The 139,669-nt window shown below is 49.8% G+C and overlaps 6 protein-coding genes and 4 long non-coding RNA genes across 25 annotated transcripts; 4 read left to right on the plus strand and 6 right to left on the minus strand.

The window, feature by feature from the left end:
* Positions 1–18,363: 18,363 nt before the first annotated feature.
* Positions 18,364–22,507, minus strand: LOC125684266 (uncharacterized). Its single transcript, XM_048926290.1, has 8 exons — positions 22,399–22,507; positions 22,181–22,242; positions 21,603–21,789; positions 21,149–21,405; positions 20,869–20,954; positions 20,255–20,379; positions 19,626–19,737; positions 18,364–19,312 (listed from the first exon to the last, which is right to left on the minus strand). The coding sequence occupies exons 1-8, from the start codon at positions 22,505–22,507 to the stop codon at positions 18,706–18,708; spliced, it is 1,545 nt and encodes a 514-aa protein (XP_048782247.1). The 3' UTR covers positions 18,364–18,705.
* A 12,514-nt stretch (positions 22,508–35,021) lies between these two features.
* Positions 35,022–35,838, plus strand: LOC125684215 (uncharacterized). The gene is made up of 2 exons (XR_007373254.1): positions 35,022–35,419; positions 35,522–35,838. It is a non-coding gene; the product is annotated as an uncharacterized LOC125684215 (long non-coding RNA).
* Positions 35,839–36,231: 393 nt separating this feature from the next.
* Positions 36,232–39,911, minus strand: LOC125684195 (uncharacterized). 4 transcript variants are annotated; one of them, XR_007373252.1, is made up of 3 exons: positions 37,721–38,994; positions 36,502–36,727; positions 36,232–36,419 (listed from the first exon to the last, which is right to left on the minus strand). It is a non-coding gene; the product is annotated as an uncharacterized LOC125684195 (long non-coding RNA). The 4 variants fall into 4 exon arrangements; XR_007373251.1 differs by adding an exon at positions 39,627–39,911 and having other exon boundaries at positions 36,409–36,727; positions 37,721–38,269; XR_007373253.1 differs by having other exon boundaries at positions 36,409–36,727; positions 37,721–37,834; positions 38,013–38,994.
* A 201-nt stretch (positions 39,912–40,112) lies between these two features.
* Positions 40,113–46,952, plus strand: LOC125684194 (uncharacterized). 3 transcript variants are annotated; one of them, XR_007373249.1, is made up of 7 exons: positions 40,113–40,389; positions 41,595–41,707; positions 42,682–42,933; positions 44,347–44,509; positions 44,899–44,978; positions 46,245–46,455; positions 46,841–46,952. It is a non-coding gene; the product is annotated as an uncharacterized LOC125684194 (long non-coding RNA). The 3 variants fall into 3 exon arrangements; XR_007373248.1 differs by having other exon boundaries at positions 42,682–42,720; positions 42,808–44,509; XR_007373247.1 differs by having other exon boundaries at positions 42,682–44,509.
* A 1,529-nt stretch (positions 46,953–48,481) lies between these two features.
* Positions 48,482–50,079, minus strand: LOC125684192 (uncharacterized). Its single transcript, XM_048926142.1, has 4 exons — positions 49,724–50,079; positions 49,241–49,320; positions 49,007–49,118; positions 48,482–48,641 (listed from the first exon to the last, which is right to left on the minus strand). Exons 1-4 carry the CDS (start codon positions 50,077–50,079, stop codon positions 48,482–48,484), a joined length of 708 nt encoding a protein of 235 aa, XP_048782099.1.
* Positions 50,080–54,764: 4,685 nt separating this feature from the next.
* LOC125684193 (uncharacterized) lies at positions 54,765–76,978 on the plus strand. Of its 11 annotated transcripts, none has more exons than XR_007373243.1 (7): positions 54,765–55,041; positions 56,247–56,359; positions 57,334–57,372; positions 57,460–59,161; positions 59,551–59,630; positions 75,547–75,757; positions 76,143–76,978. It is a non-coding gene; the product is annotated as an uncharacterized LOC125684193 (long non-coding RNA). The 11 variants fall into 11 exon arrangements; XR_007373244.1 differs by lacking the exons at positions 57,460–59,161; positions 59,551–59,630 and adding exons at positions 72,109–73,811; positions 74,201–74,280 and having other exon boundaries at positions 76,143–76,254; XR_007373246.1 differs by lacking the exons at positions 57,334–57,372; positions 57,460–59,161; positions 59,551–59,630 and adding exons at positions 71,983–72,021; positions 72,109–73,811; positions 74,201–74,280 and having other exon boundaries at positions 76,143–76,254.
* Positions 62,113–80,621, minus strand: LOC125684191 (uncharacterized). The gene is made up of 6 exons (XM_048926141.1): positions 80,533–80,621; positions 64,376–65,333; positions 63,893–63,972; positions 63,659–63,770; positions 62,482–63,293; positions 62,113–62,183 (listed from the first exon to the last, which is right to left on the minus strand). The coding sequence occupies exons 2-5, from the start codon at positions 64,729–64,731 to the stop codon at positions 63,134–63,136; spliced, it is 708 nt and encodes a 235-aa protein (XP_048782098.1). The 5' UTR covers positions 64,732–65,333; positions 80,533–80,621; the 3' UTR covers positions 62,113–62,183; positions 62,482–63,133.
* Positions 77,784–79,381, minus strand: LOC125684190 (uncharacterized). Its single transcript, XM_048926140.1, has 4 exons — positions 79,026–79,381; positions 78,543–78,622; positions 78,309–78,420; positions 77,784–77,943 (listed from the first exon to the last, which is right to left on the minus strand). The coding sequence occupies exons 1-4, from the start codon at positions 79,379–79,381 to the stop codon at positions 77,784–77,786; spliced, it is 708 nt and encodes a 235-aa protein (XP_048782097.1).
* A 17,588-nt stretch (positions 80,622–98,209) lies between the features above and the next one.
* LOC125684267 (olfactory receptor 6B1-like) lies at positions 98,210–99,148 on the plus strand. Its single transcript, XM_048926291.1, has one exon. The coding sequence runs from the start codon at positions 98,210–98,212 to the stop codon at positions 99,146–99,148; it is 939 nt and encodes a 312-aa protein (XP_048782248.1).
* An 8,470-nt stretch (positions 99,149–107,618) lies between these two features.
* Positions 107,619–108,665, minus strand: LOC125684268 (olfactory receptor 734-like). Its single transcript, XM_048926292.1, is given in 4 exon segments — positions 107,619–107,735; positions 107,738–108,036; positions 108,039–108,522; positions 108,657–108,665. Coding segments are annotated over 4 exon segments (909 nt in total).
* Positions 108,666–139,669: the final 31,004 nt, after the last annotated feature.

Raw genomic sequence — 139,669 nt, forward strand, 5'->3', positions numbered from 1 at the left:
TGTGAACAAGGCACATTTATTTACATCCCACAGCCTAATCTCAATCTCCAATCCCAACCCCGCATCCCTAATCCTATATCCCACACCCCAATCCCATATCTTAATCTCAATCCCAAAACCACATGCCAATCCCAATCCTGATCCCATATCCCAGTCCTGCATCCCAATCCCATGTCCCTAATCCAGCGCCATTCTTAATCTCAATCCCAATCCCACATCCAAATCCCACATCAATCCCACATCACATCCCACCAGAGTGATGGTAGCACCCAATGGCAGAGACAACGGTGACACCCAATGATGGTGACACCCTGAGGACAGTGACACTCAGTAGTACCCAGTGATGGTGACAACAGAGGACCTAAGGACCGCCCAGACCCTACAAGTCCTCTCTGGGGCATCCTCAGACTCTTCTGAATGCCTCCGAGGGTGTCCTGGACACACATGGGGACCCCCTGGACCTTACAGGATCCTTCTGGGACATCTCCAGACTGTAACCGTAGGTGCTGTAACTGCTCTTCACAGCTCAGGTGTTTGACCTTCCTTTTGGTGAAGTGAATAAACACAGCTGGTCTCTATTTGTGCTTCCAGGCACCTTGAAGTTCTTAGGAAAAGAATAACTGTCTCCAGTTCTTCTCGGTGATACAAGTAACAGCTTGAATGTTGCTGCCCATTAGGCAGACCCAAAGAAGCAGATGACAGTTAAACTCCTGTTGAATCACCCTTGGCTCGTGCAAGGTTATTCTGATGCTGTTCAGTGGCAAAGTAAATACCCAGTAAGTACACGCACTCGAAGAAGCCTAAGTGTTTTCTGGAATCTTTTCTGGACCACTGGCATCCTCTCAGAATGGGAGTGATAACACATTTCTTCAGAGGCTGCTGACAAGTGGTGACTCTCCAGGGTCCATTTTGGTACCTTCAACACCTTTGTCAGTGACAGAGAGAATGGAACTAGAGAGCACCTTCGGAAAGTTTGCAGGCAGCCCCGTGCTGAGAGGTGCGGTGGATAAACCAGGAGGTAGGGATGTCTCATCCTGGTGGTAATCAAGGCCGGGTTGGATGAGGCCCCGGACAGTTTGATCTGGTGAGTTGCATCTTTGCAACTTGGAGCTTGATGGTCTTTAAGGTCCCTTCCAACTCAAGCCACCGTATGATTCTCTGGAACTGTGCTTGTGCTCCTTATCTCTCAATTGTCTGACCTGTGTGAGAGGTTGGGGTAGCGGGGTTGGGGTGGGAATTGGGGGTGCGAGGGAGATTCTTGCTGCAGATACTGAGAAGTTGCTGTGTATTTGCAGCCAATGGCTGCTGCTGGCCTCTGGGTGCCACTGTTTCTCTGAAGAACAGCTGTGCTGATCGTACACCACCGTGCGCTGTGCATGCCGTGCAACTGAATAATTAAGAGGGGATAGAGGTGCAACTTCTGCTCTAGTGAAAATCTCATCTGCTGACAGGCTTTTGTACTTGAGTGCAGAACCTGTTGCCACAGAGGGACCAGTTGCTGAAGCGTGGTGACTCTTTCTGTTTACTCCTTGCAGTATTTAGCCCTGATGCAAACTATTTAAAATAGAAAATCTGAAATGGTGGCTAACTATTGACTTGATTGCTGCATATCAGAAGACTATCGTGGTGATATTGGCTCTGTGAGATGACTTGGAAGCTGTTTCTTCAGTACAGGTCTTGTTCTTGCAGCTGGGGCACCTTGATGAAGACTGTGTAACAGAACTTGCTGTGTTTCACAACCAGAGCAGAGAGAGTATATCAGCATTAATATCAGAGGTAATGAATGTATGTAACTCATTGTATTTAAGCTCACTACTGCAGTAAATAACCTTTCTGTATGAACAGACTCTAATGCTTGCTTCTTCTCAAACATGAAATCTTTCATACCTTTCAGAGCTAAGGTACCCCTGCTGAACTCCATAGTCTATCTGTAGCTAATAACTACATTCGTGCACTGCAAGTGGTTTAGCCATATGTCAGGGCAGGTTACTCATCTGTTAATTACAGAAGTTCTCACGGTTTCACAAGGAGCGTGCCTTTAGATGCATCCAGATAATGAGACAATTGCTGTTCCTAAAACTAGTACGTGGTTCCACTTCTCGTGGAGATCTAGTAGAAAATTTCTTCAGCGTTCATTATGTTTTTTTGTTTTCTTCTGGGCTGCTGTGTTGAGTGAAAGAAAAGGGTAAATGCTTTTACTTAACTGTGCTCTTATTGCATCTTGCTTCTAAATGAAATGTAACCTGTACTTTCACATATCTGCTTGGTGTGGCATTGAAAATACTGAGGCTAGCAATGTTAACACCTGCATTTACGTGATGGACCAGAAACATGTCCATGCAGTATCAGCTCCTCTGGGTTACAAAGATGTTTGTCCTCATCCTTAGTGTTGATACTGCACGTGTTCACTCTGCCCTTTAAAGTATTAAGCACTTCTTACAGTTGAAAATTCTTCTGTTCCAAATGCTAGGGAATATTGTTCAGAAATGCTCCATCTCTGCAGGCTAATATGTTACTAAGAGTTACTGAACATATCACTTTCCTTTGCTAAGTGTTCAACGAAGCGCATTACGAAGGCTGGTTGTTCACACAGGCTTTATTTTTGTCTTAAGACTGCATGTGGTAACTTGTGATGTTGGTCAGTTTAAAAAGGAAAAGTAGGTATTTCTTACATGAGAAGTGCAGAAGTGTGATTTCAGCTCATTTTTGCTAGATATTCCTGAGAGTTAAGCAATTAAAATACTGTTGTTCTATTGGAAGTTCTTACATTCAGGATAGTTAAAGCAGTACTTAGAGATATAACAATAAATGGTGGGAGTATCTCTTGGAAGTGTTGAGAACATGGCTGTCTGGGGCCAACTGCTGCTATGGAAAGCTGAATCTTCGAGCTGTATTGAGTTGTCTCCACAAATTCAAAGCTGCTCCACAGAGCTCTTTTCCAACACGTGGGCAATAGAACTTTTTAGGCCGTTACTCAACATGTAGTATTAACTGTGGTGATGCAATTCACACCTTTCACATGAAGGAAAATGCTTGATGTGGAATGCAACCTTTTGACATAGTAAATTCCTCAGTGTTTGTCCTGAGACCAGTGGCAGACAAGAAACCAGTTCTGGTCCTCATCCCTTCCAAGCCTGCAGTACTGCACTGCGCCGGCCCCTCAAAGACTTGAATTACAGAGCTCTGGGGGGATCAGTCTCAGTTTTCTGTTTAGTCTTGTTGTTCTAGTTAAAACCTATTTTATCACGCTGAAGATGTGGACTAGAGATTGATAGGAGGCTGGCTTTAAAAAAGTAATTGCTAATCATGAGAAATCCTGATGAAGAAAAGTAAATCCTCTACTGCAGAAACGTACCTGCTTTGGTTTGGATACTTTCTTTCAGAGAGCCAGTGCACAACAGTCATCGCAGTTAAGAAGCCCAAAACACCAACAAACACGTATGAACTGACAGCAACTGAGATTCTTCCTGAGATGAGGTAGGTGTACAGTTATCCGTATATGTTTTTGGTTTAGAGCAGTGCTACCTTAATCAGTGAACAGCCTAGGAAGCATTGTTCACAACAGCAAGCTGTATTTCCTTTCTCTTGGTTAAAATTTTCCTAAAACCTCTTGCTGTATTCCCTGGGAAACACTGAAAGCAGAAAAAAAATTTTAAACTAGAAGTCACTCATCTTCAGAATGCATTCCTGTTTTCCATAACATAAATCCCATCTTGTCCCATTTTCCCTGAGTGCTGCAGTTTTAAAAAGCATCTCTGAGCTTCAAGCTCAACTGACATGTCAGCAGAAACTCTCATAATACACGACACTTCCTTTAGTTTTCTTCATTCTGATCTGATCATATTCTAATAGTGCATATGAAATAATTACAGTCTGATTGCTGAGGAAAAGTAACTAATTAATTTGGTTTTGTAACAGGTGTCGTTCTGTGGATTTAGATCTCAACCTAGCTCATGTGGAGAGCAGCCAAAAGAAGAGAAAGGCCAAACTACTTGGAAGTCTTGAAAGAGGCCTGGATAAAGTGATTACAGTGCTTACAGCAGGCACAAAGAAGTGATTCAGCTGACAGGGGCCAAGAAAGCTTAAGGTATGTTTGCTAGAGAAATATTTTATGGGAGTGATAGCTCCTGAAAACATTTCATACTATTAGGAATGGCCTTGTGACAAATTCTGTGATCTGAGTTGCCTGCGCTCTGTAGAAAATTGCACTTGCTCGTCCTGTTTTTCTACTGATATAATGGCCCTGTTATTACCCAGGGATTTAGTGCTGCCTTCAGCTCAGGTGAGTCACCAGCACGTCATGGGAGAGGGCTGACCATTGCTTTTTGCATGCCATCTCTCCAAACTGGAGGAGGATGCAGGATGGGTTTAAAGGAGTCCTAGCTGAAAACACTGAATGATGTTATTTCTGTAGAGGTACTGCCAGCTTTCCCTCTGGTTTGAGGGAGCTTTGATAACATTCCTTGCTGGCTGTTTTCCTTAGTTCAGGAGTGATGCACTTGGAAAGGAGTTCTAGCATCTTTTCTGGAATTCAATAGAATCCAGATTAAAGATCCAAAGATTAATAAATTCAGCTGGTGAAGGAATTTCTGATGTGGTCAGTGTGACTTTTGATTTTCAAAGTTTTGATGTCTCTGCAGCCAAGCCATATTTTTGTTATTACTAATTCTTTAAATAGCCTTAGAAAAGATAATTACTTAGTGCACTGCATAGAACACTTCTACATGGAACTTACACCAGGCAAAGTCGATATATAACATCAGTTTTAGATTTTTGGAATCTACATACATTGGCTTTTCCATGAAGTGAACAGAATCGTATAAATCACTTGAGAGGAATTTAAATTTGAATCGGTAGATGACATGTTCAAAAAAATTGTGATTCCTGTGAAAACAAGGCTGTTATGAAGGCATAAACAGTTCCATAAAAGAAATTGACGCATCTCTCCAGCTAGCTGTCTGCTGGAGCTGTAGCTATCAGGGACATCTCCAGGACAGTCACAGGATCAAGGAGTCTGGAAGGGAGACCTCTGGAGATCATCGAGTCCAGCCTATGCTAAAACAAGTTCTCTACATTAACTAGTGCTGGAAAACATCCAGGGGCATTTTGAATATCTCCAGAGAAGGAGACTTCACAGTCCTTTTTGGGTAGCTTGCTCCAGGGCTCTGACACCCTCAAGGTGCTTGCATGGAACTTCCTGTGTTCCAGTTTGTACTCATTGCCTCTTGTCCTGATGCTGATCACCTTTGAAAATCATCTGACCCCATCCACTGGACACCTATGACTCAGATATTTGCAAACACTGATTCCTTCTCAACCTTCTGTTTCCCAGCTGAACAGCCCCAGGTCTCTCAGCCTTTCCTCATAAGGGAGGCACAGCTAGACTGTGCCACTGATCGCAGCCCTCTGAGCTCTGCTTGTCAGCCAGTTCTCAATCCACCTCACTATCCAGTGTTTATCCCACACTTCTAAGCTTACCTATGAGGATGCTGTGGGAGACAATGTCAATTAGTGTCTTGCTGAATTCAAGGTACACAGCATCTGCTGCTCTTTCCTCATCTACCCAGCTGGTCATGACATCATAAAATCCTTAGAGGTGGAAACGGACCTCTGAATGCCATCTAGTCCAAGTCCCGTGCAAGGAGCAGCGACATGCACAGCTAGAGCAGGTTGGCCAGGGCCTGATCCAACCTTTCCTTGTGAGTCTTCAGGGATGGGACATCCACCACATGATGAGACAGCCTGTTCCAGTGCCTTGCCACCCTCACCGTAGAAGAGTTTTTCCTTATCTAAACCTACCCTCTTTGAGCCCTCATTCTTTCCTTGTAAGGGAGATGTTGCGCTCCTTCCATCATCTTTGTGGCTCTGTCCTGCATTCTCTCAAGCAGTTCCCTGTCCTTCTTGAATGAAGGGGCCCAGAGCTGGACATAATATTCCAGATGCAGTCTCACCAGGGCAGGGTGTTGGGAGAGGAGAACCTCTCCCTCCTACTGACCACAGCCCTTCTATTACACCCCAGGATGCCTTTTGCCTTCTTGCCCACAAGGGCACAGTGCTGGCCCATGGTCATCCTGCTGTCCACCAGGACTCCAGGTCCCTTTCCCCTGCTCTCCTCTCCAACAGGTCTGTCCCAAACTACCCTGGTACCTGGGGTTCTTTTTGTCCACATGCAGGACTCTACACTCGCCCATGTTACGTCGCATTAAATTCCTCCCTGCCCAACTCTGCAGCCTGTCTAGATGTAGCTTCCAGGAGGATCTGTTGCGTGATTTTTCCTGGCACAGAGGTGAGACTGACAGGTCGGTAGTTCTCCAGGTCATCCTTTTTAAATGATGTCACCTTTTTTCCAGTCTCCAGGGGCTTTACCTGATTGCCACAACTTATATCATCAAGAGTGGCTTGAAGATTATATCAGCCAATTCCATTAGGACTGGGATGCATCTCATTAGACTTGTGGCTGTGTAAAATAAACAGGGTGGATAAATAAATGTGGATGTATAAAATAAAATGGTACCAGATCAGTCAAACATGATTTCCCATCGGCGAGCCCATGTTGACCAGTCCTGATAACCCTCTTTTCTTCCACTGCTTGGAGATGACATCTAGAATAAACTGCTCCATCATCTTCCCAGTGACAGAGGTGAGGCTTCCTGGCCCATGGTTTCTTGGCTTCTTCTTGCCCTTTTTGAAGAGTGACCTGACATGACTATCCTCCAGTCCTCAGGCACCTATCCTGTTCTCTCTGGCCTTTTAAAAATGAAAAAGAGTTGTTCAGCAGTCACTTCTTCTAGCTCCCTCACTGCTTGTGGGTGTGTGCCATCAGAGGCCATGGATCTGTGTGCACTGAGTTTGCCTAGCCTATCTCTAATCAGATCCTTCTCGACCATCAGGAAATCTTCCTTTCTCCAGACTCATTCTCTTACCTTCAGAGTCTGGGTTTCTGCAGGGCAGTCTTATCAGTAAAGACTAAAGCAAAAGCAGCATTCAGAAACTCCACCTTCTCTCTGTCCTTTGTTGCCAGGACACCCAGTGCATTCAGCAGTGGGGCCTCACTTTCCCTCACCTTCCTTTTGCTATTTGATTTACTTCCTTTTGCTATTGATTTTTGATCTTTAGATGCCTTTCTTGTTGTCCTTGACCTCCCTCACCAGATATAATTCCAAAAGTGTCCTAGCCTTCCTTGTTGTAACCCCGCATCCTGACAACATTTCTGTATTTCTATGAAGTGGACAGACCCTTTTTCACATTTCATAGACCTTCCTTTTTCCATTTGAGATTTCTCTTGAGCTCATCCTTGTAGGTTTCCTGCCACCTGCGCTTGATTTCTTACCCATAAGGATTCCCTAATTGTGAGCTTGGAAGAAGTGGTGCTTGTATGTCTACCAGCTCTATTGGACTCCCTTACATTCCAGTGCTCTAGCTCATGGGATGTTAGGCCCTTGAAGTGGTCAAAGTTGGATCTCCTGAAGTCTAGGACCGCTGTCCTAATTATTGCTGTGTTTCTTCCATGCAAGATCCTGTTATCAGCTGTCTCATGGTCGATGCATGCAAGCGTGTCTATAATATGAGGATTACTTTGTGTTCTGCAGTTTGGTTAAATGCAGTTTAGCTTCTGTATTCTGATCTGGAAGCTTATCCAATTGGCACTTTGTTAAATACAAGATGGCACTGTTACAAGTTCAAGACACTTGGGACTACAAACCTACCCAGCTAATTTGACAAGCGTCCAGACTGCACCAATAATTCAGGATGTCGAGTAATTGGAAACAAACCTAAGTGAGATTTTTTACCTCTAAAAGCTGCATCAGTTTCCCTTGCCCACAGCGTTATGCAAGATCACTGATGCACTTCTATGGGCACTAGATTACAATAGTGGAATATGAAACCTTATGTAAATTTTGCTGCAGATGTTACAGAAAGGAGTCCTGCATGTTCGAGGTTGAACAGGAAATTGAAGAACTTTCTTTTTCTTTTTTTTCTCTCTCTGCCTTTTACATCCACAACCTACGTTCATTTCTCAAGCTGTTTTTCCTTCCTGCCTTCTCTGATCTGTCTTTATGGCAGTTGCAGTATTTGTGTGTTTGAGACATGATGATTGGTTTGCCCTGTCTCTTTTTACACATGGAAGTTGCAGAAGTTACTTAGTTACTCCTCAGGCAGGGAAAGAATTGGGAATGTTTTCAATGAATTTCAAGGGTTAAAAATGTTACTAAATTTTTTCTGTTTCTGGTCAGGAAACATACGAGGGAACATAACAGCGACACAAACCTGACCAACAAATGCAAGGAAAGGCTGCAGTGTGAGCCCAGCCTGGTCAATGGCTTTCACTGACAGGTGTGTATAGAATGTGTGCCCATGGTCCAGGCCTGGTTCACCTGGTTCTGTGACTGATGGGGTGGAGGCCCACAGACCCATGCCTTGAGATGGGCCTAAAAAAACACAGCAGCAATGAGATTTAAGTCCCTTAAACTTTAATGCAAACAGTGATTGCCACAGAGTGAGATTTTACAGGTGGTACGACCAGCACAAGGGTTGAGCTTGATAATAACTGATTACATTTTAAAAAAGGATAATAAATTGAGTTTGATAATTGTTGACAAAGTGTACATAACATACAGTTCCAACAAACTCAAGTTTCGTGTCAGTGCTTAAACAACTTCTGTGCACGACCCCTCCTGCTGCAATATTAAGCCTCTGGTTTTTAGATGTTGAAATTTAAGCCTCCTAAATATCAGAAATCAGCTGGCGATGCCAGCACTGCAGCTGAGGGCTGTAACTGGCCCATAGCTGGGCTGCTGTGCAAGCTCTGATTTCTGCTTGCTTGCTCTGCTTTCTGGCATGAACACAAACCTCTCCCAAGAGTTCGGATTCTCCCTGAGACTTGATCTGAGTTGCTCTAAGCCTAGAAAATGGGAGAGCTGGCTGCATGTGGCATGTTGAAAACAGCCTCGTTAATGCCTAGCAGGGCAATGCCACATGTATCTTAGAGCACTAATCCCAAGTGGTCGAATAATTGACATTTTTGCTTGTTTCGACATTCCCTGAGTTTTAATTTAAGAATTTAATACAAAAATAACCTTACATTTTTAGTGTATTTGTTTTTTGGCTAATATTTCTTGCTGTGAATGAATGACCACTGGCGGTAGGAGCCAGCAGAATGGGTGAGAAGCAAGATTCACTTGTGGGTTGTTTTGAAGCTCAACTACACCCATGGTGATAGATTATTTTGTTGTTTTTATACTGAGAATTCTGGAATTCTCTTGTGTCAGCTTATCACAGGTAGAACTGGGAGGCAGAAGAAACTGTGGGGATGAAGAAGTGCATTGTGTGCCAAGCTTATGGAAGTACCCACACACAGGGTCAGAATGTGTGTTCTGCTTCACTGAGCTCTAATCTCTCATTTTGCAGGCAGACAGGTTGCACACAGTCATACATGTGAGTAAGACTAAATGGGTTGCTGTGCTGTGCCTAGGAGGCTGTTCTTACTCCTTTCCCTTCGCTAGGATCCTCTGTTACACCCCAAATTTAATTGATGGTCACTGTACAGCAGTGTGTTCTGCTGCTTGGCTTCAATCTTAGCTCTCTACGCTACCATTTCTCTGAGCAGATAACTAAACTTGGATTATATTTTTTCCATTCAAAGCTTGACGTAAAGACATTTCTTAAATGCACTGCTTAAAAATTATAGCATATAAAATATTATTTGTCATAGAGAATGTCATTCTATTTTTCTTCTCCCCACCTCTGTCTTTATAACTTGTTTTGTTAGATGGTTTTGCAGAACAGGCAGGAGAATAGTAAGGAGCCCTGAGTGCAAAGGAAAAGACATCCTTCAAGTCCAGAAGGTAAACTCCACTTACTAATTCCTTAACATGGTTAATAAAGTGTTTGGATTGTTCACCACTTAGTGAATACATTCAACTGTTCTATTGCTTACCCTCAAATCTTGTTCCAAACTATAGCACTTGCATTACATTTTTATTTAGTTAGTTAGTTAGTTTGGCAGCTTTGGAGTACTGTATTTGGATTCATATTCAATTAGTAATCCAAACTTCAAAAATTATCTTTGATCCTTCTACAGTCACATATCCTCAAAGGGCTCTGCTTTACCCTGCCTGGGCTCACCCCTGCTTTTAACTTCACTTCTGTTTAGGGCTGCATTTTTGGCTCTGCCAGGTATCCCTGATACCCACACTCCTAAGCGTATCTTATTCAAGATTCTGTAACTCCTGGGGCTATAACCTTGTTTTCCCCTGTTTGTGTTAAGGGCAGACTTACAATTCTCAATCAGTTAATACTGTTTGATCCTTAGCTTCAGTTTTATTTAATTTCTTGCCAGAGTAACCTGGCATGTACAACAATTTATGCATTCCTACTTGTTTTCTCAGTCTATATTCAATTAATTCCCAAAAGTAAGCCATTCATTCATTCATTCATTCATTCATTCATTTATTGGGCACTGGTTCCTTCTGTTGTTACAAAATCATCCACGGGCAGGAAGAGGCACCTGTATCCACCGAGAGATAAACCTCTTTATCCTGCTCCCCCAGCTGTAATTTAAGCAATGGATCTGCTAGGGTAGACTTCCCAAATTCCCATCCTTCATCTATGCAACCAGAAATTGTCCCCTCTTTCTCAGTAATTTACACATTCCTTTCATTCCAATGGGGCAGAGGCCTCTCTGGGCTTTCCAGCCCCCCCCTCGCCCCCCAGCTCTCTCAGTGGATCCCTGGCTCCTGCAGCCCTACTCCAATGCCGCCACACTAACAGCTGCTGTTATTCCCAGTTTACCTCCTCCTCTCCAGAGGCTCCCAGTACCAACACTGGGATTCTCTCTGCAGAGCCTAGTCTCACTTCCAGTGCCCTGTCCTTTCCACCTCCCCCTTTGCAAGTAATGCTGTTTGCAGCAGCAGTCTCCGTCTGCAGCTCATTCTCTCACACCAAGTTCTGCTCGCAGGGAACGGTATGGGGGGTTGCTCTCACACCAGCACAGATGAACTCACTTCCTCTTTAACCCTTTTTCCTTTGTCGTACCCTCAGTTACACTTCCACATACCCTCCATTCTACTTCTGTATACCAGTAACAATTACCTTTCTTATGCCATCAAAACAGTTTGTCCCATTCCTTTCAAAATCCACAAATCAAACCATACAATTTTTCAGCTTCCATAAACACCCAGCACTTGGTCTCTCGTGATTAGGGTACTCCATTATAAAACTGGTCCCGTTATTCCGTTTATGTTCCTAGTTTCTTATTTGGTATTCCCCCTGGCCCTCCTGCAGCATCCTTCCAATCTGTCAACATACACCTGAGAGGTGTTTGTTTGTTTGTTTGTTTGTTTGTTTTGTTGGTATTTCTTTCCCTTGCGACCCTCCCATAGCACTATTTTGTTGTTTTATTCGTTTATTAACGTTTCCACAAATTACTCCTTTTACCCTGAAGTTTCCCCAAAACAATCCCCAAAACTTGTTCCGCCACTGTTGTCCACACTCCAGACACGAGTAACACCAATCCCCTTAATACATCTCTTTACAAGCTGAACAGAGTATAACATGATCTGGACAAAATTATATGTGAAATACACACCTTTCTTCCGGTCTGTCACTGTAATTTATGACATATGAGTTCCCATATTCATCCCACTCTGAAAAGTTCATTTGCATTTACACTAAAACCATTCAGATTCCCTTTTTCCCAATTTATCAAAAAGAAGAGTTTTACTCCTTTGGTTGAGCGAGAGGGATGGGAATGTAACAAATGACCCTTGACATAAGGCACGTGATTAAGAATTGATTTTTTTAATGACAGATTCAATTTTTGTTTTAAAAACCAAAACAAAACATTTGGCAATCAAAGAAAAGCTATATAAATAAGCTTTAATATCATACCAAAATACTTCTTCACGTCAGTTAATATAGTTAATAAGGTATTAGTGGATTTTGTTTATATACATGCAATATATGGCTTCATTTCACAAAAACAACAAGAAAAACACCAGAGCATTGCTAACAGCAACAATTAGTCACTTTAAACAGATGCTGACAGCGAACATGAGATTATTTGCCTCCTTTTTACCCGTCCATTAAGATCTCATGTTAATCATTTGTTTAGAAGCCATTTTTTGTCCAGCTTATTTGATACTTAGGGATTTTGAATCAGACTCTGTGAATTCTTTTGCCTGTGAAATATCCTGAAGCTAATTCTGCACCCTTTTTATCCCGGCAGCACTGGAAGGTTTCTGTCCAACGCACAGCTCAAGTTGCAGTGATGCTGAATGCACAGGTGAGAAACAGGAGGAGCTTGCTTGATTGTGGTGTTCAGCCTTTTGCTCACTCCTGACTGAACAGGCCCTACGGATGAGGACTTTGACTGAGAAAGAGAAATTTCAGAACAAAAATCTACAGAGAGCTGCAGTCTCCAGAAAGGTTACCAAGTATTTCTGAACTGCAAGATAGATTGCTGCTCACAGGGAGCAGTGTGATCCACTTTGCTGAAGGATGCAAAAAAAAACCTCGCTCCTTCTGCTTTTTGATGCCTTTCATCATTCTTTGTATTGGCAGATGTCTTAGTTTCAGCTGGGACAGAACTGTTGTTTTCAGAGTTTCTGGAATGATGCCGTCCTTTTGATTCAAGGAGAAAAACAATGTTGATAACACAAGGATGTTTATGGTGGCTGATAAGCAGTGTTCTACAGAGCCACACAGAAGCTCTTGTGTCTTTCCCTGAGACTCCCTTCTCAGGGGAACAGAGGACCCCATATGCAGACCAGACCCAAGCCACTGAGAAGTGTGCTGCCTTCCTGGGGCCCAGGTCAGGGACATAAGCAGGAAAATACCAAAGCTGGTGGGGCCCACTGATTACTTTCCATTGCTCATAGTTCGGGTGGGCAGTGAAGAAATTGCTCAGACAAGCCTACGGGCAATGAAAAGAGATTTCAAGGGTTTAGGGCGCTTAGTTCAAGATGCAGGAGTACAAGTAGTCTTTTGTTCTGTACTATCAGGGGCAGTCTGGGATTCAGAGCTTGCACGGAAGGTTCAAGCAATGAATAACTGGCTCAGAGGCTGGTGCCGAGCCAGAAACTTTGGATTCTTTGACCATGGGGTATTTTACTCAGCCCCTGGCTTGCTGTCCAACCATGGAGCCCACCTATCTCAAAGGGGTCAACGAATTTTAGCTCAGGAGCTAGCGGGGCTCATCGATAGAGCTTTAAACTAATTATGACGGGGGAAGGGGACAGTACATGCCTCACAAGAGAAGAGCCTAGGGGAACGATTTTAGAGCTGGGAGTGAGGCAAATGACTCGGCTCAAGTGCATCTGTACCAATGCACGCAGCATGAGCAACAAGCAGGAGGAACTGGAAGCGATTGTGCACCAGGCTAACTATGATCTAGCTGCTGTTACTGAAACATGGTGGGACTGCTCCCATGACTGGAGTGTTGAGATAGATGGCTATAAGCTCTTCAGAAGGGATAGACAAGGAAGGAAGGGCAGTGGTGTGGCCCTTTATATTATAGACTGTTTTGATGTTGAAGAGCTTGAGATTGCAAATGATAAAGTGGAGTGTCTATGGGTGAGGATCAGGGGGAAGGCCTGTAGGGGAGACATCGTAGTTGGAGTCTGTTATAGACCACCAAATCAGGATGAGGAAATGGACGGAGCGTTTTACGAGCAGCTTGCAGAAGTCGTGCGTTCGCCAGCACTCGTTCTTGTGGGGGATTTCAACTTCCCTGATATATGTTGGAAATATAACATGGTGCAAAGGAAGCAGTCCAAGAGGTTTCTGGAGTGTGTGGAAGATAGCTTCCTTACACAGCTGGTACAAGAGCCTACCAGCGGTGGTGCCCTGCTTGACCTGCTCTTTGCTAACAAAGAAGGTCTGGTAGGTGATGTGAAGGTTGGAGACTGTCTAGGGCAGAGTGACCATGAAATTGTGGAGTTCTCTATTCTTGGAGATGTCAGAAGGGTGACTACCAAAACTGCTGTCTTGAACTTCAAGACAGCGGACTTTGACCTGCTCAGGACGCTTGTAGCACAGGTCCCTTGGGAGTCGCTCCTTGAGGGTAAAGGGGTCCAGGAAGCCTGGACGCTCCTCAAGGTGGAAATCTTAAAGGCGCAAAAACAGGCTGTCCCTGAATACTGTAAGGCGAGCCGTAAGGGGGAGAAGACCGGTGTGGATGAACCGGGAATTACTGTCAAGACTCAGGAAGAAAAAGAAAGTCTATGTCCTCTGGAAGAAGGGACAGGCTACTAGAGGAGATTACAAGGAAGTTGCTAAGGTATGCAGGGAGGAAGTCCGGAAGGCGAAAGCCCATCTTGAACTTAGATTGGCCACTGCAGTGAAGGAGAATAAGAAATCCTTTTACAAATATATCAATGGCAAGAGAAAAATCAAGAATAATCTCTATCCTTTAATTGATGCGGCGGGGAATGTGACCACAGATGACAAGGAGAAGGCTGAGGTCCTCAACGCCTTCTTTACATCTGCCTTTAATAGTCAGACCAGCTATCTTCAGGGCACTTTGTGCCCTGATCTGGATATCTGGGCTGACACGCAGAATGTCTCCCCGGAGATTGAGGTGGAGGCCGTTAGGGAGCTCCTTCTCCATCTGGACAGTCACAAGTCCATGGGACCGGATGGGCTTCATCCTAGGGTGCTGAGGGAGTTGGCGGGGGTGATTGCTGAGCCGCTCTCAACTATCTACCAGCGCTCCTGGTTGACTGGAGAGGTTCCAGAGGATTGGAGGCTTGCTGATGTGACTCCAATCTACAAGAAGGCCCGTAAGGAGGATCCGGGGAACAACAGGCCTGTCAGCCTGACATCAGTGCCAGGGAAGGTCATGGAACAAATCCTCCTGGGAGAGATCACACGGCTCGTGCACGACGTCCACGGGATCAGGCCCAGCCAGCATGGGTTCATGAAAGGCAGGTCGTGTTTGACCAACCTCATCTCCTTCTACGACTGGGTGACCAGACTGGTAGATGAGGGAAAGGCTGTTGATGTCGTCTACCTAGACTTCAGCACCACCTTTGACATGGTCTCTCACAGTATCCTTCTGCAGAAACTGGCTGCCTGTGGCTTGGACAGTTTTACCCTCCGTTGGATAAGGAACTGGCTGGAGGGTCATGCTCAACGGGTGGTGGTCAATGGAGTGAAGTCCAGCTGGAGACCTGTTACAAGTGGTGTCCCCCAGGGGTCGGTACTGGGGCCCATCCTGTTTAGTATCTTCACTGACGACTTAGATGAAGGGATTGAGTGTACCCTGAGTAAGTTTGCAGATGACACCAAGTTGGGAGGTTGTGTCGATCTGCCTGAGGGCAGGGAGGCCCTGCAGAGGGATCTGGATAAGCTGGATCGCTGGGCTGAGATGAATGGGATGAGGTTTAACAAGGCCAAGTGTCGGGTTCTGCACTTTGGCCACAACAACCCCAGGCAGCGTTACAGGCTTGGGGATGAGTGGTTGGATGACTGCGAAGAGGAAAGGGACCTGGGGGTGTTGGTTGATGCTTGGCTGAACATGAGCCGACAGTGTGCCCAGGTGGCCAAGAGGGCCAACGGCATCCTGGCCTGCATTAGAAATGGTGTGGCCAGCGGGAACAGAGAGGTGATTGTGCCCCTGTACTCAGCACTGATGAGGCCGCACCTCGAGTCTTGTGTTCAGTTTTGGGCCCCTCACTACAAGAAAGACATTGAGGCCCTGGAACGTGTCCAGAGAAGGGCAACAAAACTGGTGAGGGGTCTGGAGCACAAGTCTTATGAGGAGCGGCTGAGGGAGCTGGGATTGTTCAGTGTGGAGAAGAGGAGCTCAGGGGAGACCTCACTGCACTGTACAACTTCCTGAAGGGAGGTTGTGGTGCAAAAGGGTCTGGCCTCTTCTCCCAGGCAAATAGTAGGATCCAAGGAAACAGCCAGAAGTTGTACCAGAGGAGGTTTAGGTTGGACATTAGGAGAAACTTTTTCTCTCAGAGGGTGGTCAGGCAGTGGAATGGCTGCCCAGGGAGGTGGTGGAGACGCCGTCCCTGGCAGTGTTCAAGAGGCGCCTGGATGAGGAGCTACGAGATATGGTTTAGTAGCTTGTGGTACTGATAGGAATGGGAGGGTGGTTGGACTAGATGATCGTTTCCAACCTTGTGATTCTGTGATTCTGTGATTCTCTCCACAACTCCTCATTTTCCCCTTCCACCCCTTCTGCCATCACCAGACCCACTTTCCACCCCACAGAAGCCCCCCTCACACCTTCCCCCCTAGATTCCACTCAACCCCCTTTCCAGCCCACAGAAGACCTACTGAACCCTTTCTCCCCCCCCCACAACTCCCCTCATCCCCCCTTGGAATCATGCAGAAGGATCTGACTGAGACATCCTACAGACGCTCAGAGGCATCCAGGGGGTTCTGGACTCATGAAGAGCGTGGAGATGTTCCAGAGGGGTCTTGGGGTGTCCAGGGAGCCCCCAAGTTGGTCCCGTGGCACCCTGGAAGGATCTGGAAGTTCCCACTGTGGGCCCAGGAGCTCTGAGGAGGCCCCGGGCTGATGTGGAGATGTCCCAGTAGGGCCTGGTAGGGTCCAGGGAGTCCTCATGTGGGTCTGAGTGGTCCTGGAGTCATCCAGAAGGATCTGCGGATGTCCCAGAGGGGTCTTGGGGTGTTCACGGGGTGCTCATGTGAGTCTGGGGGTCTGGCCACCCCTCTCACCATATGCTGTAACATGATCACAGCACTCTCATCAGTGGTTTGGACTCTCACACTTTGTCAACTGTGTCACTGAGGAATCATAAGAATCCGAATCGTTGGGGTTAGTTAATATGGACTATTGTTTGTACTCTAAAGAACCCATCCTTTGTCCAGTGTATTACTTTTAGTTTAGCTCCTTTTAGGATTGGTTTTGATCCATGCTTCTTTTCCTATGAATACAGAAGGGGGAGATGTGGGGTAAAGAAAGTCGTTATCTTGCTAATGAGTAAAAAGGCTCAGCAGTAACTTGAGCCAGACGTAAAAGGAAGGAGGGCATGGAGGGTACAAAGGGACTCTAGGGGTCAGAAAAGGGGGTCAGGAGGGGGGAAAGTAAGGGAAGACAGGGGACTTGGGGGGCAAACTGAGAGGAGTGGGGGATGGTATCCTCATCTCCAAATTGGAGGGAAGTGGATTTGATGGGTGGACGACCCGATGGATAAGCAATTGGTTGAAAGGCCGCAGACAGAGGGTGGTGGTCAATGGCTCTATGTCCAGGTGGAGGCCGGTAACAAGTGGTGTCCCCCAAGGGTCTGTCTTGGGACCGGTGCTCTTTAACATCTTTATTAATGACATCGATGAGGGAATTGAGTGCACCCTCAGCAAGTTTGCTGACGACACCAAGCTGAGTGGTGCGGTTGATACGGTGGAAGGAAGGGATGCCATTCAGAGGGACCTCGACAGGCTGGAGGGCTGGGCTCAGGTGAACCTGATGAGGTTCAACACGGCAAAGTGCAAGGTTTTGCATTTGGGCCGGAAGAACCCCAGGCACCTGTACAGGCTGGGAGGAGCGGTACTTGAGAGCAGCTCGGCAGAGAAGGACCTGGGGGTCCTGATGGACGAGAGACTGAATATGAGCCAGCAGTGCGCTCTGGCAGCTCGAAAGGCAAATGGGATCCTGGGCTCCATCAGGAGAGGGGTGGCCAGCAGGGACAGGAAGGTGATTGTCCCTCTCTACACGGCTCTTGTGAGGCCCCATCTGGAGTCCTGTGTCCAGGTGTGGAGCCCTCAGTACAAGAAAGACATGGAGATTTTGGAAAGGGTCCAGAGGAGGGCGACTAAGATGATCAAGGGGCTGGAGCACCTCCCCTATGAGGACAGGCTGAGGGAGTTGGGCTTGTTCAGCCTGGAGAAGAGAAGGCTGCGGGGTGACCTCATTGCAGCCTATCAATACCTGAAGGGAACCTACACCCAGGAGGGGAGTAAACTCTTCAAAAGGGCTGACAACAGCAGGACTAGGGGAAATGGTTTTAAGTTGAAGGAGGGAAGATTTAGGTTAGATGTTAGGGGGAAGTTCTTTACTAGGAGAGTGGTTAGGCCCTGGAACGGGCTGCCCAGGGAGGTTGTGGATGCCCCGTCCTTGGACGTGTTTAAGGCCAGGTTGGACGGGGTCCTGGGCAACCTGATCTGAATGTGGATGTTTGGTGGCCCTGCTAGGCAGGGGGGTTGGAACTACATGATCCTTGGGGTCCCTTCCAACCCGGGTGATTCTGTGATTCTATGGTAGGAGACTCTACAGATCAGAATGGGGGAATTGGAGCTTTCTCCCTCCACCGGCATAAAAAGTGCTGGCATAAAAAGACGCAATGACACTGTCACAGGCATTCTGGAGATGTTTAAAGGATGAGGCTTTATTGATGGTTTTGCCCCTCTACACTTCACTCTAGATCTCCTTGTTTGGCCTGAAGAAGGGAAGGCTGCGCGGTGACTTCATTGCAGCCTTCCAGTCCACGAAGGGAGCCTCCAAACAGGAGGGGAGACAACTCTTTGATGGTGTAGCTAAGGTCAGGCCAAGGGGAAGTGGTGTTGAGTTGAAGATGGGATGTCAGGTTGGATTGTTCTTTACAGAGAGTGGTGAGATGGTGGAACCGGGTGCCCAGAGAGGCTGTGGATGCCCCGTCCCTGGAGGTGTTCAAGGCCAGGTTGGATGGGGCCCTGGGCAGCCTGGTTTACTATGAGCGGTGATGCCGATGGGATTCATGCCTCTGTCTTGCAGCCTCCAGTCCGTCTGTTGTGTGCAACCCCAGGCCTGAACCAGTGTGGGTAGGGTGTGTCCTTCCTGCGGCGTGGGGCTTGGGTGCTCGGAGGCTGACACTCAGGAGACCCCGTTTCTTCTTTGATGGGTGGCAGCAATCCAGGTCGCTTGACGGCAGACTCCTCAGGCAGGCTGGACTCACCACGCAGTGGTGATGGTGCCATCTGCTTCAGTGCTTTCTGCACTCGCATGATCTTCCTTGCCCTCTTCCTGAAGTGTTTCACAGAGTCGCATGCCAGAGGGAGCCTGGATGGTCTGCCTTGAGGCTGCGCAGACTCAGCCCTTGAGGAAGCTTGGGAACCTCTTCTGGAAGGCGGTCTTGGCCTCAAGGACATGTGATGGGGTGAGGCCTTGGCTGCCTGCAGTAATCGCGCCGCACCCTCATGCTGGTCTTTTTCAGCCCCCTGTTGCTTATCAAGGAACCTGACATGTTTGGTTCCCGGTGCTCGGCACAGGTCTTGTTGGCTTGATGTCCCTGCCTCCCCCTGCAGCTGGCAGGTCACCGGCTGCTCTTGGGCTTCAGGCACTGTCCGGATCGCTGGCAGCAGACTGAAAGGACAGAGCGGGAGGGGTCCGCGTGAGTGGCTGATGGCTTTGGGGCTGCATGCTGCAAGCCTGAGCCAGGAGCCTTGGCTGCAACGCAGCCCTGCCCACAGACTGCTCACCGGCTGCCCCGTGGCTCCTGAGATGCGCAGAGGGGCAGCCCTGTGAGCTGGGGGGCTCCTGGCGTCCCCATCCCAGCACGGCGGGTGCCGCGTTCAGCACTGTTGGGCGGCCACAAACAGGGACCCTTTGGGGCTAGGGAATGGGCTCTCGTTGGGTCACCCCCGTGCACATGGCAGCCCGGGGCCCTCAGCCTCACCTGAACCTGGAGCTCTCCTTCCGCAGTAAGCTCCTGATCCGTCTGAATTCTCCTCCATCAACGCTGTCTGAGCTCAACCGTTTGATGAAGGTTGGACGGCCAGCAAATCTCACTGCAGTGGGGAAGGCAGAGGAGATTCACCGTCAACCCTTTGGCGCACTCACCAGGGGCGCTCAGGCCTGTTCCCAGAACAGCCGAGAGGGCCGCTCTGCTCCCCCCGCTGCTGCCATCTGTACCGCCCTCGGACCCTCCCTGACAGCATCCCTGGCCCCACTCCTCCTCTCTGCAATTCAGCTCTGTTTTGGGACTGCATTAGTGGCACTGGCTTTGGGAAAGAGGAGCTGGGTGGTGATGATGAGGTGGCAGGGTGACTTTTGGGGACCGTATCCTTGCACTGGGGGAGGGCAGGGCCTAAGATCCGCACATCCTCCTGACAAAGCCAGGGATGAGGGCACGTCACACCCAGCACCTTAGTTAGGGAGAGGCCAACAATTCCTCATGGGAAGAGGCCGTGCTGAGCTGGTGTGAAGCTCTGACACAAGTCAGAGACCGTGGCTGATGGTCAGCAGGGGATTTCCCATCTCAAGTATGTTGCCCGTGCCACGGGAAGGAACTGGCAGCTGCTTTACCTTTCTTGCCCTGGTCCAGAGGTGGCAAAGTGCCTTCTTTCTTTGATGTCTCCTGACCAGAGAGGCTTCCTGAGGACTTGCGGTGTATTGCGGGTGGTGGTTTGGGTACAAACTCCATTTGAAACCTGCACAACAGGAGAAGACAGCGAGCGGTGTGACGCAGTGCTCCAGCAATCCTTGCTGCTCTATCTGACTGTCTGCTCACAGGCACATTTTCATGCTGCATTAAGCACACTACTTTCTAAAGCCTTTTGCAGGGTCAGTCGGGATAGGTGAAGGGGAAACAGTTTAGATTGTATATAAGGAAGAGGTTTTTGACAGAAGGGTGGCGAGGCACCGGAGCATCTTGCCCAGAGAGGTGGTGGGTGCCCGGACGGGCTTTCAAGGTGGGGCTGGACCAGGCTCAGAGCAACCTCCTCTGGGGGTAGGTGTCCCTGTTCCCTGCGGGGGAGTGGGACGAGGTGCCCTTTTGGGGTTCCTTCCAGCTCAAATCATTCTGTGATTCCATGACACACGCTCACGGGCAGGACAGTCACAGGCACAAGGAACAAGCGCTACGGAATGACAGCTGAGCAGCTGCATCAAGCAGCAGCTACAGTCACCAACATACTCACATGGGAAAGACGACAATGCAGCCAGAGAGCGCCAGGGAGGCCACCGGTGCCGCCCGGGACACCACCACGTCCAGCAGCCAGGGGGCCTGCAGGGGAGAAATGGGGAGGATGTGGGACATCGTCACGGCTGAGGCACAGGGGGCACGAGGAGCCCAAGGCAGGGAGAGCTGGCAGCAGCACAGCACTCGCACGGCCCGAGCAGCCAGCAGCTCCTGGTGGGCCACAGCGGGCACAGCAAGGGTCATGGCAGTGCCGGGGCCACGGAGAAACTGTAGCTCACCTTGAAAGCAGCTCTTCCGAATTTCTCTTTCCCTGACAGCTTCTCCAGGAAGTCAAAGAAGTATTTCATTTGGAAGGTCAGTCCGTCAATGAGGAGCACGCCGATGTCCTTTAGGACAATGGCAACGTTCTCCCCATTCTGCAGGCAGCCGGTGACCAGGGACATGGTGCTTTGGATGCCTGTCCTGAGTGCCTCCCAGTTCAGAGAGGCAGCTGCGGCCGCCTTGCTGTATTTCATGGGCTCCACCTTCCTGAGGACTGAAAAATGCAAGGGACAGAATTGATAAGGTTGGTTTTCCACAGGTGCTTCCCTAGAAGTGCTTCTGGTGGACATCAGCCAGAACGGCCCCATGTTTGGACGGGCTCCTCAGAGGGGGAGGTTTGCTTTTGAGAATGGAGGCAGTGGCCGTTTGCCCTGTCCACGAAGCCAGCAAAAGTTGAATCCCCCCTCCTACCTGGCAGGGACTCCTTGTGGGGCTTGAGGTGGTGCGTGGCTGTGAGGTTTGAAGCCAGGTTAAACACGGGCCACTGCAGAGTCACGGTCCCATCCTCAGTCCGGACCTCTTTGGTGACGGTGTCAAAGGTGCCGAAGGTGGGAATCCAGACCCCCTGCAAGTGGAAGAGAAAGGAAGGGCGGAAGGGTTATGGGACAGCCGGAGGAAGAGCCGGAGAGGGTCCGATGTAGGGACAGAGCTCGGGAGCCCTCTCCCGCTGTTCAGAGGCATGAGCCAGGGCATCGGGCATGGCTTTGGGAAGGGGCTGCATGGTCCTCTCCTTCCCCTCACCCTCCCAGATGCAGCCCAGCAGGCTGCAGGGCATAAGCAGCCCCAAGGGATCCAGAGGCTTCCAGAGAGCGGGATCAGCCCTGAGATCCGGCAGGGCCCAGCACAAGTGATCGTGCATTTGCAGGAAGCCCGTGGGATGCCCAGGAGAGAAACGTGGGGGGAGTCTCCTGCTTTCTGCGGAGGGGAAGGCTCAGAGGAAGTCCAGGCTGAGCCGCACAGGGAGAGGAGGAACCCGACGGCCAACACACCTTCTGCACCAGGAGCTGCTCCCGTACGTAGGCGGCCACCGCTTCCCAGACGGCAACTCGCTCTGGAGGGCAAAGGAAAAGCAGGTCACACTCTGCATCTGCCGCTTCCTGGCACCGCCACCGCTGCCAGGCAGGAGCGAGGCGGCAGATGGAAAGGGTCGCCTCCGTGCCAGGGGTGGCTGCAGCACCGCTCCTGTGCCGGCCGTGGCCCCGCGTACCTTTGGTGTCGCTGCATGTCGGACTGCAGGCGCGCCCCGCTACGGGGCCGACCTCGCTCCTCCCGTTCCGCCTGGTGCTGGCGGGTCGCTCCTTGTTGGCGCCAGCCATGCCGGAGCTCATCCTTCAGATGCGTCTGCTCTCTGCCAGATGCTCCTTCAGGATGCGGGACCCACCGCCACGCTCCGCCTTTTATACCCCTCCGGGTGCCCGTGTCACAAACGTCGCCACGGCGACGCAATGACAGCGTGGCCGCTGCTGGCCGCTGCCCATTGTGATGCTGGCACCGGCAGCGGCTGCCCGGCCCGGCTGGGAGTGCTGACCCCTCTCTGCTTTCTCTCTTCTCTCCTTTGCTCTCAGTGTGCTAGGACTCGCTCTCCTTCAGCGGCCGTTGCCTGCATTGATCTTCAAGCAGGCGATACGGAAACGAGCACTGCTCCAAAGTGCTCTGCCCGGAACGTTGATGACCTGTTGTCAGGAAGTTGCTCAGTTTTGCATGTTGTAGAAACAGAATTGCTGAATTATGGGACTAAGTCTTTCCTGCAAACCTGCAAGAGCTGTTAAATGTTCCAAGCAATGTGGGAATAGTGTTAGGGATTGGAATCATAGAATCATAGAATCACAAGGTTGGAAACGACCTGCAAGATCATCTAGTCCAACCACCGTCCCATTCCCAGTACCACAAACATAGCAAACACCTTGTAGGGTTGTTCTGTTAGGATAAGCAACTGCCTGCAAAAGAAAACAGATTGAACAAGCATCAAAGAAGCCAGGGCCTCTACACAAGGCCGGACTGTGTGACTCTGTGAGAAGGTTGGGGTGTGACAGGCAGGCATGGAGATGCTCCCCTCTGTCCTCCTTCCGAGCTTATCTCTATGCAAGGGAGGCCAGGCAGATACCCAGAAACAAGGACCAAGTGTGGAGTGAGGGTCAGAAGTTCATTAATTAATTGGAAGTTTGCGCTTAGCCAGCAGAGATCTCTGTTTGTCCCGTGTTTGACCTCACGGTCTATTGCTGATGGGAAGAGAGCAGACATTTAGGGGGCCTGGAAAATCCTGTGGTGATCACCATCAGAGAAGAGATTTTAAAAAAAGAGTTATCATAACCTAGTATGGATCATTCAGTGCAGAGACTGAGGGACATCATGGCTGATCTGTACAGGGACAGCGTGGGGGGTACCTGGCAGTGTGCCAGCTGCCATCATCCACAACAGCCAGACTTCTGAGGTCACCTGCCCAAACATTCTTTTTGCTCAGCACTTTATTTCTGCAAGAGAGATTTGATCACGGCACGTGCATCAGTCTTCAAACACCCCATCCTAGGAGCAAGGAGCAAGGAGTGGCACTAATACTTACGGTGAGGCACGGGAACAGGTAGCCCAGAGCATCTGCACGCGTCCCATCCCTGGAAATGCTCAAGACAAGCTCAGATGGGGCACTGAGCATCCTGATGTACTGAGTGGGGTTGGAACTGGATGGATTTCAAGTCCCATAGCTGGCATAGTTCATGTTTTTTATGTTTACAATACGTATTTATGTCTACAGACACATTTTTACAATTATTTTTCCATGCAAGGTGCCACGTGGAACATTCCCAGAAATCAAGCACACCTGCTCAAGCAGGTTTCTCTATTTTATATACATGCAGCACTACATACACGCTCAGCCAGTAAATACAGAAGAAACATCTTCTGCCTACAGACTCACAGGGAGCAAGCACAATACTCTGTCCCCTTTTAGTTGCTTTCCCAGCCATTTCTGCTGGTGTGGGTTGCGTGCTAATCTCACATGACCCTCAGTGGTCATTTGGGGTGTGCTCCCCTCTCTCATTTTAGCCTTCTTTGGTCAAGAGTCATGTAAGGACACTGTTGTTCCCATTGTGCACTATTTTTTCCCAGTTCTGAGAGCCAAAGGGGGCATATTCTGGGTTAGTCGCAGTCCTGCTGACATGCCGTGTTCCTCTTCAGGGAACATTAATTATCCAAATACCCAGCAACAGGGGAGAAGGCGATCTTCTGTTTCCAGCAGTGCAGCAAGCAACACAGTCGGAACTGCTCTTTTTCCCTTTTGCTTGATTTATCATTTGTGACTCCTTTGCATATCATATTGTCTTACATTATCACAGAATCACAGAATCGTAGGGGTTGGAAGGGACTTCCAGAGATCATCGAGTCCAACCCCCTGCCAAAGCAGGTTCCCTACAGCAGGTCGCACAGGTCGGCATCCAGGCAGGTCTTGGACATCTCCAGAGAAGGAGACTCCACCACCTCCCTGGGCAGCCTGTTCCAGTGCTCCGTCACCTCACTGTACAGAAGTTCCTTCGCACATTGGTGCAGAACTTCCTATGCTGCAGTTTCCAGCTGTTTCCCCTTGTCCTGTCTCCACTCACCACTGAAAAGAGTCCAGCCCGCCATTCTGCCCCCCACACCGTAGATATTTATAGACCTGGATCAGGTCCCCTCTCAGTCTCCTTTTCTCCAGGCTGAACAGACCCAGTTCACTCAGCCTTTCCTCATAGCAGAGATGCTCCAGGCCCTTCACCATCTTTGTGGCCCTCCGCTGGACTCTTTCCAAGAGATCCCTGTCTGTTTTGTACTGGGGATCCCAGAACTGGACGCAGTACTCCAGATGAGGCCTCAGCAGGGCAGAGCAGAGGGGGAGGATCACCTCCCTTGACCTGCTGGCCACGCTCTTTTTAATGCACCCTAGGATGCCATTGGCCCTCTTGGCCACAAGGGCACACTGCTGGCTCATGGCCAACCTGTCGTCCACCAGGACACCCAGGTCCCTCTCCGCAGAGCTCCTCTCCAGCAGCTCATCGCCCAACCTGTACTGGTGCATGCAATTATTCCTCCCCAGATGCAAGACTCTACACTTGCTTCTGTTAAACCTCATCCGGTTTCTTACTGCCCAGCTCTCAGCCTGTCCAGGTCTCGCTGAATGGCAGCACGGCCTTCAGGCTGTCAGCCAATCCTCCCAACTTTGTATCAGCAAACTTGCTGAGGGTGGCCACCATCCCCTCATCAAGGTCATTGATGAAGATGTTGAACAAGAGCGGACCCAGCACCGACCCCTGGGGGACACCACTGGTTACAGGCCTCCAGCCAGACTCTGCACCGCCAACGACGACCCTCTGCGCTCTGCCAGTCAGCCAGTTCTCAACCCACCTCACTGTCCACTCATCTATCCCACAGTTCCTCAGCTTTGTTATAAGGATGTCATGGGAGACAGTATCAAATGCCTTTCTAAAATCAAGGTAGACTACATCTACCGCTCTCCCCCCATCCACCCAGCATGTGGGCCACCAGGTTGGTCAAGCATGACCTCGCCTTGGTGAACCCGTGCTGACTACTCCTGATAACCTTTTCTCCCAGTTGTCTGGAGATGGCGTCCAGCACAAGCTGTTCCATCACCTTTCCAGGGACAGAGGTCAGCTACTCAGGTCTTCCTTCTTGCCCTTTTTGAAGACCGGAGTGACATTGGCTATCCTCCAGTCTTCAGGGACCTCCCCCATTATCCAAGACCTCTCAAAGATGATGGAGAGAGGTTCAGCAATGACCTCCGCCTGCTCCCTCAGCACACGTGGATGCACCCCATCAGGTCCCATGGACTTGTGGATCTTAGTGCTGCCTAGGCACTCACGCACCACCTCTTCCCTGACTAAAGGGATGTCTCCCATTCCCCAGACCCTCTCACTAACCTCCAGGGTGTGGGAAACCTAAGGGAGAGCCTTTTCACTGAAGACGGAAGTAAAGAAGGCATTCAGTATCTCTGCCTTCTCAGCATCCCCCGTTACCAGAACACCCCCTTCACTTAGTAAGGGGCCCACATTCTCTCTAGTTTTCCTTTTGCTGTTAACATACTTGAAGAAGCCTTTTTTATTATCCTTTATCCCCTTCGCCAGATTTAATTCCAGCCGGGCTTTAGCCTTCCTCATTGCATCCCTGAAGGCCCTGACAACATTCCTGTATTCTTCCCAAGTAGTCAGACCCTTTTTCCACATTTCGTGGACCTTCTTCTTTCCTTTGAGTTTGTGCACGAGCTCCTTGTTCATCCACACAGGTCTCCTGCCACCCTTTCCCGATTTCTTCCTCACAGGGACGCACCGATCCTGAGCTTGGAAGAAGAGCTGTTTAAATGCTGACCAGCTCTCACAGGCCCCCTTACCTTCTAACACCCTAGCCCATGGGATAGCTCCCATAGTCCAAGTAGGTCCTGGAAGAGATCAAAGTTGGCTCTCCTAAAGTCCAGGGTAGCAATCCCACTTTTTGCTTTGCTTCTTCCACTCAGGATCTTCAACTCCACCATCTCATGATCACTACAACCCAAGCTGCCCCCAGCCTTTACTTCCTTAACAAGTCCTTCCTTGTTGGTGAGAATTAGGTCCAGTAACACCCCTCCTTGCATCAGTTTCTCCACCACCTGCATCAGAAAGTTGTCTTCAATGCACTGCAGGAACCGTCTGGACCGTGCGTGCCTGGCCATGTTGGTCATCCAGCAAACATCTGGATAATTGAAGTCCCCCATAAGCACCAGCACCTGGGAACGTGACACTACATCCAGTTTCTTATGGAAGGCCTCATCAACCTCCTCCTCCTGATCAGGGGGTCTGTAGTACACACCCACAACAGTGTCACCCTTACCAGCCTGCCCCTCGATTCTCACCCACAAGCTCTCCACTGCGACATCACTCTCCCCCAAGTGGAGTTCAATACATTCTATTACCAACTGTAGTAAATTAGCTATCCCTCCTTATCTTGGTTGCATCCTTTGTACTTCTTCCCCCCCTGGAAGAGGGAGAAAATGGGGGGAGTGAGCCCTGTTGCTTGTGATAGAACCAACTAAAGCACGACACCTAACAACAACAACGTGTTCTTTCTCATACCTGGAGTGAGTGCCTCAGGGCAGAGATCCAGCCAGCTTCCTGCTGCCTAAACAAAAAAAAGACAGTTCCCAAGGAAATTGCTGCTTGTCCCAGAGCTAGTGCCAGTGGTTCCCAGCAGTGGGGCTGGGCTGTTGACGGAGACCAGCTCAAGACGCCTGGGACAGACGGGCTTAAGGCTCTGGTGGCACAAAAGCAAAGTTTATTGTTGTTACAGGGTTTTTATATCTTTTAGCTACAGGAGTATACAATACTTAAATCAGATAACATTCATGTGGCTGACAGCAGTACATCATTACTTAATTAGCTCTTTGTGGATTATGGTCAGTACAGTGATCAAAAGGCGTTCTCTCCACAGAACATGTTCTGCTCTTGGTCACAGAACAAAGAAGCTGTAGCTTATGCTTGCCAGTCTCACATGACAGTCCTTCCCTTTCAGGAGGGGCCGCATGTTTCCTGTTTGACCCTTTCAGGCCAGCCAGGTCTGTTTTGCTTAACAGCCTTCCTCATTCCACCCTTTTCTATTTTATTAGACCAGGGGTGGTGGTGGTTTGTTTTTTGTGTTTTCCATTTCCAATTTTTTAAGATTTATACGCAAATTTTGGAATTTATTTGTTATCATTTTCATCAAGCATGGACAAGCAAGAATTCCTATTATTATCATTATGGCAATGACTATCAGCCCATAAATTCATTTCTAAATGATTTGAAGGACGGAAATGCAGATTTTAGAGCGCTTATAAATGTAGTAGTTTGAGTTGCTACTGAAAGATCTATATGGTGCGATTGTATCATATCGTGAATGTGCTGTCTCAATTCCCTAAGATCTAATGATGTGTTTGCATTATTCCATATGCCTTGAAGATGATCTTGTATTTTGTTCCAAGAGAATTTGGTATTATTGTATTCAACAGGAGTCACACAGATAGCTCGGTATTCTGCATGACACAAGAGAGATTCACGAGTAGCTATAATTTGTAACTGTCTTCCCAGGATGTCTACTGTATCCTTTAAGGAATTGAGACGCAGTTCAATCTTTTCATCCCATGTAGCTTGATTTTGTAACGCTTTAGATACATTAATTGATAATTCATTAACATAAGCTGCTGTCTGAATACTAGTTGTTAAAGAAATAGAAGCTACTGTAGTTACTGCTATGGCAGCAATGAGCGCAGCTATTCCGGCTATTACTAATCCGACCATTCGCTTAGATCTCTCTATTAATTGCAAAGAAGATTTTGAAGAATTTCCATTCCCTTGTCAGCATACCAATAATGTGTCAAATTTACAGGAAGATAGACGTAATCAGGTTGCTTTACTAACAAGAAGGAACTGCTGCTACTATTAAGACAATTAGAGATTACACAATCGGTACAACTCACTATGCTATTCACAATATTCAGTGGTCCGCTTAAAAAGGCATAAGGTTCTGGAACACAAGCTCGCATATAAAACTCAGTTGTATAACTCTCTGCAGTCATTGCCCATTTATTATTTATTTGAATCCAAGTCAAGTTTAATCGTTTTGCTTTGATTTTTTCCATGGCTGCGACTGCTTTCCATAAATTAGAATAGAACGTATGATTGTTTTTTGTCCAAATTCCTGAGACCAAATTAATTGGTCGCCCTTGATTTCCTATCATATTCCAATCACAGACAGTGGAATCAATGCACACCGTTTCGTTAGCTCGACATGCTCTCCATAAAGGTGCAAATTCTGTTTTTGGAGTGATTGTGCTTTGACATAAAGGAAAATTTAAGGGAGGTGTTCCAGAACCTCTTGTCCCATTAGCTAAATCTATATAGAGAAAATTCAGAGCCCAATGAATTCCTGTTGAAACATTGGTAACCCAATCTTGCTGCACTACCACTTTCTCACACAGGGATTGTGTTTGATTCATCTGAAAACATATAGGCATACCATCAACCTTTCCAGAATAATTAAAACACGCAGAGAACTCTATTATGTGTCCATCTGAATATTGCCCCATAAACATTGTTTGATTGTTGTAAACCGGAATGTCCACGGGTTCATCCCATGTTACTGGATGAATGATAGGAGGATTGGGTACAAATGCCCAATATGTTTCTGCATTACAGCCATGATGTAGGATCCACAAGGTACTAAGGATTAAGGCCACGAGTCGTATTCTCTCTTGCATCTTTCTTTCCCATGTCTGGGTTAGAGTCAGTCTCTGCATCTTCCTCCGCAGTTTTCCCATCTTCGTTTTTGGGCATGATGGACGTATCTCTCCGGTATCCACCATGGTAAGGTTTCGTCTGTAGGGAAAACACAAACATATCCTCTGCCCCAAATTAGTACAGGATCAGGACCATAAATTTTACCGTCCATTGGATTTCTCCAATATGCTATTGGTTTATCTCTTTTTATTACTCCAATGTCTATCCACAGCCAATTTTCTGTCATCATCCAATGTCAAAAAATTTAAAACAAATAATGCATGTGATAACATAGAGGACGGAGTATCTTTAATTCCCCATGTCCCCCTTTTTATTTTCTTTAGTTGAGTTTTCAATAAATGATTAAATTTTTCTACTATACCTTGGCCTTCTGGATTATATGGAATTCCAGTTTTATGGTGAATTTTAAAATGTCGACAAAAGGTTGCAAAACCGCTACTTACATAAGCTGGCCCGTTATCAGTTTTTAATGATTTCGGTGTTCCCATAACGCTAAAACAATGCAAAAGATGGTTGCATACATGAGAGAGTTTTTCACCAGACAAGGCTGAGGCTACTGCAAAGTGAGAGAAAGTGTCAATTGTTACATGGACATAAGAAGATTTTCCAAAAGAAGGTACATGCGTGATATCCATCAGCCATAAATCATTAGGCATTAATCCTCTGGGGTTCACTCCAAAATGAGGAACTGGTAATAAAGCGGCACAAGAAGAACCGTTCCACATATTCAGAAGTCCAAAGCAAATATTCACCTCCACTTAACACAGCCTTCACCAAACTTTTCCAGTCAGAAGGAGGAAGAATATTAGCAGCTTTAAGCTCTTTCAGTTGTTTAAAAGGAATAGGCTCATAATCATTCAGAATGCCACCGTTTGCAAGTTGACGCTGTATGACAGCGAAAACTTGAGACGGGAAAAGTTGCCCAGAAAATTCATCAATTGTTTCCCCAGCTTTCCTTGCTTCTTTGAGCGCTAATTGCATAGGGGATTGTTGCATAAGCAGAGCATCTACTCCAGGCGGGGGAGGCATTCGCCCTGCTCGAAAGGCAGGTGAAACAGCAAGGGGATCTGATCTAACCTGATTGACTATCTGCTGTGTCTGCACAGCGGCATTAGCAACCTGTAACGCTGGGAATACAGCTGCTAAGTCCTTATGGTGATATTCAGCAGCCTCTTTTTCTAACTCTCCCCAATCATCAGGGAGTAAAATATCCTTTGTTATGTTAGTGCCAGGAGGTTTACAAGGCGGCAAGTCGTTTGCTAATTTACAAATCAAAGGTTGCTCATACTGGGGAGGGGAGGGTGGGGGTGCCGATGGCATAGACGAAGGGATATGATCAAGAGATTTTGATCGCGACAAGGCAGGATTTAACTTTTCTGTTGAGCGAGTGGTCCGCTGCCACTTCTCATCTCCCGTGTCTCCTCTGAGACATTCTTTTATTAGAGTCCAAAGCGTAAAGGTATCAGTAGGTACCTTCTCAGGACCATGCCACAGCATAATAGCCCTGGAGTCTTTCACCCACTTTATTCCAAGTTTCAATATTAATAGTTCCAACCCTGGGAAACCAGGGGCATACTTCCTCTATAAAATCTAAAAAACTACTAATCTGACTCCAAGTTACTTTTATTCCTCGGGCAACTAATAATGATTTCAGCATTGCAGAAAAATGCCTCGTTCTGTACTTGCAGCTTGTCCCATTTTATTTAACAATCTGTCCAATTCCCTAGTCCTTACCTCCCTATTTCAACTTACCAACCGCGGCTCGTGGGAGGGAAGCGACGCCTTTGTCATTTGGAGGGACCGAAGATTCCCGGGTTTTCGGCACCAAATGACGGAGACCAGCTCAAGACGCCTGGGACAGACGGGCTTAAGGCTCTGGTGGCGCAAAAAGCAAAGTTTATTGTTGTTACAGGGTTTTATATCTTTTAGCTACAGGAGTATACAATACTTAAATCAGATAACATTCATGTGGCTGACAGCAATACATCATTACTTAATTAGATCTTTGTGGATTATGGGTCTGTACAGTGATCAAAAGGCGTTCTCTCCACAGAACATGTTCTGCTCTTGGTCACGGAACAAAGAAGCTGTAGCTTATGCTTGCCAGTCTTACATGACAGTCCTTCCCTTTCAGGAGGGGCCGCATGTTCCCTGTTTGACCCTTTCAGGCCAGCCAGGTCTGTTTTGCTTAACAGTCTTCCTCAGGCTGTCCCTGCAGAGGCGAATGCACACAGAGCTACCCTGCTGCAGGGAGCTTCCACAGGGTTGGGATCCAAAAATTGCCCCTTAAGCAGTGGTGTGCGCACCTCCTACATGCCTCCCACGTCATAGAATCATAGAATCATAGAATCACCAAGGTTGGAATAGACCTAAAAGCTCATCCAGTCCAACCGTTCACCTATTACCAACAGCTCCCACTAAACCACGTCCCTCAACACAACATCCAGTCTTTCCTTGAACACCCGCAGGATCGGTGACTCCTGCACCTCCCTGGGCAGTCCATGCCAGTGCCTGACCACCCTTTCTGAACAGTAATACTTCTTAATGTCCTAACATCACTGTGCCAGCAACAGAGTAGCCTGCCCCCAGCAGCTGCCCGCAAAAATGACTTTCCCTTTCTCATCTGAGCCTCCCTGCAGGCTCCCACACCTTCTCCAGGGCCACCCCTGTTCCCAGAGAGCCTTGCCCAGGGCAGTGTGTTGGTGCTGGCCTGGCTGGCTGCTCCTGGTTTTCTCCCTGTGCTCCTTGCAGGGCCACGAGTTGCCAGAGCTGCTCAGCAGAGCTGGGGGCTGCACTGCCCTGGACCCCAGGATGACCTTCCCTGGCTGTGCTGCTCCAGGGAGAAGCAGACTCAGCCGGCTGGGGATCTCTGCTGCTGAGTCCCTCTCCATCTGCCCTGATAAATCAGCAGCCAAGGACGGTGCTGGGCAGGACCCAGGGGTGCCTCTAAGGGCTCGATAGGCAACTGAGCAATGCAGTAAGTCATAGAATGACAGAATGATAGAATGGTTTACCTTACAGGTCATCTAGTCCAACCTCCCTGCAGCGAACTGGGACCCCTACACTTGATCAGATGCTCAGAGCCTGCTCCAGCCTCTCCCTGAATGCCTCCAAGGATGGAGCTTCCACCACCTCCCTGGGCAACATGTGCCACTGCCTCACCACCCTTATCATGAAAGACTTTTTCCTTTAATGCAATCTAAATCTCCCCTCTCTTACTCGGACACCATTTCCCCTTTCATTACAACAGTTCCACCAGGGAGGCCAGCTCTGGCACAGCGGGGCACCCTGCCACGGCTTTGGGCAGAGTGGTGGAGATGCAGCCCTGGGCGAGGCTGAGGAGGAAGAAGTGCATGGGGTGTGCAGGCGGTGGTCGCAGGCTGCGGCTGTGCTGATGAGGCCGTTGCCCAGGAGGGTGGCCAGGCAGATGCCCGGCAAGAGCCAGAAGTGCAGGGACCGCGTTCCCAGCTGGCTCCCATCCTAACGGCGACAGCGGAAGACGGCTCGGTGCCGACGGGGGACGGACGGGCCCCCGCGCCGCCTTCCCCTGAGCTCCCGGTGTCCCCGAGGCACGGCGCGGGCGGCGGCGGGGACGCGGGGCAGCGGAGCACCACTTTCCTCTCACGGAGTACCTCGGCTCTCCCGCCGCCTGGCCGGCACCATCGGGGCGGCTCCGCGGCCGGCGGCCGCCATTGGCTGAGAGCCCGCGCTCGGCCCCGCCTCTGCCGCGCCGCCATTGGTCGGCCCGCGGAACGGGGGTGGGCACCATGCGCGGGGTCCTTTGGGTCCGTGTCGCGCCGTCGTTGCGTCATCACCGCGCGTCCCAGATGGCCCCAGTCCGGCTGCCCGCTGCGATGCCTGTCGCCGCGCGCCCACTCCACCTCCATGGCCCCGGGGCGGGCGCGCCCCGGCTGGAGCTACGGGAGGAGGAGGGTGGGGACGTGGGGACGGGGACACTCCGTGCGGGCCTTCCAGGAGAGTGGCGAGCACGGGCCGCATCCGTGCCGCCAGGAATGACTTCGGGTTCAGATGCTGATGATTTGAGCAAAGCAAGAACCAAGGACGCCCAGGTCCCTCTCCGCAGAGCTCCTCTCCAGCAGCTCATCCCCCAGCCTGTACCGGTGCATGCAATTATTCCTCCCTAATAGTCACCCTCAGCTGCCGCTTCTCACAGCCTGGCAGTGCCCCACATTCCCTATCATGCACAGCCTCTGGGAAAACCAAACAGTACAGTGGACTGTGAACAGCTACACCGAGAGCAATGTGTGCTGAGACATTCAAATGTTGGGACCCACGTGTAGGAAAAGCCGCCTGGGCAGTCAATGCTCGGGGATCTGCCCACCGTGCTGGTCCTGCCCAATCAAACCTCCTCACACTGCAGAAGGGAAATGAAAAAATGGCACCTGCCGACATTCACTGACCCTTGTTGAACGTTTCTCAAGACACAGTAGTGGATGTGAGCACAGCAGGGCTGTGAGCGTTGCATTTTCTCTTTGGTGACAGTGACAGCAGGTCACCCCCCGGTGCAGATTGTTACGAGCTGGTGAAAATGCAAAGCTGAAATGCAAAGCTGACTGTGTTGAGAAACAGGTTTGGTAGCTGAGAATTTGCTTTATCAAACATTGTTATTGGGCTCTTTGTATCTGTTGTAGTTTCCACGGGAATAAGTAGGAGGCCTTACTTCCTCCGAAGAGGAACCTTCCTATACAGAAAAAGTCCTGTGAACATCTGTGAGTCTCTTCATCACTTCCTTTTCCAACTTGTTTTCCTATGATTATTGTTCTAGAAAACTTCCTGCCAGTTGACACCCTGAAGGCCATGACCTGTACCAGCAGGAAAGACAGGAGAGGGTCGTGCATCTCACTGGGTGCCTGCTGTGTGCCATGCCCTGGAAAACTTCCCAGTTTGTGCTCTGGACCTATCGATTCTGTTTGTTAGCATCCCAATGCCAGAAGATACAGAACCTTAGAATCAGAATCATGGGATCAAAGAATGGCCAGGGTTGGAAGGCACCTCAAAGAACATGAATCTCCAACACCCTGCCTCATGCAGGGCCACCAACCTCTTTTCATACCAGCCCAGGCTGCCCAGTGCCCCATCCAGCCTGGCTTTGAACACCTCAAGGTATGGACGGGGCATCCACAGCCTCTCTGGGCAGCTGTTCCAGCACCACATCACCCCCTCACTGATAAATTTCTCTCTGATATCTAAACTAAATTCCACTCTTTTTGTTTAAAACTGTTCCCCTTTGCTCTGTTGCTCTCTTCCTATGTTAAAAGCTGACTTCCCTCCTGCTTATAAGTTCCTTAATTACTGGAAGGCCACATCAGGTTTCCCCGGAGTATTCTCTTCTCCAGACTGAGCAAGCCCAGCTCTCACTGCTGGCTCAGGTGAAGTTTTTCATCCGCCAGGATGCTGAAGTCCTTCTCAGCAGGGATGCCCTCAATGAGTTCTTCTCCCAGCCTGCACAGATATCTGGGGTTGCCCTGACCCAGGTGCAACGTCCTACACTTGACCTTGCTGAATCTCATTAGGTTCACGTGCTCCCTCCCAGATGAAGATTTTGAAACAGCTTTGTGAAGAAATAAAAGAACCTTGAGAGCAACAAGAGTTCTTTCAGGCTGGACATTAGGAAAAACACCTCCAAAAGAATGGTTGGGCCCTGGACAGACTGCCCAGGGAGGGACTCCAGTCAGATTCCCTAGAGGCGTTCAGGAAATGTTTAGGTGTGTGTATGGGAACTGCTAAGTCACGGCCTGAACCTCTGATTGATCACCTGAGGCGAGCCATGAGTCAGCCAGAGGAGCACAGTGAAGGCAATTCAGCTGTGCTGCCTGGCTCCACCCCTCCTAGACCTATTTCAGAGCTGGCTGCCAGTGGGGAAGGAGCTCTTCTGGAGATTGGTCCTGGTGGAGTTTTGTGAGTGAGCTCTGGATAGGGGTAAGCCTTCTATTTGTTCTCTTTGTTATCATAGTCTGCTTTGTCAAACTCTCTTGTTTATTTCATAATTATAGTATTTTAATATTCTTCTATATCCACTAGGGATCTAAAGGAGAGTGAGTTGAAAGGAAAAAGTCTCTCTATGGCCTCACACTTAGCTACACCTTTCACATGCTGCAAAACCGTGGGCTTTGCTCTGCCCTGTGTGTCATTGGAAGAGAGCACAGCATTGGAAAATAAGGATCTTAGAGGAATGTGGCCTGACCCTGTCTGTCAGAGCCAAGGAGTCTTGGGAGAATCCTTATCATCCCTCTTCAAGGAGATGGCATCAGAACGCTCGCATAATGAGAGCAAGAGGAGGTTCTAGTCTATGTACACCTGATGGCGAGATTCATACACAAATAGTAGATGTCAGACAGTCCAGTTTATTATGAGTGCTGGACACTGGGGGAAAAGGGGAAGGGAAAATGGGAAGCAGGTGGGGGGGGGGGGGCTGCGGGCGCTGGTGGGGGGGGGGGGCTGCGGGCGCTGGTGGGGGGGGGGGGGCTGCGGGCGCTGGTGGGGGGGGGGGGCTGCGGGCGCTGGTGGGGGGGGGGGGCTGCGGGCGCTGGTGGGGGGGGGGGGCTGCGGGCGCTGGTGGGGGGGGGGGGGGGCTGCGGGCGCTGGTGGGGGGGGGGGGCTGCGGGCGCTGGTGGGGGGGGGGGGGGCTGCGGGCGCTGGTGGGGGGGGGGTGGGCTGCGGGCGCTGGTGGGGGGGGGGGGGGGGGCTGCGGGCGCTGGTGGGGGGGGGGGGGGGGGGCTGCGTGTAGGAAATCTGAGTGTGGGAGGGCGCTGCCAAACACAGCTGGGGCATCTCTGTGCAGTTTTGCCTTCCCAGGATGAGCCTAGAGATTCCCGGTAGTTTTCTGCTCCTGTAATGCAGTGTGAGCATAAGGTTCTGCTGCCTTCTTCTGGAAGATCCTCTGCAGCCACCGACATCTCATACAGGCACCTGTCCTTTTCTGTTTTTTTTTTTTTTTTTTGTTTGTTTTGTTTTTTAATCAGGACACGTTATGTTTGTTGTGTTTTCTGCACGTTACTTACCAAAGTCACCAGCACAAAAGGGTTTTGGTTTTCCTGCAGTCAGATTTGCTCTCATGTAACAAGCTTCTATAACAGAGTCTATCTGACTTCTGAAATTATTTTGTTGAGGTTAAAGACATTCTAGTCTTTATAGTTCCACTGTCTTGTTTTTATGAAGCATTTCTTGATGTGCATCGAATTTGGCAGCCTGGAGAAGAGACTGGGGCCTTTGGTATCTTGAGGGGGCCTGCAAGAAAGAAGGGGAAAGAGTCTTCAGAGTGGACTTAAGGAAGAAGTCTGTTGCAATAAGGGTAGCACTGGAACAGGGACACTGAGGGACCCCGGGGCTCTCTGGAGCCCTAAGTGTCTGGGCCTGTGGATGGATGGGATGGAGGGCACCATCCCTGCTTTGTTCCAGGGGGGGACCATTGCCACCCCCAGACCCTCCCTCATGCTTTGGACAGCTGTGCAGAGGAGGAGGGTCTCGAGGTGTCCTAGGGATGGCCCAGGGCCACTGTGCAGATGGGACGGGCTGTGGCTGCTGCCCCCAGCGACCAACGTCCTGCCCTGGGCTGCTGCTAGCCCTCCTCCTGCCCAAAGTCTTGGGGCACAAACCCTGCAGGGACAAAGCTTTTCCTTGCTCTGTGACAGCTTTTGACATTCTCTGCTGACCAGTAGAGTCCTCTGAAGACCAATGAAGGACCCTGATGATCTCTGACATCTGCCAATGACCAATAAAGCCCTCAGCAAAGCCACGCTCTGTGTGTTTGTGTCCTCATTCCCCATGCTCAGCAGGGACCACTTGTGTCTGTCCCTGCCTGGCAGAGGCCACCCCTAAGTGCTGGGAGGGTCCCCAGCTCCGTGCCCCGCACCCCACATCCTGCACCCATGGGCCTCTCCATCCCCTCTGCTCCAAAATCATAAAGGACGGAGCTCCCCATGCCGCCAAGCAGCCCCAGTACCCTCCCTCTGCTCTCTCCCAATTCCTCCTTCCAGTTCCTCCCAAACCCTTCAGCCTTTGGTCCACCTTCTCCATGGCCACGATGTCCCCACGTCACTCTCCTTTTACCCCCTCCCTTTCTCAGACAGTTGCCCCTCACTGGCATCTGCTTTAGCTCTCTTCCTTCAGTCCCAGTTCCCCTCCATCATTACCCAACATGGAGTCCCCAGATCCCCTCCCTCAGGCACCTCAAATCTCCTCTCTGATGACACCCTCTGTTGATTAGCAAAGCCCTCTGACCTCAGTGAAGATCTCTGATGATCAGTGGAGACCTCTGACAGCCAACGAAGCTTTCAGATGACCGCTGATGCTCCCTGATGGCAAGCTGAGCCCCTGATGATCAGCGGGCTGCTTCTTCACATGCAGGAAAGGGAAGTAAAGGGTGAGAAAGAAGATTTGGACATCATTTGGTAGACAGCGTGGTTTGCTCATCATAGTATAAAAATCTGTTCAGATCAACCAAGCACAGAATTCAGCATGAACTCTCTGCTGCTGAAAAACAGTTTTCTGAAAGCTGGCTTTGCATCCTGACCTGCCAGGGCTATGATTTCCATTCCTGGGGGCTCCTGGGATTGTGCTGCAATTTGCATTTGGCCACAGAGGGTGGATTTCCCAGGCTGACACAGACCTTAGAAAGTTGGTCTCTTTCAAGCAGCTGAGTATGTTTCCATTCTTAAAGCTCAGCCCTGAAGTCTTGCTGGTTAATTTCCTCTAAACTATGCAAAGCAAAATGCAGTGCAGGTGAGCAAACGTTCCATAGGGACTTGGGCCACAATTAAGAACTGCGTCCTGTAAAGGAAAAGCACAGATCAGAGGGAGGATCAGCAAGCAGCAGCACGGCCATCACAGCTCTGAGGGAGGTGCTGTATTTTTCCAAGGCTTGGTCATCCTAGCCACTGGAGGATGATGTCAAAACAACCATTTTGTCAGAGGGATATTTATGGCAAAGGACATACCATAAGTGAGAACAGCTTACTGTATTTAAGCAAGCAAACGCAACTCCTAACTAGTGGGGACAGGTCAGTCAGAAGACTTCAATGCCATACTTGAATCAAGCTTCATCTGCATGCACAGTATCGTAATGGTAGTGACAGTTTTCTTTTTATGAGGTCTGGGTTTGCTCTCAGCATCCAGCAACAGATAAAGGGTACACACAACTGCAGCAGCTGCAACCCAGCGTGCAGGTGGACACAGAGAACTGAATCTGGCTGTGCCTTGCTCTCGGCCTGCTTTCAGCCTGTGCTTGTTTTTGGACACAAACTTTTACACTTCTACCAAAGTAGCTCACAGTGCCAGCTGCTAGGATCTCTGAAGCCTCTCAGTGCAAGGTAGTGCAGGTGAGAGCTGTGGGAGGTGCGAGGGGGGAGAGCTGGGGGCGGGGAGGGGAGAGCGAGCGTCCTCCGAGCGGCGTTCTGTTCGGCAGTTCTTGTCCTCAGCCTGATTTCTCTCTCCTTTCCCTGGCCGAATTTCGGCGCCCCGATACACGTCCTCCGGGGGGGGTTGGAGCTGACAGTCAGCCGGTGGCTGGGGGCTGTGCAGGTTCCAGTGCCCAGCACCCCCGCAACAGGCTTCATCGGGTAACAAACACGGCAGAAAGCTGCCCTCGGCTCCTCGGGGGGGGGGGGGGAGGGGGGGGGGGGTTCGCCGTTGGCATGGAAACGCAGTGAAACAGCACGCAGGTTCCAGCAGCCCGGCTGATGTCACCGGCACTGGGACTTGCTCTGCCCGCCCCGGACCCGCAGTCTGCGAGCTGTCCCGGCCTCGCACGCTAACCAGCCGACGCCTGCCGTGCTGCATGCGGTCCCTCCGGGCAGAGGCCCGCCAGCTCGGAGCCTCGCTCGACCGCCCTGCGGCCACCTCCGCCCGGGCTGTGCCGGCCGTGCCCCTCCGACTCCACTTTGGGCTGCCGCAGCGTACGCGGGCGCCCCGCCTTCAGAAGCGGCCGCTTCAACCGCGGGGAAAGGTGGCACGCAGGCTGCGCCGGCTGCCATCGCCCCGGAGCGACGGCCCGACCCGGCCCGGCCCGGCCCGGCCTCCCTCTCATTGGTCACCACCCGCGCCCACCCGCCCCCCCGGCTCCCCTCTCATTGGTCAGCGCCGGCGCCGCCGGCTCTTTTCGCGGGAAAATGGCAGCCGGGTCCTCCACCTGCGGGGCAGCAGCTCAGCGCAGCGCTGACGACCGTTCGAGCCGAGCGAGAACCGAAGGCGCCCGCCTGACTGTGTGCCGGGCTCGATCGCGTCTCGATCGGCGGGGTCGCTCCCTCACTTTCGGGGCTGCCCGGCTCAGCCAGAAGCCGCTCTCGGACACCGGGCGAATCCCGCCGCTCGCGGTCAGCGGCCGGTTCTCACAGCTCGGTGGCGCCCCGCCACAACGACGACTCCAGAGGACGGCTCGGTTCTTACGGGGGACGGACGGGGCCCCGAGGCACGGGGCGGGCGGCGGCGGCGGGGGACGCGGGGCGGCGGAGCGCCGCTTTCTCCGCACGGAGCCCCGCGGCCGCCATCGGCGGAGAGCCCGACGCTCGGCCCCGCCTTCGCCGCGCTGCCATTGGTCGGTCCGCGGGACGAGGCGGGCGCTCCGCGCGGGGTGCTTTCCGTCGTTGCGTCATCACCGCGCGTCTCGGCTGGCCCCGGCCCGGCTGCCCGCTCCGCTTCCGGGGCCCGCGCCTCCGGCTCGTTTTGCTCCGCGCGGCGTTCCTGCCGCTCTGCCCCCAGCCTGCAGCGATGCCTGGGGTGGTTGTGAGCGAAGTGCGGGACCGGCGAGTGGCGGTGTTGAGCCTCGTGCCGTTGGCGTCGGCCGTCGATCAGCCTGTGCGGGCCGCTCTGCAGGGTCCTCGTATCCTTAGGCAGATAATAGCAGGATGCAGGAGCTGAGGGGCGATGGGAGGGAGGGGAGCGTCCTGCGTGGGGTAAGTTGAGGTTGGACAAACTTCTATACAGAAAGGGTTGTTAAGCACTGGAATGGGCTGCCCAGGGTGGTGGTTGAGTCACCATCCCTGGATGTGTTTAAAAACCGTCTGGATGTGGTGCACGGGGCCACGATTTAGAGGAGGGAACAGCCTGGCAGGAGCAGTCCTTGGGAACAGCCCGGCAAGAGGGACCTGGGGGTCTTGATGGAAGAAAAGCTTAACGTGAGCCAGCAGTGTGCTCTTACAGCTGGGAAAGCAAATGGGATCCTGGGCTCCATCAGCAGAGGGGTGGCAGCAGGGACAGGGAAGTGATTGTCCCCCTCTGCTCTGCTCTGCTCTGCTCTCGTGAGTCCCCATCTGCTGCACTGCCTCCAGGTCTGGAGGCCCCAGCACAAGAAAGAGCTGCTGGAGAGGGTCTGGAGGAGAGCCACAAAGATGATCAGGGGGCTGGAGCAGCTCCCCTATGAAGACAGGCTGAGGGTGCTGGGCTTGTTCAGCCTGGAGAAAAGGCGGCTGCGGTGTGAGCTCATTGCAGCCTTTCAGGACCTAAAGGGAGCCTACAAACAAGAGGGGAGTCAACTCTGAAAGGGTAGATAACAGCAGGACAAGGGGAAATGGCTTTGAGTTGAGGGAGGGCTGATTGAGGTTGGCAGTCAGGGGGAAGTTCTTTACAGAGAGAGTGGAGTGCGAAGACCAGAAGGAGTTGTGTTACTTTAGTTTGATGAGCTGCTGCATTTCACTGGACTATGATCACTGTGAGCAAAGTCTGTGAAGAAGGAACTGCTTTTCAATTTGTGCCACTTTTTGCCCCCCTCGCTCGCTCTCACCCCATATGTCACCACGTGGACATTATGTGCTAATTGTGCTTTCAACGGTGATTTTCTTTCCCTTATGATCCTAACGCTGTGAATTTCCCAGTGGTTGCTGAGACAAAGGTGATCATAAATACAGGTTTTTGCATTATCGCATCTAGGAATAGAAAATGCCCGATAGCTGATTGCGTTCTGATGCAAAAAAGAAAGCATAGTTCCTTTTTAATAAAGCAAAAAACAAAGTGCTTCTTCCCCTTCCACCCCTCCCCCCCCCTCCCCCCCAAAAAAGAAGGGACAAATCCTCAAACATTTATGCTGAGCTAATATAGTGAGCAATGCAAAGTGAGCAAAGAGAACTTTATAATGTCTTTTTAATGTCTGTTTCCTTCCCAGATGGCCCCGCGACCTGCCATGTGCCTATGGAAATGGTGAGAGTGACTTCTGAGGCTGTGAGCGGTGGCTGATGAGAGAAGCTGAAGAGAGGAGCCTCCGAATTGAACTGACTGGTAAATCCAAGCCTTAGGGTTTATATGCTCTTTGTTCTAACAAACACGTCTGACCCTTAATTACTGTAAGGGACCGATGTTTTCATGTGGCACCAGACAAGGCAGGGAAGCTCTAGGACTCGGTATGCTTGCTTTGGTGCTTCTCTCAGCCTGTTTTTGCCTTTCTGCAGTAGCATAACATCCTAGGCAGGGACTTGCCAATAATCTTCTTGAGTCCAATGGCCTTAATGCTTAGACCTGCTCACTGTGGTGAATATAAATGATTTATCATGAGGCTGCACTTCTGAATTTTCACTGTCCTCAGTGAAGCTTCTCAAGCTGTGGTTCCCATCCCACTGAGAAAGTCTGCCCTTTGTGTTGCAGTGTGGGAAGGTACGTCTCTTCTGGAGCATTCCCCTTCCTGCTGCTGGCTGTTTCAGTCAGTGTCACTCTTGCTCTCTGGTACGGCACTGAAGCTTGAGAAATGGACCTTGGAGGGGGTGGGCTGGGAGGTGTGTGTCTGACACGAGTTTTTGCCCTGCTGTGCTTTTACAGTAGAATATAAGTTCTGCATGTGAAGTATTTCAGTAATAGCTTGTTTCTGTTGTTACTGACATTCTGTATGGCCACGGCTTGATGAGAAACCGTGGAAAAAGGCATCATCTCCCAAGCTGAAGAGCCTGTTATATGCTATTGCTCATAGCATATAATGTGTAACAAGGCTAAGGGTTGTAGAGAGCTCTCCCAGCACGACTGTTCTTTTCAGTGAGGCTGCAGGCTGCGGGCCGAAGGCTGAGAGAAATAAGCACCTGCCTTGAATTTTCATACAGACTTTTTCCCTGGAGGGCTGCCAGAACCAATCGGAGCGATTTCCTTTGGCCAACCAAAGCCGTGGAGTTCAGTAATGGCTGTGGAAGATCTGTTTCTGTGTATGCGATTTGACACGTCGGCACATCCTCACTTCTCAACATGGCTTTTTACCTTTTGCTTTACAGATATGGAACGAAAGGGCATTTGATTGCAAATGGATCAAGGTGTGTCTGTTTTCCTTCTGAAAAGTGAAATGTGCTGCTGAAGTTCCCTTGTTATCACACGTGCTTTGCTTGTCTGCTTTCCTCCAGAGCGGAGGCCTTCATCCTGTGCCTGCTTGGCTTCCTGACCTGTTGTGGTAGCTGCAGGCACGAAGCGCTAAGAGGAGCACAGGATCAGATCCTGGGGTGTTTGGGGTTTGTTGTTATCTGAAGCTGGTAAGTAAGTGTATGCTACATAGGAAGCTGCAGTTGAACTGCACAAATTCATCTTCTGACTGGCTGGCAAACAGCTGATTTTATAAGTCAGAGATCTGGAATTCCTTCAGATTCTCCAGTGACGTTCCGACGGATACGATGCCCTTACATTATTGGTACACAGCTCCAGGTTTTTGTTACATGTTCGGATCTGCCTTTTGCACAAAGTAAGAGCTCTGTGTTTTAACATCATCAAGTTAATCTGTCTGTACGTTTGCTAAGGTCTCTCTCAGGTTGTTTGTGTTCAGTTATGAAGAATAGGTGTAAGGATTTTGTTATCTGGGCTATCTGTACGACTTCTTTCTGAGAATCCAGTCTGAAATGTGCTGCAGTCTTTTGATATGTTTACTGTCTTCTGTACATTTTCTTGCCAAACTGTGATCTGGAAGAAAGTTGCTGAGAAGTCATAGAGATGATCTTAAAACAGACTAGGAAACAGAGTTTGTTTCCAGTGAAACAATTACTAATCTAAGAAAAGCCTTATTAAAGAAAGAGAAGGCACCAGTATCTTAAGCACAATCATTTCAAAGCTTATAGCTTTGATGTGACTCCGTTTTGGATAAATAAAGAGAAGTGCGCGGTCTGAAATAACTGAAACAGAGCTCAGCAGAAAGCATCCGCATGCTTGTCAAAGGAAATTTGAGTTGGCTGTCTTGTCTCCTGCACATTTAAAGGTTTAACAGGCTTGCCACGTGACTTCCTGGCTCTCGTATGCTTATTTGGAGGTTGGTGCTACTCCTGTTTTCTTCCTTTTACAAGCCCTTTGTGATAACACCAGCCCCGTTGGTTTAGCATTCCAGCAGCCCGATCTGCGTGCAGAAATTATTGTAGAACAGGTCCAAATCTGTAAATGCAGTATTGCTCTTATCTTGGCTTTTGTATCATAAATCAATTCTTCCTGGTGAAGGGAGGCTTATCTTTCTGCTGGACTCATTTTCTCTGAGCCTGAGTTCTCTGTGTTACCGTTGTCTTTCATTGGACTTGGGCAGAATTTTAATTTGAGGAAGCTACTGAGTTTAACTTTTTTTTTTTTTAAATGAGCGTATTTATAGGAGAATTCAGGATCTCTCCTGTAGTGCACGTATTGTGCATTTATATGATGTGATAAATCTTAAGCCCTGGCTTGAGCCCTTTTGGCTCATCTGTGTACAGATGCACGATTTCAGGCCAGCCACTGTTTTCTGTAAGACTCCGTTATTAAACTGTATTTGCATGCTGCGGCTGTGAAGTTCAAGGTCCTGGCAACAGATTGCATTGAGGACCAAGTCAGAAGACCTGGAAAATGGGGCCTTGTCAACTCCCTTGACTGCTTCTTAAAGCAAGTCCTGGCAGATGGCTGCTCAGAGCTGTATTCTCTGCTTTATTGATGTGCAGATAAAAGACTGGTGATGTTTCTTACTGGTGCTTAAAAACAAACACTCCAAAGCCCACGGAAAGATCACCACCTCCAACCACAAAGCTACCAGAGGAACTGTAGAGCATAACGGCTTCTATAGCTACTGCCATTGGAGCACTTTGATCTGAAGGGCCTGCAAAGGTTAGTGTGCTTTCCATGGGTGTTTGTTGTTTTGCTTTGTTTTATCCTTAAGTAGACATTTGATTCCTTTTGGTTTGAGAAAATAGAGTGAAGTGCCTCTGTGTTCTTATCCCACTTGAGACTCTCGTCTGTGTAAGCCAGCATTTCTTTGTGCATGGCAAAAGGGAAGTACTTTGTCATGCTGGCTTCTGAAAACGCGGCTTGGCAATTACTGTGCCAGCAGTCTTGTGCTGCCTGTGCCGCAGCTCTGCAGAGAGGTGGCACATATGGTGATGGCGAAGGCAAATGCCTTGATTTTCATTCTTTGCTCGTTACTGCATATGTAACAGCGTTCAAAAAAATGGCTGTCATGTCATCTGAACAGTTCTTCTGTTCCTTTCCTTTTCCAGACAATCGCTCAATCTGTCAGGCCTCCCCTGCCTCGTTTCCAGCCTTCCCCTCAGCGAGCAGCTTTCTACCTCAGAGTCTTGTAAGTACACCTTCAATACGTTTGGTTGCATTGAATTACATTTGGTGAAGTGAGTTGCACTGCTTCTTGTGCATGCACGCAAATTACGACCAGATACTGAGAATTCAGAACTGCTCGCCCCCAGTGCTGCAGGTGCTGTGCCTGACAAAGTCTCAAACATCCTGTTTTTCTTCTTACCATACGACACAGTGGTACAATGAATCTGTAGGGTTAGTGCCTCCCAGTCTATGCGTGTATACTGAAGAAAAAATGGCTGGAACAGAGACGCAGTTTGGTTTATCCTTGGGGTTTATTCCAAGGCTGCGTGCTCTGACATGCTGCTATGGTTTGAGTGTCGGAAGTGGTCGTGACCTTTCTGATGGCATCACTTCCTTCCCAGGGAATAACTTCCATCCCCACAAAAGATATTCTGAGAGTCTGTGTTTTTCTGTTCCTGTTATTAGTATTACTGCATTATTAGGATGATGGCTCATTGAGGTACCTAGATTGCTCTGAAAGGAATGCCTCCTATTTATTTCCGTAGACATGACAACGGATACATAGGGCGAGTTCTCAGCTACAAAGCTGTTTCTCAACATGGTCACCACCATTAGCTCTGCTTTTTTTCCAGCGTTGAACGAAAGCCTACATGCTGTGCTTGTTTAAAAAGCAAAAAAAAAAAGCAACTAGGGCTGTTCGAGTGGCTTGTCTTTTGCATTGCTGTTGCCACTGCTGAAATGCACCACCACTGCTTCACTGCGCTCACCTCCACGTGTCGGACTTCATAAATGTTCTGCAGGCATTGATGGATGTCAGTGGTGCGATTTTTTTCAGTGTGGAGGAGTTCAGGGACACCCCGTGCTCCATGAGCACTTCCGAGCCAGGTGCTGTGCTGTCATTCTGGCCCTCTGCTGCCGTCTGTGGCATGGCTGCAAAATGTAACTGAATGCTGGCAGGAAGGTTCAGCCTCTGCTGCCATCCCTCCAGCGTCCACCTGTGATGTTGTGGGCCAGCTTTATAAAATAGGAGGCATTACTTTTGGATCAGCCCACGTGCAATTACGAAAAATTCAGGTTTATAACGGCTGGCCGAGTAAATTAGTGGCTGCTAATGAGATCCACCACTCTAAAATAACAGTAGTTAGACACTGATAGCTTTCAAGGTCAGTTTAAATTATGTGGCTGTGTTGGGTTATTTTTTTTATTTAATGGGTTAATTATTTAATGGGCTAATTTAGTGGGTTTATTTTTTCATTTAACTGGGTTATTTTTTTATTTAACTCTTCAGGTGTGGCTCTCTGAATCTGCAAACTGACCAGCAGACTGAGTGGAAATAAAGCCAATTAATTTTTATTGGAAGTACTGCATACAGAGCTGGAACCCCCGGTCAAAGAAAGGCGCAGAGCTCTTGGACCAAGAGGAGGGCCACTAAGATGATCAGAGGGCTGGAGCACCTCTCGTGTGAAGAAAGGTGGAGAGAACCAGGCTTGTTTAGCTTGGTGAGGAGAAGGCTCCGGGCAGACCTCATTGTGGCCTTCCAATTCTTGAAAGGAGGATATAAACTGGAGGGGAAACAGCCGTTGACGAGGCTGGGTAGTGGTAGGATAAGGGGGAGTGGTTTTAACTGTGAAAGGGGGGATAATCTGGTTCGATGTTAGCAGGAGTTCTTCACAAGGAGGGTGGTGACGTGCTGGAACAGCTGGCCGAGAGGTGGTGGATGCCCCTGGAGGCATTCAAGGCCAGGCTGGATGTGGTTCTGGGCAGCCCAGTCTGCTGGTCGGTGACCCCACACACAGCAGGGGGGTTGAAACCAGACGATCTTCAAGGTCCTTTTCAACCCAGGCCATCCCACCAGTCTTTGATTCTATGATCTTCCATTCACAGGTGGAAATCTGGACGGCTTCCCAGCCCCCTTGCCGACAGCTCCACCGCGGTCACCACGGTTGGCTGCACCTTCCTCTCTGGAGCGGTGCGAGCATCGAGCCCTAGGGAGGCGAGAAGAGCAGAGCGCGGAGCGTTACGGGCTGAGCGCAGGCAAGGCAAGGCAAGGCTGGGCTCCAGCCTGGCTCTCGGGATCTGCTGCCTATGGAGCTCACCTGGGAAGCTGCCGCTTCAGCTCCAGCTTCTGCCGGTTTCTTTCTGCGGTGCTGGCAAAAGCCTCTTGCTGATGGAGGTGTGGCTCCAACTTCTGGAGCACCTGAGCTGCTCGGTGGGAAAGGAGGCTGCAACAGGAGGAGAAAGTCATCCCTCGGGCTCCACCGAGCCGCCCCTGCCTCTGCCCTCACCCGGTCCCGCACCCCGTGCTGCCCCCTGTGTGTCCCCAGCCTTGCACCCTGCCAGCAGTTTTTGGCCCGGGCCGTGCCTGTCCCCGAGCTGCAGAGTCACAGCTGCCCAAGAGCCTCGGGCAGCTGGCAGAGCCCGCACACACTCACTCAGCATGCAGTGCCAGCTTGGTCGCCGTCCCCATTTTACTTCCTGGCACAGGATCCACGTCCTTCCTCCATCTCCTTCCCACTTGCTGTCTCCTGGGCTGGGCTGGAGGATGCGGAACACGCACGCTCTCCCTGGCCAACAGCTGCCAAAGAGGAGACGCTGTCAGCAAAGCGGCTGGGAGCCCGGGGCTGTTCCCCCGAGGCCCTCTGCCAAGGGCCCTGCAGCAGGCCCCGGCAAGCAGGAGACTCAGCCCTCCGGCCCACGGCTCCCGCCGCCCTTCCCTTCTCCCTGCGGGGCCGTGCCAAGCTCTCCTACCGGGGAGGAGCGGGCCAGCCCCTGCCATGCTGCGCGGCGCCCGTCCCGCTCCCACCCCCTGCGCCCTGCTGAGCTCACACCCTGGCTCAGCGGCTGTTGCCAGCAGGGTCGATCCCTGACGGTACCTGGGGCGGACGCTGGTCCTTCCCTGCGCTCCAGCCTTCCCATGCTGCCATTTCTGCCTGTGTTTGCTCTATTTGCTGCTGGTGCACAGGCCATGTGTGGTCTGCTTCTTTCCACAGTGCAGACACTTCCCGGAGCTCCTGCAGAGACACAGCAGCATACAGGATCAGCCTCAGCCCCTGGGGCCTTCCTTCAGCTCCCTGCTCCCGCCCCTCTCCTCTGCCGGCCTGTCAGCACTGCTTTGCCCCTGAAGGACCAGGAGCCCCAAAGCCAGTGATCCGCAACTCGTGGCAAACAGAGGCCGTATTCCTCTCTCACAGCCCCTGTGTGTGCTGTGGCAGGTGGCAGGCCAGGAGGTGAGAAGAGACAGGGAAGGTGTGCAGCACCCCCCATCTACCGAAGAGGAGCTGAAGGAGCGGACAGAAATGTGAAATGATGGCACCCGAAGGGCTGTGCTCCAGATCACTGCACACACAGAGGCTTTTGCTTCCCTCCCTGTGGAAGCACTCAAGGCCAGGCTGGGTTGGGCTTAGAGCAACCTGGTCTAGAGACAGGTGTCCCTGCCTGCAGCAGGGGGTTGGAACCAGGTGATCAGAACGGTCCTTTCCAAGCCAAACTTTTCTATGATTCTACCATTCTGTCATTGGTGCAATCTCAAGCAGCACAGTCCCTGCAGCAAGGCAGAGCCAGTACCTGCAGCACTCTCTTAGATTCCTCGGTGGCAGGGAGTGCAGTGCTGGTCTGTGCAGTAGACGCCTCCTTCTGTTCTCCTGTCTTTGTCCTGCGGAAGCTGCCTGCACACGGTGGGAGCACGCTGCAAACAGACACAAGAGGAGTCTGCAGGAGCCCGGGGCACCTTGGTCTCCCCGTGCTCCCACAACCGTAAAGATGGGCTCTGGCGCAAGACCCCTGGAGAGACCCCTGAAGGGAGAAGAGCTTCTGCCATCAATAGGGATCAGCACTCAGCTCCCCCAGGGACCGGGGACCAGGGTAGAACATGAAGCTGGTGTGTCTGCCTCGGGAAATCGTGCTGCGCGCTTGCCGTCCCTGGAGAGAACAGCCCCCCTGGGACACACGTGTGTCAGGAGCCTTTCTGGGTGCCGAGAGCTGGCAGCTCCGAAGGGGAGGCCGCTCCTACACGAGCGCACGCATCTCCTTCTTTTTGCTGAAGGCCCTCACCTGGTAGGAGGCTCCTTTGCCAACTTTTGCTGCCTTGAGCCTGGCTCGCGCTGCAGCAGCATGGGGGGGGTAAGTGTCTTCCGCTTTGGCAGCAGCCTGCCGACAGAGACTCCTGCAACCAAGAGAGAAAGAAATTCTTCAGAGCAGCCCCACGGGCACGGCACGTGAACCTGGATCCGGTCACCCGGCACAGGACAGGGCCCCCCTCCCCACAGCTGGGACCCGCTCCCTCACCTCTACTCATCTTCCGCTCTATTGCGGATTTCTTGTCTGCAGCAGCCTCTGCTCTGCTCTTTTCCACAGTGAGCTGAAACCTGGAAACAGAGAGTGACAACCCTTGAAGAAGGATGACCTCCTACCCCACGCAACTGGTCAGCGGTATTTATCTCTGTGCTATGCAAAGCGTGGCACCCTTTTCCTTCCTGGCCATGCCAAACCAGCACATGTAGCCTAAATTCCTCTGCATGTGCAGTCCGTTCCCTCTGAGGGGAATCGGGACAGCTTGGGCACCAGTAACACAACCGCGATCCCCCATCGCTCCGGGAGAAGACACACACAGCCGAAAAGCAGCAGTAGTTAACCAGGAGCCAGACTTTCCAGGATTTTTCCCCAGCTAGATGCTGAGCACAGAGACCCAGCAGGGCATGTCCCAGAGGAGGAGGTGGGAAGGAAGCCTGTCTGCTGGCCAGCTAAGAGCTGCAGAGGAAACGCACTCACCTCGGGAACAAGCGGATCCCACGGGCGGTGGTCTCTGGCCCGAAGTCAGCAAGATCTTCCGTCCAGAATCTCTGCAAAGGGACACAGACCTGCTGGAGGCTAGCCAAGGCCATTTCTTCATGGCTCTTGTTGACAGGAAGCAAACCTGGCTCCTGTGCCAAGAGAAAGCTGCTCTCCACCAAAGCCTCGTCTGTGAACATCAGAGCTTTGTTCTGCTCTGAAGGAGCAGGATGGCAAAATAGTGAGGCCGTGCAAGAGCACTGCCAGGCAGGGGCAGAGATCCAGGAAATCCCTTTGCCCGTGGAGAAAGCCATGGGGGCAAGCGTGGGGAAAGGCATTTGACTGGCCTGCCACATCCAGGCTGGCCAGCAGTGATCCGATGGTGCACCTCACAACCTCCTCAACTTACGGTGTGGATCAGTGCGAGGACGGGGGCATTGCTCTCCAGCGTTTCAACGCAGCTGCAGAAGAACCTCATGCAGAGGTGGTTGTCTTGGCAGGTCATAACGCCGAGGTTCTTGAACACGAACGGGACGGGCGTCTTGTTCCTCAGGAGGTGACAGTAGAAGAGGACGCTCTCCCGCACGCAGCGCGGCACCAAGTGCAGCGGGACGCCGGAGGCTCGCGAGAGCTGCCGGTAGTTGAGCGGCTCAATCTTGATGCTGTCTGCAAGGAGAAGGCACATCCTCACTGCCACAGCCAGCCCATGCAGCATTCATAACCAAATCCACAGAAAAGGTCCTTTAAAGAACACAGCCGGCCGGACGTGGGGCAGGAAGGGGAAGGTGGCTGCTGCCTTCTTACCAGGGATGATGTCGCTGGGAGACTGGAGGTCTGGCAGCCACAGCGCCCTGATATCCAGTTCGAAGACGGGTCTTCGGACTGGAAGCGCCTCTTCTTTGCTGTGGAGTTGCTCTCGGACCCCAGCAAAGATCCCGAGTTCCGGAACCAGGACGCCCTGCACAGGGAAAAGACAGGCTGATGAGCGTGTACTTTAGAGGCGGCAAAAGCCATGAACATCAGGAGCGTGGGGTCACTGCTCTCCCCGCTCCCCACCCCTGACGGACAGGGGGGCGAGATGGGTCTCTCTGGAAAGCTTTAGAAAACATCTGTGGTCCCTGCTATACAGTCATCTCCGTACAGTATTTCCCAACATCCCTTGGCTAGAGAAGAGCCCGGGCATGGACAGCACAGGGCTTAAGCCTGGGACTGACTGCCACGGATTATCCTTGGCACAGCCAGAAAACCCCCCACCCATTTCTCCCTTTGCTCTCCCTCTTCTGACCGCAGGGCAGAGCGAAGCCCCTGCGTGTGCCAAACACACACAGTGCTCAGGGCAGCTCTGGCCATGGGTTTCCCTCCCAGTTGGCCAACAAGCCGCTCTGGGTACCCGGCTTGGGCTCAGCATGCTGCTGTGGTGCTCAGGGAGGGATTGCTCTGCAGGGCCAAGGCTCCCGGCAGCACTGAACCCCTCTCCAGGGCGAGGGCCACTGGGACACCAGCCCACCTTGTCCAGCTTCATCTGTTCCAGGATGTACTCAGACACAGCATCCCAGACCGCCACAATCTCTGCAAAGGAAAGAAAAGATATGTCAGGCTCCAGGCCAGCCTCTTCACAACCTCTTGGCAAGCTCCTCACACAGACAGTGATCGATACGTTTCTGCACACGCAGAAAAACACCACCATGGCTATGGAGCTGGGCTTTGCTCCGATTTCAGCCTTATTCAGAGCCCCAAGGGGAAATGGGGACATAGGAAGCCTCTGGGAAACGGGATGCCTTTCCTCCCAGAGCTGGAATCTACAGAAACACCCTCTCCCAGGGAAACCTGGCCTTGGACTGCCCTGTCGCAGAACCTGGGGGCTCTGGGCAGCTCTACTCCCAGGACCTGGCTGCCACGTGGTCCCCAGAGCCCAGTGGGACCTTTTGGCGGGGCTCTTGCAGCGGCTCCCAGCCACGTCCAGCCAAGCACAGAGGGCAGGAGCTGTGGCTTTGGACTAACAGCTAACAGCCCCGTGCGATGCCTAGGGAAGGGGGTCTGGAAAGCCTTACCTTCGGCAGAGAGTTCCAGCAGCGTTGGGAACGCGGAGGCCAGCTCCGAGCTGACGCTCACAGTCCAGCAGCCTTCCATGTGGCTTGCCGACAGCCCTCAGCTCAGAACTAAGGATGGCCTCCACCAACAAGGCTCCTCAACCAACCAACAATTCTCTGCAAAGTGTCCCTGCTCCTCCACGCGTCAGCGAGGGTCACCCAGTGCAGACTGGCTGCACCAGAGCCAACTCCTGGCCGCAGAAGGACAGAGCCCCTGAGCAGTGCTGCAGCAGCACCCAGGCCTTGCAGGGAAGTGCCGGCACTGCCGCTGCCCCGGGGAAGATCTGCTTGTGAGGCAGCTAATGGCATTGTGACATCAGCCCGTGTCACCTGGAGCTCTGTTAGGCATTGTGACATCAGCCCGTGTCACCTGGAGCTCTGTTAGGTCACCGGCACAGAGAGGGGAGCTCCTTTTCCAGGAGGAGTTCCAGTTAACTTACTAAATTATTTTACAAAAGAACGCAAGCCTAACTGTAATGGTTTATTAAGAGAAGTTGTTTCACGTCTGCTAAATAAACAAAACCCTGTGCATTCTCAGGCACACACACCTCACGAGCTTGAAATATCATTATCGACAGTCGCCGTGGTTTACTCGGCAAATGGCACAAGAACCTGCCACGTGTCACACAGGCTGAATTCAGCTCAACAGAGGCTGGGTGGTGAGCGCGAGAGGCAGGCAGCCCTGCACCGTGCCTGCCATGCATCACACGGCACTCTTTCTGCTGGGGCCCACACGAATGTTGCTCAGTGCCGACTCTCCCATAGACTGAGTGTTACATTGCGGTATCTGCAGGCAGACGAGATGCCAGCAGGTGCCGTGGAGGCAACAGACGCTGGCAAGAGAGGCTGCAGAAGGATTCCTGTCATCCGGCATACGCAGGCACACCTGGTGCCTTTGGAGACGCTCTGTTGCCTTTCGAGCAGGGTTTCCAAGTTCCAGAAATGCTTTTCTACCAAGTTCTGCGAGTTGTAGGCACTTCAGAGCAAAGAAACCTCACCCACACACATCAGAAAAATAAACCCGTCCAGGGGAAGTTTTTCACTTAGAAGCTGGTGAGTTGCTGGCACAGGCTGCCCAGAGATGCTGTGCATACCCTGTCCTTAGGGGTGTTCAAGTTCAGGCTGGATGGCACCCTGGGCAACCTGACCGGGAGCCTGATCTCGCTGTTGGCCGCAGCAGGGGGTTGGAACTGGGTGATCTGTGAGGCCCCATGTGCTGAAAGGCAGCCACGTCGTCTCCCCAGAGCCTTCTGTTCTCCAGGCTCAATGAGCCCAAACCTCTCAGTCTCTCTCCAAAGGAGACGTTCCCGATGCTGGCCTTTCAAGTCACGTTGCTGACGTCCAAGTTACGTGCCCATCACGTGCTGATGCTGTTGTGCCAATCGATGGGCTCAACAGGGAGAACAAAGACACCAACATCTTTGAGATAGGCTTATTTTACTGCCTACGACAAAATAGTAGAAACAATAATAGTGGCAGCGTCTGTAGCCAAAGGAGAAGCTAGCAGTAAAGGCAGTAAGCAAGGCAGTGGGCCTGCTCCTTGCCACGTGAGCGCAGCGATGAAGGAAGGTACGTCACCAATTACCCCAGTATTTAACCATCACCCAGAGCCGCAGTCACTGGGGAGCCCGTTTGCAATGAGGATCTGGAGAACCTCTCCCAGCCACGGGGAAGTTGCATCCATCAGCAATGCATCCAACCCACGGGTGAGGCATCCAGAGCCGCTGCAAGCAGCTCCAGCCCTTCTAGCACGGAATAAACCAATCGACGGGGAACAGCCGGTGCCCTCTTTCTCCTCTCAGTTTTCTCCCCGAAGCCTGGCCAGAGCTCAAGGAGAAACAAAAGGAGTCGTGCTGTCAATCCTGCTGTAGAACGGGCCTCTTTGGCAAGGCTGTCTGCCCAGCCCCCCCGCAACAGGCTTCATCGGGTAACAAACACGGCAGCAAAGCTGCCCCCGGCTACTGGGGGGGGGGGGGATCGCCGTTGGCATGGAAACAGTGCGACAGCACGCAGGTTCCAGCAGCCCGGCTGATGTCACCGGCACTGGGACTTGCTCTGCCCGCCCCGGACCCGCAGTCTGCGAGCTGTCCCGGCCTCGCACTCTAACCAGCCGACGCCTGCCGTGCTGCATGCGGTCCCTCCGGGCAGAGGCCCGCCAGCTCAGAGCCTCGCTCGGCCGCGCTGCGGCCTGCCGGCCCGCGGCCACCTCCGACTCCACTTTGGGCTGCCGCAGCGTACGCGGGCGCCCCGCCTTCAGAAGCGGCCGCTTCAACCGCGGGGAAAGGTGGCACGCAGGCTGCGCCGGCTGCCATCGCCCCGGAGCGACGGCCCGACCCGGCCCGGCCCGGCCCGGCCTCCCTCTCATTGGTCACCACCCGCGCCCACCCGCCCCCCGGCTCCCCTCTCATTGGTCAGCGCCGGCGCCGCCGGCTCTTTTCGCGGGAAAATGGCAGCCGGGTCCTCCACCTGCGGGGCAGCAGCTCAGCGCAGCGCTGACGACCGTTCGAGCCGAGCGAGAACCGAAGGCGCCCGCCTGACTGTGTGCCGGGCTCGATCGCGTCTCGATCGGCGGGGTCGCTCCCTCACTTTCGGGGCTGCCCGGCTCAGCCAGAAGCCGCTCTCGGACACCGGGCGAATCCCGCCGCTCGCGGTCAGCGGCCGGTTCTCACAGCTCGGTGGCGCCCCGCCACAACGACGACTCCAGAGGACGGCTCGGTTCTTACGGGGGACGGACGGGGCCCCGAGGCACGGGGCGGGCGGCGGCGGCGGGGACGCGGGGCGGCGGAGCGCCGCTTTCTCCGCACGGAGCCCCGCGGCCGCCATCGGCGGAGAGCCCGACGCTCGGCCCCGCCTTCGCCGCGCTGCCATTGGTCGGTCCGCGGGACGAGGCGGGCGCTCCGCGCGGGGTGCTTTCCGTCGTTGCGTCATCACCGCGCGTCTCGGCTGGCCCCGGCCCGGCTGCCCGCTCCGCTTCCGGGGCCCGCGCCTCCGGCTCGTTTTGCTCCGCGCGGCGTTCCTGCCGCTCTGCCCCCAGCCTGCAGCGATGCCTGGGGTGGTTGTGAGCGAAGTGCGGGACCGGCGAGTGGCGGTGTTGAGCCTCGTGCCGTTGGCGTCGGCCGTCGATCAGCCTGTGCGGGCCGCTCTGCAGGGTCCTCGTATCCTTAGGCAGATAATAGCAGGATGCAGGAGCTGAGGGGCGATGGGAGGGAGGGGAGCGTCCTGCGTGGGGTAAGTTGAGGTTGGACAAACTTCTATACAGAAAGGGTTGTTAAGCACTGGAATGGGCTGCCCAGGGTGGTGGTTGAGTCACCATCCCTGGATGTGTTTAAAAACCGTCTGGATGTGGTGCACGGGGCCACGATTTAGAGGAGGGAACAGCCTGGCAGGAGCAGTCCTTGGGAACAGCCCGGCAAGAGGGACCTGGGGGTCTTGATGGAAGAAAAGCTTAACGTGAGCCAGCAGTGTGCTCTTACAGCTGGGAAAGCAAATGGGATCCTGGGCTCCATCAGCAGAGGGGTGGCAGCAGGGACAGGGAAGTGATTGTCCCCCTCTGCTCTGCTCTGCTCTGCTCTCGTGAGTCCCCATCTGCTGCACTGCCTCCAGGTCTGGAGGCCCCAGCACAAGAAAGAGCTGCTGGAGAGGGTCTGGAGGAGAGCCACAAAGATGATCAGGGGGCTGGAGCAGCTCCCCTATGAAGACAGGCTGAGGGTGCTGGGCTTGTTCAGCCTGGAGAAAAGGCGGCTGCGGTGTGAGCTCATTGCAGCCTTTCAGGACCTAAAGGGAGCCTACAAACAAGAGGGGAGTCAACTCTGAAAGGGTAGATAACAGCAGGACAAGGGGAAATGGCTTTGAGTTGAGGGAGGGCTGATTGAGGTTGGCAGTCAGGGGGAAGTTCTTTACAGAGAGAGTGGAGTGCGAAGACCAGAAGGAGTTGTGTTACTTTAGTTTGATGAGCTGCTGCATTTCACTGGACTATGATCACTGTGAGCAAAGTCTGTGAAGAAGGAACTGCTTTTCAATTTGTGCCACTTTTTGCCCCCCTCGCTCGCTCTCACCCCATATGTCACCACGTGGACATTATGTGCTAATTGTGCTTTCAACGGTGATTTTCTTTCCCTTATGATCCTAACGCTGTGAATTTCCCAGTGGTTGCTGAGACAAAGGTGATCATAAATACAGGTTTTTGCATTATCGCATCTAGGAATAGAAAATGCCCGATAGCTGATTGCGTTCTGATGCAAAAAAGAAAGCATAGTTCCTTTTTAATAAAGCAAAAAACAAAGTGCTTCTTCCCCTTCCACCCCTCCCCCCCCCTCCCCCCCAAAAAAGAAGGGACAAATCCTCAAACATTTATGCTGAGCTAATATAGTGAGCAATGCAAAGTGAGCAAAGAGAACTTTATAATGTCTTTTTAATGTCTGTTTCCTTCCCAGATGGCCCCGCGACCTGCCATGTGCCTATGGAAATGGTGAGAGTGACTTCTGAGGCTGTGAGCGGTGGCTGATGAGAGAAGCTGAAGAGAGGAGCCTCCGAATTGAACTGACTGGTAAATCCAAGCCTTAGGGTTTATATGCTCTTTGTTCTAACAAACACGTCTGACCCTTAATTACTGTAAGGGACCGATGTTTTCATGTGGCACCAGACAAGGCAGGGAAGCTCTAGGACTCGGTATGCTTGCTTTGGTGCTTCTCTCAGCCTGTTTTTGCCTTTCTGCAGTAGCATAACATCCTAGGCAGGGACTTGCCAATAATCTTCTTGAGTCCAATGGCCTTAATGCTTAGACCTGCTCACTGTGGTGAATATAAATGATTTATCATGAGGCTGCACTTCTGAATTTTCACTGTCCTCAGTGAAGCTTCTCAAGCTGTGGTTCCCATCCCACTGAGAAAGTCTGCCCTTTGTGTTGCAGTGTGGGAAGGTACGTCTCTTCTGGAGCATTCCCCTTCCTGCTGCTGGCTGTTTCAGTCAGTGTCACTCTTGCTCTCTGGTACGGCACTGAAGCTTGAGAAATGGACCTTGGAGGGGGTGGGCTGGGAGGTGTGTGTCTGACACGAGTTTTTGCCCTGCTGTGCTTTTACAGTAGAATATAAGTTCTGCATGTGAAGTATTTCAGTAATAGCTTGTTTCTGTTGTTACTGACATTCTGTATGGCCACGGCTTGATGAGAAACCGTGGAAAAAGGCATCATCTCCCAAGCTGAAGAGCCTGTTATATGCTATTGCTCATAGCATATAATGTGTAACAAGGCTAAGGGTTGTAGAGAGCTCTCCCAGCACGACTGTTCTTTTCAGTGAGGCTGCAGGCTGCGGGCCGAAGGCTGAGAGAAATAAGCACCTGCCTTGAATTTTCATACAGACTTTTTCCCTGGAGGGCTGCCAGAACCAATCGGAGCGATTTCCTTTGGCCAACCAAAGCCGTGGAGTTCAGTAATGGCTGTGGAAGATCTGTTTCTGTGTATGCGATTTGACACGTCGGCACATCCTCACTTCTCAACATGGCTTTTTACCTTTTGCTTTACAGATATGGAACGAAAGGGCATTTGATTGCAAATGGATCAAGGTGTGTCTGTTTTCCTTCTGAAAAGTGAAATGTGCTGCTGAAGTTCCCTTGTTATCACACGTGCTTTGCTTGTCTGCTTTCCTCCAGAGCGGAGGCCTTCATCCTGTGCCTGCTTGGCTTCCTGACCTGTTGTGGTAGCTGCAGGCACGAAGCGCTAAGAGGAGCACAGGATCAGATCCTGGGGTGTTTGGGGTTTGTTGTTATCTGAAGCTGGTAAGTAAGTGTATGCTACATAGGAAGCTGCAGTTGAACTGCACAAATTCATCTTCTGACTGGCTGGCAAACAGCTGATTTTATAAGTCAGAGATCTGGAATTCCTTCAGATTCTCCAGTGACGTTCCGACGGATACGATGCCCTTACATTATTGGTACACAGCTCCAGGTTTTTGTTACATGTTCGGATCTGCCTTTTGCACAAAGTAAGAGCTCTGTGTTTTAACATCATCAAGTTAATCTGTCTGTACGTTTGCTAAGGTCTCTCTCAGGTTGTTTGTGTTCAGTTATGAAGAATAGGTGTAAGGATTTTGTTATCTGGGCTATCTGTACGACTTCTTTCTGAGAATCCAGTCTGAAATGTGCTGCAGTCTTTTGATATGTTTACTGTCTTCTGTACATTTTCTTGCCAAACTGTGATCTGGAAGAAAGTTGCTGAGAAGTCATAGAGATGATCTTAAAACAGACTAGGAAACAGAGTTTGTTTCCAGTGAAACAATTACTAATCTAAGAAAAGCCTTATTAAAGAAAGAGAAGGCACCAGTATCTTAAGCACAATCATTTCAAAGCTTATAGCTTTGATGTGACTCCGTTTTGGATAAATAAAGAGAAGTGCGCGGTCTGAAATAACTGAAACAGAGCTCAGCAGAAAGCATCCGCATGCTTGTCAAAGGAAATTTGAGTTGGCTGTCTTGTCTCCTGCACATTTAAAGGTTTAACAGGCTTGCCACGTGACTTCCTGGCTCTCGTATGCTTATTTGGAGGTTGGTGCTACTCCTGTTTTCTTCCTTTTACAAGCCCTTTGTGATAACACCAGCCCCGTTGGTTTAGCATTCCAGCAGCCCGATCTGCGTGCAGAAATTATTGTAGAACAGGTCCAAATCTGTAAATGCAGTATTGCTCTTATCTTGGCTTTTGTATCATAAATCAATTCTTCCTGGTGAAGGGAGGCTTATCTTTCTGCTGGACTCATTTTCTCTGAGCCTGAGTTCTCTGTGTTACCGTTGTCTTTCATTGGACTTGGGCAGAATTTTAATTTGAGGAAGCTACTGAGTTTAACTTTTTTTTTTTTTAAATGAGCGTATTTATAGGAGAATTCAGGATCTCTCCTGTAGTGCACGTATTGTGCATTTATATGATGTGATAAATCTTAAGCCCTGGCTTGAGCCCTTTTGGCTCATCTGTGTACAGATGCACGATTTCAGGCCAGCCACTGTTTTCTGTAAGACTCCGTTATTAAACTGTATTTGCATGCTGCGGCTGTGAAGTTCAAGGTCCTGGCAACAGATTGCATTGAGGACCAAGTCAGAAGACCTGGAAAATGGGGCCTTGTCAACTCCCTTGACTGCTTCTTAAAGCAAGTCCTGGCAGATGGCTGCTCAGAGCTGTATTCTCTGCTTTATTGATGTGCAGATAAAAGACTGGTGATGTTTCTTACTGGTGCTTAAAAACAAACACTCCAAAGCCCACGGAAAGATCACCACCTCCAACCACAAAGCTACCAGAGGAACTGTAGAGCATAACGGCTTCTATAGCTACTGCCATTGGAGCACTTTGATCTGAAGGGCCTGCAAAGGTTAGTGTGCTTTCCATGGGTGTTTGTTGTTTTGCTTTGTTTTATCCTTAAGTAGACATTTGATTCCTTTTGGTTTGAGAAAATAGAGTGAAGTGCCTCTGTGTTCTTATCCCACTTGAGACTCTCGTCTGTGTAAGCCAGCATTTCTTTGTGCATGGCAAAAGGGAAGTACTTTGTCATGCTGGCTTCTGAAAACGCGGCTTGGCAATTACTGTGCCAGCAGTCTTGTGCTGCCTGTGCCGCAGCTCTGCAGAGAGGTGGCACATATGGTGATGGCGAAGGCAAATGCCTTGATTTTCATTCTTTGCTCGTTACTGCATATGTAACAGCGTTCAAAAAAATGGCTGTCATGTCATCTGAACAGTTCTTCTGTTCCTTTCCTTTTCCAGACAATCGCTCAATCTGTCAGGCCTCCCCTGCCTCGTTTCCAGCCTTCCCCTCAGCGAGCAGCTTTCTACCTCAGAGTCTTGTAAGTACACCTTCAATACGTTTGGTTGCATTGAATTACATTTGGTGAAGTGAGTTGCACTGCTTCTTGTGCATGCACGCAAATTACGACCAGATACTGAGAATTCAGAACTGCTCGCCCCCAGTGCTGCAGGTGCTGTGCCTGACAAAGTCTCAAACATCCTGTTTTTCTTCTTACCATACGACACAGTGGTACAATGAATCTGTAGGGTTAGTGCCTCCCAGTCTATGCGTGTATACTGAAGAAAAAATGGCTGGAACAGAGACGCAGTTTGGTTTATCCTTGGGGTTTATTCCAAGGCTGCGTGCTCTGACATGCTGCTATGGTTTGAGTGTCGGAAGTGGTCGTGACCTTTCTGATGGCATCACTTCCTTCCCAGGGAATAACTTCCATCCCCACAAAAGATATTCTGAGAGTCTGTGTTTTTCTGTTCCTGTTATTAGTATTACTGCATTATTAGGATGATGGCTCATTGAGGTACCTAGATTGCTCTGAAAGGAATGCCTCCTATTTATTTCCGTAGACATGACAACGGATACATAGGGCGAGTTCTCAGCTACAAAGCTGTTTCTCAACATGGTCACCACCATTAGCTCTGCTTTTTTTCCAGCGTTGAACGAAAGCCTACATGCTGTGCTTGTTTAAAAAGCAAAAAAAAAAAGCAACTAGGGCTGTTCGAGTGGCTTGTCTTTTGCATTGCTGTTGCCACTGCTGAAATGCACCACCACTGCTTCACTGCGCTCACCTCCACGTGTCGGACTTCATAAATGTTCTGCAGGCATTGATGGATGTCAGTGGTGCGATTTTTTTCAGTGTGGAGGAGTTCAGGGACACCCCGTGCTCCATGAGCACTTCCGAGCCAGGTGCTGTGCTGTCATTCTGGCCCTCTGCTGCCGTCTGTGGCATGGCTGCAAAATGTAACTGAATGCTGGCAGGAAGGTTCAGCCTCTGCTGCCATCCCTCCAGCGTCCACCTGTGATGTTGTGGGCCAGCTTTATAAAATAGGAGGCATTACTTTTGGATCAGCCCACGTGCAATTACGAAAAATTCAGGTTTATAACGGCTGGCCGAGTAAATTAGTGGCTGCTAATGAGATCCACCACTCTAAAATAACAGTAGTTAGACACTGATAGCTTTCAAGGTCAGTTTAAATTATGTGGCTGTGTTGGGTTATTTTTTTTATTTAATGGGTTAATTATTTAATGGGCTAATTTAGTGGGTTTATTTTTTCATTTAACTGGGTTATTTTTTTATTTAACTCTTCAGGTGTGGCTCTCTGAATCTGCAAACTGACCAGCAGACTGAGTGGAAATAAAGCCAATTAATTTTTATTGGAAGTACTGCATACAGAGCTGGAACCCCCGGTCAAAGAAAGGCGCAGAGCTCTTGGACCAAGAGGAGGGCCACTAAGATGATCAGAGGGCTGGAGCACCTCTCGTGTGAAGAAAGGTGGAGAGAACCAGGCTTGTTTAGCTTGGTGAGGAGAAGGCTCCGGGCAGACCTCATTGTGGCCTTCCAATTCTTGAAAGGAGGATATAAACTGGAGGGGAAACAGCCGTTGACGAGGCTGGGTAGTGGTAGGATAAGGGGGAGTGGTTTTAACTGTGAAAGGGGGGATAATCTGGTTCGATGTTAGCAGGAGTTCTTCACAAGGAGGGTGGTGACGTGCTGGAACAGCTGGCCGAGAGGTGGTGGATGCCCCTGGAGGCATTCAAGGCCAGGCTGGATGTGGTTCTGGGCAGCCCAGTCTGCTGGTCGGTGACCCCACACACAGCAGGGGGGTTGAAACCAGACGATCTTCAAGGTCCTTTTCAACCCAGGCCATCCCACCAGTCTTTGATTCTATGATCTTCCATTCACAGGTGGAAATCTGGACGGCTTCCCAGCCCCCTTGCCGACAGCTCCACCGCGGTCACCACGGTTGGCTGCACCTTCCTCTCTGGAGCGGTGCGAGCATCGAGCCCTAGGGAGGCGAGAAGAGCAGAGCGCGGAGCGTTACGGGCTGAGCGCAGGCAAGGCAAGGCAAGGCTGGGCTCCAGCCTGGCTCTCGGGATCTGCTGCCTATGGAGCTCACCTGGGAAGCTGCCGCTTCAGCTCCAGCTTCTGCCGGTTTCTTTCTGCGGTGCTGGCAAAAGCCTCTTGCTGATGGAGGTGTGGCTCCAACTTCTGGAGCACCTGAGCTGCTCGGTGGGAAAGGAGGCTGCAACAGGAGGAGAAAGTCATCCCTCGGGCTCCACCGAGCCGCCCCTGCCTCTGCCCTCACCCGGTCCCGCACCCCGTGCTGCCCCCTGTGTGTCCCCAGCCTTGCACCCTGCCAGCAGTTTTTGGCCCGGGCCGTGCCTGTCCCCGAGCTGCAGAGTCACAGCTGCCCAAGAGCCTCGGGCAGCTGGCAGAGCCCGCACACACTCACTCAGCATGCAGTGCCAGCTTGGTCGCCGTCCCCATTTTACTTCCTGGCACAGGATCCACGTCCTTCCTCCATCTCCTTCCCACTTGCTGTCTCCTGGGCTGGGCTGGAGGATGCGGAACACGCACGCTCTCCCTGGCCAACAGCTGCCAAAGAGGAGACGCTGTCAGCAAAGCGGCTGGGAGCCCGGGGCTGTTCCCCCGAGGCCCTCTGCCAAGGGCCCTGCAGCAGGCCCCGGCAAGCAGGAGACTCAGCCCTCCGGCCCACGGCTCCCGCCGCCCTTCCCTTCTCCCTGCGGGGCCGTGCCAAGCTCTCCTACCGGGGAGGAGCGGGCCAGCCCCTGCCATGCTGCGCGGCGCCCGTCCCGCTCCCACCCCCTGCGCCCTGCTGAGCTCACACCCTGGCTCAGCGGCTGTTGCCAGCAGGGTCGATCCCTGACGGTACCTGGGGCGGACGCTGGTCCTTCCCTGCGCTCCAGCCTTCCCATGCTGCCATTTCTGCCTGTGTTTGCTCTATTTGCTGCTGGTGCACAGGCCATGTGTGGTCTGCTTCTTTCCACAGTGCAGACACTTCCCGGAGCTCCTGCAGAGACACAGCAGCATACAGGATCAGCCTCAGCCCCTGGGGCCTTCCTTCAGCTCCCTGCTCCCGCCCCTCTCCTCTGCCGGCCTGTCAGCACTGCTTTGCCCCTGAAGGACCAGGAGCCCCAAAGCCAGTGATCCGCAACTCGTGGCAAACAGAGGCCGTATTCCTCTCTCACAGCCCCTGTGTGTGCTGTGGCAGGTGGCAGGCCAGGAGGTGAGAAGAGACAGGGAAGGTGTGCAGCACCCCCCATCTACCGAAGAGGAGCTGAAGGAGCGGACAGAAATGTGAAATGATGGCACCCGAAGGGCTGTGCTCCAGATCACTGCACACACAGAGGCTTTTGCTTCCCTCCCTGTGGAAGCACTCAAGGCCAGGCTGGGTTGGGCTTAGAGCAACCTGGTCTAGAGACAGGTGTCCCTGCCTGCAGCAGGGGGTTGGAACCAGGTGATCAGAACGGTCCTTTCCAAGCCAAACTTTTCTATGATTCTACCATTCTGTCATTGGTGCAATCTCAAGCAGCACAGTCCCTGCAGCAAGGCAGAGCCAGTACCTGCAGCACTCTCTTAGATTCCTCGGTGGCAGGGAGTGCAGTGCTGGTCTGTGCAGTAGACGCCTCCTTCTGTTCTCCTGTCTTTGTCCTGCGGAAGCTGCCTGCACACGGTGGGAGCACGCTGCAAACAGACACAAGAGGAGTCTGCAGGAGCCCGGGGCACCTTGGTCTCCCCGTGCTCCCACAACCGTAAAGATGGGCTCTGGCGCAAGACCCCTGGAGAGACCCCTGAAGGGAGAAGAGCTTCTGCCATCAATAGGGATCAGCACTCAGCTCCCCCAGGGACCGGGGACCAGGGTAGAACATGAAGCTGGTGTGTCTGCCTCGGGAAATCGTGCTGCGCGCTTGCCGTCCCTGGAGAGAACAGCCCCCCTGGGACACACGTGTGTCAGGAGCCTTTCTGGGTGCCGAGAGCTGGCAGCTCCGAAGGGGAGGCCGCTCCTACACGAGCGCACGCATCTCCTTCTTTTTGCTGAAGGCCCTCACCTGGTAGGAGGCTCCTTTGCCAACTTTTGCTGCCTTGAGCCTGGCTCGCGCTGCAGCAGCATGGGGGGGGTAAGTGTCTTCCGCTTTGGCAGCAGCCTGCCGACAGAGACTCCTGCAACCAAGAGAGAAAGAAATTCTTCAGAGCAGCCCCACGGGCACGGCACGTGAACCTGGATCCGGTCACCCGGCACAGGACAGGGCCCCCCTCCCCACAGCTGGGACCCGCTCCCTCACCTCTACTCATCTTCCGCTCTATTGCGGATTTCTTGTCTGCAGCAGCCTCTGCTCTGCTCTTTTCCACAGTGAGCTGAAACCTGGAAACAGAGAGTGACAACCCTTGAAGAAGGATGACCTCCTACCCCACGCAACTGGTCAGCGGTATTTATCTCTGTGCTATGCAAAGCGTGGCACCCTTTTCCTTCCTGGCCATGCCAAACCAGCACATGTAGCCTAAATTCCTCTGCATGTGCAGTCCGTTCCCTCTGAGGGGAATCGGGACAGCTTGGGCACCAGTAACACAACCGCGATCCCCCATCGCTCCGGGAGAAGACACACACAGCCGAAAAGCAGCAGTAGTTAACCAGGAGCCAGACTTTCCAGGATTTTTCCCCAGCTAGATGCTGAGCACAGAGACCCAGCAGGGCATGTCCCAGAGGAGGAGGTGGGAAGGAAGCCTGTCTGCTGGCCAGCTAAGAGCTGCAGAGGAAACGCACTCACCTCGGGAACAAGCGGATCCCACGGGCGGTGGTCTCTGGCCCGAAGTCAGCAAGATCTTCCGTCCAGAATCTCTGCAAAGGGACACAGACCTGCTGGAGGCTAGCCAAGGCCATTTCTTCATGGCTCTTGTTGACAGGAAGCAAACCTGGCTCCTGTGCCAAGAGAAAGCTGCTCTCCACCAAAGCCTCGTCTGTGAACATCAGAGCTTTGTTCTGCTCTGAAGGAGCAGGATGGCAAAATAGTGAGGCCGTGCAAGAGCACTGCCAGGCAGGGGCAGAGATCCAGGAAATCCCTTTGCCCGTGGAGAAAGCCATGGGGGCAAGCGTGGGGAAAGGCATTTGACTGGCCTGCCACATCCAGGCTGGCCAGCAGTGATCCGATGGTGCACCTCACAACCTCCTCAACTTACGGTGTGGATCAGTGCGAGGACGGGGGCATTGCTCTCCAGCGTTTCAACGCAGCTGCAGAAGAACCTCATGCAGAGGTGGTTGTCTTGGCAGGTCATAACGCCGAGGTTCTTGAACACGAACGGGACGGGCGTCTTGTTCCTCAGGAGGTGACAGTAGAAGAGGACGCTCTCCCGCACGCAGCGCGGCACCAAGTGCAGCGGGACGCCGGAGGCTCGCGAGAGCTGCCGGTAGTTGAGCGGCTCAATCTTGATGCTGTCTGCAAGGAGAAGGCACATCCTCACTGCCACAGCCAGCCCATGCAGCATTCATAACCAAATCCACAGAAAAGGTCCTTTAAAGAACACAGCCGGCCGGACGTGGGGCAGGAAGGGGAAGGTGGCTGCTGCCTTCTTACCAGGGATGATGTCGCTGGGAGACTGGAGGTCTGGCAGCCACAGCGCCCTGATATCCAGTTCGAAGACGGGTCTTCGGACTGGAAGCGCCTCTTCTTTGCTGTGGAGTTGCTCTCGGACCCCAGCAAAGATCCCGAGTTCCGGAACCAGGACGCCCTGCACAGGGAAAAGACAGGCTGATGAGCGTGTACTTTAGAGGCGGCAAAAGCCATGAACATCAGGAGCGTGGGGTCACTGCTCTCCCCGCTCCCCACCCCTGACGGACAGGGGGGCGAGATGGGTCTCTCTGGAAAGCTTTAGAAAACATCTGTGGTCCCTGCTATACAGTCATCTCCGTACAGTATTTCCCAACATCCCTTGGCTAGAGAAGAGCCCGGGCATGGACAGCACAGGGCTTAAGCCTGGGACTGACTGCCACGGATTATCCTTGGCACAGCCAGAAAACCCCCCACCCATTTCTCCCTTTGCTCTCCCTCTTCTGACCGCAGGGCAGAGCGAAGCCCCTGCGTGTGCCAAACACACACAGTGCTCAGGGCAGCTCTGGCCATGGGTTTCCCTCCCAGTTGGCCAACAAGCCGCTCTGGGTACCCAGCTTGGGCTCAGCATGCTGCTGTGGTGCTCAGGGAGGGATTGCTCTGCAGGGCCAAGGCTCCCGGCAGCACTGAACCCCTCTCCAGGGCGAGGGCCACTGGGACACCAGCCCACCTTGTCCAGCTTCATCTGTTCCAGGATGTACTCAGACACAGCATCCCAGACCGCCACAATCTCTGCAAAGGAAAGAAAAGATATGTCAGGCTCCAGGCCAGCCTCTCCACAACCTCTTGGCAAGCTCCTCACACAGACAGTGATCGATACGTTTCTGCACACGCAGAAAAACACCACCATGGCTATGGAGCTGGGCTTTGCTCCGATTTCAGCCTTATTCAGAGCCCCAAGGGGAAATGGGGACATAGGAAGCCTCTGGGAAACGGGATGCCTTTCCTCCCAGAGCTGGAATCTACAGAAACACCCTCTCCCAGGGAAACCTGGCCTTGGACTGCCCTGTCGCAGAACCTGGGGGCTCTGGGCAGCTCTACTCCCAGGACCTGGCTGCCACGTGGTCCCCAGAGCCCAGTGGGACCTTTTGGCGGGGCTCTTGCAGCGGCTCCCAGCCACGTCCAGCCAAGCACAGAGGGCAGGAGCTGTGGCTTTGGACTAACAGCTAACAGCCCCGTGCGATGCCTAGGGAAGGGGGTCTGGAAAGCCTTACCTTCGGCAGAGAGTTCCAGCAGCGTTGGGAACGCGGAGGCCAGCTCCGAGCTGACGCTCACAGTCCAGCAGCCTTCCATGTGGCTTGCCGACAGCCCTCAGCTCAGAACTAAGGATGGCCTCCACCAACAAGGCTCCTCAACCAACCAACAATTCTCTGCAAAGTGTCCCTGCTCCTCCACGCGTCAGCGAGGGTCACCCAGTGCAGACTGGCTGCACCAGAGCCAACTCCTGGCCGCAGAAGGACAGAGCCCCTGAGCAGTGCTGCAGCAGCACCCAGGCCTTGCAGGGAAGTGCCGGCACTGCCGCTGCCCCGGGGAAGATCTGCTTGTGAGGCAGCTAATGGCATTGTGACATCAGCCCGTGTCACCTGGAGCTCTGTTAGGCATTGTGACATCAGCCCGTGTCACCTGGAGCTCTGTTAGGTCACCGGCACAGAGAGGGGAGCTCCTTTTCCAGGAGGAGTTCCAGTTAACTTACTAAATTATTTTACAAAAGAACGCAAGCCTAACTGTAATGGTTTATTAAGAGAAGTTGTTTCACGTCTGCTAAATAAACAAAACCCTGTGCATTCTCAGGCACACACACCTCACGAGCTTGAAATATCATTATCGACAGTCGCCGTGGTTTACTCGGCAAATGGCACAAGAACCTGCCACGTGTCACACAGGCTGAATTCAGCTCAACAGAGGCTGGGTGGTGAGCGCGAGAGGCAGGCAGCCCTGCACCGTGCCTGCCATGCATCACACGGCACTCTTTCTGCTGGGGCCCACACGAATGTTGCTCAGTGCCGACTCTCCCATAGACTGAGTGTTACATTGCGGTATCTGCAGGCAGACGAGATGCCAGCAGGTGCCGTGGAGGCAACAGACGCTGGCAAGAGAGGCTGCAGAAGGATTCCTGTCATCCGGCATACGCAGGCACACCTGGTGCCTTTGGAGACGCTCTGTTGCCTTTCGAGCAGGGTTTCCAAGTTCCAGAAATGCTTTTCTACCAAGTTCTGCGAGTTGTAGGCACTTCAGAGCAAAGAAACCTCACCCACACACATCAGAAAAATAAACCCGTCCAGGGGAAGTTTTTCACTTAGAAGCTGGTGAGTTGCTGGCACAGGCTGCCCAGAGATGCTGTGCATACCCTGTCCTTAGGGGTGTTCAAGTTCAGGCTGGATGGCACCCTGGGCAACCTGACCGGGAGCCTGATCTCGCTGTTGGCCGCAGCAGGGGGTTGGAACTGGGTGATCTGTGAGGCCCCATGTGCTGAAAGGCAGCCACGTCGTCTCCCCAGAGCCTTCTGTTCTCCAGGCTCAATGAGCCCAAACCTCTCAGTCTCTCTCCAAAGGAGACGTTCCCGATGCTGGCCTTTCAAGTCACGTTGCTGACGTCCAAGTTACGTGCCCATCACGTGCTGATGCTGTTGTGCCAATCGATGGGCTCAACAGGGAGAACAAAGACACCAACATCTTTGAGATAGGCTTATTTTACTGCCTACGACAAAATAGTAGAAACAATAATAGTGGCAGCGTCTGTAGCCAAAGGAGAAGCTAGCAGTAAAGGCAGTAAGCAAGGCAGTGGGCCTGCTCCTTGCCACGTGAGCGCAGCGATGAAGGAAGGTACGTCACCAATTACCCCAGTATTTAACCATCACCCAGAGCCGCAGTCACTGGGGAGCCCGTTTGCAATGAGGATCTGGAGAACCTCTCCCAGCCACGGGGAAGTTGCATCCATCAGCAATGCATCCAACCCACGGGTGAGGCATCCAGAGCCGCTGCAAGCAGCTCCAGCCCTTCTAGCACGGAATAAACCAATCGACGGGGAACAGCCGGTGCCCTCTTTCTCCTCTCAGTTTTCTCCCCGAAGCCTGGCCAGAGCTCAAGGAGAAACAAAAGGAGTCGTGCTGTCAATCCTGCTGTAGAACGGGCCTCTTTGGCAAGGCTGTCTGCCCAGCCCCCCCGCAACAGGCTTCATCGGGTAACAAACACGGCAGCAAAGCTGCCCCCGGCTACTGGGGGGGGGGGGGGATCGCCGTTGGCATGGAAACAGTGCGACAGCACGCAGGTTCCAGCAGCCCGGCTGATGTCACCGGCACTGGGACTTGCTCTGCCCGCCCCGGACCCGCAGTCTGCGAGCTGTCCCGGCCTCGCACTCTAACCAGCCGACGCCTGCCGTGCTGCATGCGGTCCCTCCGGGCAGAGGCCCGCCAGCTCAGAGCCTCGCTCGGCCGCGCTGCGGCCTGCCGGCCCGCGGCCACCTCCGACTCCACTTTGGGCTGCCGCAGCGTACGCGGGCGCCCCGCCTTCAGAAGCGGCCGCTTCAACCGCGGGGAAAGGTGGCACGCAGGCTGCGCCGGCTGCCATCGCCCCGGAGCGACGGCCCGACCCGGCCCGGCCCGGCCCGGCCTCCCTCTCATTGGTCACCACCCGCGCCCACCCGCCCCCCGGCTCCCCTCTCATTGGTCAGCGCCGGCGCCGCCGGCTCTTTTCGCGGGAAAATGGCAGCCGGGTCCTCCACCTGCGGGGCAGCAGCTCAGCGCAGCGCTGACGACCGTTCGAGCCGAGCGAGAACCGAAGGCGCCCGCCTGACTGTGTGCCGGGCTCGATCGCGTCTCGATCGGCGGGGTCGCTCCCTCACTTTCGGGGCTGCCCGGCTCAGCCAGAAGCCGCTCTCGGACACCGGGCGAATCCCGCCGCTCGCGGTCAGCGGCCGGTTCTCACAGCTCGGTGGCGCCCCGCCACAACGACGACTCCAGAGGACGGCTCGGTTCTTACGGGGGACGGACGGGGCCCCGAGGCACGGGGCGGGCGGCGGCGGCGGGGACGCGGGGCGGCGGAGCGCCGCTTTCTCCGCACGGAGCCCCGCGGCCGCCATCGGCGGAGAGCCCGACGCTCGGCCCCGCCTTCGCCGCGCTGCCATTGGTCGGTCCGCGGGACGAGGCGGGCGCTCCGCGCGGGGTGCTTTCCGTCGTTGCGTCATCACCGCGCGTCTCGGCTGGCCCCGGCCCGGCTGCCCGCTCCGCTTCCGGGGCCCGCGCCTCCGGCTCGTTTTGCTCCGCGCGGCGTTCCTGCCGCTCTGCCCCCAGCCTGCAGCGATGCCTGGGGTGGTTGTGAGCGAAGTGCGGGACCGGCGAGTGGCGGTGTTGAGCCTCGTGCCGTTGGCGTCGGCCGTCGATCAGCCTGTGCGGGCCGCTCTGCAGGGTCCTCGTATCCTTAGGCAGATAATAGCAGGATGCAGGAGCTGAGGGGCGATGGGAGGGAGGGGAGCGTCCTGCGTGGGGTAAGTTGAGGTTGGACAAACTTCTATACAGAAAGGGTTGTTAAGCACTGGAATGGGCTGCCCAGGGTGGTGGTTGAGTCACCATCCCTGGATGTGTTTAAAAACCGTCTGGATGTGGTGCACGGGGCCACGATTTAGAGGAGGGAACAGCCTGGCAGGAGCAGTCCTTGGGAACAGCCCGGCAAGAGGGACCTGGGGGTCTTGATGGAAGAAAAGCTTAACGTGAGCCAGCAGTGTGCTCTTACAGCTGGGAAAGCAAATGGGATCCTGGGCTCCATCAGTAGAGGGGTGGCAGCAGGGACAGGGAAGTGATTGTCCCCCTCTGCTCTGCTCTGCTCTCGTGAGTCCCCATCTGCTGCACTGCCTCCAGGTCTGGAGGCCCCAGCACAAGAAAGAGCTGCTGGAGAGGGTCTGGAGGAGAGCCACAAAGATGATCAGGGGGCTGGAGCAGCTCCCCTATGAAGACAGGCTGAGGGTGCTGGGCTTGTTCAGCCTGGAGAAAAGGCGGCTGCGGTGTGAGCTCATTGCAGCCTTTCAGGACCTAAAGGGAGCCTACAAACAAGAGGGGAGTCAACTCTGAAAGGGTAGATAACAGCAGGACAAGGGGAAATGGCTTTGAGTTGAGGGAGGGCTGATTGAGGTTGGCAGTCAGGGGGAAGTTCTTTACAGAGAGAGTGGAGTGCGAAGACCAGAAGGAGTTGTGTTACTTTAGTTTGATGAGCTGCTGCATTTCACTGGACTATGATCACTGTGAGCAAAGTCTGTGAAGAAGGAACTGCTTTTCAATTTGTGCCACTTTTTGCCCCCCTCGCTCGCTCTCACCCCATATGTCACCACGTGGACATTATGTGCTAATTGTGCTTTCAACGGTGATTTTCTTTCCCTTATGATCCTAACGCTGTGAATTTCCCAGTGGTTGCTGAGACAAAGGTGATCATAAATACAGGTTTTTGCATTATCGCATCTAGGAATAGAAAATGCCCGATAGCTGATTGCGTTCTGATGCAAAAAAGAAAGCATAGTTCCTTTTTAATAAAGCAAAAAACAAAGTGCTTCTTCCCCTTCCACCCCTCCCCCCCCCCTCCCCCCCAAAAAAGAAGGGACAAATCCTCAAACATTTATGCTGAGCTAATATAGTGAGCAATGCAAAGTGAGCAAAGAGAACTTTATAATGTCTTTTTAATGTCTGTTTCCTTCCCAGATGGCCCCGCGACCTGCCATGTGCCTATGGAAATGGTGAGAGTGACTTCTGAGGCTGTGAGCGGTGGCTGATGAGAGAAGCTGAAGAGAGGAGCCTCCGAATTGAACTGACTGGTAAATCCAAGCCTTAGGGTTTATATGCTCTTTGTTCTAACAAACACGTCTGACCCTTAATTACTGTAAGGGACCGATGTTTTCATGTGGCACCAGACAAGGCAGGGAAGCTCTAGGACTCGGTATGCTTGCTTTGGTGCTTCTCTCAGCCTGTTTTTGCCTTTCTGCAGTAGCATAACATCCTAGGCAGGGACTTGCCAATAATCTTCTTGAGTCCAATGGCCTTAATGCTTAGACCTGCTCACTGTGGTGAATATAAATGATTTATCACGAGGCTGCACTTCTGAATTTTCACTGTCCTCAGTGAAGCTTCTCAAGCTGTGGTTCCCATCCCACTGAGAAAGTCTGCCCTTTGTGTTGCAGTGTGGGAAGGTACGTCTCTTCTGGAGCATTCCCCTTCCTGCTGCTGGCTGTTTCAGTCAGTGTCACTCTTGCTCTCTGGTACGGCACTGAAGCTTGAGAAATGGACCTTGGAGGGGGTGGGCTGGGAGGTGTGTGTCTGACACGAGTTTTTGCCCTGCTGTGCTTTTACAGTAGAATATAAGTTCTGCATGTGAAGTATTTCAGTAATAGCTTGTTTCTGTTGTTACTGACATTCTGTATGGCCACGGCTTGATGAGAAACCGTGGAAAAAGGCATCATCTCCCAAGCTGAAGAGCCTGTTATATGCTATTGCTCATAGCATATAATGTGTAACAAGGCTAAGGGTTGTAGAGAGCTCTCCCAGCACGACTGTTCTTTTCAGTGAGGCTGCAGGCTGCGGGCCGAAGGCTGAGAGAAATAAGCACCTGCCTTGAATTTTCATACAGACTTTTTCCCTGGAGGGCTGCCAGAACCAATCGGAGCGATTTCCTTTGGCCAACCAAAGCCGTGGAGTTCAGTAATGGCTGTGGAAGATCTGTTTCTGTGTATGCGATTTGACACGTCGGCACATCCTCACTTCTCAACATGGCTTTTTACCTTTTGCTTTACAGATATGGAACGAAAGGGCATTTGATTGCAAATGGATCAAGGTGTGTCTGTTTTCCTTCTGAAAAGTGAAATGTGCTGCTGAAGTTCCCTTGTTATCACACGTGCTTTGCTTGTCTGCTTTCCTCCAGAGCGGAGGCCTTCATCCTGTGCCTGCTTGGCTTCCTGACCTGTTGTGGTAGCTGCAGGCACGAAGCGCTAAGAGGAGCACAGGATCAGATCCTGGGGTGTTTGGGGTTTGTTGTTATCTGAAGCTGGTAAGTAAGTGTATGCTACATAGGAAGCTGCAGTTGAACTGCACAAATTCATCTTCTGACTGGCTGGCAAACAGCTGATTTTATAAGTCAGAGATCTGGAATTCCTTCAGATTCTCCAGTGACGTTCCGACGGATACGATGCCCTTACATTATTGGTACACAGCTCCAGGTTTTTGTTACATGTTCGGATCTGCCTTTTGCACAAAGTAAGAGCTCTGTGTTTTAACATCATCAAGTTAATCTGTCTGTACGTTTGCTAAGGTCTCTCTCAGGTTGTTTGTGTTCAGTTATGAAGAATAGGTGTAAGGATTTTGTTATCTGGGCTATCTGTACGACTTCTTTCTGAGAATCCAGTCTGAAATGTGCTGCAGTCTTTTGATATGTTTACTGTCTTCTGTACATTTTCTTGCCAAACTGTGATCTGGAAGAAAGTTGCTGAGAAGTCATAGAGATGATCTTAAAACAGACTAGGAAACAGAGTTTGTTTCCAGTGAAACAATTACTAATCTAAGAAAAGCCTTATTAAAGAAAGAGAAGGCACCAGTATCTTAAGCACAATCATTTCAAAGCTTATAGCTTTGATGTGACTCCGTTTTGGATAAATAAAGAGAAGTGCGCGGTCTGAAATAACTGAAACAGAGCTCAGCAGAAAGCATCCGCATGCTTGTCAAAGGAAATTTGAGTTGGCTGTCTTGTCTCCTGCACATTTAAAGGTTTAACAGGCTTGCCACGTGACTTCCTGGCTCTCGTATGCTTATTTGGAGGTTGGTGCTACTCCTGTTTTCTTCCTTTTACAAGCCCTTTGTGATAACACCAGCCCCGTTGGTTTAGCATTCCAGCAGCCCGATCTGCGTGCAGAAATTATTGTAGAACAGGTCCAAATCTGTAAATGCAGTATTGCTCTTATCTTGGCTTTTGTATCATAAATCAATTCTTCCTGGTGAAGGGAGGCTTATCTTTCTGCTGGACTCATTTTCTCTGAGCCTGAGTTCTCTGTGTTACCGTTGTCTTTCATTGGACTTGGGCAGAATTTTAATTTGAGGAAGCTACTGAGTTTAACTTTTTTTTTTTTTTAAATGAGCGTATTTATAGGAGAATTCAGGATCTCTCCTGTAGTGCACGTATTGTGCATTTATATGATGTGATAAATCTTAAGCCCTGGCTTGAGCCCTTTTGGCTCATCTGTGTACAGATGCACGATTTCAGGCCAGCCACTGTTTTCTGTAAGACTCCGTTATTAAACTGTATTTGCATGCTGCGGCTGTGAAGTTCAAGGTCCTGGCAACAGATTGCATTGAGGACCAAGTCAGAAGACCTGGAAAATGGGGCCTTGTCAACTCCCTTGACTGCTTCTTAAAGCAAGTCCTGGCAGATGGCTGCTCAGAGCTGTATTCTCTGCTTTATTGATGTGCAGATAAAAGACTGGTGATGTTTCTTACTGGTGCTTAAAAACAAACACTCCAAAGCCCACGGAAAGATCACCACCTCCAACCACAAAGCTACCAGAGGAACTGTAGAGCATAACGGCTTCTATAGCTACTGCCATTGGAGCACTTTGATCTGAAGGGCCTGCAAAGGTTAGTGTGCTTTCCATGGGTGTTTGTTGTTTTGCTTTGTTTTATCCTTAAGTAGACATTTGATTCCTTTTGGTTTGAGAAAATAGAGTGAAGTGCCTCTGTGTTCTTATCCCACTTGAGACTCTCGTCTGTGTAAGCCAGCATTTCTTTGTGCATGGCAAAAGGGAAGTACTTTGTCATGCTGGCTTCTGAAAACGCGGCTTGGCAATTACTGTGCCAGCAGTCTTGTGCTGCCTGTGCCGCAGCTCTGCAGAGAGGTGGCACATATGGTGATGGCGAAGGCAAATGCCTTGATTTTCATTCTTTGCTCGTTACTGCATATGTAACAGCGTTCAAAAAAATGGCTGTCATGTCATCTGAACAGTTCTTCTGTTCCTTTCCTTTTCCAGACAATCGCTCAATCTGTCAGGCCTCCCCTGCCTCGTTTCCAGCCTTCCCCTCAGCGAGCAGCTTTCTACCTCAGAGTCTTGTAAGTACACCTTCAATACGTTTGGTTGCATTGAATTACATTTGGTGAAGTGAGTTGCACTGCTTCTTGTGCATGCACGCAAATTACGACCAGATACTGAGAATTCAGAACTGCTCGCCCCCAGTGCTGCAGGTGCTGTGCCTGACAAAGTCTCAAACATCCTGTTTTTCTTCTTACCATACGACACAGTGGTACAATGAATCTGTAGGGTTAGTGCCTCCCAGTCTATGCGTGTATACTGAAGAAAAAATGGCTGGAACAGAGACGCAGTTTGGTTTATCCTTGGGGTTTATTCCAAGGCTGCGTGCTCTGACATGCTGCTATGGTTTGAGTGTCGGAAGTGGTCGTGACCTTTCTGATGGCATCACTTCCTTCCCAGGGAATAACTTCCATCCCCACAAAAGATATTCTGAGAGTCTGTGTTTTTCTGTTCCTGTTATTAGTATTACTGCATTATTAGGATGATGGCTCATTGAGGTACCTAGATTGCTCTGAAAGGAATGCCTCCTATTTATTTCCGTAGACATGACAACGGATACATAGGGCGAGTTCTCAGCTACAAAGCTGTTTCTCAACATGGTCACCACCATTAGCTCTGCTTTTTTTCCAGCGTTGAACGAAAGCCTACATGCTGTGCTTGTTTAAAAAGCAAAAAAAAAAAGCAACTAGGGCTGTTCGAGTGGCTTGTCTTTTGCATTGCTGTTGCCACTGCTGAAATGCACCACCACTGCTTCACTGCGCTCACCTCCACGTGTCGGACTTCATAAATGTTCTGCAGGCATTGATGGATGTCAGTGGTGCGATTTTTTTCAGTGTGGAGGAGTTCAGGGACACCCCGTGCTCCATGAGCACTTCCGAGCCAGGTGCTGTGCTGTCATTCTGGCCCTCTGCTGCCGTCTGTGGCATGGCTGCAAAATGTAACTGAATGCTGGCAGGAAGGTTCAGCCTCTGCTGCCATCCCTCCAGCGTCCACCTGTGATGTTGTGGGCCAGCTTTATAAAATAGGAGGCATTACTTTTGGATCAGCCCACGTGCAATTACGAAAAATTCAGGTTTATAACGGCTGGCCGAGTAAATTAGTGGCTGCTAATGAGATCCACCACTCTAAAATAACAGTAGTTAGACACTGATAGCTTTCAAGGTCAGTTTAAATTATGTGGCTGTGTTGGGTTATTTTTTTTATTTAATGGGTTAATTATTTAATGGGCTAATTTAGTGGGTTTATTTTTTCATTTAACTGGGTTATTTTTTTATTTAACTCTTCAGGTGTGGCTCTCTGAATCTGCAAACTGACCAGCAGACTGAGTGGAAATAAAGCCAATTAATTTTTATTGGAAGTACTGCATACAGAGCTGGAACCCCCGGTCAAAGAAAGGCGCAGAGCTCTTGGACCAAGAGGAGGGCCACTAAGATGATCAGAGGGCTGGAGCACCTCTCGTGTGAAGAAAGGTGGAGAGAACCAGGCTTGTTTAGCTTGGTGAGGAGAAGGCTCCGGGCAGACCTCATTGTGGCCTTCCAATTCTTGAAAGGAGGATATAAACTGGAGGGGAAACAGCCGTTGACGAGGCTGGGTAGTGGTAGGATAAGGGGGAGTGGTTTTAACTGTGAAAGGGGGGATAATCTGGTTCGATGTTAGCAGGAGTTCTTCACAAGGAGGGTGGTGACGTGCTGGAACAGCTGGCCGAGAGGTGGTGGATGCCCCTGGAGGCATTCAAGGCCAGGCTGGATGTGGTTCTGGGCAGCCCAGTCTGCTGGTCGGTGACCCCACACACAGCAGGGGGGTTGAAACCAGACGATCTTCAAGGTCCTTTTCAACCCAGGCCATCCCACCAGTCTTTGATTCTATGATCTTCCATTCACAGGTGGAAATCTGGACGGCTTCCCAGCCCCCTTGCCGACAGCTCCACCGCGGTCACCACGGTTGGCTGCACCTTCCTCTCTGGAGCGGTGCGAGCATCGAGCCCTAGGGAGGCGAGAAGAGCAGAGCGCGGAGCGTTACGGGCTGAGCGCAGGCAAGGCAAGGCAAGGCTGGGCTCCAGCCTGGCTCTCGGGATCTGCTGCCTATGGAGCTCACCTGGGAAGCTGCCGCTTCAGCTCCAGCTTCTGCCGGTTTCTTTCTGCGGTGCTGGCAAAAGCCTCTTGCTGATGGAGGTGTGGCTCCAACTTCTGGAGCACCTGAGCTGCTCGGTGGGAAAGGAGGCTGCAACAGGAGGAGAAAGTCATCCCTCGGGCTCCACCGAGCCGCCCCTGCCTCTGCCCTCACCCGGTCCCGCACCCCGTGCTGCCCCCTGTGTGTCCCCAGCCTTGCACCCTGCCAGCAGTTTTTGGCCCGGGCCGTGCCTGTCCCCGAGCTGCAGAGTCACAGCTGCCCAAGAGCCTCGGGCAGCTGGCAGAGCCCGCACACACTCACTCAGCATGCAGTGCCAGCTTGGTCGCCGTCCCCATTTTACTTCCTGGCACAGGATCCACGTCCTTCCTCCATCTCCTTCCCACTTGCTGTCTCCTGGGCTGGGCTGGAGGATGCGGAACACGCACGCTCTCCCTGGCCAACAGCTGCCAAAGAGGAGACGCTGTCAGCAAAGCGGCTGGGAGCCCGGGGCTGTTCCCCCGAGGCCCTCTGCCAAGGGCCCTGCAGCAGGCCCCGGCAAGCAGGAGACTCAGCCCTCCGGCCCACGGCTCCCGCCGCCCTTCCCTTCTCCCTGCGGGGCCGTGCCAAGCTCTCCTACCGGGGAGGAGCGGGCCAGCCCCTGCCATGCTGCGCGGCGCCCGTCCCGCTCCCACCCCCTGCGCCCTGCTGAGCTCACACCCTGGCTCAGCGGCTGTTGCCAGCAGGGTCGATCCCTGACGGTACCTGGGGCGGACGCTGGTCCTTCCCTGCGCTCCAGCCTTCCCATGCTGCCATTTCTGCCTGTGTTTGCTCTATTTGCTGCTGGTGCACAGGCCATGTGTGGTCTGCTTCTTTCCACAGTGCAGACACTTCCCGGAGCTCCTGCAGAGACACAGCAGCATACAGGATCAGCCTCAGCCCCTGGGGCCTTCCTTCAGCTCCCTGCTCCCGCCCCTCTCCTCTGCCGGCCTGTCAGCACTGCTTTGCCCCTGAAGGACCAGGAGCCCCAAAGCCAGTGATCCGCAACTCGTGGCAAACAGAGGCCGTATTCCTCTCTCACAGCCCCTGTGTGTGCTGTGGCAGGTGGCAGGCCAGGAGGTGAGAAGAGACAGGGAAGGTGTGCAGCACCCCCCATCTACCGAAGAGGAGCTGAAGGAGCGGACAGAAATGTGAAATGATGGCACCCGAAGGGCTGTGCTCCAGATCACTGCACACACAGAGGCTTTTGCTTCCCTCCCTGTGGAAGCACTCAAGGCCAGGCTGGGTTGGGCTTAGAGCAACCTGGTCTAGAGACAGGTGTCCCTGCCTGCAGCAGGGGGTTGGAACCAGGTGATCAGAACGGTCCTTTCCAAGCCAAACTTTTCTATGATTCTACCATTCTGTCATTGGTGCAATCTCAAGCAGCACAGTCCCTGCAGCAAGGCAGAGCCAGTACCTGCAGCACTCTCTTAGATTCCTCGGTGGCAGGGAGTGCAGTGCTGGTCTGTGCAGTAGACGCCTCCTTCTGTTCTCCTGTCTTTGTCCTGCGGAAGCTGCCTGCACACGGTGGGAGCACGCTGCAAACAGACACAAGAGGAGTCTGCAGGAGCCCGGGGCACCTTGGTCTCCCCGTGCTCCCACAACCGTAAAGATGGGCTCTGGCGCAAGACCCCTGGAGAGACCCCTGAAGGGAGAAGAGCTTCTGCCATCAATAGGGATCAGCACTCAGCTCCCCCAGGGACCGGGGACCAGGGTAGAACATGAAGCTGGTGTGTCTGCCTCGGGAAATCGTGCTGCGCGCTTGCCGTCCCTGGAGAGAACAGCCCCCCTGGGACACACGTGTGTCAGGAGCCTTTCTGGGTGCCGAGAGCTGGCAGCTCCGAAGGGGAGGCCGCTCCTACACGAGCGCACGCATCTCCTTCTTTTTGCTGAAGGCCCTCACCTGGTAGGAGGCTCCTTTGCCAACTTTTGCTGCCTTGAGCCTGGCTCGCGCTGCAGCAGCATGGGGGGGGTAAGTGTCTTCCGCTTTGGCAGCAGCCTGCCGACAGAGACTCCTGCAACCAAGAGAGAAAGAAATTCTTCAGAGCAGCCCCACGGGCACGGCACGTGAACCTGGATCCGGTCACCCGGCACAGGACAGGGCCCCCCTCCCCACAGCTGGGACCCGCTCCCTCACCTCTACTCATCTTCCGCTCTATTGCGGATTTCTTGTCTGCAGCAGCCTCTGCTCTGCTCTTTTCCACAGTGAGCTGAAACCTGGAAACAGAGAGTGACAACCCTTGAAGAAGGATGACCTCCTACCCCACGCAACTGGTCAGCGGTATTTATCTCTGTGCTATGCAAAGCGTGGCACCCTTTTCCTTCCTGGCCATGCCAAACCAGCACATGTAGCCTAAATTCCTCTGCATGTGCAGTCCGTTCCCTCTGAGGGGAATCGGGACAGCTTGGGCACCAGTAACACAACCGCGATCCCCCATCGCTCCGGGAGAAGACACACACAGCCGAAAAGCAGCAGTAGTTAACCAGGAGCCAGACTTTCCAGGATTTTTCCCCAGCTAGATGCTGAGCACAGAGACCCAGCAGGGCATGTCCCAGAGGAGGAGGTGGGAAGGAAGCCTGTCTGCTGGCCAGCTAAGAGCTGCAGAGGAAACGCACTCACCTCGGGAACAAGCGGATCCCACGGGCGGTGGTCTCTGGCCCGAAGTCAGCAAGATCTTCCGTCCAGAATCTCTGCAAAGGGACACAGACCTGCTGGAGGCTAGCCAAGGCCATTTCTTCATGGCTCTTGTTGACAGGAAGCAAACCTGGCTCCTGTGCCAAGAGAAAGCTGCTCTCCACCAAAGCCTCGTCTGTGAACATCAGAGCTTTGTTCTGCTCTGAAGGAGCAGGATGGCAAAATAGTGAGGCCGTGCAAGAGCACTGCCAGGCAGGGGCAGAGATCCAGGAAATCCCTTTGCCCGTGGAGAAAGCCATGGGGGCAAGCGTGGGGAAAGGCATTTGACTGGCCTGCCACATCCAGGCTGGCCAGCAGTGATCCGATGGTGCACCTCACAACCTCCTCAACTTACGGTGTGGATCAGTGCGAGGACGGGGGCATTGCTCTCCAGCGTTTCAACGCAGCTGCAGAAGAACCTCATGCAGAGGTGGTTGTCTTGGCAGGTCATAACGCCGAGGTTCTTGAACACGAACGGGACGGGCGTCTTGTTCCTCAGGAGGTGACAGTAGAAGAGGACGCTCTCCCGCACGCAGCGCGGCACCAAGTGCAGCGGGACGCCGGAGGCTCGCGAGAGCTGCCGGTAGTTGAGCGGCTCAATCTTGATGCTGTCTGCAAGGAGAAGGCACATCCTCACTGCCACAGCCAGCCCATGCAGCATTCATAACCAAATCCACAGAAAAGGTCCTTTAAAGAACACAGCCGGCCGGACGTGGGGCAGGAAGGGGAAGGTGGCTGCTGCCTTCTTACCAGGGATGATGTCGCTGGGAGACTGGAGGTCTGGCAGCCACAGCGCCCTGATATCCAGTTCGAAGACGGGTCTTCGGACTGGAAGCGCCTCTTCTTTGCTGTGGAGTTGCTCTCGGACCCCAGCAAAGATCCCGAGTTCCGGAACCAGGACGCCCTGCACAGGGAAAAGACAGGCTGATGAGCGTGTACTTTAGAGGCGGCAAAAGCCATGAACATCAGGAGCGTGGGGTCACTGCTCTCCCCGCTCCCCACCCCTGACGGACAGGGGGGCGAGATGGGTCTCTCTGGAAAGCTTTAGAAAACATCTGTGGTCCCTGCTATACAGTCATCTCCGTACAGTATTTCCCAACATCCCTTGGCTAGAGAAGAGCCCGGGCATGGACAGCACAGGGCTTAAGCCTGGGACTGACTGCCACGGATTATCCTTGGCACAGCCAGAAAACCCCCCACCCATTTCTCCCTTTGCTCTCCCTCTTCTGACCGCAGGGCAGAGCGAAGCCCCTGCGTGTGCCAAACACACACAGTGCTCAGGGCAGCTCTGGCCATGGGTTTCCCTCCCAGTTGGCCAACAAGCCGCTCTGGGTACCCGGCTTGGGCTCAGCATGCTGCTGTGGTGCTCAGGGAGGGATTGCTCTGCAGGGCCAAGGCTCCCGGCAGCACTGAACCCCTCTCCAGGGCGAGGGCCACTGGGACACCAGCCCACCTTGTCCAGCTTCATCTGTTCCAGGATGTACTCAGACACAGCATCCCAGACCGCCACAATCTCTGCAAAGGAAAGAAAAGATATGTCAGGCTCCAGGCCAGCCTCTTCACAACCTCTTGGCAAGCTCCTCACACAGACAGTGATCGATACGTTTCTGCACACGCAGAAAAACACCACCATGGCTATGGAGCTGGGCTTTGCTCCGATTTCAGCCTTATTCAGAGCCCCAAGGGGAAATGGGGACATAGGAAGCCTCTGGGAAACGGGATGCCTTTCCTCCCAGAGCTGGAATCTACAGAAACACCCTCTCCCAGGGAAACCTGGCCTTGGACTGCCCTGTCACAGAACCTGGGGGCTCTGGGCAGCTCTACTCCCAGGACCTGGCTGCCACGTGGTCCCCAGAGCCCAGTGGGACCCTTTGGCGGGGCTCTTGCAGCGGCTCCCAGCCACGTCCAGCCAAGCACAGAGGGCAGGAGCTGTGGCTTTGGACTAACAGCTAACAGCCCCGTGCGATGCCTAGGGAAGGGGGTCTGGAAAGCCTTACCTTCGGCAGAGAGTTCCAGCAGCGTTGGGAACGCGGAGGCCAGCTCCGAGCTGACGCTCACAGTCCAGCAGCCTTCCATGTGGCTTGCCGACAGCCCTCAGCTCAGAACTAAGGATGGCCTCCACCAACAAGGCTCCTCAACCAACCAACAATTCTCTGCAAAGTGTCCCTGCTCCTCCACGCGTCAGCGAGGGTCACCCAGTGCAGACTGGCTGCACCAGAGCCAACTCCTGGCCGCAGAAGGACAGAGCCCCTGAGCAGTGCTGCAGCAGCACCCAGGCCTTGCAGGGAAGTGCCGGCACTGCCGCTGCCCCGGGGAAGATCTGCTTGTGAGGCAGCTAATGGCATTGTGACATCAGCCCGTGTCACCTGGAGCTCTGTTAGGCATTGTGACATCAGCCCGTGTCACCTGGAGCTCTGTTAGGTCACCGGCACAGAGAGGGGAGCTCCTTTTCCAGGAGGAGTTCCAGTTAACTTACTAAATTATTTTACAAAAGAACGCAAGCCTAACTGTAATGGTTTATTAAGAGAAGTTGTTTCACGTCTGCTAAATAAACAAAACCCTGTGCATTCTCAGGCACACACACCTCACGAGCTTGAAATATCATTATCGACAGTCGCCGTGGTTTACTCGGCAAATGGCACAAGAACCTGCCACGTGTCACACAGGCTGAATTCAGCTCAACAGAGGCTGGGTGGTGAGCGCGAGAGGCAGGCAGCCCTGCACCGTGCCTGCCATGCATCACACGGCACTCTTTCTGCTGGGGCCCACACGAATGTTGCTCAGTGCCGACTCTCCCATAGACTGAGTGTTACATTGCGGTATCTGCAGGCAGACGAGATGCCAGCAGGTGCCGTGGAGGCAACAGACGCTGGCAAGAGAGGCTGCAGAAGGATTCCTGTCATCCGGCATACGCAGGCACACCTGGTGCCTTTGGAGACGCTCTGTTGCCTTTCGAGCAGGGTTTCCAAGTTCCAGAAATGCTTTTCTACCAAGTTCTGCGAGTTGTAGGCACTTCAGAGCAAAGAAACCTCACCCACACACATCAGAAAAATAAACCCGTCCAGGGGAAGTTTTTCACTTAGAAGCTGGTGAGTTGCTGGCACAGGCTGCCCAGAGATGCTGTGCATACCCTGTCCTTAGGGGTGTTCAAGTTCAGGCTGGATGGCACCCTGGGCAACCTGACCGGGAGCCTGATCTCGCTGTTGGCCGCAGCAGGGGGTTGGAACTGGGTGATCTGTGAGGCCCCATGTGCTGAAAGGCAGCCACGTCGTCTCCCCAGAGCCTTCTGTTCTCCAGGCTCAATGAGCCCAAACCTCTCAGTCTCTCTCCAAAGGAGACGTTCCCGATGCTGGCCTTTCAAGTCACGTTGCTGACGTCCAAGTTACGTGCCCATCACGTGCTGATGCTGTTGTGCCAATCGATGGGCTCAACAGGGAGAACAAAGACACCAACATCTTTGAGATAGGCTTATTTTACTGCCTACGACAAAATAGTAGAAACAATAATAGTGGCAGCGTCTGTAGCCAAAGGAGAAGCTAGCAGTAAAGGCAGTAAGCAAGGCAGTGGGCCTGCTCCTTGCCACGTGAGCGCAGCGATGAAGGAAGGTACGTCACCAATTACCCCAGTATTTAACCATCACCCAGAGCCGCAGTCACTGGGGAGCCCGTTTGCAATGAGGATCTGGAGAACCTCTCCCAGCCACGGGGAAGTTGCATCCATCAGCAATGCATCCAACCCACGGGTGAGGCATCCAGAGCCGCTGCAAGCAGCTCCAGCCCTTCTAGCACGGAATAAACCAATCGACGGGGAACAGCCGGTGCCCTCTTTCTCCTCTCAGTTTTCTCCCCGAAGCCTGGCCAGAGCTCAAGGAGAAACAAAAGGAGTCGTGCTGTCAATCCTGCTGTAGAACGGGCCTCTTTGGCAAGGCTGTCTGCCCAGCCCCCCCGCAACAGGCTTCATCGGGTAACAAACACGGCAGCAAAGCTGCCCCCGGCTACTGGGGGGGGGGGGGGATCGCCGTTGGCATGGAAACAGTGCGACAGCACGCAGGTTCCAGCAGCCCGGCTGATGTCACCGGCACTGGGACTTGCTCTGCCCGCCCCGGACCCGCAGTCTGCGAGCTGTCCCGGCCTCGCACTCTAACCAGCCGACGCCTGCCGTGCTGCATGCGGTCCCTCCGGGCAGAGGCCCGCCAGCTCAGAGCCTCGCTCGGCCGCGCTGCGGCCTGCCGGCCCGCGGCCACCTCCGACTCCACTTTGGGCTGCCGCAGCGTACGCGGGCGCCCCGCCTTCAGAAGCGGCCGCTTCAACCGCGGGGAAAGGTGGCACGCAGGCTGCGCCGGCTGCCATCGCCCCGGAGCGACGGCCCGACCCGGCCCGGCCCGGCCCGGCCTCCCTCTCATTGGTCACCACCCGCGCCCACCCGCCCCCCGGCTCCCCTCTCATTGGTCAGCGCCGGCGCCCACCCGCCCCCAGCCTCCCTCTCATTGGTCAGCGCCAGCGCCGCCGGCTCTTTTCGCGGGAAAATGGCAGCCGGGTCCTCCAGAATGAGGGGAGGAGCTGTGCAGCATCTTTCAGGTCTGGCAGCTACAAAGAGTGGGTCACTAGGAGGGTTCCACAGCCCGAGGGATGCGAGTGTCCCTACTGCAGTGGCACAGACCCTCCTTGTACGTGACAGTCTGCAAAGGATCCCGCCCCTGCTGCTTTGTTCTTCCTTCCCTGTGGAGAAGATCCTAGAGCTCCTGCTGGAGCAGCAGAAGCTCCCAGGACAAGTACCAGCAGATTCTGTCTTTGCAGGCTCTGCCCCACTTCTTCCACTCCCAGCACATACACGTTCGTACAAGAGCCCTGCATGGGATTCTATGGATGATCGTGGATTTTATGGAAAAAGTAAGGAGCCAGGCACCCATCAGCCAGGCTGTCTCCCATTCTCCACATCCCAGAGCAGCTCAGGGGTGCCTGCAGCTGGGAGCTCTCAGCAGGGCTCTGTCCTGAACAAGGGTCTTTGCCCCGTCTTCATCCCCACTCTTCCCTCTCCAGGCCCTGCTCTGTGTCCATTCTACTCTGCCTTCCTCTCTTTTTCTGTCACCCAGGATTGGCAACACACTATAAATTGCGAGTTTATATATGAGTCAGTCATCAAGATCTACTTCCCAATCCTGGGAGAGCTGCTGGGTCACCTCTGCTTTTTCAGTTGTGGCCTTGATATCACCAGAGTTCCAGCTATAGATGCGCTTTATCATCTCTGTGCATTTGTCAAACACAAAAGAGGTAGGAGAAGATTGGTCAGGCAGCATCTCTCTGCTCCTCTGTCTGCTCATGTCTCTTGTTCTTATGCTTCTTGTGCTTCGTGAAGCCTGACCATGGAGTCTGTGAGTTTCCTGAGCTCCTTTACTCTTCAGAGCAGCTTCATATTTCCTAAGCTCCCTCTTGTTCCCAGCACCCACTGCCTTTAGCTGTATAATCCCTTTCTTTCACTCTCTTCAACCCATCAACCGTGGGTCCCATCAACCTAGGTCTCCTACGCCACGGGTCTCCTACACCATAGGTCTCCTCCACCATAAGGTGCCATTTTCAGTTTAAAGCAGCTTTTCCCCAGTTGCTGAGTTTGATAACAAAGCTGACTTTCCTTCTGACTCTTCTGTGTTTCCTCCCTTCTAGAGACAGCCCTGACAGAAGTGATGGAAAAGTATGTGCATCTCCATGAGGTGCTGCAGGATACAAATTTTGTATGTGGTAACTTGTCCAGTCCCAGTGATTGTGCCAAGGCGATGTCCTGCCTTGCTGAGGATCTTGATCACAGCATCAGCAGGAAATGTTTGTGAGCAAGGGGAGTGTTATGGCAGCAGATCCAGCCCTCCTGGCTGTCAGCAAACCCTTCTTACCAACTGCCCATGCCCCCACCCACAGTCCTTCTCCCAGAGCCCTCTCTTGCTATCCTGCACCACGCAGTGACAGAAGCTGATGCTTCCAGCTTTCCTACAGACTGCTGCCCAGCATCTCTCTGCAGAGCTGATCTCCCTGCTGGACCAGGAAGCACCACTGGAATGCTCAGTGTGACACATCTTCTCTCCCCTGCTTCCACCCACAGGTGTTTGGAGGATACCTCAGGCCTGCTGAGAGGATGGACGTCATCCTCACAGCTCTTGAAGTGATGGTTGACTCCAGCAACTATGACAGGGAGGCGGCCTGCAGTGTGATAGCTGTGGCCATGGAAGACTACACCTTCTGGATACCAGATGTAACCACGTTTTGTCCACTGCCCCATCCTTGAGTCCTTTCAGGTGCTGTTCTTTCCTTCCCAGCCGAGGTCTCTTGGGCTCCTGAAGCCATTCTTAGCGGTGGGAAGTGCAGTGGTTTCAGCAGCACCTGTGGAAATGGTTGTGGTCTGTCCTCACCTGTGTCCCCTTTAGAAAACCCAGATCACAACCTCCATCCGCAAGAATTTGAGGAGCATTGCCACAAAGGCAGCACGGCACTGCCTGGACTCCCTGCTCCTCCTTCTGACCAGCCAGATGTGCATGGAAGAAGTCAGGAACCTGGTGAAGTCCTCTCCACCAAGCGACAGGTACTGTCCTCAACAGCCTGGAGGGCTTCTTCCAGGTGCCCTCCTGCTCATGCAGGGCTCACCAAGCAATGTGGGCTTGAAGGCTATGGGCTTGAAGGGTTCTAGCTTTGGCTAAGGCAGCCCTGCCTACAATTTGGGTTTGTAGCAACACCCTGGATGTGTGGGAGCTGATGCTCTGCATGCCACAGACCTTGGAGAAGGTTTTGAAGGAGGTGACCAAGGGTTCACAGCTGAGCAGGCTGGTAGAAGGAGTCACAGAAGACACGTGCATCCTCTTCTTGGCAGTGAGTTAATGGATAACACTTTGCTGCCCTTCAGGGCTGCGCGTGCCCCTGCAGGCTCTTGCTGATGTCTTTGTTTCACCTAATGGCAAAGAGCAAAGATAATGAAGGCTCTTTTGGTGACCTATGCCACATCAAGACTTTTCTGAAGCATCCAAGCGCGGAGATGCACAGGGTGGTGCTCGGAGGTCTTGTCATACTCTCTGAGACATGGGAGAAGGTTAGTGGGGCGTTGTCAACAAGCAGCATTGGGCTTCTTGGGCAGCAATGGGAGGAGCAGCTAAAGCCCAGCTTTTACCATGGGCTAGTTGTCTCCTACCCGATCAGGTTGCCCATGGCCCCATCCATCCTGGCCTGGAGCACCTCCAGGGATGGGGTACCTACAGCTTCTCTGGGCAACCTAGTCGGAAAAGGCTCCTGGCCCTGCCAAGAGGATTGCAATGCTAGGTCTCCTTCCTTGGGCCATGGTGCCATCTCCCAGCTTCTGCTTCCCTGCAGGCTGCTGGGAGAGCCATTGTACAAACAGCCAATCTCCTGCACTGAAACGACCTCTGGGAGCTGGCTGGAAAACAGGAGACGTGGAGGATTGCGGAGTGCTTGGTAAGGAGAACCCCAAAGCTCCAGACCAACAGGGACAGTGCAGGGAGCTGGGGAGCATTTGCAGTCCCCATGTTTTTGTGCTCTCTCCAGCTGCAGTGGGACCAGAACATGGCAGAGGAGTACCTGCAGCAGAGCCAGCCCTTCCTGTAGGACCCTCAGGCAGCCTTGCGAGAGGAGGCTGTGAGGTTCATTGGTGTGCCACAGCCCCTTTGTCCCTCTCTTGGCAGTGTTTGGCAGTGCCAGCCACTGCCCTCTGGCACTAGGAGCCCCATGAGTGGGTCCCAGTGCTCCGGTGCCTTGCTCAGGCCCTCCTCGGCTAATCTCACTGCTGGGGAGCAATGCAGTTCTGCTGCTGGGAGCAGGATCTGATGGGTGCTCTGTGCCTAGGGCTTGCTGCGTGCTACTCAATGGACCTGAGCCAGGAGAAGCTACAGGATATCATCAGGGGTAAGTGAGGGCTGTGGTGTGTGTACTGAAGCCAGGGGCAGAGACCCCCCCCATGCTTTGCTCCCCTCCAAGGGAATTCTTGGGGCTGAGGAACAATACAGAACCATAGAATCCTAGGAAGGTTGGCTTTCAAGCAACCTTATGAATCACAGAACCATGAAATCCTAGTGATTGGGTTGGAAGGGACCTGAAAGATCGTGCAGCCACGAAATCCCAGGGCGGTCGAATGGTTATGTTGGAATGGATGTTAAAGGCCACCCAGTTCCAAGCCCCTGCTGTGTCCAGGATGGCCCCCGGTGGATCAGATTGCCCAGGGCCCCATCCAACCTGGCCTTGAGCAGCTCCAGAGATGGGGAACCCACATGTTTTGTTGGCTGCCTGTGCCAGGGTCCCCTGCCCTCTGAGGGAAGAACTTCCTCCTAAGGCAGAATCAGAGGAAAAAGCAGCAAGGCTGATATTGTGGTGGGAGCCCAAGCATGATTAAGAGGGAGATGGTATTGGCCGCACCTCGAGTCTTGTGTTCAGTTTTGGGCCCCTCACTACAAGAAAGACGTTGAGGCCCTGGAACGTGTCCAGAGAAGGGCAGTGAAACTGGTGAGGGGTCTGGAGCACAAGTCTTATGAGGAGCAGCTGAGGGAGCTGGGATTGTTCAGTGTGGAGAAGAGGAGCTCAGGGGAGACCTCACTGCACTGTACAACTTCCTGAAGGGAGGTTTTGGTGCAAAAGGGTCTGGCCTCTTCTCCCAGGCAAATAGTAGGATCCGAGGAAACAGCCAGAAGTTGTACCAGAGGAGGTTTAGGTTGGACATTAGGAGAAACTTTTTCTCTCAGAGGGTGGTCAGGCAGTGGAATGGCTGCCCAGGGAGGTGATGGAGACGCCGTCCCTGGCAGTGCTCAAGAGGCGCCTGGATGAGGAGCTACGAGATGTGGTTTAGTAGCTTGTGGCACTAATAGGAATGTGAGGGTGGTTGGACTAGATGATCTTGCACGTCATTTCCAACCTTGTGATTCTGTGATTCTGTGATATCTCCTACAAGCAGCTAGGAGAAGTTTCACTGAGAAAGTTGACATTCCCTTTGTCTGCTGGAAGTAGAATACCTGGAGACAAAACAGTTGGGGAGATTCCTGGAGTGTGTAAAGGAGACCCTCCTTTGCAGGATGTGAGGGAGTGAAGGAGAGAATGTGGAACGTGGAAACGGGGAAGGACATGTGGGTTATGTGATGCTAATGATCTCAAAGGTGTTTCCAATTGAGGTGATTTGGTGATTCTAATGCATTTGGGGCCTTCCCGATCTGTTTGTCCTCCTTGGCCTGGGCCAGAGATGTGTGGCACTGGCATGCTGTGGAGTTTGCCTGGGATCTCAGCATCTTGCTTCATCCCTGCTCTGTTTCTTCCTGTGGCAGCCCTCAGTGCCTTTGGTCAACGATGCAGAGAGCTTGGTCCAATGCCTGGCAGCTCAGACCACATTGATCCTTGGGCCATCCATGATGACAGCGACATCACGACGGAGCCTGCGAGCGCTGTGTTGTCTGCTCTGCTGAGCTGCAGCACTCCTCTGACAGGTCTGTCCCTCAGAGGAGCACAGCAAACCCAGTGCCCTGCTGCCCTTCACGCTGGGACATCCCTGCGCATCCTCAGCAGGTGCAGCCATTCCTGGTCTCTGCTCCTGGCTGCAGGACAGCACAGCGCATCCCTCTGCACTCCCAAGGCCATGGCTGATGAAGCTGTTGGCTTGGCTGAGAGAAGAGGAATTGTCTCAGGCCACATATACATACCTTGATTTAATGTATGGAAGTAACAAACTTTCTTTTTGTATATCCATGTATTTAATAAAATACTTTAAAATATTAATATCTGTGGGCAACAATCCCATCAAACTTTCAGGATATTTGTCCTTTTTTCCTTGAAACTACTGCAGCAATGTCTGGTTTGATGGAAGTGATTTCAATTCTAAATGAGTTCTCTTGGTGCTCATCAGAGATTTTGGATCTAGTTTTGCACTTGGATTCTCCCAGGGGAAATCATGCTGAGCCAACCTGGTAGCTTTCTCTGATGTCATTACTGGCTGGGTAGCTGGGCGGAGAGCAGTGGATGTTGTGAACCTTGTCTTCAGCAAGCTTAGCTGTCTGTCATCAGCTGTGCTGAGTCCACTGGCCACCTGCAACTAGCGGTACTAGGGCTTTGGATTGCCCCTGTGGCTGCTGCTGCCCGCACCTGGCTGCAGTGCTGCTGCTGTGTGTCCCTGCACAGTCCATGCTGGAGCATGAAACCCCCAGGAGAGGAGGAGCAGAGAAGCAACAGCCCACACAAGCAGCTTCTGGTGTCTTTTAAGTGTGAGGTTTGTAATGAATACAAAGAAGCTGTGATGCATTTTTCACAAATACTCATCCAAACACTACTGATGAAAGAAACAATTTGGCACAGTACACAAATGTTTGCAGGTATGCTAAGCTGCAGCAAGAAAAGTGAACATTTTGTAAGAAAAAACGCAGGAAGGGATTGCTCTGTTTTGTGGGATCCAGTAACACAACAGTAACACATTCTGCTAGAACTTTGCCTTGCCTCAAGTTACTGCTGTTGGGTTTTCTGGGTTGTTGCTTTTCTCCTACATCCTTTTTTAGGCTGTTAATTCTGTGAAAGCCACTTGAGCTACTATTAGGTCATCACAAAAATAACCACAAATGCCAAAAATGAAAACAGCAACACCTCTGAACTGCAGTAAAAGACCTCAGAAAACACAAAGGCACAGGACTTAGGTGATAGGTAAAGGAAAGAAAAGCTGAACACTCTGACCTGAAAAGATTAGATATATTCCTTTTGCGTGACCTCGCTAGTGACCTCTATGTCTATCTCTATATAGGGAGAAAGAACGGAATGTATATTTTAAGATGCATTTGATGTATGGATGTATGCGTAAAGTACTCTCGTTAATTATGCCCAAGTAGCAAAGCAGCATGCAATTAAAAACTTTGCAGAAAAGAAGTGTGTTGAGTGAGATCACACGGCATGTGTGGACAACAGGGGGATCAGGCCCAGATACAATGGGTTCCCAAGAGGCAGGTCCTGCTGAGCAACCTGATCTCCTCCTACGATTGAGTGACTTAGGCAACGGTGACCTCGGGTCAGGTATTGAATGGTCCAAAACTGTGCATCCTCGCTCCAAAAGGAGTCATTCCTAACTTCACTGTATTTGTTCACTGACCACTCAGGGCAGACAGGAGATGCAGTCCACAGCCCGCTCTCAAGGCCGGTTGGACCACCACAGACCTAACGACTGCTAAGGCTGAATGCAGAAACTGATAACGTAAAGTTATACATGTGTGTTCCCGATCATAATGTGATATTAATGGGCCACAATCACTTCAGAGGAGTATCTGATGCAGCTTGAGGTAATCCATAGCTACAGTTGCTGTGAGGTGTGTCTGCTGTGACTTGCCCATTTTCCACAGTCCTTTCAGTGTTCCCTTTAGACTACTGCTGCGCTGTGTTCTCATCCATGGCCACAAATACTTCAGGATATGCTGGCATGATTTTCTCCACATACATGGACACCGCAAGGCATATGTCCTTCAGCATGGACTTATCCACGGCCACAGATGCTTTAAAGTGTGCTTTTTCTAGAGAAGAGTTTCCTGTGGCCACCGTGATTTGCAATATAAGTGTTCCCACATGGACTCATCCACAGGCCACGTTCCTGCTGCTACTTGAAGTTCCAGCCTGTACAGTACAATAGCACAGGGACAGCTGTGATGCCCTGGGCATCTGCCAACCCAGGTTTACAGCTACAGCTGTTATCAGAACATCTCAAGCACAGCAGAGCAAGATGATAAGTAATAGTGTACCCACTAACAGGCACCAGATTCTGATATTCTGTAAGACAAGCATGCCTCTTGGCACGCATGGTGCCCTGCCAATTAGCAGCTAAACAGCAATAGCAACTGCAAAGTCTAAAACACTTCACTCTCAGTATAATCTGTCATCATCTTTAACCTTTCATGACCAATGATGGAGTGTGAAAGAGTTGTGGTTTAATCCTGGCAGGCAGTTAAGTACCACACAGTCACTCACTCACTGTCCCCAGGTGGAGAGAGGAGAGAATCAGAAAGGTAAAAGCGCAAGAGATCGTGGACTGAGGTAAAGGCAGTTTACTAGTGAAGCAAATCAAGGCATTCATTGGCTACTTCACGTCAGCAGGCACGTGTTCTGCCGAGTCCAGGAAAGCAGGACTTGTCATGTGTCATGGTTTCTTGGAAAGACAATTTTCATCGCTCTGAATGCCCCTCCCTTTACCGTTCTCCACCCCTCTATTAGCTTCATACGACTGTCTAGCAAGCCATCTCTCATGTACTTTCTTATGGAACAATTACAACCAGACAGATTTCCACTAAGTGTAACAAGAGTGCAGACATTTGTTGCATATGTAAACATTCACATTTACATGTTTGAATTCTGTTACCTTGGAGCAGAACTGTATCTGAGCCCAGATGTATTGTCTGTGGTCAGATCAAGTACTTCCTGGGGTGCATTAAAAAGAGCGTGGCCAGCAGGTCGAGGGAGGTGATCCTCCCCCTCTGCTCTGCCCTGCTGAGGCCTCATCTGGAGCACTGCGTCCAGTTCTGGGCTCCCCAGTACAAAACAGACAGGGATCTCTTGGAAAGAGTCCAGCAGAGGGCCACAAAGATGGTGAGGGGCCTGGAGCATCTCTGCTATGGAGAAAGGCTGAGTGAACTGGGTCTGTTCAGCCTGGAGAAAAGACGACTGAGAGGGGACCTGATCCAGGTCTATAAATATTTAAGGTGTGGGGGGCAGAATGGCGAGGCCGGACTCTTTTCAGTGGTGAGTGGAAACAGGTCAAGGGGAAACGGCCGGAAACTGCAGCATAGGAAGTTCTGCACCAATGTGCGAAGGAACTTCTGTACAGTGAGGTGACGGAGCACTGGAACAGGCTGCCCAGGGAGGTGGTGGAGTCTCCTGCTCTGGAGATGTTCAAGACCTGCCTGGATGCCGACCTGTGCGACCTGCTGTAGGGAACCTGCTTTGGCAGGGGGTTGGACTCGATGATCTCTGGAGGTCCCTTCCAACCCCTACAATTCTGTGATTCTGTGATTCTCAAGATGTATTAGTTTTGCTATCAAGATTACTTCTGATTATGTGTCCTGATTTCAGCTAGGATAAATAGTTTTCTTCCTAGGAGTTGGTATGTTGCTGTGTGATTTAGTAGTAACACTGATAACACACGAATGTTCTAGAGTGCTTACACTAAGTCAAGGGCTTCTGATCTTCTCAGACTGCCCTGTCAGCAAGGAGGCTGGGATAGAAGCAGCACAGCTGACCCAAAGTGACCACAGGGAGATTGTATGCTGTATGATGTGATGGGAAACAATAAAACCAGGGGGGGTTGGCTGTGAGGCTGCTGCTGCTCAGAGACTGGCTGGGCATCAGTCAGCAGGTGGTGAGCAATTGCACTGTGGATCAATCATTTTGTACATTCTTTTATTATTATTAATATTATTATTATTATTTTCCCTTTCTTTTCTGTTCTATTGAATTGTAACTATTTGAATCCATGAGTTTTACTTTTTTTTTTTTTTTTTAAATTTTCCTCTCCCATCTCACCATGGAGGGAGTGGATGAATGGCTTTGTAGCAGCTGCCCGGCAGGAAATACCACAGTACTTCAAATACATAGACTTTATATTATATTTATATTAATTATATTTATATTTATATTTATATTTATATTTATATTTATATTTATATTTATATTTATATTTATATTTATATTTATATTTATATTTATATTGCAGTATAAAATTTCTGGTTCTATAGCAGGCGTGTGCAACTGTGACAACCAGATGAGGTGAAAAGCAAACAAACAGACAAAGGAAAATAGAACTTCTTCACTTGCTGCAGCGTATCTTGGGTGCAATGTAAACATCCTCAAAAAAATAACTGACAGACTGCAGACCATTCAACCCTGTTCCCTCCAGTTCCTGGGAATATCTTGGAGCAGTTTTCCTTAGAACACATGTGGTCATGTAAAAAAGAAGGTGACTGCAAGAAGTCAGCACAATTTTATCAAAGGGCATTCCATCAAAGGACCAAACTATTTTGGTGATAAATTCACTGAATGTATGGGGGAAGGAATAGCAGAACTTATTTAGCTGATCTTTAGTAACTCAACTTTCAGCATACTGTATCTGCGTTAGGACTTTGCATTCTGGATGCATGGACTACTGGATGTACAAAAAGACTGAGTGGATTATCAGTGCCAGAGGGCTGTGGTTAACAGGTTAACACTCTGCTGGGTGCTGGTAATGTGGGAAATACAGCAGGGGTCTATTTGAGCACCTGTCCTGTTCAACATATTTTTCAAGGACCTGGAAGAGCTGATGGACTGCTTACCTACCTGGTTTAAAGATGACACCTAATTAAGGGATTAAGCACTTAAGCACTTAAGGGCATAGACAGACTGAAAGAATTTGCCAATAGGGACTGCATGAAATTCAGCAAGGATAAATGCCAATTCCTGCACCTGGCAAGGCATAATCCCTGGCAACAACTCTAATTGGGACTGTCTGAGGAGAAGACCCCTGGGGTAAACAAGAGCCATTAGAGTGCCCAGGTGACAGAGCAGCTCAACATTATCAACAGCATCCTGCACTGTATAAAAGACAACACAGACAGTAAATCAAGGGAAATGTTCGTTGCTATCAACTTAGCATTCGTTAGACTGAATATGCTTTCAGTGAGAGATTATACTTCGGATCTTACAAGATCTCATACAGTGTAATTTGTCCTATATATTCTACACAAGGTAAGGATAAGGCTCGTGTAGTTGTATGTCACTGTATATTGATATTTCAGGTGCCCCTGAGCATCACAACTGGCCTCCTGCTACTGCTAAACAGTTTTTGCACAGCACCAAGGCAGATAGCTTAATCTAGCCAAAGAAATACCACTTTCTATATAGTGTCATGTTCAGCACTAAAAAGGGACAATAGGTGATGTCAGTAGGGGAGTCATCTTTTGCCCAGGAACTGGCTGGACATCAGTCTTCCCATGGGATGCGGTGAGTGACTGTATTCAAATGCTTTGTTTGGCTTTGTTTTCTTCCAGTCTTCTTCTGCCTCTTCTTCACATGTTAAAACAGTCTTTATTCCAACCCACAAGTTTGTTTGTTTGTTTTTCACTTTTCCTTTGTTTTTCCCACATTCAACTGGAAGCTGGGAGGAAGCTGTGAGGGAGTGAGTGGCTGCGTGGTGCTTAGCTGCCTACGGATGTTAACCGAGAACACAGTCACACAGAAAGAACTGTTTTCCTTTCAGCACAGATTCCGTATGGATCTGATCACCTTGGAATTTTTGGGGTTCTGAAAGTAAAGGTTCTCGTGCTGAAATTTTCATTTAGCTGGAAAAAAAAAGAGACTGACCACAAGTGGACTGATTTCTCTTCACCCGTTATGCTGGAGAATGAGGAACAAAGTGCATGTAGCTTAAAACTGACCTGAAAGAGGGAGTAGTTCATCTTTCCCATGCAACAGAAGAGGAAAAAGTGCTCTCTTAACCTTGCATAATTCTTGATCTTTAACTTCAGTATAAAACTATTTCAACGTATTTCTATGATGACACTTCTTTTTTTTTTTCCTGCAAATTGCTATTTTCATACTTGGAGATACATTTTCCCTTGATTCACCTTTTTCTTGTCATCAGCTATTGAGAACAAGTATCAAGAAATAAATAATAGGCTGAAATATTCATTATTGTACTTCTCACATAAGCAGTGCTTTTTGTTTTGTGTTTATCTTAAAGCATGTTTATTATTTAAACAGCTTTTATCATCGGTTTTTTTTTTACCCTTTCATCATTTCTCTTATTTATAATCTTCCTTATTCCTCAAATCTGAGAACAATGACATTAATTTCATTTAATTATAGATAAAAATAAAAACAAATACCATCAGCACAGTTTTCCATACTTTGCCTCCATTGCCAATGTTTCTACTGTCAATATAATTCACCTGAATTATTTTAAAGTCTATCTCAGGTGGTTCATGTTATATAGAGGGAATTCTACATAGAATTAATTGATTAAAATCTGTAATTTGTCTATAAGTTGGTGAAGCTCCTATTATGAGTAAAGTTAATACACCTTAAAATGAAGCACGCATAGATTTTCTCTGCCTCTGAGCAGACTGTTATCAAATCTCCCTGGCAGTTTTTCCTGCATAAAAAGTTGTATTACTTGGGGACGTTATCCTGTTTTTAATACAATCGGCAAAATATTTGGTCCAATTAATGGATGGAATTGGATCTTCATATCCCAAATTGAACTAATTTGAAGATAATTGCTTGTCATTTTCTGATAATCTTGTTTTTCTAAGTGATTTTGTATTGGCTTTATGTGACAAGGTTTTGAAAGCGGAGGACTCCCAGAGTGGCCCCTGTGCAAAGAGACTAGGAGCTTCTCCCATGTTGGAAACTGCCAGTTCCACCTAAATCCAAAATGGACGCATTCCTGGACAAATACGAGCCCATCAGTGATGCAGGCAGCATCTCTGTGTCACTATACTTTATAAAGGGCAAAAAATCCTCTGTGTTGAAGCTGTGAGAAAGCAGAGAAAGAAAAATGTGAGGAAGAACAACTCTGCAGACACCAAAGATAGTGAAAGAGGAGGGGAGGAGCTGCTGCAGGTGCTGGAGGAGAAGTGCCTCCGCAGCATCTGGAGGAGCATGTCAAAGCAGATGTTCTCGCTGCAGCCCACGGAGGGCTCCACTGGAGTGGGTGGATAGTGGATAAACCTTGAAGGAAACTGCAGCCTGTGGATGTCCCCCACCGGAGGGAGGAACATCCAGCAGAACTGTGGCACCGTGGGTGACTCGAGTTGGAGCAGTCAGCTCCTGAAGGACTGAAAGCTTTGGAAAAGTCCCATGCTGGAGCAGTTTGTGAAAGACGGCATCCCATGGGAGGAACTCCACATCAGAGCAGGGGAGGAGTGTGAGCAAGGAATAGCAGAGAGAATGTGTTATCAACTGGTGGCAAACCCCCATTCCACATACTAACTTCTGAGCTCAAGAAGAGTTGGAAACAAATGTGTAAGGTTGAGCCTGGACAGAGGTAAGATGTGGCGAGAAGGTGTTTTTATTTCAGTTCCTCATTATCCTCCTCTTTTTTTGTTAACTGGCAATAAATGATTCTACCCAAACCAAATCTCTTCTGCCAGTAACTGATGACAGTAACTAAGAGATCTGCTGGTCATCATCTTGACACATGAGCTTTTCCATCATATTTTATCCCACCTTGCTGAAGAGGAGTGAGGACAATCTTGGTGGGCACTAGGCAGCTAGCCATGGCAAACTCTGCCACTGTATTTAATGGAGAAGCAAAGCAATGTCGCTGTTACAAACATTTTGTGCAGAGATATTTAATTATAAAACAGATTCGCCTACACATACATATTTCTATATTCACCTATAAATTATTATAAAGCTTTTTTGCTATTTTTTTCTTCCCCTTAGAGGTGAAGATACAGATAGAGGGATAGAGCTATGGAGGAACAGCAGAATATTAAAATTAGCGATTAAGAAATCATGTGAAAAAAATAAAATTCCCACCAGGGAAATAATGTAGGTATACTTTTTTGCATTTCTGTTACAGCATGCCCCTTTCTATCTGGCCAAATCTGACATAAGAAACACATATCTAATACACAAATAGAACAGAAGATTGCCATCAGCTGTACTGTGTTAATATGTTGGTATAAGCACAGATGAATGAATAGGTAAACACATAAGTACATGTGCCTATAATCTCATAGCATGTTTGTAAAACAAATTCACCTCACAGTTCACTACAAATTGAATGCAATGTGTGCATGCAAGATTTAAACAAGCGCCTTTAAGAAATCTGCACCCTCTGAAAGCTGGGTGGCATAATCATCAGATCCCCAAGCAGAAAGAACAGCATAGTTTAAGGCAATCTCTGTTTTCTCACCTACTTATTAATTGTGTATGACAACAGACTAAGAATTCAAGTCCTTAAACACAGTCATCAAGTGCTATTTTAGATCTCTTGAGGTACACTGAAAGGCCTTCAGCTCTGCTCTGGAAAGCCACAGAGCTTCTGCAGGATTTGTGTCGTATCTGTTAGTTCCAAGCAAGTGACTAAGATAACTTTGTCAGGTAAAACTGCTCTCACTCTGCACAGATGCCTCAGTGTTGCCGTGAGTCCCCACAGTGCAATAACTATTATGTAATGCCAGGTGTCTATGTTTCAATTACAGTTGTTTAATTACATACAAAGCAGCGTAAGTGTAAGCCACATATACATCATCATCCTGAAATATTTAATTCATTCCTAACCAGAACTGTAGCCAGGGCCAGATGAGGCCAAGGATTGTATTAATTGTTACTCATGAGGAGATCTAACTGCCCTAACTCAAGCAGAGACAGGTCCTGTCTCGATCTTAAAGACTAGCAATAGAAGATATGCAAGTACATTTAAACATTACATTAAAGCCATTTACATGAACCACTCTGTGAAGATGCCCTGATAATTCACATGAGGGTGACTAACCTTAACATTTAATGACATGGCTCAATTAAATTTGTCCCTAAAAGCTCAGACGCACTGAAGTTCAATGTCCTGAACAGTGATACAACAATAGCTGGTGGAGCTCTGGATGAGGAGAAATGAGGAGATTGGCCAAAAAACTCATGTAAAACCAAAGAACACAAAACACACACATACATCCTGACCACTGCACTCGTTCCTGCATGTAGCATGTAGGACACTGTGCTGTGTTCATATCGTGAGGTACTTGAGGCCTAGATCAGTAATATAACTGGCACTCGTTTGACCATGAACCTAATTGTATTTCCAGAAAGGGTCCTGTTATCTACTTTGGAAAATTCCTCTAGTACCTCTATGTAAGTACGCATTACCGACCGGTCAAGATTCTTGTAATTCCCAGTGTTAGTTTGCAAAGCTGCTGTACTGTTACCATTGGTGGCTGGGATTTTTTGTCTCACTTTTGTTTGGTTTTCATTATGAAAATCTAATTGCAACTAACATATTCTTTGTTTTTTTAATTTTTTTTTAATCCAGTCAGCTCTTGCTATAAACATAGATTTTCTGCTCCCAGTCTGTGCTTATAAGCCAGCCTGAGTGAATGTTCAAATTGCTGCTACATCTGCTTCTTCTGCAAAGTTCACAGCAACTTCTGTGGGATTACCAGCATGTCCTCAAATAACCAGACCTACGTGACTGGATTCATTTTGGTTGGTTTTCCAGGTAGACCAGTGATCCAGCTTCTGATCTTTTTGGTATTCTTCCTGGCTTATGTGCTGACGGTAACAGAAAATGTAATGATTGTTGTGCTTGTCTGGACAAATATCCAGCTTCACAAGCCAATGTATGTTTTTCTGGGCAACCTTTCCTTTCTGGAGATCTGGTATGTCTCTGTCACAGTGCCCAAGGTGCTTGTGAGCTTGGTGGTTAAGAGCCAAGGCATCTCCTTCACAGGCTGCATGGCCCAGCTGTTCTTCTTCCTGGCACTGGCCTGCACAGAGTGCACTCTCTTGGCTGCCATCGCCTATGATCGCTACGTGGCTGTCTGCAAGCCCTTGCATTACCCAATAATCATGAACTGCACTCTTTGTGCCCACCTGTCTATTGGCTCCTGGGTAAGCGGCTTCCTGATTTCTGCAGGGAAGGTTTACTTCATTTCACATCAGACCTACTGCGGGCCCAATATCATCAACCACTTCTTCTGTGATGTGTCCCCCTTGCTGAAGCTCGCCTGCACCAACGCATCACTAGCTGAGCTCATGGATTTCTTACTAGCCCTGCTCATCCTCCTGGCACCGCTCACTGTGATTGTGGCCTCATACGTGTGCATCATCTCTGCTGTCCTGGCCATTCCCACGGCCCAGGGCCGCCACAAGGCCTTTTCCACCTGTGCATCTCATCTTCTAGTGGTCACGGTGTTCTACACAGCCTCCTTGTTCATCTACGCCAGGCCCCAGCCCATTGATTCCTTCAGCTCCAACAAACTGGTTTCTGTGATATACACAGTCTTAACACCGCTCATCAACCCGATCATCTACTGTCTGAGGAATCAGGAATTCAAGATTGCTCTTAGGAAAACAACATGCTGGAGGGACATCTTCTCCTAGAAATTTCAGGTGGAGATTTGCAAGAATTTTCTTCATTCACTATAAAATTCCACCATGGCTCTCATTCCACTGTGCAACAGTAATATGTAACAGGTTGTGATAAATTTACTGATGTTTACCTCTGAAATCTAAAAAATGTGACAGATCCTGAAGAAAAAGCAGAGAGAACACGGAGGAAAGCCCATCATCTCACATGAGGAAAGCAAGTGGCAAGGGGAATAGAACCTAACAACTGAGCAAAACGGAGAAGGGAGCTCAGCTATGGGTCTCAAAATCTGCTCCCAGTGTCTTTGCTACCTAGGCCTGTATGAATGTTTGTTAGTCTCAGAATATTATACAGAGCTAAGATCTCTAAGCTGACCATAACTTTTTCTCTACATTTCCCCTAAAGATCTGCTATTTATAGAATCATGGAATCACATAACCTAATAGCCTTGAACACCTCTAGGTTTGAGGTATTCAAATCTTCTGGGCAACCTGTTCCAGTACCTTACCATTTTCTGAATAAAGAATCTAATATAAATCTCTCCTGTTTTAATTTAAAATTGTTCCTCCTTGTCTAATCACTATTGCACAGGTAAAATGTCAGTCTCCCTCCTGTTAATAAGCTCCCTTTAAGTACTGGAAGGCTGTGATGTGCCACAGCAAAGCCTTCTCTTCTCCAGGATGAACAAGCCCAGCTACCTCAGCCTTTCTTAGTAGAAGAAAAACTGCAGCCCTCTGATTGTCTTCATGAACCTCTGGGGCACACCACTAGAGATTGGCCTCCAGCTGGATTTTGTGCCCCTGCCGACAATCCTTCTAAGTCTGACACTTTAGCCTATTTTCTATTCACTCAATTGTTTGCTTACGTAATCCACAGTTCGTGATTTTTTCTATGAGGACAGCATGGGACACAGTGTCAAAAACCTTGCTGAAGTCAAGGTAGTCAAGTTGCTCAAAGACCCATTCAACCTCGCCTTCAACATCTGCAGGGATGAAGCACCTATAACTTGTCTGGGCAACCTGTTCCTGTGCCTTTTCACCCTCACAGTGACAATTTTTCCTAGTATCTAATCCAAATCTACCCTCCTTTAGTTAAAACTATTATCCTTCGTGCCATCACTGTACTCCGTGATAAAGAATCCCTCCTCATCTGTCTTGGAGAACCCTAGCAACTCTCCCCAGAGCTCTCTCTTCTCTAGACAGATCTGGGGTCCCAGATCTGCAGGTGGAGCCTCAGGAGGATAATCATCTCCCTCAACCTGCTAGCCAAGCTTCTTTTTATGAAGCTCAGTATACAGTTGGCCTTCTGGGCCTTCATGTCAAGCTTTACATCCACCAGAACCCCCAAGTTCACAGGGCTGCTTTCTATCCACTTGTTGCCCACTCTATATTCTCGTTTGAGATTGCCATGGTCCGGCCACAGGACCTTGCAGTTGGCCTTAATGAACTTCATGACATTTGTACAGCTCAACCTCTCAAGCCTGTCAAAGTCCCTCTAGATGGATACCTTCCCTCCAGCATATTGGTTGCACCACACAGCTTGGTGTTGTCAGCACACTTTCTGAGGGTGTACTCAATGCCACTATCCATGTCAATGACAAGCACATTAAATAGCATCAGTGCCAATACAGACCTTTGAGGGATACCACTTATCACTGGTGTCCACCTGGATACCTGCTGGTACAGCAGCACAGCGGGTGGCAGACAATGCAGGAGATTCCTGGAATCTGTCGAGGACAACTTCCTGGTCCAGGTAGTGGATGGACCAACCTGAGGTGAAGCCTTACTGGACCTGGTGCTCACTAATGCAGAGGAGAGCATCAGAGAGGTTAAGACTGGAAGTAGTCTGGGCTGTAGTGACCATGCCTTGGTGGAGGTTGTGATATTGAATGCAGGCCTGGCAAAAAGCAGGATTAGGACTCTATGCTTTAGGAGAGCAAATTCTGACTGCTCAAGGAACTGCTGAGTGGGATCCCCTGGGAAATGTGTCCTTATTAAGGGCATGGGCAGAGAGCAGAGCTGGCAGCTCTTTAAGGACACCCTTCTGAGAGTGCAACAGCTCTCCATTCCCCAGCAGAAGAAATCTAGCAGGGGAGGCAGGGGACCGTGGTGGCTGTGCAAGGACCTGCAGCTGAAACTGTGGGAAAAGAGGGAAACGCACAGAGAATGGAAGCAGGGTTGTGTATCCTGGGAGGAATACAGGGCTGTTGTGCGTGTGTGTAGAGATAGGATTAGGAAAGCCAAGGCGCAAATAGAGCTGAACTTGGCGAGGGATGTGAAAGATAACAAGAAGGGGTTCTACAGGTACATAGGCAGGAGGAGACAGGCCAAGGAGAGCATTCCCCCTCTGGTGAAAGGTAATGGGTGATTTACAGCAATATTTACCACTGCATTATTATTACTATCTTAATGGGAAATAAGGAAACAGCTAGATGGAGATGTGAAGGTCTTGGTATCTGCAACGACAGACAACAAAGCTTAAAATCCTGAAAAGAGTAAGGAAGCAAAACAATATAATCACATCCTCGGCCTTCTGAAGAGCAAGTTTTGGCTTGTTCAGGTGTCTGCTTGGTAGGACCCCATGGAAAACTGCTCTTTGAGGATAAAGAGACGCAGGAAAACTTGTTAATCTTAGGGGCAGCCTCTTTAGAGTAGAAAAATAGTTCATTCAAATTTGCAGTAAACCACTGTCTCGCTCCAATTTGTAAGAGGGAGAGGAGGTTTTTTAATATCTGTATACCCAGTGTGAGATTAAGAAACAATGGTTCAAATGCTGGTCCGACCAGTTTATTATAAATCCTGATCAGGGAGACGGGGAAGGGAAGGAGGGCGATAGAAAAGATAGGGAAGAAGCAAGAATGGCGTAAAGCAGGGATGGTCACCACCAGGATCCAGCAGCGTCCTGCTGCACGGCGTTTGAAGGTCCAAGGCAGAAGCAGCAGGGGGAGAGCAGCAGCAGCGTGGCGGCCTGGGGCAGCAAGCAGGCAGCAGGAAGAGTCGCAGAGCCAATCCAGGAGGAAGCAGCAGGACTCAGGCAGCAGCCCAGAGGAGTCTGTCAGCACGCAGGAATCCCGTAGTGAGGAATCTGATGGCAGCCACCTCTGTTCTTCAGCATGCAGGTAGAGCGCAGAGCAAGTCCAGGAGGGAGAGAGGCAGGTCATGAGGCTTCTCATGTCAGAAACCTCTTCTTCTTTTGAGGAATCTGTTGCCAGAAAACCTCAACCTCATGGCTGTAGGTTCCCTTTTTATCCTTCTGCCATCATGGCGTTCCTGGACACTCGGTAAGAGTTTTGTGCAGCACCTCCTGAGATGGACGTCTTCCTCCAGATAGGCCCACACAGAAGACCGCTTCCTGGCCATTAATCTGTGGTTATCTCTCTCATTGCCCCTGGCTTTGTCCATCAGCATTCTCCAGACAAAGGATTTCTCAACCCTTGCCCAGGACTTGCTTGGAGACCAGCGAGCTTTGAGACAATGATATAAAAGAATAATCTACAACCAAGCAGAAGAAGTCTAGCATATATGGACATGCGTCTTCCGACTTAGCTCAAATTCCAAAAAGGCCAACAGAGAAGTTAAAAGCAAGAATGGCCTACTTCAGATCAATACAGAGACATTGTTAATATACGTGGGAGAGGAGTGTGTGGAAAAATACAAATTGTGGCCTGAACAGGCAGCTAAGCCATGAGAAAGAGGCTTCTTAGCTTGGGAAAACAAGTAAACTGCCCCTAACTTCTGCATGTAGCTAGAAGAAACTTGTTTGTACGAAACTGCTCTGCAGCTGTGACCAAATATCCTTGCTTTCTGTGAACACTGTTTGTGTTGATCAGCAACACTTTGTCTCCTGCTGTTAAGTATATGGCCACAGTACTAAGGGGTGGCATGGACATCTTGCAGGTTGGCTGACTGGCTGACACCTGTATCTGCTGGGAAGCCCCAGTGCTGACACTCTACCGGCTGGCCTCTTCCAGTACAGAGGACTTGATGAAATTCTACCAGCCAACCACCCCCAGTAACTTGAGTACTTCTCTGTTAAACTGATGAATGTTAATTTGCCTCTACATATTTTCTTTGGGATCACTAAACCTTGCCCAGAAGCCCTGGTGCTCTTGCATTACATGCAGCCCACGATCATCTGGAGCTGAAACTTGCAAAGGAGGTGAAATGCAAAAATAAAGGTTTCTTACAGTGCATTTGAAGCAAAAGGAAGAGTAAGGAGAGTCTGTTCTCATTGCTTAGTGGAGCTGGGGTCCTAGTGTACTACTCCTAGTAAAGGAGTGATAGCACGAATGGAAAATTGCCTGGGCTGCTGATTTTAAGAAGGTGTAAAATTTAAGCAGATGAGAACTAACTAGTGGTGTCCCTCAGGGGTCAGTATTCAGGCCAGTACTGTTTAATGTCTTTGTTAATGAGATAAGTGCTGAGATGCAATGCAATCACAGTGAGTTTGCGGGGGACATCAAGCTCAGGAAAGTGGTCAGTATGCTGGATGGGAAGGCTGCTATTCTTAGGGAATTTGCTGAACATGAGACAGGGAAGTATTTATGCAGTAAAGAAAGCAAAACACATCCTGGGCTCTGTTAGCAAGGGTCTAGCCAGCTGATCTGGGAAATGATCCTACCCCTCTATTTAGTGCTTGAGAGATTCTGTCTGCAGTACTGTGTCCAATCTGAGGCCCTCCAGGACAAGAAGGACAGTGGCAGTGAATTCCCTGGAAGAACATCGAGATATTGGCCAGGAACAACAAGCCAAACAAGATTTGTTCACTCTTAAGTACAGAAGGTTAAGAGGAGACCTTCTTGCTATTTATAACTAACAGATGAGAGAATGATGCAGAGCAAATGGAGGCCAACTCTTCTGGAGCTATATACCAACAGGATGAAAGGCAACAGATACTTGTGGGAATGTGCTAAATTTTATGGATATTTATTTATTTTCCTTGAGACTGGTCATATAATTGAACAGGTTGCCAACAGGCTGTGAGATCAAAAATTCCCTAGGTGTGCTCCAGCTGACCCTGAATTGAAGAGAGCATCAGACTTGACGCCAGTCAGAGGTTACTTCTAAACTAAATTATTTGTGATTCTGTGACTTTATGATTCTATACATGTTTGTTGCTATATTCACTGTGCAGGAACAGAGTTGAACAATATCACCACTACTGTGACAGAATTTGTCTTGCTTGGACTGACAAAGAGTTGCAAACTACAGTACAGCCTGTTTGTAATCAGCTTTGTTATCTGTATAGTAACCTGGCTGGGGAACTTCACCATCATTGCAATAGTAGTTGTTGATCACCAGCCCCATAAACCCACTTACTTCCTATTGGGCAACTTGGCTTTTCTCAGTGTCAAGTTCTCTTCAGTCAACATTCCCAAACTGCTGTCAGATCTTTTTATTCTGCATAGCATAATTCAGTGAACATTTCCACCAAATGTTCTTCTACTTCATTGCCGCTGCAATGTTTTTTTTTTCCTTGTATGAATGTCAGTTGATAGGTATGTGGCCGTCCATGAGCCACCACGTTACTTGTCTGTTACAAACTGGAGTGCACAGGATTGGTGATAACAGCATGGTTTAGTGGAATTTTTCACTCTGCTATACAGATTGTTTTTCTTCTCCATCTATCATTTTGTGGGCCCAACATACTGGGCAGTTTTGCTGTGATGTTCCTCAAGTCGTCAAACTGGCTTGTGCTGACACCCACATGGCTGGACTACAGATGGTGTTTCACGATGGAGTGATTCTCATGGTTCTTTCTGTGATCTTGACAATTTCCTACAGTGTCATCTTGAAATTAAGGACATGCATCACAGAAGGAAAATGGAAACCCTTGTCTACCTGAGGAACTCAGATAACCATTGTGAGCCTAATATTCACCCCCTTCATCGTCTTCTACGCTTGACTTTATGAGAAATTCCCTATAGACAGGTACTGCGTGTTATTTGTACTGTGATCACACCAATGCTAATCTGTTGATTGATGCACTCAAACACTAAGATGAAAAATGTCATCAGGAAAACACTGGGAAAAATCTTTCTTTCTCAGGAAGGATACAGAAACCACACAGCAGATCCGAAGAGATGAGATCTGACATTTCCATGAGAAAACCACATTCAATGCTGAGATCATCATTCCTTCTGTATCATCTACAAACCAGGTGTGCATTTGACTTCTGCATCCAGATTATTTATATAAATATTAAAGAGAACTGTCCATAAAACTGAGCTCTTTGGAACCCGCTAGTGACTCGCCACCAGCCTGATTTAAACCCATTTATTATAATCCTTGGAGCCCAATCTATCAGCCAATTGTTCATCCATTTTATTAGGTACTTGCCTAGCTGTATGCTGGACATTTTGTCCTTAAGGACACAGTGAAAAACATTATCAAAAGCTTTGTAGAAAGCAAAAAAGATTACATCTATTTGATCAGCTAGGTAGGTAACCTTGCCTTAAAAGGAGATGAAGCTCATTAAATAGGCCTTTTACTTTGTGAATCCATGTTAGCTGTGACCAATGACTGCTCTGTCTTTCAACTGTTCTTCAGTAACTCCCAAAATAATCTCTATAATTTTATCAGGCACCAAGACTCATGGACCTGTAATTAACACTGTCTTTTTTCTTGCCCTTCTTGAAAAATGGGATGTTTGCCAGCTTCCAGTCAACGGAGACTTTCTCCAGATTCCAAAGACCATTGAAAACTAACTGAGAGAAGCCTTGCAAAACTACTGATCCAAAGGGACAGCAATCATGCTCCAAAAAATATGGGACTGCTTGGAATTGTTGTGATCATGTTCCATTAAATTCAGTTGCCAGTCCTTACTGAAGAAAGTCCTCCAGCATATCAGAGATCTGTTCATGAATGCAATTCCAGAGGGAGGATGCTGCATAATAAATATAGTAAATAAATATGATAAATGTATAAATAAATATAATAAATACAGTAAATAAAGTCGAAGCCTCCTCCTGGGAATACAGGAGATTGTGGCTTCACCTGTGGGAGACATGCTATGTCATGGCACTGTCTTACAAGTGAAGGAACTATTGGATGAAGTGAGCAGTCTGTGCACTTTCAGGGAATCAGAACAGAACTGCAAGAGGAGACGCAGTAGCCTTAGTTTCATGCTGCAATGGAGGAGTGATAGCTAAGAGGTTACACTTGATCAAATGGTGATGAAGTCTCCCAGGATGGGAAGGATGGGTGCTTGTGGCATCTGACATTAGGAGAAAAGCACTCTTGACTTTGTGACATTGTCTTTTGTCAAATGATGTGTAGAAGATCTGTTAAGGAACAACAATAACAAAAAAACCATACTTCAGAGGCAAATATATTTGGATATCTACAGCATGCCATGAACAGTATTACATGAGAACTGAAAATACCATGACCTGTAGGGTGCAATGCCTTCTGGAATATTACTGGAGAACTTAGTGGATGAAGCCATATTTCACTCAGCATCTACACTGCCTAAAGAAGTTACACTGCCGTAAGAAAATCATAGTTTCCTAACAAAAATAAATTATTTGGTTGACTCCAACTCAAAGCAAGACTAAGAAGTGGATTACAGGGCAAGTACAAGGGGCAAGACAAAAATGTCTAAGGCACGGCTTACTACTTCTCAAAGTAGAAATTTAAAAAGAGTTAGCTGAATTTCTCCCTAGAAATGCCTACTAATTTTGCAGGAATCCTTAGTGACTAATTCAGACATTTGCATCTGTGTTGCAGATGTCTGTAACTGTATAGATAAAGATCTATATACTGATCTTATGATCAGTATTTCCTCTAAGTCTATGACTATATTGTCTTTGATTTTTACTTAATAGTTGTGTTCTGATTTCAGATTGCAATGTTTCTCCATGAAAAACAAAGCCTGCCTACAAGCTAGATCATCCAGCAGCCCGCACATTCTCCCTTTGTGGAAAAGTAATCAACTCATTAAATGGCAGAATCATGAAAGAGTCTAACAAGAAGGCAGCATCAATAGTGAAAATTCAACTATGAGCTGAAATCTTGAACTAACATGCCTGTACCTGAGCCAGTAGTCCACCAATGGTTTTATGAAGTCTCAACATCTACCAAATTATTTCTAATAAAATTAGAAGATTTTTAACAACAACTTCATAGCAACAACTGTCACGTCCTGCCTATAAGGGGAGAGAAGAGTTGACCAAATTCATGAAAATCCCTTGTTAGGTTAAGGAAAAATGATCTGCAGAGGTCCATAAACAATCATCAATTTAAATGAAAATCTACATACTACAATTATCCCAAAATATTGGCAAGCAATTATGCATAAAATATCGACCCTCTAATGCTAAGCATTGATCTTAAACCATGCAGCTAAACTACATGACTGACAGAAGAGGACTTCTTGAAGGTTACTGAAGGTACATTATGCTGTTACATAGTGCACAGTCCAAATTTTTTCCTAAGAAAAATGCGAAACTGCATTAAGAAATCAAGAAACAATTATTTTTAATTATTATTTTTTTTTAAGTCTACACCAAAGTATGTGTTTGCAGACCAACTTCCACATCAAACTTCTGATCTCCTTGTTACACAGGGTGTAGATCATGGAATTAGTCAAGGGGAAGATGACCCCTTGTCATCAGCAACATCAGCAACAACCATTGGGACGGTCTGAAAGGGTAAGACATAGATGTAGATAGCTGGGCCACACATGACAAAAACCACAATGATGTGGGAAATACAGCTGGAGGTTATTCTGTTCTTTGCCTTGGTGGACTGTGTCCGGAGCTTCAGCAAGAGGATTGTGTAGGAGATGAGGAGAAGTGCAAAGCACATGACAATGATAACTCCATTATTGAGGAATGCCAGCAGTTCTACTGTGTAAGTGTTAGCACAGGCCAAGTTAGCCAGCTGACGCACATGACAAAGATGTCCAGGACGTTGGGGCCACAAAAGGGGAGCTTGATGGTGAGAGCAAACAGAATGGTGCCATGAACAAAGCCACTGCCCCATGAAGCTCCAACCAGGGCACAGCATGCAGTCCTGTTCAAAGCCTGGTGTAGTGGTTTGCAAACAGCAATGTAACGGTCATGGGCCATGGCCAGGAGCAGAAAAGCTTCTGCTGCTCCCAGGAAGTCAAGAAACAAAAGCTGGGTCATGCAGGCATTGTAGGAGATGGTCTTGGGATTTGAGAAAAAGTCAGCCAGCATTTTAGGTGGGGTCACAGAACAGTAGCAGATGTCCAAGAACGCCAAATTGGCCAGGAAAAAATACATGGGTGATCCCAGTTGGGAATTGCCCTGAATTGTGAGAATGATAAGGATGTTTCTTGGGAGAATTATCATGTAGAACAGCAGGAAGAAGAAGAAGAGAACTGATTGGACTTTGTGAGTCTGGGACAATCCTAACAAAACAAACTAACTACAGTATAATTGACACCCATTTTGACTTTGCCAAACCGTGACAAACAGGCAGTAATGAATACAACAGTACAAATATATTGCAATATTTAAGCACCTTGGGGTATACTGAGACTACTGAAAATGCATACTCTGACCATTGACTAGTTTTACGGAACTCCTTATTCTAAAGTACTTGAAAGCTAGTCATCTAGATTCCCACTATCTTGGGCATCGCATTGGAATTGTGAACTGAAAGTAAACATCATCAGATGTTTCATGTTTTCTCCACGCAGTAGGAACTGATACCCGGATTAAATCATCAGTCCAGTCTCCTATAGTAGGCTGATCTTTGTGGTTTACACTGTAGCTATCTTGATCTGAACTAGCGATGGATACAACCTCTCCAAATGAGCAAAGCAGACCTTTCCAAGGTACTGTACATTTCATTCTAATGCAGTCAAAGATAGATGAATTGCAGTCTAAAATTGCTCAAACCTAGAATCACATTCCCAGCTGTCTTTCAAGGGACCTAAGGGTGCTCAGATCATATGCAGACTTCCACTTTTCCTCAAAGAGACCCCACAACAATGTCAATTTTCCAATGAAGTCATCAGAATATTGGAAATATGGAGAAAAGTCAGTTATCCAAATATCTCTATGAAACTAATATGCCAAGAGTTGGCAATAAGACAAACATAGAAAATAAATCAGTATTCTCCATGGAATTTATCAAATAATTTCATTTTCATACATTTTGAATGAAACAGTGATTCATTTGACCATAAAAAAGTCAAAATTGTTTTAGAAGTCTATTTATCCACTCATTCATCTCAATTCTTTTTCTGCTTTTGAGTCACGAGAAAGTTACGTTGATTTTTGCATCCTTTCTTTTACATCTTTCTTTACATCTTACGTCTTGCTGCAAAGACGGTGTGTTTATATGAATGACTTCTACTGCATTAGTAGCATGGCTGGCAGGGTTGAGCTAGAGAAGGAAACATACTGAAAATGTGATAGGAGTAGATACTCAGACATATAAATGCCACTGATTTAAAACAGGTTCAGTTTACTTCCCTTACTGAGACCAGTGAGAAATGAAACTGGTTTTGACACTGGAAACTATAAATTTTATATTATGCTTTGAAATAAGAAAAAAATCTTACTATTTTTTATTTAATCATAGAATTGTTAAGGTTGGGAAAGACCACTTAGATCATCTAATCCTACCATCAGCCCATCACCTCCATGCCCACTAAACCAGGTCCCCATATCTCATCCTTTCTTACACGGACAGTTGAAGGGCTCATTGTAATTAATGTGTGTATAAATTAGTTCATGTTGTCCAATACCTAATTTCCTTCCAGTATTTAATGGGAACTGTTAAACAAAAGGAAGAATGACTTATTACACAGAGTCACAGAATTGCAAAGTACATGCTTTGACCAAAGAAAATTCATTATCAGTCTCTTTAATGTGTTGGTAGTCTAACCAGAATTTAATGATCACTCATTTCTTGTCCAATCTCAGTAATACTAACCCTCACTTATCTTCTGTTTAAGAAGAAATAAGTATGTGCCTCTTTTCTTAATTATCACCCTTCTTGTCATCTGTTCAAAGCAGTATTCCTCCTCCTCAGGCAAGGTGAGCCATCCACATCTTCATGTCCGGTGGAGGGAGGAGAACAGCATGGCCTGAGGCACTTTTTCTCCTTAGTTATTCAGAGTTCACTCATGCTCATAGATATCAACATTCATGTGTGAATACAATAGAACTGAGGCCTGAACTCTCCCAGTCCTTGCACTGCTTACTGACTGTCTTCCTCAGTGCCCCCCAAGTATCAAAAGCTCCCAGCTGTTCAAACTCCTCACTTTACTCCATACCATAACTTTATCTCTGAAACCAACCCCAGCTTTAACCTCCTACAAAAACATGCCATCAGCTTAAATGTACACCTCCATTTCAGGACCTTTGCTGGTGGTCCATCATCGTGTTCTGAAGTCTTCCTCCTATTCCACACACCCGTGTTTAATACTGCTGTGCGCAGACCAAAGGTCCCCCCCGTTCTGGACCCACCACGCGGCCGTTTGTTGCCCTGTCTGCACGTCAGCGCTAACACCAAGCCTGCAGCCGGTGTCTGTGCCGCGGTCCGTGCCACCTGCTGACAGGAGAGGAGCACTGTGTGCCAGAGGACAGAGATTCTGTTGTACTCTATATATTCTTTGTCTCTTTAAGAGACAGCTGGGACTGCGGGTGTTTTTTGGTTCCAAAGCTGAAGGTCATATAATTATGGCAAACAGCTGTGCTAACTCAGATACCCATGGGTCCCAATTAAAGTCGTAATGTGTGTGACTGTTTACAGTTATTTATTACTATTTCTTAATTATTTATTTTAACATATATTATTCCTGGGCCAGGTGTTTCATTAATAGGTAAAAAAGTTTGTTAGAAAATAAACCCCCTTGCATTCCAGCTTCTCCTTAGATATCAGAGGGGCTGAGAGCAACTGAGCTTGGATTCCCAGTGATGTCTAATCTGGCACCATAAGTACAGGGAATATATAGACTGATCACAGATCCAAATAACACATCAACCGAGTTGCACTCAAATGAACCAGAACAGCCCCTCCTTAAGAAATTTGGTCATATTCAATGAGAACATTCACCGCGAAGTTAATGACCAGCACTAATTAATGAAGCAGTGAATTGTAGATTCTTTTGGATTGCTGCTAATAATGCACTGTCTGCAGAGCATGTGTGAGCACCACGAACATTCCACAGCACTAAGTTCCCATCTCTGCAGTGTTATCACAGCATTTCACTGCGATGTTCCAACCTTGCTCCACCCTTCGTGCTGCATCTTCTCTTCAGAGGGGCACATCTCAATAAGTCACCTTCGATAATTACTCTGTACCAGGCGCTGTGTAGAGGTCCCCTACAACTTCTTTAAGATTCCATGTTTAATTTTGCTTAAATGACTGATAAATTATGTTTCTGATGTGCAAATGAACCACCAATCTCTGACTTTCATATTCTGTGCATTCTGATCTGGAAATGCACAGGATGGAAAGCTGTTTTCTAGAATTCTTTGTATCATTAATTTCCTATATTTTACAAGCTTAATTTTTAAATGGGAGCTCTCATAGTCCACTGACATGCTTCAAGAAAGTGTAAAAGAGATAAACTCAATGTGTTGTTATTGGTTGTATTGTTGTTTTGTTTCCTCTCTTTCCTAGAAAAAAACTTCTTTTAATTTGCACCGGTGGCGTATCAGTAGTCGGATGAATCAGGACTGGGAGATTCGTACTTCTCTTCACAATCTGAGTGCCTGGCTCAGACTTAATGATCCAACACCTACATGGCTACAGTTAGGCTGGCAAAGGCTATGGGTGACTTCTTCATTGCTTTTGAATGAAAATACCTAACACGCTGTAAAGAACTCGAGGTAGAAAGGCTGAACATACATTTCACTGACTCAATATTTTTATTTTCTTTCTTCCCACGTAACTAAATAGCTTTCACCAAACACTGGGATTTAAGAACTGCAATTTCTTTATTTTTCATCGTGGGTGAAAATCACGGTTACATACACCCACTGCAGAACCAGAGTACATAGTAAACTCCGTGGTGCCTGAGGAGAAAGTTTTGCTGTGACATGTAGTTAGGAGATTATTTACTTCAACCTTTGCCTGTAAATGTAAAAATTTTGAGGGAGCTCTGCACATCACACAGGAATTAGATTACAGTGTACTTGCCTCACATGCTGTAAGACAGTGATGAAAACATGAAGACATAACTTTTAGACCCCCTTCAGCATATGTGCAAGCCATAATTTGCATGTCTAGTTGATAGTTCTTCATTGTAGGCCATTCTCTCCCAAATGATCATCAACAGAGGAAGAAGATCATTGAGATCCTTTACTTAATTTATTATGTACACAGTTGTACTCAGTCTGGCTGGGTTAGAGTTGTTTTTCTTCATAACAGCTGTGATTGGCGACCAAAATAATGCTGATATCATGCTAATGTTCTAACTATGCCAGAGCAGTTAGATTTTTCAGGTTTTGATTACCCTGCTGTTGTATGCTGACATCAAAAATAGGTGTGTGTATACCTGTAACATCCTCATTTAAAGAGATAAGCACAGCATCTGCTTGTCACTGTCCTCAAAGTGAATAAACTGTGGGCTGTGCAAGGGTCTGGGAGGCACACAGTAAGGCGACTCAAACTAACCAGGGAAATATTCCATACCATATCATGTCAAATTCAACAATATAAGGGGGAGAAGGAGATGTTTACAGTGATTGGCCAAAGGAAGGGAAAATAACTCCAAGTTACAAGGCAGTGGCTTTAAATGCTGTCACACACACATAAACACACACACACATACAAAAAAAACCCCAAAACTATCAGCAATTTTTGGGCGTTTATTAGAAGACACAACAGAAGATGGATCACTGGATAATAGCAGCATCTAACATCAAAGCATGAGGAGAGTGGCTATGAAAAAGTTAAGTGGTGAGCTCACAGAACTTTTAGGACCAATTTGTACAAATCTCTGCTACTCAAAGATGCTCTTTTCAGCATCTTTGCTGAAGACAGGGAGGGAGGAAGATTGACTCCAGAATCTGCTGAATGCCATTCATTTACGCTGCAAACCTCCTTCATTTAGAAGTTACAGCACATAATGACATGATGAGGGGAAACGACTTGAAACTGGAAGAGGGTAGATTTAAACACAATTTTAGGATGAAATTCTTTACTGTGAGGGTGGTGATGCACTGGAACAGGCTGCCCAGTGAAGCTGTGGATGCCCCATCCCCAGAGGCATTCAGGGCCAGACTGGATGGGCTGTGAGCAACCTGGTCTGCTGGGAAGAGTCCCTGCCCACAGCAGTGCATTGGAACTACAAGGTTTTTAAGATCCCTTCCAACCCAAACCATTCTATGGTTCTATGATTCTATGTTTGCCATGATTTTACTAGCTTCTATTTCTTCATCTACCAAGAAAAAAGGGAGGGGAGGGGAGGGGAGGGGAGGGGAGGGGAGGGGAGGGGAGGGGAGGGGAGGGGAGGGAAGGGAAGGGAAGGGAAGGGAAGGGAAGGGAAGGGAAGGGAAGGGAAGGGAAGGGAAGGGAAGGGAAGGGAAGGGAAGGGAAGGGAAGGGAAGGGAAGGGAAGGGAAGGGAAGGGAAGGGAAGGGAAGGGAAGGGAAGGGAAGGGAAGGGAAGGGAAGGGAAGGGAAGGGAAGGGAAGGGAAGGGAAGGGAAGGGAAGGGAAGGGAAGGGAAGGGAAGGGAAGGAAGCTTCTTGGACTTCACAAATTTACCTATCTTTTGGAATGTTGACAACTTGATGGCATAGTCAAAATAAAAGTATATTGATCTCAAGGACTTTCCCCTCATCCTTCCCGTGGTAGAAGGCTGATTGTTTTTTCCCTTTTGCTGCACTTTTGCTGTCCCTCTAGACTGTCTGCAATCACAATGATGAAGGAAGAGCCCTATGGGTAATTGAAATTCTCTGGAAGAGAATATGACTTCTTATTATTCCCATGTACATACTCTTGTGAATTTCACTTTTTGCCCTTGCCTTCCATTTTTGGCAGCAGTTCTTCTCTTACCTTGCAGGACAGCAGAAACACCAAATCTTGCCCTGGTAACACTGCAAGACGCTCCTGTTGTTTTGAAACCCTGTCAGGCAGCGTCTCAGTCAGACTCAGAAGACCATTCTCTTCCTTACATATGGTGGAGGTTGCTTGGTTGCTCTCAGACTCCCTCTGAACTCCCTCCCCATATGCACAAACATGTTAGGGACTTGTTCAGCACATATAAAACAGGGGTCCTGAATCTATTTCTTTTTTAATTCACTTTTTAACTACTTATCTCTTTAAATGAAGATGTTACGTGTGTACACACATATATTTTTGATACCAGTGTACAGCAGGAGGGTAATCAAAACCTGAAATATTTTTGTACAACAGGAAATCTTCCAATCTTCCTGTTCTACTTCTTGTAGAAGAAAAACACGTGATGATGACAAAAAGAACCTTAAATCAGCTAGTCAAATGATCACAGAATCACAGAACTGTAGGGTGTGGAAGGAACCTCTAGAGATCAAGTCCAATCCCTCTGCAAAAGCATGTTCCCAGCAACAGGTTGCACAAGTAGGCATCCAGACAAGTCTTGGATCTCTCCAAAGAAAGGGAATACACAATCTCTCTGGGCAGCCTGTTCCAGTGAAGAAATTCCAGAATCTGCTAGCTATGTCATTTCAACTTTTCTACTAGTGTACTAGCAATGGTCAGAATATTTCTTTAAACCTTCCGAAGTCTACTTGGTGTGATTGAAAAGGCATGTTGCATATGTTGAAATAAACATGTTGCATATGTTGAAATAAGCAGATAGGCAGTCATATGGAGAGTCATCAGAATGAGTGAATAATGGAAGGAAGGAAGAAAAGGAAGAAGAAAAGGAAGAAAAGAAAAGGAAGAAAAGGAAGAAGGAAGGTGGGGGGGGGGGAGGGGGGGGGGGAAGGAGGGAAGAAACGGAGGAGGGAAGGCAGGGAGGGAGGGAGAGGGAGAGGGGGAGGAAGATTGACTCCAGTCAGCTGCCCAACTCCCATTGTCTCTCACTCGCTCCCCCAGCCAAAGAAGTTTTCAGAAGGGAAAGTACTTCTGGATTTCAGTGCTGAAACTCACTGCATCTTTTTAGAACAGATCCAGGACTGTGAGGCCTCTGTCCATGCTCAGGGCTATGGCTGCTCCATTTCTGTCTGCAAATTCAATTTATAAGAAAACTGAGTGTATCTCCCTGAAACAGGTAGATGCACACCAGATATTTCTCTCCCAGATATATCAGCTTTCTCACACATATATGACCTTTTCCCACCAAAATAAGACTTTTTTTTTCCAGAAATACCAGTTCTCTTAGAAATACCTCTCATTTCCTCCCAATTATACTACTTTACACTCCTCAATGACACTTACTCCCATAAATACGGTATTTTATTGCAGAAATACCATTTTTCTCCCAAATACATGACATTTTCTCCCAGAAATACCAGTTTTCTTAGAAATACTTCAGGTTTTCTCAAAAAAATACTATATTACAATACCAAATATGGCATTCTCAACCAAATATATGGCGTTTTCTCCCAGAAATACCAGCTTTCTCCCAAATACTTCACATTTTAACGAGATGAGGTTTAACAAAAGCAAGTGTAGAGTCTTACATCTGGGGAGGAATAATTGCATGCACCGGTACAGGTTGGGGGATGAGCTGCTGGAGGGAGCTCTGCGGAGAGGGACCTGGGTGTCCTGGTGGACGACAGGTCGGCCATGAGCCAGCAGTGTGCCCTTGTGGCCAAGAGGGCCAATGGCATCCTGGGGTGCATTAAAAAGAGCGTGGCCAGCAGGTCGAGGGAGGTGATCCTCCCCCTCTACTCTGCCCTGCTGAGGCCTCATCTGGAGTACTGCGTCCAGTTCTGGGATCCCCAGTACAAAAAAGACAGGGATCTCTTGGAAAGAGTCCAGCAGAGGGCCACAAAGATGGTGAGGGGCCTGGAGCATCTCTGCTATGAGGAAAGGCTGAGTGAACTGGGTCTGTTCAGCCTTGAGAAAAGACGACTGAGAGGGGACCTGATCCAGGTCTGTAAATATCTAAGGTGTGGGGCAGAGTGGTGAGGCAAGACTGTTTTCAGCAGTGTGTGGAGACAGGACAAGGGGTAATGGCCAGAAACTGCAGCACAGGATGCTCCACACAAGAACTTCCTTACGTGAGGTGACGGAGCACTGCAACAGGCTGCCCAGGGAGGTGGTGCAGCCTCCTTCTCTGGAGATATTCAAGACCTGCCTGGACACTGACTTGTGCGACACAGTGTAGGGAACCTACAGGATGATCTCTGGAGGTCCCCTCCAACTCCTACGACTCTATGATTCTGTGATTCTGTGATCCCATATCCAAAGTCCATCTCACATATATCCCAATTCCTGATATCTCATCCTGTATCCATACCCCCACAGCCCACATCCCAATCGCACATTCCACATCCCAATCTAACATCCTATATCCCACATCCCAGTCCCAATTCCAAATCCCATTCCCAGTCCCTCATCCCAAGCCCGTCACCCACCTGTCGATCTCAATCCCTCATCCCAATCGCAATCCCACATCCCCGATCCCAATTCCGATCCCAACCCCATCCCCTATAGCAATACAGAGCACCCCGAGGCCCCGTCCCCACAGCCGCTCCGCCCCGCCCCCGGCCTCTCATTGGTCAGCGGCAGTTCCGGCCCGCCTCCGGTCTCTGATTGGTCAGCGGCAGCGCCGCCGGCTCCTATTGACTGAGACGCAGAGCGCAGGAGCGGTCGTTGCATCTGGCTCGCAGCCGGCCGGCTCTCCTCTCAGATGCCGCCGGTCCCGCAGCCGCTGCGAGCCGGAGCTGTCCGGACAGCACCGAGACGGAACCGCGGCACGACGGGAGCGGTGCTGAGGAAAGCGGGAGAACGGCTCCGGGCGGGGAGGGGGAGAGGAACCGTGCGCGGCCCATGACCCCCTGCCCTTCCCTGCGCCGTGGGATGCGGGAACTTGGAACGGCTGAAGGACTCGGCGCCCCCACCGCCGCAGCGCTGCTGCCCGCACCCGGGCCGTGCCCCCCCGAGTCCTCCAGCGCTGCTCCCGGTGCTCCCCGGAGCTGAGGTGGACTGTGGGTACGGGGGGCGGTGAGGGAGATACGGGGTATGTGGGAGCTTAGGGGCTGTGGGGTAATGTGGGGTATGGGGGGTATAGGGTAATTAATGTGGGGTATAGGGGGATGTGGGGGGATATCAGGGGATGTGGGATTATAGGTAGCTGTGAGGGGAATATGGGGTTGGGGGGGCTATCGGGAGGGATGTGGGGCTATAGGGGGCTTTAGGGGTACTGTAGAGAGATATAGGGCTGTGTTGGTTATAGGAGGGTATGGGGCTATAGGACCCCAGGGGGCCTTAGGGGTGGATATAGGGGTATGTGGGGCTATAGGGTGCTTTATTGTGGCTACAGGGGAGATTTGGGGCTATAAAGAGCTGTGGAGACTACAGAAGTGGCATAGAGGGATATGGGAAAAGAGGGGGCTATGAGGGAGATACAGGGGGATATGGGGCTATAAGGCACTGGGGGGGCTTTAGGGCGGGTTTTAGGGCTATAGGGGCATATAGGGTGCTATGGGGCTATAGAGAGCTGGGGGGGGACATGGGAATGTAAAAGGCTATTCGGGGAGCTATACAGTTCTATGGGGAGATATAAAAGGGTTATAGGGAGTATAGGAGGCTTTGTTGGGGCTATAGGGAGATATGGGGCTCTAGGAAAAGGTGGGGGACTATAGACAGATTATAAGGGGATAGGGGATAAGGGGGGGGAGATATAGAAGACTGGGAGGCTCTGGGGGGGTATAGGTCTGATGTGGGGCTGTAGGGGGCTATTGGGGGAGTTACACAGTTCTATGGGAAGTCTATAAGGGGTAGTGGAAAGGCTACAGGAGAGTTCTAGTGGAATACAGGATTATAAGGGGCAGTGGATAGGCTATAGGAGCATTATAGGGTGATATGGTGCTATAGGGGGTGTATGGAGGATATGGTGCTATAGGGGGAGCATAGGGGATATGGTTTTATAAAGGGTGTATGGGGGGTATGGTTCTATAAGGGGCTGTGTGGGGCCATAGGGTGATAGGGTGGGCTATAAGGGTCTTGGGGCTAGAAGGCTCTCCCCTGCCTTTAAAGGGTTAATGGAACTATAGGGGGTTGTGGTGGGCTGTGGGAGGGTCCATAGGATGGTAAGGGGCTGGGGAGGGTCTATAGAGAGAGTTGTTATGCTATAGGGGCTTGTGGGGGGGACATAGAGGGACTGAGGGGGGCAATGGGGGAATACAGAGAGAGATGGGCCTATAGGAGGCGTATGGAAGATGTGGTTCCATAAGTGGCTGTGTGGGGCCACAGGGTGATGGTGGGCTATAAGAGGATGTTGGCCTAGACGGCTCACCTCCCCCAGCCTATAATCTATCCATAGGTTTAACCTATCCTTAGCAGGGTGGCTGAAATGCCAGTCAAGAAACTTAAATCAGAATTGAAGTTGTATTGGAATAGAATAGGATTGTTTTGTGGTCTTAAATCTGAAACATGTTTTCTCCTTGGGCTTCAGAAATTGTTTAATAATGACTCTGGAGAAGGTTTCACTATCCAGTCTCCTGATCAGGAAGAAAGAAGAAGGTTTTTGGAGGACTTAATCACGAGTGGAGCTGCTGCTGAACCTCTACGTCCAAGAAGCAAGCATTTTGCATCTCAGCCTTTTCTCACTGCAAGGTCCCAGCCATTCAGTCTGTGCTGTGTGGTGATTTTCCACCAGCACCTCTGCTTGTATGTGAGCAGCAGGCATCTGCTGACGTTGTCCGATGGCTTTAGGCTGGGCAGACATGGAAGCACTGCCTGCAGCAGCACCAGCTGAGCTCCATGTGCCAGAGAAAGGAACGCAGCATCTGGAGCAGCAGGAGGAGGAGACCCTGCGTGGCTCTGCGTGTTCTGAGGGCCGTTCCTCACAGACTGCCACTGGCAGATGCTGGGCACTGCAGAGCCTGTTGGTGCGGAGGAGGTAAAGCGCTGCTGATCTGTGATGCCATCTGATCTGCGTGCGTGCAGGGTTTCCCTGTGTTTGTAGTTCTCAGTGTTTGTGGCCCTGGTTTTGTTCAAAGATGTCAGACCTCCATGCGCCTTTGTTCCCCCTCCAGCTGGTTCTGAGAGCCCTTCCATTTTTGAGAAGGCTGCGGGTTTAGTTCAGCATCTACTGATGTGTCACACAGATTCAGGGCTTTCAAGAAGTCGCTTCTTTAAAGTGTTTAAGATGGTGAATTCTGCTAGACAGAGCGCTTGTCTGATCACAGAATCACAGAATCACAGAATCACCCGGGTTGGAAGGGACCCCAAGGATCATGTAGTTCCAACCCCCCTGCCTAGCAGGGCCACCAAACATACACATTCAGATCAGGTTGCCCAGGACCCCGTCCAACCTGGCCTTGAACACATCCAAGGACGGAGCATCCACAACCTCCCTGGGCAGCCCGTTCCAGGGCCTAACCACTCTCCTAGTAAAGAACTTCCCCCTAACATCCAACCTCAATCTTCCCTCCTTCAACTTGGATCCATTTCCCCTAGTCCTGCTGTTGTCAGCCCTTTTGAAGAGTTTACTCCCCTCCTGGGTGTAGGTTCCCTTCAGGTACTGATAGGCTGCAATGAGGTCACCCCGCAGCCTTCTCTTCTCCTGGCTGAACAAGCCCAACTCCCTCAGCCTGTCCTCATAGGGGAGGTGCTCCAGCCCCCTGATCATCTTAGTTGCCCTCCTCTGGACCCTTTCCAAAATCTCAATGTCTTTCTTGTACTGAGGGCTCCACACCTGGACACAGTACTCTAGATGGGGCCTCACAAGAGCCGAGTAGAGAGGGACAATCACCTCCCTGTCCCTGCTGGCCACCCTTCTCCTGATGGAGCCCAGGATCCCATTTGCCTTTCGAGCTGCCAGAGCGCACTGCTGGCTCATGTTCAGTCTCTCGTCCATCAGGACCCCCAGGTCCTTCTTTGCCGAGCTGCTCTCAAGGACCGCTCCTCCCAGCCTGTACAGGTGCCTGGGGTTCTTCCGGCCCAAATGCAAAACCTTGCACTTTGCCGTGTTGAACCTCATCAGGTTCACCCGAGCCCAGCCCTCCAGCCTGTCGAGGTCCCTCTGAATGGCATCCCTTCCTTCCACCGTATCAACCGCACCACTCAGCTTGGTGTCGTCAGCAAACTTGCTGAGGGTGCACTCAATTCCCTCATCGATGTCATTAATAAAGATGTTAAAGAGCACCGGTCCCAAGACAGACCCTTGGGGGACACCACTTGTTACCGGCCTCCACCTGGACATAGAGCCATTGACCACCACCCTCTGTCTGCGGCCTTTCAACCAATTGCTTATCCATCGGGTCGTCCACCCATCAAACTGATCCGACCTCTTAACCCCAAGGCTCGTTCTGCAGGTCCCGATGATGGCACAGGCATTAAACAGCCTGGAGCTCATCGCTGGGATGAGGCTCCGCATTGGGCTGTGAAGGGAGAGATGGAGGAGGGGTTTGAACAGCGTTGTGCAGGAATGGAAAGCTGGTGAGAGAAGAGGTGTGTGTTCTGAGAGCGAGGGTTGCACGGCTCATCTCTGTTCTAACAGGAAATGCACGGCAGAGCTCTCTGCTCTCTGTTCTCTCTTGCAAGGTTGCTGCCCTTCAAAGTGCGCTGTGGATGGGCAGCACAATGACAGCCCAAGGATGGCAGCAGGAGATGCAGATTCCTGTAGGTGTCCCTTCTTATGGCCCAGGCTGCTCCTTGCTTTCCCCAAGGTAACCCATTATCTTTCCAGTACAGCCCACCCATAATTCCCTCAGAGCCCCAATACCTCCCTCAACACTTTCCCTGCAAGACCCCAGTAGCCACCCTATAGCCCACCACAGAACCCCATAACCCCTTAATGACCTCCTCAGACCTGTTTGTGGAATGCATTCATTGATTCCTCCACCATAGGTGGCCCAAAACCTCACAGACCTCCATAGTCCCCAGCAGCACCCCATATTCCCCACTAGACTCCAACTAAACCCCATTATTTCCTCCTTCAGATCTCCCTTACCACCTCCAGGGCTCCTTAGCGACCTCAGAGACACCTACAGTTCCTAACAGGACCCTTGTCGTTATTCCAGTACCCCAAAAGCAAACCTGGGCCCCTCCTCACCCCTTTCTCTCTCCAGATACCATAGAATGGATCAATACTGGGGCATGGGCAGCTGCAGCAGAAGAGGAATGCAAAGCTGGAGCAGGTGTAGGGCACAGATGTGGGTGCAAATGATGTGTGGGGCATGGGGGGTATGGGGGCAGAGGAACATGGGAGGATATGGGGATATGGGCCACAGGCTGCAGGAGCAGGGTGCTGCGCAGGAGAAGGCAACGTGTGTGGTAAAGGTGGGACTTGTGGGTGTGGGGACTTGTGGGATGTAGGGGGTGTGGGGGCACATGGGGAGGGGTTGGAGGTGAGAATGGGGGATGTGGGGCGGTGCTGGAGTGCATTTACTGATTTCTTCCTGAGAGGAGATTGGGGTTCCCTGTGGCCCAAAGGTGGGGCCTTGATCCATAACCCCACATGACCCCATAACCCCATAGAACTCGGCGTGACCCCAGGCCTCCACATGACCCATAATCCTGTGAGCACCATAACCCCAATGAGGCTGTGGACAGTGATGGGTCTGTTCTTGGGTCGTTCAGGGGACACTATAGGGTGGTTCTGGGGTCGCTGTAGATCAGCTGCCTAAAATATCCCCTGACCCCCACCCTGCCCACGTCTTGCTGGGCAAGATGGGACGCAAGGGGGCAGTTGGGGGCTATGGGAGAGGTTCCATGATTGGAGCAGATTCACCGCCAGCTCCTTGTGGGGGAACCTCAACCCCACTGAGCTGTGGGTGTGTCCCATAGCTGCCCCGTGGCAGCCCCAGAGCCATCCTAGAGCACCCAGAACAGCAGTTCCACCACCAGCAGTGCGTTGGGTAAAGGCAGCTCCTGGGTGTGGCTCTGCCCATAGCTGCCCCAAAGTGCCCCTTTGGGGTCCTCCCGTAGCTGTCCTTTAGCCGTCCCATAGTGTTGTAGGGCTTACCCCCATCCCAGCAGATCCCCCAGTGCCCGTGGGGTGTGCAAGAAACGCTCTCATTGCTGCTGTTCCCTCAGGCACAGCTCTTGGTGCAGCAGCAAAGCTCATCTTTATTGCTATGGCATCACTGCCCTCTCCCTCCTCGTGCTGAGGGACAAAACACACAGCTGCTCAGTGAGCTCCTTCTGCAGTCCCTGCTCTCCTGTTCCCTCTTGGCACTGCAGGCTCACAGTCTATGCCACACATCCACTGTGCTGATGAGGTCTATGGCCAACCTGTTTCTTTTGGGTTATTGTGTGCTTTTCTATGCAGACAGGCAGGCAGGATTTCTTACAGCTGTTGCATTTGCTGTGTCTCAGACTCTGTCCTGCACCTGTTCCTTATCTCGTGTGCAGTCTCCACCTTACTTTGGTCAGAACGTCTTGGCCCTGCTGTGCTCTGCTCAGCATCTGTCTGCAGAACAACAGCACAGCTGTCATTCTGACCCTATCTTGTGCTGTCCACATTAAAGAGTTGATTTGTTTCAGTCCATCCCAGCTCCATTCCTGGTTCAAGCATCCCTCATTGCCATGCAGCACCGCAGCAGCCAAGCTCCAGTCTCTTCCCCAGTCTCAGTAGGATCGGTTTGTTCTGTTCTCATCCACCTAGAGAAACAGAAGCTTCCGGCCCACCAAACCTTGTGACAGGTATTTCCCTACAGAAGCATTCATGTCCTTCTGGCCCTTTCGGCCAGTTCCCAGCTCTCCAAACTGAGATGCACGGCTGCAGCCCACCCCAAGTCTTTGGGGCAGCTCTGGGGCAGCCCCACCCCGAAGAGGAGATGCCTTTTCCTCACACACAGCTGAGTCTGTGGCCACATGGGGTGAGGACACAGGGTCATGGGTCACGTGGGGGTCCTGCAGGCTCACAGAGTTGTGGGGTGACGTTGGGTCAGATGGCATCACACTGAGTTACGGAGTGAGATGGAGTTCTGGGTCACAGTGATGGGGTCGGATGGGATGGTAGGGTCAGACAGGGTGATATGAACTTACAGGTTTCATAGTGTTATATGGTTGGGGTGAGTGGGGGCAGGGATCCCAGAGTTCTGGAGCCACACAGCAGCGGGTCGCAGCATGGTGGGGGCAGGAAGGGTCAGGGAGTCACAGGGTCGTGTGGGGGTATGGTTCACACAGGACTGTGGGTCACGTGGGGTCATGCACATACAGGGTTATGTGGTCATCTTGGGGTATGGCTCATGTGGGGTAATGGCTCATGGCCCCACCTTTGGGCCACAGGGACCCCCAGTCCCCTCACAGGAAGAAATAAAACCACTCCAACACTGCCCCACACTCCCCCTTTTTACCTCAAGCCACTCCTCACATCCCCCAATTCCCTCTATGTCCCCATACCTCCCCATACGATGCCCTTTAATTATTGATGTACAGCTCCAGGCTTTCATTACATGGTCTGATTTACTTTTTCCATAAAGTAAGAGCTCTGTATTTTAGCTGTGCAAAAGTAGCTCTGGGAGTAACAGCCTACATTTCACCAGATATTTGCATCTGCACAGCTCCTTCCTATCCTTAATCTCCTCATGTGAGCATTAGTGGCTCACTAATTAGCAGTAGTGAGGTACCTCACAGGAAGGTGTCTATGTTGTGGACATCTGATCTGAGGCAAGAGGAACTGAGGGGGGTATTGGGAGGGGGGGAGAGGATCAGAATGGGGGAATAAGGAGGGGAGGGATGAGGTGAGGGTGGGGAAGGGACCCTGGAGGTAAAAATGGAGAACTGGGGGGGTGGGGGGCGAAAAGGAATGGGGGAACTGGAGTGGGGGGGCTCTAAAGTCTGTTGACGGAGATCAGGGGGAGAGTGTGACCCTGGGGGTCAGAAAGAGGGATGGGGGCGTTTACGGCCGAACCGTGGAGAGGAACGAGGCAGCGATGTGCCCTGGACTGGGGGCGGGACGACACAGCGCACCTCCCCACACCGAGCAGAGGCCCTGAGCACCACAGAGGCCCCACGGAGCCAACGCAGAGCAGCCCCCACTGAGCCCCCCCCAAACACCCACTTGTAGAAGCTGAACCAGAGCTGCCCTGCGGCGTTGGAGCAGCGCGTGGCCCCGCACCACTTCCTCACGGTCGCCTCAGCCTCGCGGCGCATGGTGATGGCGTCACCCGACCCCGCGCACCTCTCCCCAGTCGCCCCCGCAGCTCCTCCCTCGCCCGGCCCCAACGCGCCGCTCCAGTAACCGCCCTCAGCGCGGGCAGAAAGTGACAGACCTTTTATTCTCATTATTCCCTACGAAAAACCTCTGCTGTCTTTTACGAATTGTCATGAATTTCCACTCAGTACACGCAGGTGCGTTCTGTGTTTCCCCAGTTGCTCCGTGCCTCCAATTTGACACGGCCGAGGGCTTTGCGGGGCTCCTCCTACTGATACAAAGATACACGTTGTAAACAAACAACCCCAGGAAAGTTTCACCTTTGTCCTCATCCGCTCCCTCAAAGAAGAGAGATGACAGCAGCAGGCCGTGCAGAAAAGAACATGCTGAGGCTGAAGGTGGGAGCTCCTTCCCCTCAACTTCAGCTCTGGCAGGATTGGAGCACAAAGGAGGGTGAACCCAAGTCAGGACACGTGGAGCAATTGCTCCCAGCTGCTTGGCCATGAAGAGCAGCAGAGTTGTCTTATGGGGCTCTACGGCAAAGCTTTTCCTCGCGGCTTCCCTCCAGAAGAAGCAGTGGGCAGAGACCTAACGAGACAGCAAACTCTTTGGGGGCACTGCTGACTTCCCCAGAGGGAGAAACTGCCTTGGAGATGTGCCAGGTGGTGAAAGCCATGGGCTGGAGATGCTGATTCTGAAGGTGCTTGTGCTGGAGCTTTAATGTCAGCCTGCAGATAGCTGGCTGTGATGGTTGGTGATGCTCACAGCACAGGGTGTGAGGGCCTCGCATAGGAGCTGATTCCTGAGGAGGCATGAGAGGGTCGGCACCCTCCGGTTCCTGGGAGGTCCCAAATGTCCTTGGGCAACGGTGGGGGTGACAGTGGATGTGGGGGGCTGGGAGCAGCAGACTTTGCCTGAGCTCAGGATTGGAGTAGCTCAGTTCCTGATGAGAGCACATCACATCCATTCCTACTGTCCTGCTTTCTTTCTAAAGGAACTGACCAAGAAACTGAGCAGGATGCACTGCAGGAAGGCAGCCATCCCACACTGCCGGTCTCGGACAGTGGAACGCAGGCAGCACCAACAGCTGGCATGCCAGGTAATTTCTGTGCTGCGCTCAGCCAGCGTCACTCACCAGAGTCACTGTGTGCCTGCAGGCTCTTGCTGCTTGCCCTTGCACACCTGGTCAGCAGCCAAACCTGAGTGTGTGGGCACAGAGCACGTGTAAAAGAAGCCAGGGATGGCTCTCTGAAAATGGCTGACCTCAGTTCCAACGGTGTGCCAGAGAAGGCACTTGCTCTGTGACTTGCTCTCTGTTGCTCAGAGGAGGTACACATCTGTGACGCTTCTCAGCTCCCACCACTCGCAGTTACCAGAGAGTTGTGAGCTTTGCCCTTATGCAACAAAGTCACCCGGGGGCGATGAGCAGGGTCCTGTGTGGTAGGAGCCTGCAGGAGTGTTTCTCCCCCCTGGGCTGGCTCCAGCTGTGCCCTGCACTGGCTGGAGCCCGACCTCCAGCCTGGGGGGTGTCCTGTGGGACACGCACTCTGGGGAAAGCATGAGGGATTCTGCTCTGCAGTGCTCCCCACAGGCAAAGCCCATATCCCAGGGCACAGCCTCGGCCCAGAGGGGAATGCCTGTGCAGCCTCTCCCCACCCAGCAAGAGGTGGAAGCCCTGGTGCTTGGGCACAGAGACAGAGGCACCACTAATGAAAATCTCTTGGGTTCATGGAGCACACTGGGAGATCATTTGTAGCAGGTGAAGGGACCGTGGGACATTGTCTCGTTTCTTCCAGGCATGAATGCAGGAAAAGCATAGAGGCTGCTGTTCACAAATCTGTGCAGAAGTGCCACGTCGCAGCCATGGTGCTGTTCTCAGCTGTGCTGCTGTCTGCGCTGCTGCTGGCCTGTGGTGCTGTGATATGGATGTGCCAGAAATACCCATGAGTTGGCTTTTCCCCAGAACACCCATTTGCTGCATTTGGCAATGAAGCATCTGTAGTGCCAGGATCCTGGACGGCCAGATCAGCTGCTGGCAGTGCACTGCCAGGACTAACAGCTCAGATTTATCTGAAAATGAAATTGCTAACCGGAGATATGGGTTGTTGTACCAGGAAATGGAGGCTGATAAAGAAGAGGTACCTACCCCAGTGTGTAGCCCAGTCTAAACAAAGAGTTCCTTAGGTCAAGCATAACCTTGTCGTTTAAAACCAATCCATCTGTGTGTTTCCTGCTACCCCTCCTAAGCCCTTGCAATTCTTTCTTGGAAAATTGTCACGCAGCTGTTCATAGTGTGGTGCCCTTCAGCCGTGTAATGAAGCAGGCTGGCAGAAATGCATTTCAGGAAGGTGAATGAAGCTTCACACTGTGAAGGCACACGGTGTCTCACAGCTTTTGTACTTTATAATTTAAAATGCATCTCCAGTCTTTTTTCTTTTTATAAAAATACTGAAGTCACTGCGCTTTTTTCATTCATTTTGGTGTTCTCTTTAAGCCTGTGAAATCTGTTATCGAATAGCACTTTCATCAAGTATTTTTCTGCCTTGCCCTTCCTTTTGTTATTTCCTTTGTTTTATGTCTGGCCTATTTTTATTTTGCAAATAGAAATGTTTTATCCATGTTCTTGTTTAGTAAACAAATGATGACTTGTTCTGATCTTCACTTCTACTTGGGCATCCAGCACAGCATTTAATGGATTTGCACAGGTTAGAAATAAGCAAATTTTGAGAGGTTTTTTCTGTTTAGTTGGGAGGAGATTAAGACTGGTTGCACAGTTTTGAAAACTCTGCTCTGCAGACCAGCTGCACAATAATGTCCTGCTGACACGAATCCTGAACTTGTCTGCCCTCAAAAAGTCTTCCTGGATGTTCCTAAAAGGTTGCTAATATTCTTGGCACTCTTGGCCTAGCTGAATTTAATTGGAAAACTCCCACTAGCTTAGCAGGACTGTCTTCATATTTTCCATGTGAAAGAACTGGATTAGTATTTTTCTTGCTCTCTTTTTTGGATTTTTCTAACAATCTCAAAATCCTGTGAAGCATGGCTTCCTCACAGCTTTCACACCTGTTCAGTGACTCTATGTATTTATGCATTTATACATGAAATGAGTTTTATTTGTTTCTGCAATGTTGTTTTCACCTAACATATGTTTTAGTCTGGGAGTTAAATCTGAGTTGTTTATTTACTGCTGTGATAATGCTGAGGATCTGCATGAGGCACTGCAGCAGTGCAGTGCACGCTTATGCTCTCAAACCCCAGGGCCCCAGTCCCAAGTGATAATGCAGATGATCTGGGGCCTTCTTAAATTCCAGCACCTTTCAGAGGCTGGCTTACCCACAGCATGCTCTGCACACCACTGTTTAGATATGCACTCAAAAAAGCTGGGCATCTGCAAGGCTGAAAACGAGTCTTTCAGTGCTTATTAATTTTGCTCTAGGCCTTTTACATTAGTAAAGTATTCAGAAGGAAGGGCTAAAATACAAAGCTGCCACCACTTTCTCTAATTAATGCATGCGAAGCTTCACATCTCTAATTCCTTAGCAGTGTGCGCTGTGCAAATAAAAGCCCAGAGTCCAGAGGATGTGTAAGGAATTCCGAGCTCTGCACTCCCTGTGCTGTGCAGTCTGGCAAAATAAACTTCTGGCATTTGCTGTTCAGAAGTGCAGTGTGCCTGAAGCAAAGTCCTTGCAATTCACTTCTATTCAGCCAAGGATTCCTCACCTGTTTGAATAACTTGAAACATTTTAGAGTCGTGGAACACTTTTGAAAAAGGAAGGTCTTTAATATTGATATTCATACTTATTTAGATTATCGATTTTCCATCCAAGCTCAGCTATTGATGGTTATGCCTGAGTAAGCCATAAAAAATCAGGTCTTTACTGGATACATCCCATGCCAAATATTGTTGCTGCGTTGTTTTTATTTTCTATAGGTAGGATACTGCTGCATTTACAGTGCAATCAAATGAGAATGTGACAGAGACTCTGTAAGTGGTGGATTTTGCTTCTTTTCTAAATGGTGTGTAAAAAAAAGGGTACTGTTTTTTGCTTTGTAGAAAAATATTTGCTCCTTTGTACAAAAACATGGGTGTTTTCCATCCTCTAATTCATTAAATCTTGACCTGAAAGAATAGGTGGGTATACCATTGCAGCTGTAAATCTGTACTTCCTGAAAGTCTTTCACTAGGATAGCACTGCAAAAAAGGAAAAGTAGGATGCCTAGATACTTTTAATTTTTGAAGGTACAGTCAGTTTACTTATTTATTGCACTTAAGAAACAGCAAGAATGAGTGCTTTGGTCCAGTGTACAGCAGGAAGTGCTCACGTGTGCTGTCGGTACACATACCTCTAATATTACTGCAGCTTTATCTGTCTTCCTCATTTTGGTAGGTACCATCTTTTAAGGGGGGAATACTGTTGATAGTGATCATACTTTGGTGGTTTCTGGGCTCCTCTTGCTGAATCCAGTTAGCCTGAATGAAGGATATGGAGTGGCAGCATTGCTGGGTGAATGCTGCCGTTACTGAGAGCAGAAGAGTGATTCTGTTTGTTGATGTGACTTTGGTCACTGAGCACCGTGAGAGCATTCTGAGTACTTGTGTTTGTAGTTCAGATGGCAAGTAGCCTAAAGACTGCTTGTGCACAAGTGACTCAGCACATCAGTGCAATCTGCATTGTAACACATTACCTCTGATTTTAAGCCTGGAAGTTCCTTCCAGTATTAAGGCCCAGGAAACTCATTAGCCATCTGACCTGGGACAAATCTGCCTTTAGTTTCTCATTACAGTCATGTTTTTTCTTTGTGAAAGTCCTTGGATCTGGTATTATCACACAAGACATATTCTGCACAGTGTGGTGTATTATAATGAATGTTTCTTTATTCTTTGCCAAATCCAGAAGGTGGTGCTTAGGCAGATTTCTCTATACCTCATTAAAAATAAGCCTGCTAAAGGAATAGATGAGAAAAGAATTGAAAGGATATGTTTTGGTGTGGTGGTGGGTTTTTCTGTTTGGTTTTGTTTTGTTGTTGTTTTCTGAAAACTGTCAGGGAGCAGATTTTCGTATTTTGAAGAATTTCAGAGATGTCTCTTCATTACAGAAGGCCTTCTGACCAGCTGTATCTTATCAACTGCAAAGCAGCTGGATAGCTTTTGAGGTTCATATTATGCTGAGCAATGTGTTCATGGCAAATTGATCTACTGGAGTTATTTAATCTGGCTGAGTCAGCCATCTTTATAGCTGGAATATGCTGAGCACAGCTTGCAGCTCTCTCCTTTAGCTGTGTGTGTTTGCAAGGCTTTGTCCCCAGCAGAAGTAGCACTTTTGCTGGGAGCTGTTTTGCTGCAGGACCAAACATCGTGCAGGACTGGTGATGTTTACCAGATGCACTTCCTAAAGAATAAGCATAGGCCAGAATTTTAGAGGGTAAGAATTGCAGAAGAAGCATGGCCGATAAACGGAAGCTTTGTAGGTGATTGAGATCTCAGGATGCAATAAACATTAAAAGAAATGTCAACGGTTTAAGGGCTGGTTCGGCCCGGTTCCGTGATGAGCGGGGCGGAGGGATCCACAGATCCGCGCCTCCCGAAAAAAGGAAACAGGAGACCCCAAAATAATTAAAAACAGCGGCACCGATCTGAGGAGAAACAAACTAATTTACTAAGTATATTATCGGAATGCAAGATAACACACTATAATACAGTATAATCAGAATTGAAGCTAATAAATCAAATATAATGAGAGAGAGAGAATGTCCGAAAGGTGGATAGGCCTCACCACAACGCTGAGGTAAGATGTGCAGTCCAGTTGAGCAGCGGGAGATGGGAGCAGCGCCCACGATGAAGGGCAGGCGAGAAAGAGAAGTCAGGCGACCTTGCCAGGAGTTCAACCTCCTCTCCCTGACCGCAAGGTCCCCTGGGGAATGTAGTTCTTCTTCTCTTCAGGGCAGGTACCCAGGACTTGAGCATTGACAGTTAAAGTCCCAGTGCCCCACATGATGTTATGATGTGGAATACCGAAAGCCAAAAATCACAAAACCATGACAAGAAACTAGGGATGACTTTTTTTTACTCAGAAGGTGGTGAGGTACTGGAACAGGCTGCCTGGAGAAGCTCTGGGTGCCTCTGGTCCTGATCATCCTGATCTAATGGGTGGCCCGTAGCAGGGGGATTAGAACTGAATGGTCTTTAGGTCTCTTCCAGTTCAAGCCATTCTATAATTCTATGATGTTCAATGTCAGAATCCATGCAGTTAGGACTTGCCTATGTGAAAACAGAGTCTGCAATGTGTTTCTTACCTTCAACAGAGAAGGGATCTTTTTGTCTGAGGACTAGTGGAATTAGGGGGATAGGGGATAATTTTAAAAAGTCCTGTTTGAAATCATAATTTGGGACACTCCTCACTTGGCCCTCACTTTCTAGAGCATTTCTGAGCAAACTGAGTACTTCTCCCCCATTTCTGCTGCTGCTTTCAATAACTCAGGAAGCTAGCACTCTTTCCTTGCATGGGAGGGATGTAGGACTGGCTCAGTTTCTGTGCAGGACACTGAGAATGAAGATGCTCTGTAGATGATCATTAGTAATGTAAGACTGTCCTCTTCCTGGCAAAGCCATTGGCACTGAGTCTGCTAGGAGTGAAGCAGCACTATAATGCCAGGCAAAACTCCCATTCCCTTCTTCCCTCCCCACCATCATGAGCTCCTCAACAAATTTTCCACTGTTTACTTAGAAATCTGTAAAACAAAAGACTGAGGCTGAAGAAGCTCCACCTGGGGAGGTCAAGGTCAAGGAAACCCCTGCTGCTGCTGCTGTGGGAAAGGAGGCCATCCCTGCTGAGCCAGATGAGCCAACAGAGCAGGCTGCGGTGAGTGATCTGTCCCCCGTGTCCATCTCCCAGCCTCATCTGGGCCATCTCTCATCACAGTGAATGTGCCTGCTGTATTTCAGCCATCCCCTCCGTTCCTCATCATGGCTGGTTTTGTCAGCGCCCAGCTGTGTCACAGCATGCCTCTCCAGCAACTTTTGGTCCCAAAATGTCATTCCTTTTAAGACTGGCATTTTAGCTGGAAGTTCACCTGCATGGTCTTACAGGCAGTCAGAGGTCAGTGCAGAGCATCAACAAAAGGTTTTCAGATATGCAGATACTCTAGCCTTGCATGGATCTTTCTGTAGAGCTGATTGTGTTTCACATTCCTGCTAGGGGCAATGGCTCAGGCACTGCAAGCCTGATTGTGACATTTATTAACATAGGGGAACAGCATTAGGAAAGTGTACAAACAGAAGTGAAGAGTGGCTTGGAAATAGTCTGAAGTTCTACTCAACCAGTGTCAGGTTGGTTGTGTGCTGGTGGTGTTGGACCACTGCAGAAGCCACTCATGATACCACATAAACTGTCTACAGCAGAAGGCTCTGGAGTACAGCTGTAGTTTAAAGGACTTCTCAAGGACAGAGAGATGATTTTGCCTGGATAGTTGCAACTGTGTCACTGGATTAAAAACTGGTATCAAATGTGAATGAAATGAAAAGGCAGGCTGAGCTTTAGTTGCAGCACCTGCCTGGTTATCATTTCTCCCTTGCTCCTATCTTCCTAACAGGGTAAAAAGAATTTGTTGTAGATGGAAATGGGGACAGTTTTCTGCGTCCTGTTCTGGAGAACTTTGAGAGAGAGGGAGGATGATCCCTGTCCTTGTCTAATGCTTCCTATTTGCTCTGGAGAGCAATATCTGTGAGAGCAGCATCGTAACAGTAGAGGAAAGCAATGCCAATGTGTTCCCTAGAATTATGAATTGGACTTGATTCTAATTAAATCATGAATATTGAGTGTGTTTAATTTTAATTTACTCCTTGTTCATGTCTATAGTAAACCCTAGAGCGAGTGACGTCAGCATCATCTTCTTATAATAACAGAGACAAAGAAAGGCCCCATGGTCTGCAGAGATCAGGCTTTTCCCCATGCATGTTTTCTTTTGAGTTGATCTAAATCACTGTAATAACTTGTCCACTCTATAGCAAAGCAAACAATGAAACTGCCTATCTGAAGCACGTTGTTCCAACAGACTGTTGTCAAAAATCCTCCATGGCTAGGCAGAGTAAATTTGATGGTTTGGAATAAAGAAGAAAGAAAGGATGGTGAGTAGAGGAAGGATGAGACATCAGTCATTGGTCAGGAGGTCTCTGCTGGTACTCACTCTACTGAGTGGCAGTAAGTAAAGTGAAGAACAGATATCAGAGAAGCTTAAAAGGTTGTTTCTGTATGATTTGAGTTTATTTTTTCTGTAAGGATTTCAGGCAGGAAAGAAAAATTGTGACAGAAATATTTTTTCTAAAAGGAAGCCAACTCCTTTTCTTGTACGAAGACAAAGCTCCAAAATCTTCATTGTCTGAGTGCTAATTAGATGGCAGGCTGGGGTGCAGCACCACTCATCCGTTCACTGGCCCTGTCCTGTGACCTGTTTCGCTGCCTCACCATCACTGAGGCATTCTCAGTCCGTGTTCTTTCATGCTCCAAATGGCTGCAGAGCTGTTGGAGAGGAAGACGGTGAGAGATGGGCAAGTGAGTGGCAATCCAGGAGGAAGTCATAGGCATTAAATAGAAGTCAGTTCTGACTGGGTTTATTTTCATTTTCTGTTACCTTTAGAATACAAAGTTGTCTTTACCAATTTGGAAGAGATGTCTAGGAAAATGAGCTCCGTGTTGATTTCTTAAAAATTCAGAAGTAGAATTATTCATTTGGCTCTGAGGGGCAATGATTCCAGGAATTGCTTTCCAGGACTTGCAAAGGAGAGTCTTGAACATCAGGATTAACAGCAGCCGTGATCAAAGCTGAGGACATTTCACTGAGATGCAGAATATGAAAGCATGTCATTTCTCAGCAGCAGTTCAGCGTTCATTCACTTTGTGAGTGACTTAAAATGAGTTACTTAAGACTTAAGATGAGTTAAAAGTGGAGTGGAAAAATATTAATAATATCTTTCTGATAGGAATCTTCTATTGATTTTAGTAATTTCAAGTTTGTGGTGACAGCCCCTACTCAGCACAATTTCTCTGTGATGAATTTACTGTCAAGCCACATTAATTGGTAGAATGTATGGCAGTCATTAGTTGTTGCAGGAGCTTTGAGTAAGTTTACTGGTAGGGCTCTCATTTAAACTAGGAGGGGTAGTGCAGAGAACAGGGTACAATTCCCTGCTCAGGAGTTTTGGGTTCTGTTACTTACAGTTTCATAATCAGCCTGACCCTGCATTGCCAAACACTTCATTCCAAGAGCTCATCTTAATTGCTGCATGGAATCTTATTACATGTCCTTGTTGTGGTCCATCGGTGCCACAGAACAAATAAATTTCTGTTAGGTGCTGGCAACCATTGATTCTTATTTTGGTTGCAGGGAACAAAATTTTTCACAGTTAAAGGGACAGAATCACCACGTGGTGCAGAAGAGCTGAAGCGAATGGTAAGAAGTCCTTCTTGCGTGGACTTTTGCCCACAGAAACTGTTTTGTTTTTTCTTCCCGTAGTACGTAAAATCCAAAGGATGCAGTCTAAAAGATATTGTTTATTAACCACTGATTGATTTCAGTTTCAAATAATAATATCCCTCTCTCCACATCAATTTTTCAAAGTCAGGCAAAGATGACAAGTGTACAGGACAAAGAGAAATCGTAGCAAGTCTTGCTATTTTGTTGTCCTATCTGTGAAATGCTGCACCCAGATTTCACAGCATTACTCAGAGATCAGCTATTTTGACTTCCAGATGCTCCTTGGTTTGGAAAGAGCCTTTCTGTGCTTTGGGTCTGATGCTTGCCTGGACTTTAATATTCTCTCATTCCATCAGTCAGACACTCAGCTAAACACAGTGATTTTCAAAGCTTTGTGTGGGCACATATGAAACTGCCAGCTGGAAGCTCTCTCAGACACTGAACAGTGACAGAGGCCAAGAAAGAGCCTTCAGCTTAGAGATGTCTAATGATGGCTGAATCCCACCGTAGGTACAACTCGTGGCACCCAAACTGCAGACTGTATGATCTGGGAGAGCAGTGCAAAGAAGAGTGGTCAGCTGTGTCTGAAAGCTGAGCATGGAGCCAAGTACAGGTACAGCACTGGAGTATGAGGCCATTTAAAGGTAAAATATTTCTTTCAAAAATGGGGGTGAACTGATGTAGAACAGCGTTGTTCTGTTCTAAGTCAGCAGAGGCAGATTGCACTCTGTTTATGGAACTGCAGCATTACTTAGGCATTGTTTCAGTAATCCTATTTACTAGACGTTTATGCCTAGCATGGCATAAAAATAAACATTGCACTGCCGTGCTTCCCTGCTAAAACCCAGTTATCCTTACCATCCCAGCTCCTAACTAATCAAAAGATCAGTGCTGCTAACTTTACCAGTACAAAATAGTCCTTAAGAAGTAAGGGCACCCCTCCTTACCTTTCTCTTTCCCAAAAAATCTGCTTCCAGTTATGCCTGAAACAAGCCCTCATTTAAAAGTATATGTATGAATGCATCAAATTTTGGAATGAGGCCCAAGCTGTAAGCTTGGTTGATGGAATTCTTATGGGAAAGAGTTTCCATGTTACTGAAAAGAGAAGGGTAGGGACAAACACATTCCTAACATAGAGCAGTGCTCATTTCTGAAGGCAAATTGACTTCTAAATACAGCTTATTAAGAAATTCAGCACTTTTTAATAGTACAAGTCAGAAAAGTGTTTCTGTACCAACTTGCCATTGCCATCAGACGCATGGCTTTTATGAGGCAATAGAAATATTTGTTTACCTCTCCTGTTAAAAAAAAAAAAAAGAGCAACATGCTGTAGCAAGCATGCATGCTTTGCTAGAGTAAGAAATAATTATATTTTGCAGTTGAAGCTTGTGGGATTTTTTTCTTTTTAAAACCCTCTACAGTCTGTTTTAAAATTAATGTAAAAATCAGGTCTTCCCAGCATGGCTTGGCAGCTTGAAAGAAGAATTAATCCCGTATGTATAAAAGAAAAGGTGATGTCACACTGCAGTTTTAGCAGGATAAAGCTGTGAGGGGTTTGCATGGTAACACTGCTGTCAGCAGCTGCCTTGCCCTGGCATCTGGACAGGTCTGGGTCTTATGAGGTGACTGCAGGAAGATGAGCTTAGAAAACACACGAGTGAAGTGAAGTTTGGATATAACGCAGCATCCTTTTATTAAATAAGATAACATGCAAGCATTTCAGATGAAACTTGCCGGAATTTTGGTGTGGCAGGTGTGTGGAGGCAGTGAGCTGGAGGCTGAGCACTGAGGTCTGATCACAAGTGCTAAAGATGGCGATCTGCTCTACCTGCACTCACACAGATCTGCATGACTTGTCTTCACCCTTACAGGGCTTTTGAAAAATCTGACATATGTATGTTTGCAAAGCAGCCTCAACATTTATTAGTGAAAGAGATTTCTATAAGGGGGCTTAGATTTACTTTTCCTCTGAAAAGCATCTTTAGAAATATCCTGCAATCTGCAGGAAGCCAAGACTGAGCAGAAGAGAAAAGCACTTCCAAGTCTTCCAAACGAGACCCCTGTACTCAGCACTGATGAGGCCGCACCTCGAGTATTGTGTTCAGTTTTGGGCCCCTCACTACAAGAAAGACGTTGAGGCCCTGGAACGTGTCCAGAGAAGGGCAGTGAAACTGGTGAGGGGTCTGGAGCACAAGTCTTATGAGGAGCAGCTGAGGGAGCTGGGATTGTTCAGTGTGGAGAAGAGGAGCTCAGGGGAGACCTCACTGCACTGTACAACTTCCTGAAGGGAGGTTGTGGTGCAAAAGGGTCAGGCCTCTTCTCCCAGGCAAATAGTAGGATCCGAGGAAACAGCCAGAAGTTGTACCAGAGGAGGTTTAGGTTGGACATTAGGAGAAACTTTTTCTCTCAGAGGGTGGTCAGGCAGTGGAATGGCTGCCCAGGGAGGTGGTGGAGGCGCCGTGTTCAAGAGGCGCCTGGATGAGGAGCTACGAGATATGGTTTAGTAGCTTGTGGTACTAATAGGAATGTGAGGGTGGTTGGACTAGATGATCTTGCAGGTCGTTTCCAACCTTGTGATTCTGAGACATGAATTACAGCCATTTTGACTGTTTGTTGACCTGAACCTCTTGATCCAGGCTGAGCAATAGCCAGAACTGAATCCAAGCTCAAGCAGAAGGGATGTTGCTGAATCCCAAAATGCTACAGTAGAATTGGAAACCAGCAGGGGCGCAACTGTCCCACAGAGTTTAAGAAATTGTACATTTTTTTCTCTTCCAAAACCTGGAACTCGTGCAGTTTTACAGCTTCTGTAGGAAAGGACCTTGTGTTAGATCCCATCTGTGCTGTAAGAAGTATTGTTTGGGGTGGAGAGCATCACTGTTCAGAGCAATTGATCCCTTGAACATCTTCATGGGTGTCAGATTTAGAGCCACTGACACGTCTGCTGTTTTAAATGTCAGGCACCCACTGCATGTACAGCTGAGTATGGACCTGGAGGAAAGTGATTCTGCACCAACTGATGAGCTTTGTGACCCACCTCTTTGAACAATCCCCTTATGTGTGTTTCAGACCAACGCGTGTGGAAGAAGTGTTCCAGAAAGTTTTCCTGCAAACTGGTGAGTTGCAGGGGCAGCAGCAGGTTATGATGGGAACATTCTGAGTCTTGGGTGGGAGAAATTTGAGGTAGCTGGAACATTGTAAGGTCAGCAGTGTTCTGGGCTGTTGCTTAACAAAAACATTCATCCAGTATGGTGCTATTATGAGAATACTGACAGCAAAAGTACATAAAATTGACACTAGCACTTCCAGTGTGGTGATCATTATGTAATTAACAGGCTTTATTTCTTTATATGGTTTTTTGCTGTGTTCTTGTTTTGTTCTGTTTTTGTCCTATAGCTACCTTTATTTCAGATATATAGCAGCGAGAATCTTTCCACTCCCTGTATGCTGTCCCATTTAGTTCCCACCATTCATTTCATCACATCCCATACATGCCATTCTTCCACTGAGCTTGATTAATGCCAGTTTCCCTGCAGTCATTCCCTCAGCATGAGTAAGATGATGACCATATTTCCTCTTTATACAGGAGAGTATCGAGGCAGAGATAAGGAGACAACTGGAATTGCTGAGAAAGAGAGCGAGGTACGTATGAGCAGCCTCAGGAATGCTGTTGTGCTTTAATATCTTCAAGAGGAGTGTGGCAAAAATATAAATATGTCATCTGCATGTAATCAGTGTGCAGACAATACAATATGACTGTGACCCAGCTGTGGTACCAGAACATTTCTCATTCAATGCAAGACCTACCTTAGAAACTGCCTGTTGCAGCAGTACAGACTGATAAATATTTTGGGGCAGAAAACATACAGATCCATGAACAGAAAGTGGTATAATGCTGTTTCTACTGACATTTGTGGTAAAGAGAGAATATGCTGCATAGATTCACAGTAGCTTTTACATTTTCCTTGAATTTGTTTGTTGAGCCTTCCTCTAAACATCTTTAAAAAGGAAAAGGAATTTTGATTCATCATTTGTTTTTCCTTGCACGGCTGAAAATAATCATGCCACAAGTTCGTTTTCTAAAATGCAAATCTGGCACTGAATTAGGTAAATTACAACGCAACTGAAAAACTCAGGGACATACTTAATTTCTCTTTAGGTGGGCATGTTGAAATCTAAGGGTGGTATGGTTGTATTTTGCTTATATAAAGCAAGACACTCTCAATCCTTTTGTACAGAATTGAAACTGTAGTGTTTTTGAGCGTGCATGGAGAGCAGCAGAGGAAGAAGAGCTACCTATTAAATGCAGGGCGAGAGGTAGGGAATGAGAAAGAAATTGTTACTCCTCGTTGGTAATTGCTTAGAATCTGTATCTCTGAACTAATGAACTGTTTGATTATGTTATTTGCCTTAGTGCCACAACATATACAAGCAGATTGTAAACTGTTTCCTACTTGTTTTGGTTTCATGGTAGGCTCAGCTGTCCAAGCTTGAGTTTGTTACACTGATGTGAGCAGACATCAGCCCTTCTGCAGTCTGGGATATGTCCATGCTCTGTGGCTGCCCAGGGTGCCCTGTGTTGCAGGGAAGCCGGCTGTGCAGCCAGCAGATGTCCATGCTGGGCAGCATGGCTGAGCCAGGATGAGGTCCCACTGCCATGGGCTGCTTTCTTCCTGTGACCCGTAGCCCTGCCTCACTGGTGCCATACTCCTCACCAGCCTGCTGTGTAGAAGCCAGGGGAATTACACTAAAAAGAATTTACAGGATGGGAGAGGTAGCTCAAACCCAGTTTCTATAGCTACTGGTGCTGATGTGCTGCAAATGTGAGTTGCACTGCTTCTCTAGCATTGTCTGATCACTGCCAAGTCTGGGCCAAGAAATACCTTGCTCTGCCCTGAGCACAAAGGCTAAGCCTTTGAAATGCATCTTTCCTCTGTTCCAAACTAGGTGCCCTTGTAGAGTAACTTTTATCTGGTCAGTTTAACCTGCTTAGAGGAGCAGTATTACTGAATGCAGAAGAGATGCTGTCAGGGATCAGGCTGTTTGCTAAGCTGATATCCTGGCTCCAGTGGAGGACTGTCCTTCTGAGGCAACTTTCATAACCAGTTCTGCAGTATTACTCCAAAAGCCTTCCAAGACTCTGCAAGCAATTGGTGTGCTCAGTAAAGCATGATAATTAGTACTTGATCTTATATTAGATGGCTGAGCTGTAATTATAACTAACTGTCCTAAAAATTACCCAGTCCTTTTCTAAATCAAGCTGTGGAGCAAGATCTTCAGCTCTGGAAAATGGGGAGAGCTCAGTGAGCTCCTCCCAGACCCCAGCTGCAGACTCGGCTGCTCTCCTCCTCTTCATGGCCTCATTCTTGCTGCTGCTGAGTCTGGGCACTGCACTGAGCTGACAGTTCTATTAGAGGATAATGCAGCCAGCTGCAGCCTGGGTAAAGAAGCATTCACTTTTACTGCAACTCAAAGCCACGTGGCTCTGTTATCACAGCCTTCATTACATTGGATGGCCCTTGTTTTTTCTCCTGCGTGGCTGTGCAGATTTCAGTAACACTTCTGCAGATACCTGGTTTAGGATACTCTTAGTCTGTGTGTTGTTATGGAAAACAGGTTTGTAGAGTTGGTTCTCAAAACGAAGACAGGAAATACCTGCAAGTACTTGGCCCATTGCAGCTAGGTGTGGGATTCTTGTTCTGATTTCGGTGGAACTGAGTCTCCCTCTTTTTAGTTTAGTTTAGTTTTGTGGGTTTTTTTCTTTATCAAAGACATTTGATACTAATAGTGAGATTCATTCAGCACTAGCACACATGCTTTTGTAAAAGCCATTTTTTAATTATCTGTCTTGCTCTGGTTCTGTATTCTAAGGCACG

This window comes from Lagopus muta, chromosome 24, assembly GCF_023343835.1.
Source record: "Lagopus muta isolate bLagMut1 chromosome 24, bLagMut1 primary, whole genome shotgun sequence".
Taxonomy (NCBI): domain Eukaryota; kingdom Metazoa; phylum Chordata; class Aves; order Galliformes; family Phasianidae; genus Lagopus; species Lagopus muta.

What these genes read in the sequence shown, in the direction of transcription:
- LOC125684191 (XM_048926141.1), bottom strand. Translation starts at nt 64,731, where the DNA reads ATGTGGCAGGCCAGTCAAATGCCTTTCCCCACGCTTGCCCCCATGGCT. An exon ending in GGGATCCGCTTGTTCCCGAG is followed by an intron (nt 63,973 to 64,375) that starts GTGAGTGCGTTT and finishes CTCTGTTTCCAG; the next exon opens with GTTTCAGCTCACTGTGGAAA. An exon ending in AGAGCGGAAGATGAGTAGAG is followed by an intron (nt 63,771 to 63,892) that starts GTGAGGGAGCGG and finishes TCTTGGTTGCAG; the next exon opens with GAGTCTCTGTCGGCAGGCTG.
- LOC125684267 (XM_048926291.1), top strand. Translation starts at nt 98,210, where the DNA reads ATGTCCTCAAATAACCAGACCTACGTGACTGGATTCATTTTGGTTGGT.
- LOC125684190 (XM_048926140.1), bottom strand. Translation starts at nt 79,381, where the DNA reads ATGTGGCAGGCCAGTCAAATGCCTTTCCCCACGCTTGCCCCCATGGCT. An exon ending in AGAGCGGAAGATGAGTAGAG is followed by an intron (nt 78,421 to 78,542) that starts GTGAGGGAGCGG and finishes TCTTGGTTGCAG; the next exon opens with GAGTCTCTGTCGGCAGGCTG. An exon ending in GCAAAGGAGCCTCCTACCAG is followed by an intron (nt 77,944 to 78,308) that starts GTGAGGGCCTTC and finishes GTCTGTTTGCAG; the next exon opens with CGTGCTCCCACCGTGTGCAG.
- LOC125684192 (XM_048926142.1), bottom strand. Translation starts at nt 50,079, where the DNA reads ATGTGGCAGGCCAGTCAAATGCCTTTCCCCACGCTTGCCCCCATGGCT. An exon ending in GGGATCCGCTTGTTCCCGAG is followed by an intron (nt 49,321 to 49,723) that starts GTGAGTGCGTTT and finishes CTCTGTTTCCAG; the next exon opens with GTTTCAGCTCACTGTGGAAA. An exon ending in GCAAAGGAGCCTCCTACCAG is followed by an intron (nt 48,642 to 49,006) that starts GTGAGGGCCTTC and finishes GTCTGTTTGCAG; the next exon opens with CGTGCTCCCACCGTGTGCAG.
- LOC125684266 (XM_048926290.1), bottom strand. Translation starts at nt 22,507, where the DNA reads ATGGCTGGCGCCAACAAGGAGCGACCCGCCAGCACCAGGCGGAACGGG. An exon ending in GACATGCAGCGACACCAAAG is followed by an intron (nt 22,243 to 22,398) that starts GTACGCGGGGCC and finishes TTTGCCCTCCAG; the next exon opens with AGCGAGTTGCCGTCTGGGAA. An exon ending in TCGGAAGAGCTGCTTTCAAG is followed by an intron (nt 20,955 to 21,148) that starts GTGAGCTACAGT and finishes TCTCCCCTGCAG; the next exon opens with GCCCCCTGGCTGCTGGACGT.